Genomic DNA, 131,573 nt, shown 5'->3' on the forward strand with positions numbered 1-131,573 from the left:
TCAGATCAGAGAGAGAGAGAGAGAGAGAGAATCTAAGCTCACCTCACCAGCATGGCCTGGGGCTCGCGTGGCTTGGGTCGCGCGCGGCCTGGGTCGCGCACGGCCTGGGTCGCGCGCGACCTAGGTCTCGCACGGCTTGGGTCTGAGACACCATCAATCTACAACAGCGAGTGCCATGACTGGTCGTCAGAGTCACAGGAGAGTGACACGTCACTGCTCCCAGTAGCAAAATGTCGATAAAGGCAAGCCTTTTCAGAGCCTGTGACAACAAGGGAACCCTCTAAAGTTGTCATCTTGAAAAACCCAGAAAGAGAAATGTCGTGGAATTGTGAGACAGCGCGTGGACAGCCTTAAAAGGGAGACTTTTTTTTTTTCTTTTAAATGGGTTTAAGGCATTTTTGTTAAACTAAGAAGTAAGAGAGAAAAAAGGAAGGTGGTGCTTGCTTTGGTTTGGTTTGGTTTGGTTTTTGTTAAAATTTTAAGTCTCAAGTCTCTCAGCAATTCCTTGTTTTGCTGGATTGTTGTGTTTTTGGTGTGTCTCTGATCTGATTGTGTTGGATTGTTGCGTTCCTTGGATTTCTTAATTTTTTTTTTTTGGGTATTTCTAGGAATGGCCGAGAGACATAAGACTTAAAATTTTTTTGGTTTATAAATTGAATTTTAGAGACTCGATTTCCAGGTGAACGCCACGTGGAAAAAATACCACATCAAACCATGGAAATCGAGTCTTTAAGACTCAATTTATAAACCAAAATCGAGTCTTTAACACTCGAGATGCTAGTAAAAAATATAGTTTGAAAGCGTAGCCTACTAATTATAATGTTTGAAAATTAGTGTTAATTTCCTATTTTGGCCTTCTTAAAATGCCAATACTTTTCTCCAGTGCCTGTAATCCCATATCCTGGAGCATCACTGTATGTGCACGAAAGTCATTTTTTGTTGGAGACCTAAATCCTCCGAAATGACCTTTGTAGATTATATCTTCTCCAGGTCTGATATCAATGAACTCCTGAAATATGCGTATTGATGCACATAAACAAATCCCATTGTCCAACTTACTAATCATGATCTCTTCATCACTAGGATGAATCACAGTGAAGCTAGAAACATTTAGCAACTATTTATCCTGAAAAATTAAATTAGATGTAAGTGAAATAAACAAAAGGCAATATACAAGATAAATAAAAATTCTATCTCTATTTGGTTGAAAATGACATACAACATGACACTTTCCTTCAATATCTAATAACTAATTTTATTAATTCATATCTTTTTTAGCATATGTATTTCCTTAAAAATCAGAAAATTAAATTTATAAATTTGTAATTTTTTTTAGCGATAAAAAAATATATATATCTAGACATGTTTTGTTCTTTGTCAAAAAGCGCAAAAAAAAAAAGTGTGACCTTAGAAATGATACTATCAAAATGAATATTTTTCAGTTTTTGTTTTGAAAAAAAAAAAAAAAAAGGAAGAAGAGAGAAAGGAAAATAACTTGCCTTAGGCCGTGGTTTGGACGGTTGTCGTCTACCCATGAATGGGCCGTAATCTTTTCCAAACATTACCCCATGCATAACCACCAACTTGAAGGCTGATATTAAGCCCATGCTATAGCCACCATTTTCATCTACTTCTGTATCTGGAGATTTGACAGCTAGTAAACCCCAAAATTTGTCCACTAATTCTTGTGTTGAAAGATTACATGTGTTTGGAAGACGCATATCCATTTCCCACTTTTTCACTATCTTCGCTTCCAAGAGAGAGATAAGTCTCATTGCCAAGCAAATTCCACATTGCCCTTGAGTTCGAAATGAGATATTATGGTTGGAAAGCGTTCTCTCATATCCATATCATAATATACTGCATCACAATCCATGTCCGACATAATTCACCTAGTGGAGGCATAGTTTTCAAAAAATAGAAAACACATGTCAATAATTCATTAGCGTAGCTAGTGTTTTTAATTGGAGTGAAATACATGTTTGTACATTAGTCATAATTCATATATTTATGTGCATTTGTGTGTGTGACAAATAGAGTTAAAAGCCAAAAAAAAAATGAAGCTTAATGACTAAGAATGCCACCCAAAAACAAATCACTAGTTTAAGCAACCCAATAAACTTTTAGCGATAAAAAAATAAAAATAAAAAAAAGCAACAAAACAAACTTTCACGTTTGAACACACATGGACACAATACAATATTGTTTTCTTAGGAAAAAAAAATAATTAGCACCTTGACAACTTTGTATTGTTGGTTGTAAAAATTGTTATAGTTCAAAGAAATGCTACAAAGAAACATTGTATGATATATTTCAAAGAAATGCTACAAAGAAACATTGTATGATGCATAAGACTCACAACAAAAGAAAACATATGACAATTGCACTGCTAAACCAAAAAGCATAGTAAAAAAAAGAAACAAAAAAGTTTATATCTTTTAATAGGGTCTTTAATATTTTTTTTTTATAGGAATAGGGTCTCTAATTGATAAACTCACCGGCATTCTTTTTACAAGTTTAATTCGCAGTTAAACACTCTAATATGCATACACATCATACGTTATAGTTAAACAGACTCATACCTCAAAAAATTGTCACGCACATGGATTTGGGTGTTTTACCTCAAAAACCTAAAAATAGGTGAACTGTGCTTGACAAAACTTTTCATAAAGCTAAAAATTGTGAAAAAGAGGTTGAATATTTGTTGAAAAGGGAATCAATTAACCAAACATTGAACAAATTTTATATAAATAACATTAGAGAATATATATATATATATAATAAATGGGTAGTTACCAAATAAACATTGAGACAATACAAAATAAAATATACAGTATATGATTAACAAAGAGGAAGACAATGTTTCTCAAAAAAAAAAAAAAAAAAAAAAAAAAGAAAAAAAAGGAAGAGAATGTACCTGGGAAGTAGGAAGAGTTTGTAGGAAAAAATAAATAAAGGGCAGGGACCAATGAGGGAGGGTTTTGGAGTGTGGCGTGAGGGTTTTGGAGTGTGGCGTGGTGCTATGTGGAATTGTGTGATTTGTTACTAGTGAGTAAGTGGATCCATTGGTAGTTTTAAGGGCTAAGATTTTTTATTTTTTATTTTGGATATATTTTAAGGGCTGAGATTTTGTCAGAATAAATAACTTTTTTTGTGTGATTTAAAAAGAACTTTTATATTTACCTAAATACCCTAGCAAGGTGGTATAGTGTACCAATTGAAAAGTAGCTTCCCGACCCTTTTTTGTCTCAGGAATCAAGATAACCTAACCCATAAATTTTCAAAAATACTATCTCCCTTCCGGAGTTCCAGCTTACAGAAAATTAGACCAAAATTAGAATTTAACCATGATTTCCCAACTATATAGTTAGTAGGCAATGTTTTAAACTATATTTTTTACTAGCATCTCGAGTCTAAGAGACTCGATTTTGGCCTATAAATCAAGTCTCAAAGACTCGATTTTCATGGTCTAATCACATTTGATGTGGCATCTTTTCCACGTAGCGACCACCTGGAAATCAAGTCTCTAAGACTCGATTTATAAAGCAAAAAAATTTAAAAAAATTTTAAGTCTCAAGTCTCTCATGTACAAGCTGAAATACCCAAAAAAAAAAAATCAGATCAGAGAGAGAGAGAAAGAATCTAGGATCACCTCACCAGTGCGGCCTGGGTCGTACGCATCCTGGGTCCCGCGGGGCCTGGGTCATGTTCGGCCTGGTTCTCGCACGGCCTAGGTTTGAGACACTTTCAATCTCCAACGGCAAGTGCTATGACTGCTCGTCGGAGTCGCCAGAGAGTGACACGTCACTGCTCCCAGTAGCAGAATGTCGATAAAGGCAGGCACTTTTAGAGCCTGTGACAACAATGGAACCCTCGAAAGTTGTCATCTTGAAAAACCCAGAAAGAGAGAGAAAAGGAAGGTGGTCCTTGCTTTGGTTTGGTTTGGTTTGGTTTTTGTTAAAATTTTAAGTCTCAAGTCTCTCAGCAATTCCTTGTTTTGCTGGATTGTTGTGTTTCTGGTGTGTCTCTATCTGATTGTGCTGGATTGTTGCGTTTCTTGGATTTCTTAATTTTTTTGGGTATTTCTAGGAATGGCCGAGAGACTTAAGACTTAAAATTTTTTGGTTTATAAATCAAATTTTAGAGACTTGATTTCCAGGTAAACGTCACGTGGAAAAAATGCCACATCAGACCATGGAAATCGAGTCTTTAAGACTCGATTTATAAGCCAAAATCGAGTCTTTAACACTCAAGATGCTAGTAAAAAATATAGTTTGAAAGCGTAGCCTACTAATTATAATGTTTGAAAATCAGTGTTAATTTCCTATTTTGGCTTTCTTAAAACACCAATACTTTTCTCCAGTGCCTGTAATCCCATATCCTGTGAGCATCACTGTATGTGCACGAAAGTCATTTTTTGTTGGAGACCTAAATCCTCCGAAATGACCTTTGTAGATTATATCTTCTCTAGGTCTGATATCAATGAACTCCTGAAATATGCGTATTGATGCACATAAACAAATCCCATTGTCCAACTTACTAATCATGATCTCTTCTTCACTAGGATGAATCACAGTGACGCTAGAAACATTTAGCAATTGTTTATCCTGAAAAATTAAATTAGATGTAAGTGAAATAAACAAAAAGCAATGTACAAGATAAATAAAAATTCTATCTCTATTTGGTTGAGAATGACATACAACATGACACTTTCCTTCAAGATCAAATAACTAATTTTATTAATTCATATCTTTTTTAGCATATGTATTTCCTTCAAAATCAGAAAATTAAATTTATAAATTTGTAATTTTTTTTAGCAATAAAAAATATATATATCTAGACATGTTTTGTTCTTTGTCAAAAAGTGCAAAAAAAAAAAAAAAACAAAAAAAAACAAAAAAGGAAGAAGAGAGAAAGGAAAGCAACTTGCCTTAGGCCGTGGTTTGGACGGTTGTCATCTACCCATGAATGGGCCGTAATCTTTTTCAAACATTACCCATGCATAACCACCAAATTGAAGGCTGATATTAAGCCCATGCTATAGCCACCATTTTCGTCTACTTTTGTATCTGGAGGTTTGATAGCTAGTAAACCCCAAAATTTGTCCACTAATTCTTGTGCTGAAAGATCACATGTCTTTGGAAGACGCATATCCATTTCCCACTCTTTCACCATCTTCGCTTCCAAGAGAGAGATAAGTCTCATTGCCAAGCAAATTCCAAATTGCCCTTGATTTTGAACATGAGATATTATGGTCGGAAAGCGTTCTCTCATATCCATATCATAATATACTACATCACAATCCATGTCCGACATAATTCACCTAGTGGAGTCATAGTTTTCAAAAAATAGAAAACACATGTCAATAATTCATTAGCGTTGCTAGTGTTTTTAATTGGGGTGAAATACATGTTTGTACGTTAGTCATAATTCATATATTTATGTATATTTGTGTGTGTGACAAATAGAGTTAAAAGCCAAAAAAAAAAAATGAAGCTTAATGACTAAGAATGCTACCCAAAAACAAATCACTAGTTTAAGCAACCCAATAAAATTTTAGCGATAAAAAAATAAAAAAAATAAAAAGCAACAAAACAAACATTCATGTTTGAACACACACGGACACAATACACTATTGTTTTCTTAGGAAAAAAAAATAATTAGCACCTTGACAACTTTGTATTGTTGGTTGTAAAAATTGTTATATTTCAAAGAAATGCTACAAAGAAACATTGTATGATGCATAAGACTCACAACAAAAGAAAACATATGACAATTGCACTGCTAAACCAAAAAGCATAGTAAAAAAAAGAAACAAAAAAGTTTATATCTTTTAATAGGGTCTTTAATATATTTTTTTTATAGGAATAGGGTCTCTAATTGATAAACTCACCGGCATTCTTTTTACAAGTTTAAGTTGCAGTTAAACACTCTCATATGCATACACATCATACATTATAGTTAAACAGACTCATACATCAAAAAATTGTCATGCACATGGATTTGGGTGTTTTACCTCAAAAACCTAAAAATACATGAACTGTGCATGACAAAACTTTTCATAAAGCTAAAAATTGTGAAAAAGAGGTTGAATATTTGTTGAAAAGGGAATCAATTAACCAAACATTGAACAAATTTTATATAAATAATATTAGAGAAGAAATATATATATATATATATATTATAAATGGGTAGTGTAGGGACCAAGTTCGGGCCTTTCTACGTGTTGAGAGAATGGACCCAAGCCCAACTAGCCCTGCAATGAATTTATAAAGAGCGGGGTCAAGAACTAGGCCCTAGTAAGGGATGCAACGGCCATGCATGGTTGCTCGTGGATTTAAATAGTACGAACGTAGATAAAAATGAATAATGATGCTCCTCGGCCTTTCTCTTGGGATTCTGCAGTTCTTATTACTTCTTTAGTGATTAGTTACAATTGCTTTTGGGAGAATACAGGTTGCTACTGTCTTCCTCTTCCTTTTTTCTTTCATCCCCCTTTCCAAGAGGGATTCCTTACATTATATACTCCTCTCTCAATTGATCCTGGCCCTACATTTGTTGAGCAACCAGGCCACTACTTGAGTGCCTGTCCCATCAGCCACCTTACCATTCTTCCTGTGGGTTGCAGCAACCAAGGCAGTACTGTTCTAGAATCCCCTCCTCATTAATGCGGTCAGGACATTAGTTGTAGGCATTTAATGTGGAGGTGACAGTTCGTCCTAGACTTGCTCCTCCACCGTGTTTCCATTGCTGACGCGTGGTACTTGCTCTCTCCTCTTTGGATATTCAGGAAGACCCCCCTTGATGGTGTGTTGCCTGTTCACTTTTATGGTCTCGGATGTCCGAGGACAGAGTCGTCCTCAGACCAGTTTCTTGGACACTGGGTTTCTTACTTTCATCCTCGGACCTTACATACATCCTCGGTGTGAGCTTTTGGGCCCGGTTCAAAGTGGGCCGGGGTTGTCTGACTTTCGGGCCCCACAGGTAGTTACCAAATAAACATTGAGACAATACAAAATAAAATATACAGTATATGATTAACAAAGAGGAAGAAAATGTTTCTCAAAAAAAAAAAAAAAAAAAAAAAAAAAAAAAAAAAAAAAAAAAAGGAAGAGAATGTACCTGGGAAGTAGGAAGAGTTTGTCGAAAAAAATAAATAAAAGGCAAGGAAGGAGGGTTTTGGAGTGTGGGGTGAGGGTTTTGGAGTGTGGCGTGGTGCTGTGTGGAATTGTGTGATTTATTACTGGTGAGAAAGTGGATCCATTGGTAGTTTAGGGGTGGAGATTTTTTATTTCGTATTTTGGATCAATTTTAAGGGCTGAGATTTTGTCAGAATAAATAACATTTTTTTGTGATTTAAAAAGAACTTTTATATTTACCAAAATACCCTAGCAAGGTGGTATATTGTACCAATTGAAAAGTAGCTTCCCGACCCTTTTTTTGTCTCAAGAATCAGGATAACCTAACCCATAAATTTTCAAAAATACTCTCTCCCTTCCGAAGTTCCTGCTTACAGAAAATTGGACCAAAATTGGAATTTAACCATGATTTTCTAACTATATAGTTAGTAGGCAATGTTTTCAAACTACAGTTTTTACTAGCATCTCGAGTCTAAGAGACTCATTTTTGGTCTATAAATCGAGTCTCAAAGACTCAATTTTCATGGTCTAATCACATCTGATGTGGTATTTTTTTCCACGTGGCGACCACCTGGAAATCAAGTCTCTAAGACTTGATTTATAAACCAAAAATTTTAAAAAAAAATTTTAAGTCTCAAGTCTCTCATGTACAAGCCAAATACCCAAAAAAAAAAAAAATACAATCAGATCAGAGAGAGAGAGAGAGAGAAAGAATCTAAGCTCACCTCACCAGCGTGGCCTAGGGCTCTCGCGGCCTGGGTTGCACAGGGCTTAGGTCGCGCGCGGCCTAGGTCTGAGACACCTTCAATCTCCAACGGCGAGTGCCATGATTGGTTGTCGGAGTCGTCGAAGAGTGACAGGTCATTGCTCCCAGTAGCAGAATGTCGATAAAGGCAGGCACTTTCACAGCCTGTGACAACATGGGAACCCTCTAAAGCTACCATTTTGAAAAACCCAGAAAGAGAAATGTCATGGAATTGTTAAAAAAAAATTTGGTTCATGGAATTGTTAAAGGCTGCCGAGAGACTTAAGCCTTAAAATTTTTTGGTTTATAAATCAAGTCTTAGAGACTCGATTTCCAGGTGAACACCACGTGGAAAAAATGTCATATCAGACCATGGAAATAGAGTCTTTGAGACTCGATTTTGGCTTATAAATCAGTCTTAATTATAATATTTAAGACTCGAGATGCTAGTAAAAATATATTTTGAAAACGTGGCCTACTAATTATAATATTTGAAAATCAATGTTAATTTCCCATTTTGGCCATGTTACCTCCCTGATTATAAAAAAGGCAAGGTTGTTATTTAGCGCAATATAGTTTGGAATTCTGACCCCTCCTCAAAATCAATCTCTCTCTTGCCCTTTTAAAATCCCCCCCCTCACCGGCGCTCTACCCCTCCCCCTACTATCGCCTCCAACCTTTGGCCTCGCCTCTGATCATAGTGCCAGACCCAAAGCCAGAATGGTTCCCAAAGACAGAGGTATGTGCAAGTGCAACATTGTGCGCGTGTGTGTGTTTGTGTTCTCTTTTTTATTAGGAAAAAAAAGAAAAGAAAAAGAAAAAGAAGGAGGTTTTTTTAATTAAGCTTGCTTGTTCCTCAGCTTTCTGAGGAAAAATAATATGAATGTTCTGTCTATGGAGAGATGTTGTTAGACCGCTACAACCAAAGTTAAGGTTTGTTTCTTCTTATCTATCAGTCTATCTGTCCATATACTTATTAATTTTCAACTTGAACAAATTGGTGTAGGGCACTGATTTTAATTTTGTGAGACTTGTGTAGATGATGGTAATGGTTGCCACTGGCTTAAATGTTAAAATTCAATTTGAGGCCAAGCCAGAGTTGCTGCTGAGTACACCCTGCAAACCTTTGGAGGTTTCGTGTTCGAGGATTGTGTCTTTTATCATAAAGTGTGGCCTGAGAGTTGTCGACTACTATGCCCTAATCAGTTAATAGTGACTTAATGAAGTTGGATTCACCACATTCTCAATACTACAATGACGAACGCAACTTAGTTTTATTGCAGCAGGTTATTCTTCCTTTCTATATTAACTGTCTAGTAAAGCATAGTTCCCTTACTACTTCAACCTTTCAGTTGGTAGTAACTCCGCTTGTACATGTAATTGTTGAATCTTTCTTTACTTGTTCAATGTTTGATATTCCAAATACTCAAAATGATTGGTTTCAAAATAATCTCTAGATTGATCATAAGATCCTTTCAATTTCTAGAACTCGTTATGTATGTTATGTTTCTTTGCTCTACTGCACTGCAGATCGAGATTTGTGACCCAAATGCATAGCTTTTGTGAGTTTCAAAAACAGATGCATACATGTGCTCCGTATCAAAACTCAAAACAACTAATAAAAATCTGTTTTTTATTTTTTATTATATAAACAGGAGTGAAAAATCCGTGCATGGATGATTCAGGTGGGATTTTCAATAGAGACCTTTTTCTGATTCAAAGAGAGACCTTTTTCTCAGCAAGTCATGGGAGAAACCCATAAACCCTATCGCAACAAACATGGCATAGAGGTAGTAACAAACAACAACGCTAAAAATTAAGATCACCCAAAGAAAAAACACAACGAATTTATCCCCCCTAAAAATTAGATATACACCTAATAGTCAGATAAATTAGAGGAATATATGCAAGAGAGAGTCGCTAATAATTTTGGTTATATAAAATTTGCAATATTGGTTGCAGGTCATTCAAAACAGAAAGTAAATACAATCAATTACGATCACCACCCAACCATCAAGCACTTCGTAAGTGCAAACTCGGAGGACCAAAGCCGCTTACCATTCATAAGTGCACATGGACGGCAGATTCTTCATCATTGGGACGGCGATATTCTTCATCATACACAGAGTCACGATTAGGGCTTACTAGTCGACAACTCTGGGGCCACACTTTATGATAGACAAAATCCTTGAACACGAAACCTTCAAAGGTTTTCAGGGTGTACTCAGCAGCAGCTCTGGGCTTGGCCTCAAATTGAATTTTAAAACTTACACCAGCGGCGAAAAATAGTTTCACCTTCACAAGTCTCACAAATTCAAAATCCGTGCCCTACACCAACCAATTTGTTCAAATTGAATATTAATAAGTATATAGACAGATAGACAGATAGAGAGAAAGATGGAGATAAGAAGAAACAAACCTTAACTTGGTTGTAGCGGTCTAACAGCATCTCTCCATAGACAGAACATTCATATCGTTTCTCCTCAGAAATCTGAGGAACAAGCAAGTTTAATTTTTTTTTTTTTTTTAAAAAAACCTTCTATTCTTCTTTTCCTAATAAAAAAGAAACGACCCACACATTGCACATACCTCTGTCTCTGAGAACCATTTTGGCACATGGAATGGGTCTAGCTCTATGATCTGAGGCTGAGGCTGAAGGTTGGAGTCGAAGGTAGGGGGAGGGGTAGGGCTAGGGCGAGGAATTTTAGAAGGGTGAGAGAGTTTGACTTGGAGGAGGGGATCAGAACTCCACTCTATCCAGGGAACAATATCAGGTTCGCCTTCGCCATCTTCATATTCAGAAATGAAGTCATCGTAGTCTGAAAACAATACATCCTCATAGTCCTCATTTGCCATCATTCAATCTCTGAAAAAAGCCCCAATTTTTCAAACCCTAGCAAGCAAGCAAGCAGGAAATCCAATCCATACAGAAGCACAAAGAGGGAAATTGAGAAATTGAAGACAAAAAATAGAGAGACACCTCATGATGCTCTGTTTTTGGTGTTTGGTGTGCCAAATGCCAAATATTTGGTTTGGCATTTGGCACACCTGATAAGAATGCTCTTAGAGGACAAGTGCCAGAGAGAGAGAGAGAGACATACCAAACCAAAGAGATTCTTGACAGAGAGAAACCTAGCGCCGCTTCTGATCTAAGAACACGCTTGTTACGTAGAGCTTGTGTTGTGTGTGTAAAATATAGAATACACCAAATAGAAGAGCTTGAAACGGGCCGGAGCCCAATTGAGGTCGGGTAAATATACAACCGCCTTTAATTGAAGGGTGAGAAGTTATGGCTTCATTAAGCTTTTTTTTTTTTGATAGCAGTCATTAAGCTTTTTTTATTCCAATGTACCCAAAAATAATAATAATAACATTTTTTGGTTTTTTTTTTTATTTTTTATATTTTAATGAATATAAAATTTGATAATTATGATGATTTTAAAAAATTATTTATTACTAGCTTTTAATACAAAATTAAGGTCTGCTCTATTAATAATTTCACACTTGCCTACAGGCTACATGTGTTATATCAGTATCGGTATTTTTTTTATATATTCAGAAGTGAAGTCATCATAGTCTGAAAACAATACATCCTCACAGTCCCCATTTGCCATCATTCAATCTTTGAAAGAAACAAAAAAAGGTCAGTATAAATATCCACAAACAGAGGGGCAAGGAGCTTGGAAAAAATAAAAGAGAGAGAAAGAAAGGGACATACCAAAGAGAATCTTGAAAGAGAGACCTAGCGCCACTTCCGATCTGAGAAGATGTTTGTAACAGAGAGCCTGTGTGTGCAAAATGTAAATACTAAGTAGAGTTCATGTTTAACTTTTTTTAAAGAGCAAATATTAATTAAAGTTAAAACTTCATTAAATCTTGAACGTCTTCCCTCCTTAAACTTATTGAATTAACTCATTTGCTCTTGCCTTATTTAGAAGTGGTTTTGCATGTTTACTTATCTTTCATTATTAACTACAACTAGTTTTTAACCCATGCTTCGCACTGTTTTTTTATTAGGTATTTTGTTTAAAGTTTATAAATCATTACCTACCTTACATCACATCTTCTGAAAGAACTCAATTCGAATTTGTGCTAATTTTACAAATACCACAGTAAGTGTGGATTTAGCATCATCCCTTTTGTCTTCTCTCAATCTAGAAACATATTCCTTGCTGTGGTTTGCACTGCTTTTGCATCATTAAAGTCCCCAAATGGTACAGTTATTGGTGGGTGCTTGTATGTTTGTGAGAAAAACATGTTCCATACTAATGCTAATGGATCCGGATTCATAACCATGGGTTCCAATGCATGGGATCTTGTGGCACTTACCAATGAGGCCCTATACCAAGTCTCTACTGCAAATTGCAAGTATGCATTCCTAGTAGAACAGAAATGGTTCGAGGGCAATTTAACAAACCCCTTTGAACAAGGACGGAGCTAAGACTTGGAATTTGGAATGGCAGCTTTGCTACTAACTGTGTGCTGCGTTCTAGCCTCTGAATCTGTGTTTAGCCACGAGGTGTTTTTTTAGTGTCTTTGATGTGTACTGCTTGTAAGGACAAAATTAGTTTGTTTAAAATTTTTAAAGGACCAAGTTGTTTGTTTTGAGTAAAATTAGTTGATTGAGCTTAGTTTTTTTTTTTTTGCTATTGGTAATTTTTATTGCTAAGCTAATTTTCTAGACTTGCATATTTTGTTTTAGATTTTAGATCTATAAATTTTTATAGCCATTAAAATGATGAAAATGCTACATATACAAACGTTTTTTATAAATTGCTGATGTGTTTAATGGTTATTGTAATGTAAAAAAGTGACGTAAGTGGTAGTTCTAGATACAAACAAATAAAAATTTGCTACCTCAACGGTTTGTAAAAATATTGTAGAAAAGTTTGTTACTATAACATTACTTTCAAAAGAATTAATAATATTATTAAAGATGGTAAAGTATAATTTTATAAAACAAAATTGTTAAATTAATACCTACACAATATATAGTAATAAAATTTTTTTTTTTAAATTAGGGGGCCATTGCCCCCACGGTACAAGAGTAGCTCCGTCACTGCCTTTGAAATTCAAAAGGAAATCCCTATCTTCCTCATTGATGTACAGGTAAACTACTTCTCTCAGTCTCTTAACTTTATTTAAAATGTTTCCAAATTTTTCATTCCTTTATACTAGAGTTTTTAAAATTAGAAATCTCTCAAAACACTTTACTAAATAATCTATTAAAAAAAAAATGCATACCTTAATGATCAATGTTGGCAACATAAGCCTCAGAGAGAATGATTTGCTCAAAAGCAAATGAAAATCTCTAGAGAGACAGCATACCAAGTTTTTGGTGAGCCAGTATGGAGAAAATTCATGTCATGAAGCTCATGATCTTCGACGTGCAAACTGCAAAGCAAACCAGTTGACAAGCTTACCAATTTATAAATGTGGCCCATCAACATTTATACATGGCCTAATATTCTTTGCAAAGCCCACCAATGTTTTAAGTGGTTAAATGTGGCCCATCAACATTTATACATGGCCTAGTATTCTTTGAAAAGCACACCAATGTTTTAAGTGGTTAAGAACCTATTTATTTAGAGATTTATAGAAACGAGGTTTAAAAGGATGTGAAAACTCTAGTTTAAAAAGCATTGTGAAAATATATATTTACAGTATTTATAATTCAAAAAATGTGTTTGTTAATGTGGACGACTAAATTTCTCGGTTCGAAATAAAGTCAAACAAGTAAAATAGTGTCACAAATATAAATTTGTATTGATGATTGTGTGGTACAATTCTCTGTTGATTTACAAAAGAGTTATCCTCTATTCGATCTCCTTGAAAGATTTGTTAATTGGATTTGTGGTAATGTGATTTTCACTTGAACACAAAGTATCCTTCAATTTGGTTGAAGGATGGATCGAAAATTGTTGAAACGGAATTACAATGAATCTCTGGCTATGAGCTTGTTAGAAATCCTTTGTTCTTCACGTTCTTCGTGTGTTCTTCGTGTTCTTCGTGTGTTCTTCGTCTTCAAAGGTTTGTGGTGGAAGTTCTTCGGTGCTTTAGAGGCTTGAATCCGTAGAGCTTCAATGATTTGTGGTTTGTGAGGTTTCTGGAGGCTTTTGAGCTTGATTCCAGTGAACTTTGAGATTTAGGAATATGATTTGGATGATTACTCTTCGAATGTTCTTTGTATTCGAAGGTTTGTGGTGGAAGTTTTTCGGGGCTTTAGAGGCTTGATCCGTAGAGCTTCACTGATTTGTGGTTTGTTGATGTTTCTGGAGGCTTTTGAGCTTGATTCCAGTGAACTTTGAGATTTAGGAATATGATTTGGATGATTCCTCTTCGAATGTTCTTGGTATTCGAAGGTTTGTGGTGGAAGTTCTTCGGGGCTTTAGAGGCTTGATCCGTAGAGCTTCACTAATTTATGATTTGTGATGTTTTCGGACACTTTAGGCTTGATTCCCGCAGACTTTTGGATCTAGGCGGATGATTTGGATGATTTTCCTTCGAATGTTCTTCGTATTCGAAGTTAAAGTTCTTGAAGTTCTTGGAGGCTTTAGAGCTTGGTTCCGGCAGAGCTTCTGGACTTCTGAGTGCTTCCAATGGCCTGGTCCTCTCCTAATCTCTTGATCTCCTCCTCAGATCTCTCAGATCCCCCCAAATGCCTTAGGAAGGTTTCTATTTATAGGAGTTTAGGGGTAGGTAAGCGACACGTGGCGGAGTCTGATTGGTGACACGTGGCAGAGTTTGATTGGTGACACGTGGCAGAGTTTGATTGGTCCGCTTATGTCATCGCTTACACATGCGAGGCTGATTGTGTCATCGCTTACACGTGCGAAGCTGATTATGTCATCGCTTACACGTACGATGATGTGTGATTGGTTTTTGCATGACACTTGGCAAATTTCTGTTGGTTTCTGAGTAATGATACCAAAACCTAGCAGCAATATGTGGTGCTTTGTAATTGGCTGTATTTTGTGGACTTGGTAGTGTGACGTGTCAGCTTGTGATAGGTCGGAATTTTCCCTGTCTACAGTTACCATGTTTCAAATAACATGTTTCAACATGTGAAGAACATAATTGTGTGTTTGGTACGTGTGTGTGTGTGTTTTAAGCTGACAAGTACAATACAATTTAATTTTTTTTTATTTGAGGAGAGAGAAGTCGGTTTATGTGTTGTCTAATCAAGTGGGTCATATGGTTTCAACATATTTACAAAAGTGTCATTGAGCAACGTTGTTTAAAAATTGAAAACCGTTAAGAGAAGTTTTCTAAATGCAAAGTTTAAACACTCTAAACTGAGCAACATAACTCAAACACTTCAGTAAAAAATGCTTTTTACCAAACGCATTATAAATATGATCCATCAACATTGTCAAGCAAACCTCTTGTATAAATATTTTTATATATATGGCCTAATATTCTTTGAAAATTTTCAGGGTGAAAAGGACTTTTACATTTTGAAAATTTTAAGGGTTTTTTTTTTTCACCTCCTCGAAAATATAATTATTGACTTAACATGCTTTTTTTCAATGGTTATAAATATTTTGAAAATTTCAAGAGTCATTCATAATTTTCACCCCTTTAAGGGAAAAAGAAAATTCTTGAGTCCATTATTACTTCTAAGTTCTAACTACAATTTGCAGTGTTTAGGATGGCTTGTAAACCGGTGGAAAATGAGTTTATTATAAAGGGAATTGGACTACTTCAAAACTATCATGGAGCAATTTCTTATAAATATAGCTTCATTTAATCTCCTCACGAGGATAGCGAGATGAAAACCCAACGGCTTTTAGGTCTACGGGCACTTCTCTCATCTTGTGCGGTGATTATAATTAAGGAATCAATCCCTTTGTCTTCAGCTGGTCACCAAAATAAGAGTTAATAGAGTAATTCTAGGACCAACAATTTTACACTATTTTCACAACTATCTTATATGGTAGACTTGACTCACTTCTGTCACTTTCATATGGACTCACTACTTTTCTTCTACCATTACAATTAGCCAATTGTATAGTTATAAAAATGTGTTGAATTAGTTGTGATCTTAAATTTTCCCCCCCCCAAAAAAAGGCCTTAGAATGCACATATTCTTTTTTTTCTTTTTCTTTTTTTGATATACAATATACTTTATAAGAGAATGGCATGTTTGTATGGATTTGTTCAAAAAGTTTCATAACAATTGGTTGAATGAGGATACTTGGGTGATAGTTTAATAGGCTTAGAAATACAAATCATAAATCTAAAGTTCCGAAATTCCATCCACATATTATTGTCTATGGAATTTTCGAAGTTATTTGGTAAGGAGTGAATAATTGATGAAAGATTAGAACTCCAAAACGAGACTTTTTTATATAAAAAATAAATAAACATATACCAAAAAAAAAAAAAAAAAGCAAGGGGGTTAAAACCTAGCCCATCATTCATAGCCTATAGCCCATCCAAACCCGAAAGCTAGTGGTGCTATTGTGCTATTACCAAATGTCAACTATCAAATGCCCTTCGCTTCAAGTAAACTTTCTTGCCTTGTTGTCCCTATATGGGGGCATACATTTTAAGTTTGGAGATGTGTACGTCATTTCCACGCTGTCCAGGGTTACACTTACACCTGGGTCCCATAACCACATTCTATGGTCGAATCTCATTGAAAAGCCCATAACAAACAAGCCTCCATTATCTTCCAAGTTCCAACCCACGTTTAGACAGACAAATGAGAAGCCTCTAAGTCTCTTCCAACCCCCGAACGAAGAATATTAGCTGTACTGTTATTGGTGTGGTGTGGATAATAACGACACCACACTCATCATTCACATGGAGCAATACTTTTAGTTGCCAAAAATGCTCACTAATAAATAGTCACTATTAAGCTAGGCTCCACCGCTAAGTTAAATCTTCGGTTGAGATTGTACAAAATTCTCTTTTTCATATAGTAGGATGTGACATTATAATTTATAACTACCATAAATCTTCGGATTTTACTTGGATCTTTTTTTTCTTTTTTTTAGATCCAACAATGATTATTTGCATGTCTTTAGATTCGAACAATTCACCGAGAGATGTTTGTAAAGGTTCTCAATAATGAGTTAATGTTTAACTAATTTGTTGGATTGACATTCCATTCCTTCTCATGTTTCCATTAATACCAGCTAAATGTTTCAAGTTTCAACTCTATAAATGCATTCGGGGGTTGGGTTATCGCATGTAATAGTGTCTAGGTCTAACCAAGGCTCAAATTCACAATGGTTAGAAGTTTTAATTGTTTTACAATTTGTTAAGTTAAATATCGCTAAGAGTCTTTAAATTCAACTAGTTGACACCTCCTACTCTTTCTCTCAAATTGGTTGAGGGGATGTGATCTAAGGGTGCAACTACCTAGATACCAAAATATGTAGTGGCTCTTATCGTGTTATATTTAGTATAAAGATGGTTGTTGATGAGAGAAAATAAATGAAAATGTGATAGGCGAGGTTACTTTCTCTAACCAGTACTATTTAGGTTAAGGTGATCGATCATCGAGTTTTGAGTTCTTATCAAAATTGACCTTAGGTGGGTTGGCTTGTTACATTCGGTGTTTGGTCATACAGTGCCTTGTTTGGCAACACTAGAGCCTTATGTATAGAAGGGTGTCACGAAATGGCCTGAACACTACGGTCGCATACCAAATCAAGCTAGTTCCTACACCGACCCAGCCACTTTGAACCTACAAAAGTCTCCTCTAATTACAAAACAATAATTTTGTTAGATTAAATTTACTATTTTTTAAAAGTTTAAACTTTAGAAGAAAAAAAAAATGCAACAATGAGGTGGAAAACTTTCTGTGCATTGTGTGCTATATTTATTTGTTTATTTATTTTTCTGGTAGAATAAAGATAACATAAATACTGAGAATATTTGAATTGTTTTGATCTGACAGTTATGTTAGGACAATCTAATTGGGTACAATTTTGTACCACAACTCGCCATATAACAAGTTATAATTTACAAAGATATGTTAGTGGGTCGTGAAGACACATTTTCATAAATCACGGCCCGCCAACACAAAGTTGTGCCCAATTTAGTGGTCTCAACATTACTTTTTGATCCAGAGAACCATATTCTTCAGAGTGGGCCCTCTGTTTCTTTCTTTCTTTCTTAGCTTCTTGATCCGGAATAATTTCGTAGGGTTAGCTAATTACTTTAGTACTTTATTTGATGCTTTTAGCCATTATTAAATTATAAGAAATCAATGCACACCAATAAGAGCATTACTATCAACTATTTCATAAAAAATATCATTTTGATATACCAAAAGTTTACTTTATTATTTTACCATATCATTTTACAATATCTCATTCATAAGATGTTTTATCATTCAATTCTATATATTAAAATAATATTTACAATACATTAAAATAATATATTATCTCCTCCCTATCATCACCATCAACAACAACAACAACGGCACATCCACCATTGCCACAATAACAGCCACTAACAACCACTACTGCAACAACACTGACCAGCCACCACCGACATAAACCCACATCTACCAACGTCATCTTAAATAAATAAATAAATAAATAAAAACAGAATTAAAGAGATCAGCATGGCAAATCAAACAAACCCAAAAGTAAAACTCACATCAAACTTAACCAAAGAGATTGACATGGCAAAAAACACAACCAAATCAAACAAACCCACATCCACCGACACAAACCCACATTAAAAATCAAACAAACCCAAAAGCAAAACCCACCAGCGCATGGGTTGTTGTGGATGTGGTGGGTCGGGTTCGTGTGGCTATGTTGGTGGATGACAAAACAAATAAGGGGAATCGGATCTTAGTGAGATCAGGCAGATTTCAGCGGAGGCAGGTTGCTTGAAGCGGCATCGGTGGAGATGAAGCAAGTTGCTTAGTGAGCGGCATCGGCGGAGGCAAGCGGCGTTGGTGTCGGAGGAGAGGCGAGATGCTTGGCTAGTAGAGGAGGTGAGCTGCTGGCGAGCGGCGAAGGTGAGCTGCTGGTGAGCGACAATGGCAAGGCAGTGGGTGGAGAGATCACTATGGTGGAGAGAGAGAGAGAGAGAGAGAGAGAGAGAGAGAGAGGGGGGAGAGAGAGAAGGGCTGAGAGAAAGTGAGGCATACAAAAAAAAAAAAAAAGAGAGATAAAATGACAGAGAGGAGAGAGAAAATCATTAAAAAAATTAATATTTTCATATACCATTTTTTATCGTACCTTGCCATCTTTGAAACGTCACTATTCATATGTGCCAAACGTTTTGGCATTTGACACACCTCACGAGGGAGGATTTTTTATGTTTGGTGTTTGGCATTTGGCACTCCTGATAGTGATGCTCTACTGTAAGGCTTAGGTGGATTGGTATTAGGGTATGGTGGATTCAATAAAATGAAAAGAGAAATCCATTTAATCTTTCTATTCTTTCATAATTATGAGTTTTAAATTAGATATCAATAATAAATGTATTGTTATTGTGAAAGGGGAATGAACCAAGGGCAATTTTTTTTGTTTTTTATTTTTTATAATTCAATAATTGAGAGATGTGAATATAAATCTTAGATGTTTCTAAAAATATAAAAAGGTTCTAACCATTTGAATTAAAAAATTATTCTTTCTCAAAAAAACTACAAATAATTGACAAATTATGGACAATTTTAATAAACTATGGCTCATTGACTGATATCTTCAATCAAATAAACTAATTATTTAACATTATTTCTTTCTAAGATAAAAAAAAAAAAAATGTAATTAACATTATCTTGTATTAGAGAATCAAAAATAAGAAATATTTTTAAAATAGGAAATAATATACATGAAGTATTAAATAATTTTCCAATTGCATCAAATCTAAAATAATGCATCTGATTTCTGACTTCACCCACCCCTTGGTTTTGGAGGAAGAAAAAGAAACTTCTTTAGATCCACAATCTCGATAATTGCATGATTCACTACCTGCTAGTAGTTTTTTTTTTTTTTTTTTTTCCTCCTAGGAAATTGGTCAATATTCTTTCTTCTTCTTTTTTTCATTTTGGAGAAGAGAGCCGATTTAATTTTTATTTTTTGGCCGAGTTAAATAAATTAATAAATAATAACCCATTAATGATTAACATGTTCCCACGTGCTTCATAAGGTTATATATCCATTTACTTGTATATGTGAACTGGCTGGGAAGCATGTGCCCATGATTGGGTCTATTCCTCTAACCATCAATAAGTTATGGTCAATGTACATGGAGATTGGAGAAGCCGTGAATGATAGTTGATGGCTATGGCAAGGGATGGGACTAGGATTTGAACATAGGAGGGTGAAAGCACGAACAAAAAAAATTTCAAGTTACGTTTATTAAAAAAAAAAAAAAATCATGGCAGACAAAACAATTGCACTTTATTACCATAAATATTTAAGTCAAGAAGAAAATAATATGAACCCAAAAAGTTGAAAGTTACAATATGATATTCAAACCTTTTCGAAGAAGAATAGAAAAAAGAAGAGGACTTCGGATCTCCAAATTTTGGATAATTGGAATTAATATGTTGATTTTATCACATTGACCAACTCACTAATATGATAAACTCATACTTTTGGATGCAACTAAAAATCACATTAATGAAGTTTTCAAAACTTTGTTTGAGGATTTTAAAATATTAAGAGTTGGCAATGCTACATCATCAATATTAGCTTCTAAAAGAATTTTGCATTTTATCTTTTGAAAAAAATTTAAATATTGTAATTGACTTTCCCATAATTTATAAATCAATTAAAAAGTTATATAAATTATTGTCACTCTCGTAAGGGAATTTTTTTTTCTATGAGATTTTTTTGGTTATGAGTTATTGAATTATGATATTGGGGATTTGTGAATTTTTTGTTGTGTTGTATTTGGACTATGGAGGGGCCATGGGTCCAAAGAAAAGGTTAAGTGATTAGTTTTTTTGAGCTATTTGGGTCAATCCAAAAATTTGAGGGGGGCCAACTATAAACTCTAAAATATGGGCATACAAATAAAATAGCTAATTTGAAGGAGGAAAAGATGGGGGGGGGGGGGGGGGAGGGGGGGAGGGGGGGGAAGGGGGGGAACGGCCCCCCTACCCCTTAGTGGGTCCGTCCCTCCTATGGCTTATGAGGATTGAGGGACTAATGAACCAATGGTACAAAACTAGAAATGAAAACAAACCGTTTGAGGCTTGAAATATGTTTATCCTTCATTTTTGTTTACTTCTTGTATCTATATCAAATTTACAACTTAATTCATGATCTCTTTGAATAGGGGGGAAATGTGACGTAGAATTCGAATGTACAAATATTCCAGACAAATCTATGTGGAACCCACTTAAAATGGATCAAATCTAAGTGTAAAGTTTCAATTGAATTATTGCTATATAGGTAGTTTTCCTTCGAATCAATTCAGATGAATGATCTCCAATCTTTACATGGTTGTTTGCATCTGTTAGGTTCGAAGACTTTAGGAACTAAATGTATTAAAACTTCACTTTGTATATGTTGGCAAACTATGATCAAAACATTTAGTCTAAATTTAGACTTGCTCAAAGTTTGGTTTAAATTAAATTTGAAATTGAATAATTACAGGAAATTACTATTCAATTTCTGCAAGGCTCGATCAATCAAAAATTAGATTCGATCGATCGAAAGTCACAGATCAGTAAAAATCAACAAACATAAAAAGGCCATAACTTATCCGTTTGAAACCCAAATCACAATCCGTTTTTTCCAGTATTTAAAGGACATCATAAGCTATCTTTAGGTAGGGGTTTTCAAGGCTTTTTAGGGAGAAGAGTGTGCCTCTTTTGTAGATCTAGGGTTTTGTACCCAAAAACTTTCTAAGGTCTTTGTTGAGTTGTGTGTTGAATCTTTTGTGAAATCTAAGAGGTGTTTACCTTCATACACATGCATAGAGTTATCAAGATCAAGATTTGCATCAAGAACTTGATGGTGGTTTCAGTTGCTGCATAAAGAATTTTAAAAAAGATCTAAAACCTTTGAGTGAAGTCTCAAAGTCACAAGTAGAAGACTTGTGGTTACTGTAGATCAAAGAAAGAAGTAGTCTGTGAACTTGGACCTGTCACGTGGTCGTGGTAGTAAGTTTTCTACTCAAGGTAGCAATATGATGTTAGTAATCTAAGTCTTATTGTACAAACTTCAATTCCTTCATAGTTGATCTATTTTTACCTTGAGGATAGTTAGGTTAAATTCTCCCCAGGTTTTTTACCGGTTTGGTTTTCCTAGGTTATCATATCGTGTGTTCTTTATATTTCCGCATAATTTACATGATATGATTTGATTGTGTTAACCTAGATTTGAATAATTTATCTAAGTAATCACTTGGCTAAATAACTATGTTAAACAACTTGTGTTTTAAGGGGTCTAAAAACGTACAGCATCATCATGAACATAGTTAGAGGAATTTTTCTCTAAACTAATTTGTTGGTGAACTATATCCTAATTCCGTAAGGTAAAAAATTGTATATTAGAGGCGTCATTTTCCACTGATTTTATACACAAATCCTAAAAAAGTAAGTAGAGTTCATACTAAATTGGAGGTGTTCCCAATTAGATTGAGCATCAACTCACCAATCGACCCAATCATGACTACAAGTTTGAAAATCTCTAATTGATGTTGATTGAAAAATTACAAGTTATGGACCAAACTTGTAACTTGCAAGGCTTTGTGAATGATCAAACCAATCATTTGTACTAGTTCATCTCATTGTTGATGCCCATTTTTTGACAAAAAGGGTCCAACGGCAGAAGAAGCCCAACAATATGAAGACGGTGGAGAAAAAAAGCAGTAAAGTAAAGACCATTGGGCCATAATGGCAAGAATAATGGTCCACATGCCCACAAAATAATAAGTTGCCCTAAAGAAAGTAAACGGGTCGAGGAAGCCTCAAAGAATGAAGTAGTAAGCTCACGGGAATCGTAAGAAATGGAAAGAAAGAAAAAAGGGGCCAGAAGAGCCCAAAGAAAGGAATTAGTAAATAGGATTGGTTCGAAGGCCAAAAATCCCAAAGGCAAAAGATGTAGTAATTGGGCCAGGGAAACTTAAAGGATTTAGGAAAAGCCCATGGGAATGTAAGAGGTAGGAAAGAATGAAATGGGTCAAGGATGCATAAAGAATGAAATGAGCTGAGAATGCCCAAAGAATGAAATGAGCCGGGGAAACCTAAGATGTTGAATGAATTGGCCCAGCAGGAATGCTGGGCAGTAAAGACTAAAAGAAGGAATAATATGAGAAATTGGCGTGGCAGGTGCTTCATCCCGCAATCCCAGAGGTAATAACAAGACAAACAGGAGTAAATGATGTCATAGCAGGAACAATGCAGTGGCATGGTAGAAGCACCAACCAACCCACGGACAAAGGATGAAAAGGGACATGGGCCGAATTAAAGAAAAGAAAGCCCACACTTAAGCAATGCCCAGCCCGAGGAAGAAATTAGATGTAGAGAATGATGACCCAAAAACTCATTCACACCACAAGAGTTAAACAAGCACCAAAGTGTGCAGCAGAGTCAAACAAACCTGGAGGTAATGGCAAATGCGTAAGAGCCAAAAAAGCAATGGACTCATATGGAAGTGGAGCATGCATACAAGGCTCAGGCACCACCTACCTGTACCCAGCCAATACAAGGGAGGTGGGTCATGGGCCAGAGGTAGGAGAGGGTGTGGTCTAGTAGTGGGGAGAAGGGGGGGCCTATTTTGAGGTTCTCGTTCAAGCTTTTTTGGGAGAAGTGTCCTGCTAGGATGACATTTCACCCAAAAGAGGTAAACGTAAGTTGGAATCACTAGGTGCATACTATAGAGGTTAGTAAGGGAGAAGTCCAACCTTTATCCGGATGGGAGTGTCAAGGAAAATAAAAAACAAAACAAAACCACTTTTTCTGGAAGGAGGCTGGCACGGCCAACACAGTGTAGTGGTGGTGGCTGGGCAGCTGACAGACTAGTAGGCAGTCCTAGAAGGACACCCACAACAAGCCAAAAGCTATTAAGGGGTAAAAATGGTAAATCTTGTTACGGCAGGTAGTATAAAAGGCCATAGATGTGCACAGTAAACAACAACAATGGGAGAGGAAAGAAGGAGAAGGAAAAGAAGGAAAAGAAAGAAAATAGAGAAAAAAGAGTAAGAAAAAGAAAGAAAAACAGAAAACCAAGAGTAAGGAGAGAAAGTATAAGTGATAGGAGTAAAAACATACATCAATAGGCTACCCACTTCTCTCCCTCTCAATAGCCCATTCTCTAACAAGTCAAGAATCTGAGATTAAGCCACTTAGGTCCATTTTCCAAAGTGAGTAACTTCTACAACAAGACTCCCCTCTGAGGTTACCCACATTGGAGAATGGTTCCCTTTTTTGGACTTGAATCTGTCGAAGACTCAAACCCATTCCTTTAGTAGACTAACCTTCATTTCTTTTGCCATGGTTGATTAAAGACTAACATGACTTTTTGCTATTAGTCTATTCTTGCCATAATCGCGTTGCGATACTTTTCCTTTGTGGAACTGTTCATGTATTATTGTTGTTAGAAGAAAATATTTTAGTTAAACTGTTTTAGTTATCCTGCCGTATCGTGTTTTTCCTATTGTAACATTTTGTAACAATATTTCCTACTGCAAGCACATGACACACTTAAGACTCCTGCCAAGGCGCGTCAGCACAAGTAGGGCCCAACTTGTGCACAAACTAGCCTAATGTGTGTTTCAATTAGGCCTGTCCCGACTCTCCTACCCTAGAATCATAGGGCCGTAGTACAGCAAGAGCAATCCAACCCAAGGCACGAAAAGACCCACCACACTCGTCAAGTGATGAAATCAGGGTTGATGATCTAATGTAGGATTCTAAATAAGGAGATCAAGTCGGTCTCCATCAAACTTGATAGAGATGAGATGGATGAGACTATAAGAGAATGAGATTGACAATGGGTAAGGGGTAATGGGTTTGGCTTGGGTCCAGTGTCTTGTGCACTGGACCTGAGAGGATGTTGTCATGTGTCAAAAAATTGCTACACAACAGCATCTAATCAGGTCTAGTGCACAGGATGCACTAGATCTAAGCCTCTCCTGGATTTAATAGTCATGTTTTAAGAATTTCCAATAAATATGTTTTAAATAATCTAATCTAATGTAATTGCATGCTATGTGAATTGATGGGTGAGTTTTACATAGTGTTTTAAATAGAAAATTATTCATTACTCTTGAAATGTAGCATCCCCCATAATGGTCCTCAATTTTATGAGGTTTTTACTTGCATGAAGGGCTTATGAGAAGTGTTGACTACTTGGCCGTTAGCATCCTAAGGTCATAATCACCCAAGATAAACGTCAGCCAATTTTGATGATAATGATTATGTAGGAGGACCAGGCAAAAAGGGAAAAGAAGTGACTACGATAATTGAGGATATAGGTGGATTATCAATTATCTCAATTATCACGATGTGCTCCCATTGTATAATAATAATAATAATAATAATAGGGCTATTAACACGGTCACACAAAGATTCTAAGTCCATTAACTAGGGTGGTGTAATCAAAAAATGGATTGTGAGTTCTCTGAACGAGAAAGAACGAGAGAAGAGGATGCCGAGCTCAAACGTAGTACTAAGAAGGTTAAAGAGTCAGAGGGGTCACCGGCCTTTGGGGCCCCTTCGTCTTACAGAGATAAGCTTGTGGGGGAGATCCCCGGGGCCTTTGCACAGGCTTTTAACCTCCACCCAGCAGAGGAAGGGGATGCACAGCCAACCATGGACGTTGAGGAAAATACCAAAGGGTTACTCGCGGTCACTCTTTCGAGTGACACCAGAAAGCAAATCCGTGCGAAGTGGGCATACGCACTCATTATCAAGGTTTTTGGCAGATCTGTGGGATTTCATTATCTTCATGCTAAGGTTATGAGTCTATGGAAACCGGCGGGTAGACTCGACTGTGTTGATCTAGGGAAAGACTTCTTCCTCATTAGATTTGGCCTCGTGGAAGACTACAATAATGTTCTCAAAGGCGGACCATGGTTCGTTGGGGAACATTTCCTGACCATTCGAGTGTGGGAGCCTAATTTTAGGCCTACAAATGCGATGTGTAACATGGTTGCGGTCTGGATTAGACTCCCTGAACTTCCCATAGAATATTATGAGTTAAGTGTGCTTCGAGAGGTGGGCAACACCATTGGTCCAGTCCTTAGGATTGACTCTAACACGGCAACGGAGGTGAGAGGCCGATATGCCCGAATCTGTGTCCAGGTGGATTTGAACAAGCCTTTGGTACGGAAAATCTTGCTTGAAGGTTGGGTGCAGGAAATCCAATATGAGGGCATCAATACTCTCTGTTTCTCCTGTGGGCGAGTGGGACATCGACAAGAAGGGTGCCCATATACGGTCAGGGCTGAACCATGCATTCCTAAAACTACAACTGGAGCTACGTCAACAGTGGACGAGATAGTTGATACTAAACGAAATGGGTCCCACGCTGAGGATAAAGACTTGGAGCTTTCTAGTCAGGATTTTGGGCCGTGGATGCTAGTTCAACGTAAAAAGCCTTGGGTTAGGAACTCGGGGTCACGTGATGCTCACCTAAAACGTGATTCGGTGCCAGGTTCAGAATCTGCAGGCAATCTTGAGACCCACTCCTCTCGAGCGACACGCCCTGACTCTAGAAGAGTGTTGGTGGGGGCTTCAGGGTCTGTGGATGGGAAAGGTAGGAAAGGGAGAAAAGACCCCTTGGTTGATACTGTAAACATAGGGGTGGGCAGCGTTTTGGGCAAGGAAGCACCTGCTCCATTTTCCTTCCAGTCTGGTAGTACCTCTCGAATACTTTCTTCCCCTGGTAGCGGTGTCGTTGGGAGTTCGACGGCAGTTGCCTCATCCAACGTTCGTAGTGGGAAGCTTAATTTGGGTTCAGGCACTAAGGCTGAAGGTCTCCAAAAACCACGTAAGGATAGTGCAAAAGTGAAAGGTGGTGTAAGTCCTCATGGAAGCAAACTCCAAGTTCAAGTGGGCCATATTGAGACAAGAAAGAATCATGCCTCTATCAGCAGGAATGCTAGCTCAGATCAAATCAAGCCCCACCATGATCTGGGGGTGGTTCGACCCAGTGGAGATGATGGCCTGGAGTCACATCTTCCCCCTAACGCCCTTGAGCAGGAAGCTCGGGTTCCTCCCATTATCAGACCCGGCCTGGATGGAATGGCCCAACCCTTGGTGGATATTCCCGTCGGACAAGCCAACGAGAGCAGAAGCAAGGGTTTTCGGCTGGAGGACACTGTCACCGCTTTTGCTGGAGCGAAGCTTGAGAGACGTAGACCAAGAGGAGTTAGCAGTGGAAAAGAAAATCTGGACATCCAAAACAGCAGTGGCGAAGTGCTGGGGAAACGAGGTATCAAGAACGCTGATCCGGATATTTCCAACGACAAAGCAACTCAGCTTACTGATCAACTCCAGGGAGATACAATTGGGAATCCTACAGCATTTGGTAATTATGGAAGAGGGGGACAACCTGTCCAAGGAGATGTTGAGAGCGTTGGGATGGAGACTTCTGAGTATGTCGGACTCGCTGACCATTCCTGATCCGGTCTCTCCCCCACCCTCCTCTTTATCAATGAATATTTTACTCTGGAATTGTAGAGGGGCTTTAAACCCTCGTTTCCACTTGGCGTTGACTAGTCTTATCAATACTCACTCTCCGTCCATTGTGATCATAACGGAGACTATGGTGGGTGGTGATAGGGCAAAGGACATCACCGATAGGCTTCCATTTGATGGAGCGATTCATTCTGATACAATTGGTTACTCGGGCGGTATTTGGCTCTTGTGGAATTCGGATGCTGTGGAGGTCACTCAATTAGCTAAAACTGAGCAGGAAATCCACGTAGTGGTTAAGGTACGTGCTACTAATATTCACTGGGTTCTTTCTTCTATTTATGCTTGCCCTAGATTAGCAGATAGAAAATTATTATGGAAAAATTTGTCTGCTGTTGCCCCTCTCCATAGCTTACCTTGGCTCATGCTGGGGGATTTTAATGAATTGTTGTCTAGTCAAGATAAACTTGGAGGCAACCCCTTAATCCCTAGCCGTGTTCTGGCTTTCAAGGAGTGCCTGGATTCATGTGGTATGGTTGATCTTGGTTTTCATGGTCCCAGATTCACGTGGGTTAATAAAAGGGAAGTGGGTCACTATATTCAGGAGAGATTGGACAGAGGATTTGCTAACATTGATTGGAGAGAAATATATCCGAGGCTACTATACATCACTTGGCCCGCATTCACTCGGACCATTGTCCTATTCTATTAGCTTTGGATAAGCCCCTAGCCTCAAACTTCCCCAGGCCATTTCGGTTCCAACCAGTCTGGATGTCCCACCCTCTCTTTCCTAAGGTGGTTGACGATTCTTGGGTCATTGATAGAGCTCTCAAAGCCAATATTGAGACGTTTACTGATAATGTGAAGATTTGGAACAAGGAAACTTTTGGTAATATTTTCCACAGGAAAAATAGGGTGGAGGCCCGTCTTAGAGGCATTCAGAAGCATATTGCTAATAACCCTAGTGAGTTCTTACTAAATTTGGAAAACCAGCTTCATAAGGAGTATTTTGAGATTCTTACCCAAGAAGAAGAATTCTGGTCAGTAAAGTCTCGGTATAATTGGTTGATCCAAGGTGATAGAAATACCAGGTTTTTCCATACCTCCACTCTGGTAAGGAGAAAGAGAAATCGAATTTCTTGTTTATTAGATGGTCATGGTAATTGGGTTCACATTGAAGCTGATGTGGCCAGCCTGATCAGGGAAGGTTTCATTGAGTTGTTCAACACGAGTGCTGTGAGCTCACCCTATAAGGTTTGGGACTTACCGCTTTGGACGTGCCACGTTCCATTGATGATAGGAACCGGCTTGATGCTGATCTATCTTTTGTGGAAGTTAAAGAAGGCTTGTTTAGTCTTAAACCTTTAAGCTCCGGGGACCTGGACTCCATGCAGGATTTTTCCAATCCTACTGACATAAAGTTAGCAGTGCTATTTTTGAGGAAGTAAGTAAGATTTTCCGGACTGGTGCTATGCCCCTCACCTTAACGAAACTCTCATTACTCTTGTTCCTAAATGCCAAGGAGCGGACTGCCTTGGTGCATTCAGACCCATCAGTCTGTGCAATACCATCTATAAGGTCGTTACTAAGATTATCGTTATGAGGTTAAGACCCTTGCTTCCCAGTCTCATTTCTCCGCTCAAACTGCCTTTGTACTGGGAGAATGGGGCTTGACAACATGATTATTGCCCAAGAGCTCATTCACACTATGAGCCTCAAGAAAGGGGAAGTAGGCTATATGGCTTTGAAAATTGACCTTGAGAAAGCCTATGATAGGTTGGAGTGGCATTTTATTAGGGACATCCTAAATCTCTACAAGTTTCCCACGAATATGGTTAAACTTATCATGAGTTGTATATCAACTTCCTCCATCTCTATCCTCTTTAATGGGGGTAAGCTTGACTCCTTTCTTCCGTCTAGGGGAATTCGCCAAGGTGACCCACTTTCTCCTTACTTGTTCATTATGTGTATGGAGATGTTGGGAGTGCTAATTAGGGAGAAGTGTGAGGCCAAGCTGTGGGACCCTATGAAAGCCTCTAGATCTGGCCCCTCTTTTTCTCACCTGTTCTTTGCGGACGACTTGGTTTTGTTTGCCAAAGCTGACTTAAAAAATTGCTGCAATGTGAGGGAAACTCTAGACTCCTTTTGTGAATTGTCGGGCCAAAAGGTGAGTCTTCACAAGTCTAAGGTCTATTTCTCCCCAAATGTCAATCCTATTCTCCGGGCGGAATGGTGTGAGATTTTGGGCATGAGCTCCACTCCTAACCTTGGGAAGTACTTAGGTTTCCCTTTAAAGCTTCCTGGGTCGACTTCACAAGATTTTAACTTCGTTCTTGACAGGGTTCAAAACAAGCTGGTGGGTTGGAAATCTAAGCTTCTATCTATGGCTGGTCGGGCTGTCTTATCCCAATCTGTTATTGCTGCCATCCCCTCCTATGTTATGCAAGGGTGTATTCTGCCGAGCAGAGTGCTTAATGGGGTTGATAGGATTAATAGAAACTTCCTATGGGGTACTACTGAAGAAGATAAGCGGATGCATATGGTAAACTGGAAGACAGTCACCAAACCAAAATCAAAAGGGGGGCTCGGTATTCATGAAGCAAAAGGGAAAAATTTAGCCATGGCAGCCAAATTGAACTGGAGGATGGAGAATGCTGCTGATGCTAAATGGGCAGAGGTCTTAAAAAAGAAGTATAAACTTAGGCCTGATAGTAGTAAAGGAGCGAAATCTAGAATTTGGGCTGCAGTGAAAAAGGGTGCTACTATATGTGAGGTTGGGTCTAAATGGGTTATTGGAAGCAACAGCACTTTGTGCTTCTGGCACGATAAATGGCTCAGTATGGGCACTATTAGATCGCTGGTTGAAGGTCCCTTACAGAGGGGAGAGGAGAATCTCTTAGTTAAGGATGTTATCTGCAGTGGGAGGTGGGATTTTAGTAATATATCCTTTGACTTGAATGAGCTGGTTCGTCAAGCTATTGTGGCCACCCCGTTGAGGAGAGTGGCAGAAAGAGGGGATCACAAATGCTGGATCTCAAGTACGAATGGGGAGTTTGACATGAAGAACGCATACATGCTTGCCACTGGAATGGGGACTCACACCCCTGAATTTCACGGGAAATGGATATGGAAGCTCCCCACGCCGCCAAAAATCCAAACCTTCCTCTGGAAATGCTTACACCTTAGTCTGCCTGTAAAGAGTGTTCTTGCACACAGAGGCATCATGGGGCTTGGGGGCTGTGATTTGTGTTTTGATAGCAATGAAGACATTCTCCATGTTCTAAGAGAGTGTCCCGCTGCCCAGGTTCTTTGGAATGCAGCTGTATGCCCCTCCTCGTTACGGCGTTCTTTCTCAGCTGATTTGGCGACATGGATCCACGATAATGCAGTTTGCACTCTGCATGCAGAAGCCAAAGACTACCCTTGGGGGTTATTTTTTCTGTTTGGTATTTGGAATATCTGGCTTCAACGCAACCGTAAAACTTTCAAGCATTTGGCAGTAAACCCAGACCTTTTATTGCAGGTTGAGAGTCAAACCAGGGAATTCATTTACTGTGTGGCTAGCCCAAAGCTGAATGGGACCATGATAACAAAGGAGGTGAAATGGGTTCGGCCAGCCCTTGGGTGGGCCAAATTAAACACTGATGGGTCGTTCTCTGCTGGTAATGGGCCGGCGGGTTGTGGAGGTATTATTAGGGGTAGCGATGGGCAATGGGTCACGGGTTTTGCTATGTCCATTAATGTCTCCTCCAGTATTGCAGCTGAGCTATGGGCACTTAGGGAGGGGCTTTCTTTGTGTTTGGAGATGCACCTTCAGGCTGTAGAAGTTGAGCTTGATGCATCTGCAGCAATTTCGTTGGTGTCTAGCAATTGTTCTACTAATGGGGACCTTTCGGGTCTTGTTGATGATTGCAGGGAGATGTTGCTGCGGATGCCTCAGGCTAAAATGTCTCACTGCTATAGGGAGGCCAACTGCTGCGCCGACGCTTTAGCTAGGATTGGAGCAAGTTCTCCCACTGTTTGTAATCGCTTTGCAACCCCCCCTCCCTCGATTGCTCCTTTGTTGTTTTCTGATTTTGTGGGGCTGTCTCGTAACAGGGCTTGCCCTCGTGTATCTGATGTTCTTTCTGCTTAGTTTTTAATATTATCATCCAATTCACCAAAAAAAAAAAAAGATCAATAATAAAAACTAGATTTTGTTGTAGATAATGATAGAGAAGGTAAGATGAGAGGAGAATTCTTTTGCTTGAGTGCAAATAATACTTGAGAAAAGCTTGACACTAATATAAGATTTTTTGGGAATGAAAATAAATACTACAATGAATACAAGAAGTTATAATGAATAACTACTCTTATGCATCTGTTTGATGATATCACAAAATTAGAACCCTAAAGCTATATTTCACAGATCGGTTTTTGGCGTAAGTGGAAATTGAATTTCAGATCTCTTATTTAATTATCAGATAGACAGATACTTTACCAGTTAAACTAACTAAAACTCACACTGTGAATCTCCTTGAACATTCAATTATGTATATTAGATAATTATATCATTGTCTTTTGTTTAAAATTGGTATCTCCATAAATGTTAAAAATAGAAAATCATTTGACAACACCTTCTTAAATATTAAATTCTAATAACTAATAAATTCTCTTGCTTGAATAAAATAATGATACATAAAACAAACTTGATTTTTTTATTAAAAAAAATACATGTTTGATAAAAAAAAAAAAAGTTAATACCTATTTGAAATTTAAATTAATACATTAAAAAATGCTTTTGCTTTTGTTTTATTTTTTATATATTAAATTTCACACATAATAAAATTAATTAAACTTCTACTTATCAGTAGTTTTTCTAACTAATTTGTTTACTTTTATTGAAATTAATCTTACATTTGTATATAGGCAAAAGATTTTAAGTAGTAGCAACCGACCATGTTTTTTAAGCTATTATGATACTTTTAGTAAGGAATAGTTATTCTTCCTTTTTGATAATAGCTATTCTCTATAATAAAACACATCTGAATAATGATTACAATTTTATTCATGAAACTATTTCTACATACCAAATGTGTCCTTAATGGATTCTAAAATAAATAAATAAATACATATATATATATATATATATAATAAGAGTGTCAATACAAACATAACAAAATTTGAATCTATAATGTCTGCCTCTAAGATGATTGTTATTTACTATCATGTCAAGACCAATAACTTTCTTTTTAATGTAGGTGTAATTCAAACTGAACACAATAATACCTAATTTAAATACAAGATAAAAATATGCATAAGGTTTGTGTTCCCCAGGCCTAGTTAACACTATATATTCTCAATTTAGTTTTGCTAATACTTCAGTAGTTTTTAACCAAAAAATATGACTGCCCGCCCAACAAAAAAGGCATAAATGAGCTTTAGGATTGCAGAAGATAAAAATATACATAGAGGTTTCTATTCCCCTGCCCAACACTAGCCCACCTTCCAACGACCAAGGACAAATGTGAAAAATAAAGAAAACCTCATGCAGTGCAAGTTTTATTTTCATTGAAACAAAAAAAAAGGCTAACTAAAAGAAATAGAATCTTCTGCAATCTGTGTTCATCTCCCACTTCTGTATTTTCACGAGTACGTTCTCTATTTTATTTTATTTTTTAATTTTTCTTTTTGATAATCCAGTATGTTCTCTATTTGTATCAGTTTTTGGCAGCCGTTTTTTCAACTTCCTGGACATCCTCTGGCATCATGGATATGACAATGATAGCCCCTCTTTTTTTTCGCAGCAAGTTCATGTGTTCATACCCATGACGATGTTCTGTCATCAAAGCTTCACTGGTAGTGCCGACCTTGCACATTTGGCACCAGAAGTGATGCTTCTGGATTTCATCGTCACTCTCATCTGAAGTCTTGCTTGGACTTAACAATGCCAAATTGGCCTTCCCTTCATTGTTACTCTCCTCCTCCTCCTCCTTCTCCTCCAGTATCTTGCCACCATTTACTAATGCCAACTTGTCCTCGTGTTTCTTCTCTTCATCACCATTACTCTCCTCTATTGTCTTACTGGCATTTAACAATGCCTCCTTGGCCTGGTGTTTCTTCCCAATGCAATGACTTTTCAGCATAGCTTCACTGTTAGTCCTTACCCTGCACACTTGGCACCAGAATTTGTTTTTCTTACCTTCATCATCATTAGCACTCTCATCCTCTGGTATCTTATAAGCATTCAATGATGCCACCTTGTTATTGTGTTTCTTACCCTCACCATCATTAGTACTCTCATCCTTTGGTAACTTATTAGCATTCAATGATGCCACCTTGTTCTTGTGTTTCTTCCCTTTCAGGTGACCCTCCAGGGCTTGTTGGCTTGTGGATATTACTTGACAGAGATCGCAGCTCCATTCGATTCGACTTTTCTTAACAGCGCTATGTGAAGGGGCCTCATTAGAGTCATTATCATCTGCCACCACTGGTGTTTCAGCCTTCCTCTTTTCCACAAAGTTGACATTCTTTGTCTGCAAAAACTGTCATTTTGTTGAACATGGCATGAAATTGCTAAATTAGACTATCAAGTTACATGATCCATTACAAATTCAACATAAGTAGAAATTCCATTATGGACATATTCCTTAATGCAATATCAAGTGGAAAATAAAAAGGATCAATTGCAGCTAACACCCTACTATGTAATCAACACCCTCCTAATTTTACATTAATTCACAATGTCAATCCACTGTCCAAATGATCAGATTAGTAGGCAACTAAATCTAAAATTAGGACACTGTAGAACTGTTGTAGTTTAGGGAGCACGCATAAAATGCTCCCTAGTTTAGGGTAGATAGTTCCCATTAAGCAATTAATTTCGACCATAAGAAAAACTATAAATTAATCTTGAAATAGGTTTAGAATGTTGATTGCAGAATTTAGAGGGCTAAAACACACAAACATAAGATAGACACCCACACAGAATTTATTTAATCAAGTGTTACCCATATTTTCCACCACAGCATGTAAACAGAACAACCATACGAAGGCTACCCAATCCATAATAAAACCCTGGCAAGTGAATCTCAAGCCTAGGAACTAAATCCAATAAAAATGTCAAGCTAAAGAAGTATGAACTTTCACTTGATTTGGCAGGAAGCTCTTCATTTTCTTTTTGTAAGCACCTGATCACAGGTAATGTCATTATAAAATAGAAGGGAGAAAAGGTATAGGCCAACCCATAGACAACTAGCTATGAGTTTATTATCTATATCATATGCTACCTTGAGCATTTTAGACAACTAAAACGACAAGTGGGAGGAGTGAGGGAGAGAGTGGTAGTGGTGGTGGTGGTAGCGGCGGCAGCATTGTTGAGTGGAGGAGGTGGTGGCAGCACAGGAGAGTTCCTAAGAACCCAAACCTCATCAAGAGGTTGGCTTGGACCACAATATGGCTTACCCATAAGACAAAATTATCAAGTTTGAGCTCTAATAACAAATAAGCTAAAATCAATAGCTCATACGCCTAACTGACCCTAATTGATATGTCCAAAAAGAGCATTGCAATAAAATCTATTTTGCAGAAGACAACATATAAAAAAGAGAAGATAATAAGGGTGATTTACCACACCAAAATGATCATTGGCAATTATTTTCATGCAAGAATTTTGAACATGACAAGCAAAACTGACTTATTTTTCATACGAAAAACTAGCACAAAAATAAGATACTAAAGACAATTTCAATTTGACAAACCAACACTATCGGATTGACCTTTTAACCAACCACACCAAAAATAATATACAACAATCAGAGAGAATTGGCAATAGTGGAAATTTTCATATCACTTATTCTTTTACTTTTGTATGACTAACTTGAACCCTTGGCAATAAAAATTACATATTGCCACAACCAAAAAGCAAAAACTTACAGAAACATAAAATATTAATGACAATTTTAGCATGATAAACAACCAATATTGCCACTGGTCTCTGGCAAGGTTATGTGTTATTTATTTATTTTTGTTATATCAAAAAAAGGGTTTAAACTTTAAAGTCAAATTCACAAAACTAGCATATACTGAATGATACAGTGCTTGAACTTCTTTTTAGTCATGGCTCTCATATCGTGAAACTTCTATTTGGTTAAAAAAGACTGTCACATGAAACTGTAAGGTACAACAAACTGAATTCAAGGGATAAAACGGGAGAATTTTTTTTGGTGAGGTATAAGAATACTGTTATATTTAAACTCTATTATATAGCCATACATGCTTTCTATTGATTAACATGGCTTTTTTCTAGGGCAATTGCAAGGCCTGACAATCATTCAAGAACATAGAAGAGACAACATTATAAACCAAAACCTCATTGCTGATCTCCAAATATCTTTCAAAAGAATCAAAACTAAGGACTACCTGGAAACATAATGATGAACCCGTTTACCCAAAAATGTATGAGATTACTTCTGAATATATCTCTGATTTAATTTACAAAAGTTCCTTTTTCCTCAGATTTTTTTTAAAAAAAAAAATAGTAAAATTGGCTAAGTAACACATGCTTCATTATGTTCGCCATATGTGCTAACAAATTCCATCCAACATTAGCCTCTAACTCTTACATTCCTTTATTACCCCAAGCTTTGATTGCCAGTAAAGAAGAGCTTTCTTCAATGAAAGCAAAAGCACCCTTGCATCCCAAATCAAGCTTTAAGTAAAACAAAATTATATTCAAAAAAAAATATTCAATACTCTGGAAGCAATGCTCCTTGGTAAACTTCACCCAATCAGGCACGTGTTACATATAATATCAACAGTATCAATATAAAACTCCAAAGTCATAACAAAGACAGACCCTTTATTATAATACAAGTTATTAATACTGACAAAGCAAGATCCCAAAACCATTATTAAAAAAAACAAATTTATTAACAAGAAAACAGAGCAAGTAATTGAAAGCAGCAACATGATAAGTTGAAACACTTACCGTGTCCTCCACTACCGGTTCCTTTATATCCTCAGACAAAGGCTGAGTAACGGGCCGAGCCGTCAGCTGCTGAATCGCCGCCACATTACCAAAGACCTCGGCGGAGCTGCTGCGGTGGTGTTGCTGCTGCTGTTGATGATTCATCATCAAGAAGGGATTCATGCCCATGTAGTTGTTGTAAAAATCTTGGGAAAATCCAAATGGTGATGAAGAATACTGGTGTTGTCTCAGCAAAGACATCTTGCTCTGTTCCATCTCTACCATCATCTGTCTCTCCACTTCTGCTTTGAGCTCGAGACGCCGCCGAGCCAAAGCTATGTCGTTGTGGGTCATTAGGGTATCATTGACACTGCCATTGATAGTAGTAAGGTGTTGCAAAGGACGAGACAGAGACAGAGGCAGAGGCAGAGTGGTTGAAGAAGAAGGAGGAGGAGGAATCTGAGTATTGGGGGCTCTTTCATCGATTGCTCTGTACTTGAACTCCATCTACACAACACAGAGAAATATTCGCACTGCTTATGCTGAAAGCCTGAAACAATAAATAAGTGTGTGCTTTTCTTTTTTTTTTCTTTTTTTTCCTTTTTTGGCTCTGCCTCTGAGAAAATTTTGAAGTGAAAATTTAAGTTTTGTGTGTTAGTACTTGTTACTACTTCTATGATTCTATAGTTTATTGTCAGTAGAGAGAGATTTTTTTTTTATGTCCATCTCTTATTCGATTTGGGACTCTGTTCTGGTCTCTTTGTTTGGGACAGACACAGCTAAACTCCTTTTCCTATTAGTAGTAATATTCCTAGTCTCCTACAACTTCCCAATACACCACCGACCCTCAACAGGGAAATGATTTGGTTCCGGCCGAAATTTCGGCATGCCGGGCGAAATGAGTGTATAAAAAAAGTGTCGTCCTACATTATTTAATTGAAAAAAAAAAAAAGGTAAGAAATAAATGTGTTCTGACATTTGATTAAATCTTTACATAATTTTGGCAGTTGAGGTATCTGAGAATTGAGGAAAAGAAAAAAATTTTCAATTTTGTGTTGGCTTTGACTTTAGCTTTACTCGTTTGGGTTTTTGCTAATAAAGAGTTAGAGACTAGTAAATTAATTATTATATTTACTAAATTAATTAAACTCGCTTGGGCTTTTGCTAATAAATTAATTAAATTATTATATTTTAACTAGCCTCTCGTGCGTGTGAGGCTTTTTTTTTTTTTTTTTTTTTTTTTGTAAATATTAATAATTTGCATATATTATAATTTAGAAATATATAATTTTTATTTTTCAAACAAATAAAAAGATAAAATTTAGAGATAAACATTAATTATATATATATATATATATATATATATATATTTTAATAATGCTAGAGATACAAACTATTTTACAAAAAAATTTACAAACTGTTGATATGGAGAATGATTATTAGTATTAATGGTGGACCTAAATGAAAACTAATAAGAATTTAGCTACTTTAATATTTTGTAAAAATGTTGTAAAATAATTTGTGCTTGTAACATTATTTTTTTTTTTTGAATGTGAAAGGAAAAATCCTAAATTTTAGAAATTTTCTTTTTGAATTCAAAATGAAATTTGTTATTTGACATTTATAACCCTCTTTTTAAATGAAGTTACACTTCATTAATGAGAGTATTTTTTAACTACATAACAGTCTAGTTGAAAGAGAAGAATCTAACCACTGCATATTCTTGGTACGATGGTCACTCCACAAGTATAAGTACTTGTGGGGTATAGGGGGCAAGGGTCGAGGTTCAAGTCTCTAGAAGGGAGCTTTACATACATATGCACTTGAGAGATGTTACGTATACACTTAGACTAGGTTAAACTAGCAAGAATGCAATAATATTTTGGAGATCTTGGATATGTATGAGAGGTGTTCTGGACAACAAATCAACCGGAATAAAACCACCATCTTCTTCAGTAAGCTTACTTCAGAAGAAACAAGACAGCATATCAAACAAGCATTGGGGGTGCCTGAAATCAAGCAGTATGAGAAATATTTAGGGCTACCTTCTTTTGTGGGGAGAAAAAAGAAAGCCAGTTTCAACTTCATAAAGGAGAAAGTTTGGAGAAAGCTGCAAGGGTGGGAGGAAAAGTTACTTTCACAGGCAGGAAGAGAGATCCTGATCAAAGCAGTAGTGCAAGCAATACCCACCTACACCATGAGTTGCTTTAAACTCCCCATCGGCCTATGTAATGATTTGGAGAGCCTTATTAGAAAATTTTGGTGGGGTCAGCGTGGAGATAGACGCAAGATTCATTGGGTGAAATGGGAAACTCTTACCCAGTCTAAGTCTGCAGGTGGCATGGGATTTAAAGATTTGTCTCTTTTTAACGATGCTTTGTTAGCCAAACAAGCTTGGCGTCTCCTACACAATAAAGACTCACTTTTGCATAGAGTTTTCAAAAGTAAATTTTTTCCTAATTGCTCATTCATGGAAGCCCCAGAGAACCCAAGTGGCTCATATGCTTGGCGTAGTATACTCATGGGAAGGGAAGTATTGATGAGAGGAGGTCGGTGGAGAGTGGGTAACGGAGAGTCTATCAAGATCTGGGATGACCCATGGCTGCCTAGCTTAAAGCATCCAAGAATCTTGTCTCTAGTCATAGATGGTTTACAGGAAGCAACGTGGATTGTCTCATCAACCCCACATCCAGGAGCTGGGACAAGGAGGCATTATTTGGCTACTTTGCCACACTGGAAGCTGAATTGATTTTAAAATTAACACTTAGCCCAACCAATGTTGAGGATAAGTTCATTTGGCCTCATGTCCCTAATGGAGTTTATCATGTGAAGTCGGGATATAGATTCCTTGTCAAAGACAAATCAGGCCCATCACCATCTACCCATCTCACACAGAAGCCACGAGCGTTTGGAGGTGTATATGGAAGCTCTCAGTGCCAAACAAAGTTAAAAACTTCCTTTGAGGCCTGTAAGGAAGCTCTGCCAGTGAAGACAAATCTTGTCCGCAGAAGGGTCATTGATGATGATGTTTGTTGTCACTGCAACTTGAAAGCCGAGGATGGTTACCATGCATTGTGGGAGTGCTCTGAACTCTCGGCCATTTGGGAAACTGACATGATGTGGTTGTTTTGCAAGTCTAAGAAGTTTTCAAATTTCTTTGAGCTTACAAGGTTCGTGCTGGAGACTGATAGGCAACTTGAATTGTTTGCGTCGATCGCGTAGACAGTATGGTTTCGCCGTAACCAACTACGAACAAGCAACAAGGCCTTCCCGATATCCCAGGTCTTACCTTCAGCAAAGCAAATGCTTCAGGAGTTCTCAGAGGTGCAACCAGCAGCTTCGTTGCAGACGTTTTCTCAGCACAGGTCTCGAACTAAGTGGGAACCTCCTCCTCCGTCGCACTTGAAGATTAACTTTGATGGTGCAGTCTTCAAAGAAACAGAGGAAGCTAGGTTAGGCGTGATTGTGCGAGATTCTCATGGGATGGTGCTTGCTTCCTTGGCAGAGAAGATCACGCTTCCGTCCTCATCAGACGAAGTTGAAGCACTAGCAGCTGTTCGAGCTATTACCTTTGCTATGGACCTCAATCTACCCTCTTTTATTGTTGAGGGAGACTCGGAAGTGGTTATTTCAGCCTTAAGAAAGGGAGAGGATTCTTTCTCATGTTTTGGTCATTTGATTTCTTCTATTAAGCATTATTTAGTTTCTTGTAACTGTGTTCACTTCTCACACACTCGTAGGTCGGGTAACTCCGTTGCTCATTCTTTAGCGAGACATGCTAGAACTATTGATGGTTTTTATGTGTGGATGGAGGATGTTCCACCACAAATTGCTGATGTACTCTTAGCCGATTTTGGCTGATTTGCTTTCTATAAAGTTGAAGCCGGATTCTCAAAAAAAAAAAAAAAAAAAAGGGTTAGAGTAGAATTTCTATTTTGTATCCAAAAAAAAAAGAAAAAAAGAGGAGAATCTTCTTCTATATAGTATAGATAAGTTATGAATAAAAAAATTTCAAAAGAAAACTGACATCAAAGTAAACATCACTTATCCAGGAAACTAGTAACCTCAATACTTAACAAAATTATTTAAAGCGACATCAAGTTGAAGTTGACTAGGAAAATAGTTTAGGATAGGGTAAATTGCAAATTATATCCTTAAAGTTTGGGTTGTTTGGATTTTACACCCAATGTTTAGAAATTTGATTTTACACCCTAAAGATTTGGTTCATTAACAATTCACCTCCCACAATTAGTTTTTGCTATTAATATACATGTCCATGCTGACATATTTTATTTTTGCCAAATCAGCCCAAATGGTACCATTTTAGTGAAGACCAAAAGCAAAGTTGGCACAATCCAAACGTTTCCATTACTCTTCCCCAAGAAGAGTAATGCTATCGACACAAATTATTTTACAACATTTTTACAAACTGCTAATGTGGTAAATTCTTACTAGTTCTAATATGGACCCATTACTAACATCACATTTTTATTTACAATAGATATTTGGAAAATACTAAAGCCATATCAGGGGTTTATAAAAATGTTGTAAGATAGTTTGTGCCTATAGCATTACTCTTACCCAATGTCAAAACACAAACTCCAATCCTAAACTACACGGATTCAGCCAAGTTCTAAAATCAAAATCACCGGTATCAGCTACTCCCAAATCAAGTTCTAAACCCATCCACCTGAAAACTACTGGCGACGGCCACAGATATAAACGTTAGAGAAGCTGGAAGAAGGAAGATTATGGAAAGAGGATCTGACCGTTTACCCAACTTCTTCCTTTAACCTCTGTTAAGGCTACAGGAAAACTTGTCAAAAACAATTGTAATGAGTTCTTGATTTGAAATAGAAAAATAAAATTCATATAAAAAAAATAAAATTCCCGTATTTATATATTTTTCCAGTTAAAGATTGCATCCACTTGAGAAAATCTTGGCTCTGCCTAATGACAGAGGCAAATCAATTTTAACCATATGAATATTCTTTGTACATTCATCCTAGCTTTTCTAAGGAAAAACATATAACTCATCAGATGAGCAATTTTTAAAAGAGTAATTACGTGAAAATGTAAAAGCTTGCAAATTGAATGGATTAAGATGCGTATTTGCAAAGTAGTCACATGTGAGATGCAAGGAAGTCCTATCTGTTGGGGTAAATACAAGAAAAATTAGAAATAGTACAAGAGAAACTAAATTAAAAATACGGGATAATATTTGTTTGGGAGAAATTACACAATTATACCACAAATTACACAATTTTTGTTTGGAGTGAGGCGCGACACTCCCTCTCTTTAAGGAGAACACCCTTCTTTGCCAAGAACCTCTATTTTTGTGCGTCCAATGCTTTATAGTATTGTGTTATTTTTGCTGCTGTTGTTATGTTACAAATGATTTTGAATGAGTCTACTTATAGGTTAAAGTGCCTCATGAATTTGATTACACAAGTTAATCTAATTAATAAGGTCCATTTAATTTGATTTAGTGGGAGTTTTAAGATTAATAATTGAACATTATCTTGACGAGGTGAAGGTACATGTTTTAATGAATTAGATAATGAATTATCTAGATACTTGTTGTGCACATATCTAACTCAATTTCTTTTTCAATACAATGACTACACTAATTTATAATAAAGGAATCCATCTCCTTATTAATGTGGGATTCCACATACGACTAACTCCTTATCTCCAAATCAACTCCCATATCAATACATTTAAGTTACCAACTTTTTATTCACATTAATCAGTTTTTGGCAGCTGTGTTTTCAATTCTTGGACATCCTCTGATATCGTGGATAAGGCAATGATGGCCCCTCCTTATTTTCGTTGTAAATTCATGTGTTCGTTTCCATTGCGATGTTCTTTCATCCTAGCTTCATATTAGTCCCAACCCTACACATCTGGCACCAGAATTTGTGATGCTTGTGACTTCCATCTACTGGGAATTCATCACTGTTACTGTCTTTGGGTGTCTTACTGCCATTTAACAATGCCTCCTCGGCCTTCCCTTCATCATTGTTACTCTCCTCCTCTAGTGATGATGACTTAGAGAGATTATCTAATCCCTTGCTCCAGTTCTTGATCCATTACAAAACAAACTTTTGGACGGTTAAAAAGCCCACCAAAAATAAAAAGCAATTTCCAAATGAGTAATTACTTGAAAAAAGGTAGAAGCTTGCAAATTGAATGATAACCATTCTCCTTTTTCTTTTTAGGACGAGTATCTGCAACATTGTCACATGTGAGATGGGAGAAAAAAAGAAATGAGTATATCCTATTCGATTGTGAAATCCACAGACTATGATAGAAAGAATGCACGTACTCGATTCATGAAATAATTATTAAAAGAAAATTAGAGTACACAACAGCTATGCATGTATAGTTGAAATTGTGTGCAACTAGCATTGTCCAGCCAAAGCAACCTCAACTATCTTTCTCCTACTGGGTGTGCATAGTGGGAGATGAACTGAAAGGTGTGTGTGATTATAAACTGGAAAGAAAATCACACATTAGTAATGCCATTTTTTCCTTGCTCATATCAAGCTGAATCACAAGCAACTGGCTTGTATAGCATCATTAAAATATATGCATAGATGCTGTTCAGAGATGCGGTTGTTAATAAACTGTACATGTTATTTTAAGTAGTGATATTGTTGAATTCTCAAACCTAAACACGCAGAGCCAAAAACAATTTCTTAATATTTGATCCTTCCATTTTCTTACAGAGCCATCTACAGTTACAGATCCAAGGACTCAATATCAAGAATGTAGGGGATTCTCGTAATTTCTTCTTCCAATGAGAGTTATGCAGTATAGGATCTGATATGTGGATAGACTGCTGCAGCTACTTTGATTCAGGGTCAGCTGTTTTGGATGGTGAGGATTGCTCATCCACAGATGGAGNTACACTCACTTCTCCAACTTTGATATCTTTAACACGTCACTCTTCAGTTTTGTAATCTTTGACCTTTGACACACACACCCTTCACATGATTCACTTTCAAAAACTTTCAGATAGGAAGGTAGATGGAGGGAAATGATTTGGTTCCGGCCGAAATTTCGGCATGCCGGGCGAAATGAGTGTATAAAAAAAGTGTCGTCCTACATTATTTAATTGAAAAAAAAAAAAAGGTAAGAAATAAATGTGTTCTGACATTTGATTAAATCTTTACATAATTTTGGCAGTGAGGTATCTGAGAATTGAGGAAAAGAAAAAAATTTCCAATTTTGTGTTGGCTTTGACTTTAGCTTTACTCGTTTGGGTTTTTGCTAATAAAGAGTTAGAGACTAGTAAATTAATTATTATATTTACTAAATTAATTAAACTCGCTTGGGCTTTTGCTAATAAATTAATTAAATTATTATATTTTAACTAGCCTCTCGTGCGTGTGAGGCTTTTTTTTTTTTTTTTTTTTTTTTTGTAAATTTAATAATTTGCATTATTATAATTTAGAAATATATAATTTTATTTTTCAAACAAATAAAAAGATAAAATTTAGAGATAAACATTAATTATATATATATATATATATATTATATAATGCTAGAGATACAAACTATTTTACAAAAAAATTTACAAACTGTTGATTGGAGATGATTATTAGTATTAATGGTGGACCTAAATGAAAACTAATAAGAATTTAGTTACTTAATATTTTGTAAAAATGTTGTAAAATATTTGTGCTGTAACATTTTTTTTTTTTTGAATTGAGGAAAAATCCTAAATTTTAGAAATTTTCTTTTTGAATTCAAAATGAAATTTGTTATTTGACATTTATAACCCTTTTTAAATGAATTACATTTCATTAATGAGAGTATTTTTTAACACATAAAAGTCTAGTTGAAAGAGAAGAATCTAACACTGCATATCCTTGGTCGATGGTCACTCCACAAGTATAAGTACTTTGTGGGTGTAGGGGGCAAGGCCGAGGTTCAAGTCTCAAGAAGGGAGCTTTACATACATATGCACTTGAGAGATGTTACGTATACACTTAGATTAGGTTAGAGTAGAATTTCTATCTTGTATCAAAAAAAAAAAAAGAAAAAAAGAGGAGAATCTTCTTCTATATAGTATAGATAAGTTATGAATAAATAAATTTCAAAAGAAAACTGACATCAAAGTAAACATCACTTATCCAAGAAACTAGTAACCTCAATACTTAACAAAATTATTTAAAGCGACATCAAGTTGAAGTTGACTAGGAAAATAGTTTAGAATAGGGTAAATTACAAATTATATCCTTAAAGTTTGAGGTTGTTTAGATTTTACACCCCAACATTTTAGAAATTTGATTTTACACCCTAAAGTTTGGTTCCATTAACAATTCACCTCCCACAATTAGTTTTTGCTATTAAATACATGTCCATGCTGACATATTTTATTTTTGCCAAATCAGCCCAAATGGTACCATTTTAGTGAAGACCAAAAGCAAAGTTGGCACAATCCAAACGTTTCCATTACTCTTCCCCAAGAAGAGTAATGCTATCGACACAAATTATTTTACAACATTTTTACAAACTGCTAATGTGGTAAATTCTTACTAGTTCTAATATGGACCCATTACTAACATCACATTTTTATTTACAATAGATATTTGGAAAATACTAAAGCCATATCAGGGGTTTATAAAAATATTGTAAGATAGTTTGTGCCTATAGCATTACTCTTACCCAATGTCAAAACACAAACTCCAATCCTAAACTACACGGATTCAGCCAAGTTCTAAAATCAAAATCACCGGTATCAGCTACTCCCAAATCAAGTTCTAAACCCATCCACCTGAAAACTACTGGCGACGGCCACAGACATAAAACGTTAGAGAAGCTGGAAGAAGGAAGATTATGGAAAGAGGATCTGACCGTTTACCCAACTTCTTCCTTTAACCTTTGTTAAGGCTACAGGAAAACTTGTCAAAAACAATTGTAATGAGTTCTTGATTTGAAATAGAAAAATAAAATTCATATAAAAATAAATAAAATTCCCGTATTTATATATTTTTCCAGTTAAAGATTGCATCCACTTGAGAAAATCTTGGCTCTGCCAAATGACAGAGGCAAATCAATTTTAACCATATGAATATTCTTTGTACATTCATCCTAGCTTTCTAAGGAAAAACATATAACTCATCAGATGAGCAATTTTTAAAAGAGTAATTACGTGAAAATGTAAAAGCTTGCAATCTTTTTTTTTTTGAGAGAGTTTCAACCTATGGCGTCCGCTTCTGATAATAGCTCTTTCTCATCAGACCAAGACACCAATCAGTTTTTGGTGTAGGCGGGAATTGAACCCCAGATCTCTTATACAACCATCAGAGACTTTACCAGTTGAGCTAACTGGAACCCACTAAAAGCTTGCAAATTGAATGATTAAGATGCGTATTTGCAAAGTAGTCACATGTGAGATGCAAGGAAGTACTATCTGTTGGGGTAAATACAAGAAAAATTAGAAATAGTACAAGAGAAACTAAATTAAAAATACGGGATAATATTTGTTTGGGAGAAATTACACAATTATACCACAAATTACACAATTTTTGTTTGGAGTGAGGCGCGACACTCCCTCTCTTTAAGGAGAACACCCTTCTTTGCCAAGAACCTCTATTTTTGTGCGTCCAAATGCTTTATAGTATTGTGTTATTTTTGCTGCTGTTGTTATGTTACAAATGATTTTGAATGAGTCTACTTATAGGTTAAAGTGCCTCATGAATTTGATTACACGAGTTAATCTAATTAATAAGGTCCATTTAATTTGATTTAGTGGGAGTTTTAAGATTAATAATTGAACATTATCTTGACGAGGTGAAGGTACATGTTTTAATGAATTAGATAATGAATTATCTAGATACTTGTTGTGCACATATCTAACTCAATTTCTTTTTCAATACAGATGACTACACTAATTTATAATAAAGGAATCCATCTCCTTATTAATGTGGGATTCCACATACGACTAACTCCTTATCTCCAAATCAACTCCCATATCAATACATTTAAGTTACCAACTTTTTATTCACATTAATCAGTTTTTGGCAGCTGTGTTTTCAACTTCTTGGACATCCTCTGATATCGTGGATAAGGCAATGATGGCCCCTCCTTATTTTCGTTGTAAATTCATGTGTTCGTTTCCATTGCGATGTTCTTTCATCCTAGCTTCAGTATTAGTCCCAACCCTACACATCTGGCACCAGAATTTGTGATGCTTGTGACTTCCATCTACTGGGAATTCATCACTGTTACTGTCTTTGGGTGTCTTACTGCCATTTAACAATGCCTCCTCGGCCTTCCCTTCATCATTGTTACTCTCCTCCTCTAGTGATGATGACTTAGAGAGATTATCTAATCCCTTGCTCCAGTTCTTGATCCATTACAAAACAAACTTTTGGACGGTTAAAAAGCCCACCAAAAATAAAAAGCAATTTCCAAATGAGTAATTACTTGAAAAAAGGTAGAAGCTTGCAAATTGAATGATAACCATTCTCCTTTTTCTTTTTAGGACGAGTATCTGCAACATTGTCACATGTGAGATGGGAGAAAAAAAGAAAATGAGTATATCCTATTCGATTGTGAAATCCACAGACTATGATAGAAAGAAGTGAGGATTGCTCATCCACAGATGGAGGGGACTGAATGGGTTTCTTGAACTGCACCAAGACCATGGTCATGTTGTCGCATCCCTCACCACCAGCTGTTGATGGTGCCAAACACCTATCAAGTACTCTCTCACACACCACAGAAAGCTTGTTTTCCTGCATGAGTTACAGTTTTCAGCGTCAAACAGGCTGAAATATTACAATTGTAAGGCGTATATAGTCCCACTGGATCAACTAGCCAAATATATATAGTATTCCTTAATCAGTTGTTGAGCAACATTTTATTCAGGCACCACTTGAATGGCAGGTCAGAACTTAAAATTCTTACCATAACCAAAGCACAGACAAAACTAAACTGCTGTTTCTTCTCACAATTTCTTTGAAACCGAACATTTGTGATCTCAAATTTTTAACTCAGTATTAGCTTAACATTCATGCACTGATAGGTCATTATCCCTCACTCTATTTATTTATTTATTTTTGGTAAGACTTGCTGAATATTAATCAAACTGCATTGTCAAGTTTTTAAAAAGAGAGGAGACCTATGCACTCACCACGCGTAGTTGTTCATGAACAAAATCGACCAGTTGCTGGCTTGACATGCAATCCCTGAAAGGAATTAACAGGACAGTAAACATCATAAATTAAAATTTGTATAAACTGAAAGCAACCAAGTAATTAAAATAAAATCAACAGATACAATATATATATACATATAAATGATTTTCTTTTTAAAAAAAGCTTCACTAAGAGAACTACAAATTAGAGCAAGGTGGAAACTAAGTTACGGATAATAAAAATAATTTTAATATACTGTAATACTGGTCAATCAATAGCATGTAATTAGAAATTTTCCAGCAACCATTATTCGCAAAAGATATTGAAAATCTACATTGATATAATGCACCTAGCTTAATTCTCTTCCTTATTGTATCCTATATTATGTTTTGCTCCCATCTAAACATCCACTCAGAGGGATTCAATTATAATGTAGAATTTTGTAAAATGCTAACTACAATCCACCAACATTAATCTTTGTCTCTCAGCAAAAGAAATAAATTTTTTTTTTGGGTGTCTGATCACTTGGAATAAATTTTGGCCAAAGGCAACAGTAGTTATGGTTCAAGAAACCTTACAAGTCATGACAATATCATCAAACGTTAATACTCTTTTGATGACAATTTAAAACTTTCCAAAATCACAAAGACTCTCTCTCTCTCCCCACCCACCTTGTATAATGTCCATGATTTCTCATTATATAGCTATAGAGAGAAGAAAATAATTTGTCATACCTAGATTGACAATTTGTCTCCATTGGGCTAGCTATGCATGGTTTCCTCTAGGGTAACAAATATAATGCAACAAGAGCGTGTACCAATTACTTATACAGCCACAATGACATACGCCTCATTAAATAAAATTCCATTTCAAGAGGTTCTGTTTCAAACAAGAGGAGCTTAAATTCATTATTAGTAGCTAACGTGTCTTAATAATTTGGAAGCACATATAAAATACATTGGCTTAGTGAGCCCAACTTCCTTAAAAGATTTGACAAACTTCAAAACCAAATCTGGAAGGGAAATGCCAAAGGCCTTGTAACTGAATTGGCACTTCCCCATGTACAAAGTGCTTGAGGGTCTAGGGGGGAAAGGGTTCAAACTGCGAGGTTAGCAACATGTTGTAATTATTTCTCAAAAAAAAAAAAAAAAATCTGGAAGGGAAAGTTAAGATGCTTACCAGATACCATCACATGCTAACACGATAAAATCATCATCATCACAAAGCTCAACCTTGAGAAAAAAATAATAATCAATGGAATACCAATGTTTAAGAAGTTTCAATCTTGGGAAAAATAAAATAAATTAAAATTAGAGAGATGCTAAAGCAATAATGCAAAACATGTAGAAATGTTGGAGATTTGATCTCCAAAGTGACCATATTGCAAAGAAAAACACAAAATGTAATAAAAATGTCATCAACTTATGACAGGATAACACGATATACATACAGTGTTTATATCTGGATTGGCAGTTACATTTTGCTTTTCAGCAGGCAAATATTTATTCTGCTTGAATTCCATGTCACCTGCAGTAAATGGAAACTACATCAGTCTGTAAACTTCATAACACATCCCCCACTCTCTCTCTAGAAACACATGTTATGACCCATACATATATATATACATGTGTGTGTATATATGCATGTATATTCAATTTGACGAAAAGATAGCACTGGGCTTGTACTAGTGGTATCTAACTGCCTCTACTGAAGAAGCTCCCAGACCACGTCCACAAGTTTCACACTTTCACTTCAGCTTAAGGTATGAGCACAGGCCAGCACCTTAAAGCAAAATATCAAAAGATCGACTTGAAGTTTCAAAAGCTTGCTTTTAGAGGTTCACATGCATGTTGATAAGATACCTATAGCTCTAGCAAGATTTAAACTGCCATTGACTCGTCCTGCATGTATAAAACCACCAGCCTTTAAAATCCTATCCTTCTCAACCTCAAGATCAGGTTTGTGATCCCTAGACAGATTGTATGCTGAAAAAGAGAAGCCACAGGTCCCAGTGAGAGAGAGAGAGAGAGAGAAGAGAGAGAGAGAGATCAGAAGCCATAATAAGAACCAGGAATTAAAATTCTGGATAGAGAACTTTCATTTTATTTACCATTTTTTGGGATCTGCTCCAGTATTTAGCATATTATCATCGTCTAATAATTTTGATATAATCTTTGTATACTTGTTAGAGTTCAAATTAGAAGATGTCTTTAAACATCCTTGGCTAATAATAATGTTTTTTAATAATCAGCAACAAACATGCTGAAGAACTCCTGTAAATTATAAAATTACCTGACCCTTCCTAGATATCACACAACGAGAATCACCAGCATTTGCAACAATAAGTTGGTAGTTTCTAATAATGGCAACACAAGCCGTGCTCCCAGAAGTTGGTCCAGCGAAATCAGAATGAGGCCCCTGGTAAAAAGTGTGTTTAAAACAAAAGAAGATATGGCCAAATTAATTACTTTTTCTCAAATTCCATACACCAAAAGAACCACAATATACATTGGCCCAATACATCATCTGTCCTTGATATATATATCCTATAAACTCATTTACAAAGATGACCGCACTTTTATGATTAAGATGATTGCTACTAAGAATTTCCCAAAAAAAAAAATATTCATCCTCAAAATTAAATGAAAGAACAAATGAAATACTCTGCATCCCTATGTATCAAATGATGAACAAATTGATAGATGTAATACAGGTATATCATGTATCGCATTACAAATTCGATTTCACCTCATGAGAGTACCACATAAGCAATTATATTTTTGTAGATGAGAGCATTTGTGCATGTAGTATGCATGCACACAAGCATGTATACAGAATTTGTCACACCTAGATAAGAAATGGAAATGAGGTCAACAATTAAGTTTCATTAAAATAAAAAATAAAATAAAAAAGGTCACACATGCATACAGAAGGTCACACCTAAATGTGAAATGGAAATGAGCTCCATTTACTGAGCGATGTAAATATGAATAAGATAAAAGCAAAAAATGGATCAACCAGATCAATGCTGACTGCAGAAGACAGTAACTTTGATAATTTATTTGATTCTTGCACCTACCTCCTCAAAAGCCCACTCATCAACATGGTCATTACTATCACTGCCCCTTGGAGACCAAATCAACCCTTCTATCATGCCAGTAAACTTGTTTATTTTATCGCCCAAAACAGCTAACTCCCTCCAACCCCTCTGTCCACGCATCATTTCATCCATTCTGCATAACCCAAATAGTAATAATTGGAACGGCAAATGAGACCATGAGTGCAAAAGTAGCAGCATGACAATGGAGCTATAAACCCATAAAAAAGTTGAAAGCCATTGGTAAAGGACCTAAATAATGAGCTTATTATATTCTATATCTCACACACACAACTTAATTACATACAAGAAAGTATTTAGGTATTCAAGTCATAAAATTACACTTATCTGATGTTAAATCCAAAAATTGAGATGAGTCTAAATTATTTAAGTCAGGAGTTCACAAATTGAGATTGTGAGACTTATTGACAGTACATACACAAATGTGCGCATGCAAGCAGGCAGGCATACATGCACAGTATTTAAATATATATATATATATATATTATATTATGCTACCAAAACTCTAATGATGCATTTGCAAAACCAATTACTTATATAAAAAAATCTGGAGCACAGTGTTGGGTATGACATTATGAAGCACAACAGCAGATTGTATGACCACTATAGAAAATTACTATATATGTAACAATAATCACTAGGAAATGATGAAAAGGAACCTAAAACTCAAAAAATTAAATTATTTAACCTGAAAAATGCTTTCTGAACAGAAGTTCCTATCTCTCCAGCTGAATATGCTTCATTCCTAAGCATCTGTTGATGAAGATACTTGGCACAGAACTTTGCAACCACCTTACCTGAAATGCCATTGGATTTTACATGAGTACAATTATCCTAATTACTATTACACAAAGATAAGATAATTGCTAACAAGAAGCAAATTGGAAGGATAAAAGCATAACAAATAGAAATGCCCAAGCACCCAAGAATCTAAAGCTTGAATCGTGGAACATCAGTTTTCCTCAAGGCTAATAATCTATAATCTTGAGAAGCACAACAAACAAGACTTTCATCCTTCTAGATATAAGAATTATATTTATTACGTGTTGAACCTTGAGAACTAAAATCCATGCCATTTGGTAGAATCAAGCCCTGCTGCTCTGGACACTGGGATGAGACTCTATTCTAAGCACCACACATCTTTTCATTTTCACCTATAGACTCAAAATGATTATATAAATTACATACAGACAAACAAGCAGTGTTAGTTCCTTAGCTTTGCTGACCCAGATATGAGCTCTCAAACAGCTTCAGAAAATGTATTTATAATGGACAAAGCCTAAAGATGGATACTGCAAGAAATCTTACATACAAATGAACTGCTAAATAAACAATTTCTTGCCCTTCACTGGAAAAGCAAAAGCATGCACATATATTTGAAGCTAAATCAAAGTTAATAAAAAGAGAAAAAATAGAGCTCAAATTTTCACAGTTCTAAGATTCTGAGATTGAAACTAGAAACAACAAACCATAACTAACCACACATAATGAAACCAGTAGCAACCAGTTGAGAATAGCACCAAAAAACCAAATATATTATGTTTGAAATTATATTATAATTTTATAAATACATAAATTTGCATTATAGCAACCAATCTGCATGATTAATGCATACAAAAAAGTTTATTCAATCCTCCAATTAAGAAAATACAATTTAGAATTCCGAAAAGGAAATTGAAGAAAGGCAGATCAGATCTGATGTAATCCCCTTCAAATTGTAATGTAATCAACCACTTGTGGATTAATTAATCAAATTATACTATTCCTAATAACAGCATAACTAATAACTGGAAACTAACACGAAGATAAATTGATTATGTTGCCAAACATACAAGTCCCTATTACATTAGTAGAATCAGCCATCTATCATAGATTCATGTACTTGAACTTGCCAATTCTTACCTCCATGGCCATCATAAACACCAAAGAATGAAGTGGATGGATCAAGATCAGGGAACGCAGCATGCTAACAAAAATAATAATCATATTAACCAACAGGCTAATGGTAAATCTATAAAAAAAAAATAATAATAATAATAACAATAACAATAACAATAACAATAATAATTAAGTTAAGTCAACAGATAAATCAAATAAGTCCAGATAATGTGAATATCACAAGTCACAAAGATAAATATTTACTTCTGTATTCCTATAGAAGCTACGTCATAAATTATCAACAGATATGAAGCAATAACAACAAAACATTATTGATACAGGTATACTGCATCCAATAAACTTAAAGCCCTCAAAAATATACATAAACAATATGGGTGTGTCTGTGTGTGTATACACACATAACAAACACACTCACAATCAAAATGTAAATCCAAGTATCTGACATGCGCACCACAAATTTCTCATGACAACAGTTGACATCTTAAAACGGCCATATGCAATGCATAAGGCTCTCGCTTCTGCAGGATCTGGGAGAGGTAAAGAAACATGTATAGGGGGAAAGATTCCGGCTGATGTGCAATATGTTACCAAATATAAAACAAATGAGTCCATTACTCTGTAATCAGGATGAGAACTAAACAGATTGTATAGCAATTAGCCTAGTTGAAAAAGTACAAATTTTACAGCTGCAAATACCTCATGAAAGATAATGCACATAAAAAATTTGTCACCAAAATTAGTTTAAAACAGAAGATGATAATTAAAAAGATGCCAGAATTTTCTCAATCATAGACCATTTCAAAAACTTCAAACATTCACCATTTTCAGGTACTGGTCTTGCTTTTTAAAAAGATGAACAAAAGAAAAAGGCACAAACGTATCCAAAAAATCTACCCTCTTAATCTTACAAATGTTTAAAATTCCAAATTTGGAATTTTTGAGTACATTTGCTTCCTCTATCATTTGGGGCTCATTGACTTTTATGGGGAGGATGCGTCCGACCCCCTATCCCCCATACCCAACCCCCTGCTCTCCCCTTTCTCAGTGACAATCATGTGGCAGATTGCCAAATTTGGGATAACAAAATTTGAGAAGAGAAAAAACGTATACAGAGGAGGAGATAATGGATATTGTATTGATATTTTCTATCACACCTGGATAATAGAGATAACAATTAACAGTGGATAACACAGTGCAGTATATTTTCACGCCCAATCACTTTATAGTTAACCCAATTCCACTTATATCACATAAACCAAATATAGAAACAAGCAAAGAAGTAGTTAATCTGTAATAAAACAGGATTTATGTAGTAATTTAGAAAGAGCAAAGCATTCATTAAATTACTCACAGCATCTTCCATGGTTGCACGCCAACCTTGCATTGATGATAAACCATACCTAAGCCTATCATTCTCCCCATCATCAGAGAACTTTTCAGTTTTGGGAGTGCTGAGGTATATACCCATATTTACCTGAAACCATAAACCATAGCTTCTGTTTATGACAAGTAACTATTAGTTAAAAATTGGAATAAAAGCATGCCAATAAAACACCCCCACCGAATATACAAAATGTAAAAATTAAAAATATAATATAATAAAAGCTCAAACAAAATTCAGAATCCTAATTGAGACTGTATACAGAAAGAATCTGCACTAGACAGGGGCTAATTAACAGCTTGTCACTTTCTGGTAATTAAAATAAATTAAACATATAAGAATTAAGATTAAGTTATTAATAGATCAAACGTGACTTGTGAGATCAAAATCCATTACAACATGCCCACATCATGCAAACCAATTTAGCAACGATCTAAGGTCCAAAACAAGAATTACCCATCATTTGAAAAGGCTCATAGACATTCAAGACCCACAAAACAAACTTAAAGAAAAGAAAAATCTGTATATAAATAAAAAGTTGAAGCAATCCCACATGTTCATGCAAGATCTAATTATGAAAAAACAACACCAAAGCATAAAATATGAAAGACCCAGATGCCAAATTTGCGTCTAAATTAATTATAAACCTCCATTGAAACACAACAACAGGGGAAAGAAAAAAAGAGTAGAGGTGTGGGCATACCCACAAAACGCCCGATTGGGTTGTCTGTAAAGGGTTGGAGATTAGAAGCCTCAAAAACCCTCACGGAATGAATGAAATCTATAAGAAGAAAATTTGAGGAAATGGGTGAGAGAAGAAACGAACCAAAGAGACACACATGAAGATATTTTTAAGAAAGAGAGAGAGAGAGAAACTCAACAGTTCAAAAAACAACAAATTGAATAGAGAAAAATAGACACAGAGAGAGAGAGAGTAGAGAGGGGACTTTTTATTCGAAGACTGGGAGATTCCGGTGACTGTTGATGAACTAATTGTGTTGAATGTGAATGTGATGTGTTGTGGTGTGGCCAATGTGTTTTTTTCCAACAACTCACAAACACACTCTCTCTTTCTCTTTCTTCTCTTTCTTTCTCTCTCTAAAATATCATCCTCGTCTATCTTTCTTTGGAAGTAGTAATAGTAAAATGTTGCTGTTGTTGTCTGTTGTTTTTATTTTTATTTTTTTTTAATATCTTGTTTTCTCTCTTCGCATATCACTGATTTTAATCAGATTAGTTTATTACACACACTCTCTCATTGTCAGACTCTGTCTCTTACTCTTGACTACGGAGACAGCAGAAGCTCAATAATTCCCAAACTTGAACTGGGCTGGTCCGAATTTGACATGATCAACCGTGTAAAAAACCTCCAGTTTTTCCAACTCCCATGTTAATTTTTTTGACTTTTTTGTCTTTCAGTTTTATTCTTTGTCGGTTCACTCTCACCTAATAATCGGTGATATTGCAAATTGATAAGATTGTTTTCATTTATACTACTACTACTAGTATTATGGCCGTGATGCACGATTTAATAAAAAATATTTTGATAATATAATTAAATTTAATAATAAATAATGACAAAATAATTAATTCAAAATTTAAGATTAAAAAATAAATTATACTTATATATTTAAAAGAAATTTAATTTTTATTTCTTATTTTGATATTTAAATAATTTGTTTTAGTATTGATTTCATTCAAATGGTTATAAGTTATATTAACCCTAAACTAGCATATGTATCTATATGTAACATTCTAAATTAGTAAATAAAAATATAATACTCTAGCTTTTTTTTTTTTGAGGAACCTATAATACTCTAGCTTAATGTAATATTCTAACTTGCTAATAAATAAATATAACACACTAACTTAAAGTAACGTTTGTAATTGTATTGTGTTTTAGCCTTTAAGAACACATATATATATTTTTTTTATCATAAAAAAAAAAAAACACAGATATTAATATTACACATTAAAAAAAATAATGAATTCAATAATTGAAACGGTTGAAAACAAAATTAAGCCAAAACCTCAATTCATTAATGAAAAAATATCCAAAATTTTGAACTTAAAAAAAAAAACGGAGTTAAATAAAGATAGACTTACATAGAAATTTGAACGGATGAATTCTCTCGTATCCAATTTCATGTTTGATAGCAAATTTTGCTTTTAATTAAATAATGTAGATTACATTGAACAAAGCACCAAACAAAAGTCATAACAAATTAAATCCATTATAAAATATTGATGTCAACAACAAATAATCATGTAATAAGAAATTAAAAAATACAAATATATTGCTTGACACTTAAAGGTGTGACCAAATATAGAATTCCAGCCTATCTATAAAACTTGTTAATAAAAATCATATTATATATAATAAAAGGCAACAAATACACAAAATCTATTCAATTTGAAGAAAAAAAAATTACCTACAGGGTTGTAGGTAGGCCAGAGAGGAGAAATGAAGAATATAGCAAATAATTTTAAAATACGTAGCAGAAATAATAAAACACCAAAAAAACTGTGTATATATGTAGTGGGAATTTTAGTTTGTGAAAAAGATAATATGAACAAAAAGAAATAGTTTAGGTGAAACTCAAATAATTTTTTTTTTTTACTTTATTATTAGGAAAAAGATGACATAAGATGCAAATTTATCCATAAAAAAAAAAACGTAGGAAAAAAAAATGCAAGTTCTATCTTTTTTTTTTTTTTCCTTTTATGTTTTTTTAAAGAAACGTAGGAAAAAAAATGCAAATTCGATCTTTTTTTTTTCTTTTACGTATTTTTATCTCTCTTTTTTATTTAAATTCTATCTTTAGGTAATTCTATTCTATTGATTTTAGGTTTTGTTGATAACATTTTAGATAAACACAACTATTATAATTGTAAATCAAATACTTCTTTTTTTCATTACTTGATTTGTCATATATATCCAAAAAATATTTATATATCTATTCTTAAAATTTAAAAATTTATTAAAATTTCAGCAATTTGGTAAAGTCACTTGATGCAACCACAGCGTCTAACCCTAATTTTTATTATATATAATATGATATGATTTAAAAGTTTCTTTGGTTTGGGATCTTCAATTTTGTGGTTAAAAAAATATCACTACGAGTTAGGTTTAAATAGGACATTTCCATAAAAATATATCTTTAATTCCCTATAAAATAGAATCACTTTTCCACTTGGTTTTTCATACTCAACTCTCATATCTCTCCCGTATTTCACGCCGCTTTTTTACTTTTTTTTTTTCTTTTTTCCTTTATCCTTACTCTAATCTCACGGTTTTTTTTTATTTCTTTCCAAATCTCCTCTTTTTTATTTTGGAAAATAAAAAACTCCTACTATTAAAAAACCACTACTATTCAATGTCTTTAATACTCCTTATTGGTTCTCTAATTGTTTAAACTTAAACCCAATCATGCTTATGATCCTCGGACCAGGTGATTTTTAGTTAATACTTTTATGCTTTCATTGATACTGAAGGTTATTTTTAGAATAAGTCTTGGCTGGCATTATTAACCCTGTTTAATATCAACTCTATCCAGCTTTTATAATACTTGTTCATCACTTAACAGTAATTTTTCTATACTGTCCTCTTCGGAATCAATTTTAGTTATATATATTATCAGCGAGGTAAAGTGATTATGTGTGCCTACATTATCATAATTACGAAAAGAAGTTACTTATGACAAAGGAAAACCATATGGCATGCAATAAATACACCAAAGATAAAATAGAAACTGCTTCATTGATTGAAATTGAATAATTTACAATCCCTTATGTGAAGGGGGAACAGCAAAAAAAAAAAAAAATAATAAACAAAAAATAAACAAATAAACAAATAAAAGAGCCTACAGTCTAAGTTTCTATTAGGGCTTGGTCTTTGGGTTCTGAGGATGCTTCCTTTTCTCCCAAGCCCTCGCCTTTTTCCTTAGGTAGCTCAGTAGGGAGGCTCTAATCACCTGGCTGGTTGGAATCCTTGGTAGGCTCAAGGATGACTGGGGGAGCTTGGTCGACCAAAGGCAGCTCCGAGACCTCTGGGAGTTGTGTTGGAGGAGGGGCATCAGCTTCTGGAAGCTCTCGGATTTCTGGGTCATAAAAAATACTCTTAGGCAGCCTCAGGTCAGAGTCAGCAAGCACTCCAGCACCATCCAGTGCCTTGCCCCAGGTCATGTCGCAGTAGTCCTGGGCGACTGAAGCAAATTGCTCAGTAAGACCCTTTTCCGTCATCTCCACTCCCAGTTGGTAGGACGCTTTCTTTTTGGCCTCGGTCGCCTCCTTGGCCAGCTAAGCGTCCTTCCGAGCCTCCTTGGCAGCCTCCTTGGCCTTCTGGAGTTCGGCGCGAAGTTCCTTCACAAACGCCTTCTCAGATGCTAGTTTGCTCTGAGTATCATTCAGCAACTTGCGTTGGGCCTCGGCCTGGGTCTTAGCATTTCTCAGACCGGCATTGAGGCTATCCCTTTCCTGGGTCACCCCTTTTAGCTGGTCCGAGATCTGAGAGACCTCCTCCTTTAGGCTGCCCAGTGCCTTTTCAGCCTCGGACCTAGAGTGGGCCTCCGCTTGGGCTTCAACGTAGGCCTTCCGATTCCACTCTTCAGCCACGAAGACCTGCTGGGTAATTTGAACAAATAAAGTAGTGCAGTTAGCATAAAATATATAAAATCACTATTCCAATCGAAGAGTCAAGTGAGCATGCTTACCATGGCCAGGTCCCTCTTCAGGGACATGAAGAGATCATACTAGCTAAAACGCCTGTATGATTCCATGTCGCGGGGGAGGAGCAGTGGTTGCTCCAAAGTTTCGGCTATCAACCCCGCTCTACCCCCATCGTAGTTCCTAACCGAGGTCTCTTAGGAAAATGGAACCCCATCTAGTTCCAGCCTAGGAGACCAAGTGCGCTGCCCTCGGCACACGTCGGCCATAGGAGGCTCTTCCCTGCTCTCAACGGAAGAGGCTCTTTTGTTGCGGTGATCCTTTATCACCTTCTGCTGCTTAGTGGTTTTGGTTGGCACCACCACCTCCCGGTCTTCAGGCTCGTGAGGCCTCTTTTTCTTCAGATCTGGAATCGGTTTCAAGGCCGGATCAGAGACCTAAGGTGGGGGTGGGGATGGAGGTAAGTTCACCGCTGGCCGAGAGGTCCCCGTCGCCTTGGACTCAGCTTTACTACCCTTTTTTTTTTCAAAAGAAGCTTTAAGTCAGACATTTCTTCTTCTTCGGAAGAGTCCTTAGGAACTGTAGTCAGCAGAAGTGGTTGGCAGACACAGGAATGCCTGTCGGTTTCCTCCTCGGAATTTGAAGAGGGTATTACCTGAACCCCCTTGAAGTGTCCCCTTCAAATTTGAATCTGTCAATCTGTTCCTCTAACGAAGCGAATGAAGAGCCTACTCTCTCTCCTACTGCCACCGGTTCGAAAGGAACTTGTTGAACTGGTCAGATTAGCAGGGGGATGCCCTGTGGATTGGGGTGTGGAACAGGTGGGAGGTCGTATGACGCCAAAAAGTGTTGCCGAGCGACGTCTATTCGCTGTAATCGGTGATCACCCTGTGTGATGGCGTTGCCAGCTGGCTGGATGTCTGCTTTCTTAGGCGTGTAGCTGAGTATGAGTGGGATGGACCGGAGCTGTTCGTCTTTGCTTATGAATATCTCCGAGCGTAGTAGGTAATTGAGGGCGGGGGCGTTGATAAGGCTGAGCCGAGGAGCAGTGTGTGCCTTATCTGTAAAACAAACAAGCAGACAGATCGGGTCAGAAAATTGAAATAGAATGACAGATCCTAAGACTATTGTTAGAGATCCTAAGTCTAAGAAGTCACACCTAGCTCCCCTGGCTCGGTCGGACAGTGTAGATCGTCGTGCCATGCGACCGAGACGATTAAATAGTCGTCTTTCATCCCTTTATTCAATTTGGGAAGGTAGGAGAACAATCTAACGACGTCGGATCGGGATTTAAGGTAATATCCAGCCCTTTTTTGGCTATGACACTCATACATGTATGCTAAGTCATGCCAGGTCAGCCCTAGTCCTAACTGTTCGTTCAAGGCATCGATGACCCCTAATATCCTAAAGGTGTTGGGCGCGCACTGCTCAAGTGAGAGCCTGTGGTTGCGAAGGTAATTTAGAGTGATGAAGCCCATTGGGAGGGTCATTCCCCCTTCAATGAAGGCTATCATTGGGATTACGACCTCTCCCTCTCTTCGGGCTGTTAGTATCTGCTCTGGAGGGCAGTATCTCAGATTTATCCCCCGCGGGATACTGTAATTTCGCTTAAATTCCTCTATCAACGCCGGACTATCGACGAGATGTTGGAATTTGCCCAGTTTTAGAGTGACTGAAGTAGTGGACAGGAAAAGGGTTTTGAGAGAAGAAAACGATAGCCGAGAAGAAAGTAAAGAATCAGGAGGAGCCGAAACTTACATAAACAAGATTGAAGTAAAATCCCTGGACTCGAGATGGATTCTTTGTAGATTCTGGAAGCAAAGAACCCAGAAATCCGAAGAGGCTTGAAAGGTTTTGAAGGAAAGAACTCTCTAGGTACTCTGAGAATGTGTAAAGTGAAGAAAAATAACCTCCTCCAGGGGTTTATATACGGAGATAGATGAAGCGATGTCATTCATTTCGTCCAAATCCCGAATAAGAACCCTGTCCGTTGGATCAACAACTCACCATTGGATGCAAAGAACAAAACGTCGCCTGGAGTAATTAATACAGTGCTTTGGGAATACGGAACTGACAGCGGCAATAATGAATCGCTCATCTCTATGCCCGCGCGCGTGTAAATGGGGGTATTTATGACTTCCCCCTTTTAAATTTTTGTATTTTTCTTTATTTTTATCTCTTTTTCCTTGTGTGGCAGATCAAAATTTTACTTTTTCACCTCGGATGCGAGGGAAAAATTAAAATTTTGAGGGGCTATTGTGGGGGGAAAAGGGCCCAGTCCAATATAATGGGCCGAGAGCCCATGTGAGAGCTATTTTGCAACCGAGAAGAAGGAGATGGTAAGGGTAAGGCCCATTTGGAAGTGGGACCCTTAGAAGGAAGAATTATTACAATCCGAAGAGTATATCTCCTGTCCGAGGAGGTTGTAGTCCTCTGACGCAAATGTTATAAATCAATTGAGGGTGTAAAAGGCGAAAATGACCTTCCGAGGACTCCACCTGATCAAGATAAGCTCTGAATATGCTGGGAAACGATAAGGATGGAGAAATATCTAAAGGGAAAGCTGCTACCACTGTATTTAATACTCTGCAGCAACTTTTCTGGCCACATTTATGTGGAGAAGACCCCTGAACAGTGCATCCTAACCTACCGCCACTCACACAGAGTTAAAAGAAGATGCTTAACGTGACATGTACTCAAGTAAACTCATGGATGAGGAACAAGTGGACGATAGAGATGAAAAGAATGAGGGGCTATATAAAGGAAGGAGGCTCCTAACGGGAAGAGGAGGAAAAAAAAAAAAAAAAGTGGAGAGAACTAGAGTGTAATCCTAAGATCTTTGTTCATCATATAATCACTAATATAACTCTTCGGATATTCACTCTTTATGTGTAGTTCCATGTTAACTTGTGATTGAGAGTTGTGATTAGATATTGTTAATCCCATATTTAACCTACCTCTTTCACCCATACGCTACAAGTTTATTGTTTTGGGCTTGGGCCACAAATCCTAACCCTACACCAACTATTAATTTATTTCTCTATTCTATTTAAATATTATTTTCTACTTTTTTTTTTCAATTACAAATCATTATAAAATGAAATAAAAAATGAAGGATGCACAAATCACTGCAAAATGCAAACGAAAGCCTACACAAATTCCAATAAATATAAATATATAGAAACACACAAATAGATATAAATCCGCCATTCACGTAATAAATTGTAATCTATGATCTACCCCTCTCTCTCAAATAGACTCAAATACCAACTCAAAAACCTAGCGACAAAGCTTTAATTCTTTGCATGCGCTATGATTCTCTCTGTGTCTCTATCTTGTTAGAGCAGATTGGGTCATCAATAAGGTAGCAAGATTAGCGATCAACTTGATTTGGCGTTGCTTCCATGTCTCTATCTCGCCGGAGTGGTTTAGGTTGTCGGTCTCACTAGAACTTTCTTGCATCATGGGGAAGAGAGAGTTCACTAAGACAAAGAGCAACGCAGAGAGAGAGAGAGAGAGAGAGAATATCGGGTACAATGAAAGGAAAAGAAAGAAAGAAATGGTTTGGCTAAGCTACAATGTTACCAATTTTTGGAGAAGCAAAGTAGCAAAATATCATTTTGGCCAACAGATTGATAATCCAATGTTGGTGTTCTTTTATATTTATTAGACATATTTGGGTTGAAATGCTATTTTAGCTCATAAAATATGAATGTTCTAACTAGTATAAGTTGTAACAAATAAAAACAAAATAAATGTGAGTGGTGTGATAATTATTTTTATATAAATTTATCATTCCTATGATTTGTGTAGTGCATAAATCATAATATATTAATTTATAGTAACAATTTTTTTAATAAAATTGTATTATTAGATTTATTTTGTACAATATTGTGTCTCAATCACAATACAATGACTATATATATATATATAAAGCCAAAACGGAGAGAAAATTCAATTAGATTTCAATTAGAATCTAATTTTGCATTATGTGTCCCATCTAAATTTTTTAATTTTTATACCAAGTAAGTTAATTCAGTATAAAAAATAAGGAATTCAATATAAATAAACTATCAAAAACTTAATAAAAAATCTAACTCTATATATATAATTAAAAGAAGGGAGAATTTAAATAATTTTACTTTTATGAGCCATTTTTTGTGTAACTAAAATAACTTAGATTGATAAGTTATTTATGTAATATTATGAATATGTAGTAGAAACATATTATATTATATATACATGTGTGTATTAATTACAATTATTTTTAATTATATTTGTATATATACATAGAATTACATACTAGTAAACATTAATGCTAGTACTATGGAAGCGGTTTGTAACAAAGAATTCAATTCTCATTCAGTCTACAAAGACACGACTTGCTGGTTCAAGAAAGATCGTTAAGATGATATGATGGGAGTGAGGAGCTTGCGTGACATGCTCTTCAATAGGAGATGTTGTAGTTAGGTGATACTCACTTCTCACTTGATGGTGATATGACAGTGTCGGCAGCAAGCAACATAAAAACGACGTGTAAGTAATTAAGATAGTGATAGCAAATTGCAATCAACATGTATCATTTCTCATTTTTTTTTCTTTTACGTATTTTTATCTCTCTTTTTTATTTAAATTCTATCTTTAGGTAATTCTATTCTATTGATTTTAGGTTTTGTTGATAACATTTTAGATAAACACAACTATTATAATTGTAAATCGAATACTTCTTTTTTTCATTACTTGATTTGTCATATATATCCAAAAAATATGTATATATCTATTCTTAAAATTTAAAAATTTATTAAAATTTCAGCAATTTGGTGAAGTCACTTGATGCAACCACAGCGTCTAACCCTAATTTTTATTATATATAATATGATATGATTTAAAAGTTTCTTTGGTTTGGGATCTTCAATTTTGTGGTTAAAAAAATTTCACTACGAGTTAGGTTTAAATAGGACATTTCCATAAAAATATATCTTTAATTCCCTATAAAATAGAATCACTTTTCCACTTGGTTTTTCAAACTCAACTCTCATATCTCTCCCGTATTTCACGCCGCTTTTTTACTTTTTTCTTTTCTTTTTTCCTTTATCCTTACTCTAATCTCACGGTTTTTTTTTTCTTTCTTTCCAAATCTCCTCTTTTTTATTTTGGAAAATAAAAAACTCCTACTATTAAAAAACCACTACTATTCAATGTCTTTAACTCTGCTATCTCTCCCATATTCTACTCACCCCATGTTTTTACTTTTTACTTTCTTTTCTTTTTTTTCTCTTTATCAAGACTTCTATGTTTCTACCTTAAGAAAGAGAGAGACTTTTTTTGAGGGAAAAAAAAGAGAGAGAGAGACTTATCTATTTCTTTTGTCCCTTTTTATCTCTATAATCTCTATATATTAAGAGAATTTAGAAAGTTAGTTATGACTTCAGAAAATGTCAAAAATATCCCTAATCTAATTAGATAATCATTATTCTTAAAAAATAAAAAATGGGGTTAAAATTGTAATTCAACAAAATTAAAAAATAAAACTACCCAATAAACTTTTTTCCTAAAAATTAACACACTCTCTATTTAAATATATCTCATGCACGTTTGATAGATTTTTTTTTCCCTTAAAAACTAGCACACACTAAACCTAGCAGTTTACTCTATTTCAAATCTTAAATTTTAGTTTTTTAAAAATTCATTTTTTGTATAACCTCGCTAACAATAGATAAATTCAAGTTGAAAAATTACATTAAATTTAATATTAAAAAAAAAAAGCCTTATCGCACGTGAGGAGTGAGTGTGATGAGGCTAGTTTTTTTAAAAAGTAAGTGGAAGGGTTGGGTTCTAATTAGAAGCATTAATCTTTATCAAATGTATATATATATATATATATAAGTGCATTATCATGGTATCACTTTACTATAATGACACATGGGTAAAAGTGGACAAGTGACTCTCTTGAAACGAGTCTAGTGCATTGCTCCTTCTTTTTAACCTAATCAATCCATAAACCCAACTGTGGGGGGAAAAGGGCCCAGTCCAATATAATGGGCCGAGAGCCCATATGAGAGCTATTTTGCTATCGAGAAAAAGGAGATGGTAAGGGCAGGGCCCATCTGGAAGTGGGACCCTTAGAAGGAAGAATTATTACAATCCGAAGAGTATATCTCCTGTCCGAAGAGGTTGTAGTCCTCTGACGCAAATGTTATAAATCAATTGAGGGTGTAAAAGGCGAAAATGACCTTCCGAGGACTCCACCTGATCAAGATAAGCTCTGAGTATGCTGGGAAACGATAAAGATGGAGAAATATCTAAAGGGAAAGCTGCTACCACCGTATTTAATACTCTGCAGCAACTTTTCTGACCGCATTTATGTGGAGAAGACCCCTGAACAGTGCATCCTAACTTACCGCCACTCACACCGAGCTAAAAGAAGATGCTTGACGTGACACGTACTCAAGTAAACTCATGGATGAGGAACAAATGGACGATGGAGATAAAGAGAAGGGGGGCTATATAAAGGAAGGAGGCTCCTAACGGGAAGAGGAGAAAAAAAAAAGTGGAGAGAACTGGAGTGTAACCCTAAGATCTTTGTTCATCATATAATCACTAATATAGCTCTTCGGATATTCACTCTTTACGTGTAGTTCCATGTTAACTTGTGCTTGAGAGTTGTGATTAGATGTTGTTAATCCCATATTTAACCTAGCTCTTTCACCCATACTCTACAAGTTTATTGTTTTGGGCTTGGGCCACAAATCCTAACCCTACAATTGGCGCCGTCTGTGGGAAGAGCTTGAGTGTAAGGGAAAGTAGCAGCAGTTGATCATGGCTGAACCAGGGCAACAATCGGCAGAATCTGGGGCGTCCCAACATATAGATCCCTTTCTCAATTTGGAGCGGAGACAAGACTGTGAAGGTAGTGTACATACTACACACACTGAACGAACTCAACCTCGTGGCGGAAGTCATGTTTCTCATGCAGAGAAAAACAGCATGCAAATAGAGATTGAAAGGTTAAGAAGGGAGCTGCACCATGTGAAAAGAAAACGTGCTGCCTCGCGTTCTGATGACGACTCAGGTAAGGAACAAGACATCACTTATGAATAGAGGTCTCGAACTCCAATTAGTGAATCTTTTTCATATGATGATGAACACCCTCGCAAAAAGCAACCGCAAAGGCCATCACATGGAGGGGTGGGAAATGATGCCATGAGCAAGGCTTTGAACCAAATCTCCAGGTCACCGTTCACGTGTAGGATTGAAGGAGCAAAGCTTCCTCGGCATTTCAACCAGCCAACCTTTACTATTTACAACAGTAAAACTGACCTTGTAGAGCATGTGAGCCACTTTAACCAAAGGATGGCTGTCTACTCTAGAGATGAAACTTTGATGTGCAAGGTATTCCCTTCTAGCCTTGGACTCGTGGCCATGAGATGGTTTGACAATATGAAAGCAGACTCCATCAATTCCTACCAAGAGCTCATTCAGGCTTTTGGTTCACGTTTCGTCACATGCCAAAGGGTGGCCAGGCCCTTGTCTTCTCTGCTATCCTTGAGCATGTGTGAAGGTGAGTCCCTTAAGGCCTATTCGGATAGGTATTGGGAGATGTTTAACGATATGGAGGGCAACTTTGATGCAATGGCCCTAGACATATTCAAGCTGGGTCTCCCCACTGATCATGGTTTAAGGACATCCTTGTCTGGCAAGCCTGTCACTAACATGCGTCAACTTATGGATCGTATTGAAAAATATAAAAGGGTTGAAGAAGATCAGCAGTAAGGGAAGGGTAAGGATAAGGCTATCCCCCAGGACAGGAAGGACTTTAGGTCGGACTGTTACAACAGCAATAAGCCGAGGAGAGATTTTGCTGGGCAGTCAGGCTCAGCAAATGCCCAGGCTGTCAATACAATATTCAAGGAGCTGGTTCATCAAGTTCAGGAAAAGATTAAGAATGAATCATTCTTTATGTGGTCGAGTAAAATGGTAGGGAACCTTGAGAGGCGTAATCACAATCTATATTGTCAATACCATCAAGACCATGGGCATGCCACTGAAGACTGCAGAAGTTTGTGGGATCACTTGGACCAGTTGGTCCGCGAAGGCAGGTTGAGGCACCTTTTGCACCATTCCAGTGGCCGAGGAAGCCAAGTAAATTTTGAGTCCGAGAAGAGGGATTCTACTAAACCTCCATTAGGTACTATTAATGTCATTTTCGCAGCGCCAGGAAGAACAGGGTCCTGGCCGTCCAAAGTTATGTCAGTGGCTCGGCTACCAGCAGGGGATATTAGCCAAGATTCGAGGAGCCATATACAAGTTGTCTCGCCTGTACTATGCTTTTTGGACGAGGATAAAGCTGGAACCATTCAACCTCATGACGATGCTTTGGTAATCACACTCAGGATTGGGGGATATGATGTGAAGAGGGTGATGGTGGACCAGGGTAGCATGGTGGAGATTATGTATCCTGATCTTTTCAAGGGGCTGAACCTCAGGCTCAATGACTTAACTCCATACTGTTCTCCCCTAGTCAGCTTCGAGGGAAGGATGGTCACCCCGAAAGGGCAAATACGGCTGCCCGTACAGACTGGTTCGGAAGTGGTTGAAGTGGATTTCATTGTTGTCGATGTTTACTCCCCTTATACGGCGATTGTAGCCAGACCTTGGCTACACACGCTAGGGGATGTTTCCTCCATTCTGCATCAGAAAATCAAATATCCTTCTGAAGGGCACGTTTGTGTGATCCGCAGAGATCAATCCTCGGCTAGGCAATGTTTGGTTACTGCCATACAACACGAGCCTGAGATTGAATCCTCAGCCAGGACGGAGGGAGACCTATAGCAGTTAAAGGGTCGGTTGTCACCCGTTGAAGGTCATGATGAAGGCGTTAAATGCGAGGACCTAGTGCGGGTTTTAATTGGGACCAATCCTGAGAGATATTTTCAAATCGGATCCCAGATACCTCAACCAGAGAAAGAAGAGCTAATTGACTTCCTTAAAAGAAATATTGATCTATTCGCCTAGAGTACTTATGAAGCCCCAAGAGTGGACCCGGAGTTCATTTGCCATCATTTGAGGGTTAACCCTCTGAGTGTACCAAAGAAGTAGCCTCCTTGGTGGCCATCCAAAGAGCATGTTGAAGCAGTCAAGGAAGAGGTGATGAAGCTCAAACAAGCTGGGGCTATTAAAGAAGTTTTTTACCCCGAATGGTTGGCAAATACTATGGTGGTAAAGAAGAAGAGTGGAAAGTGGCGAGTTTGTGTGGACTTCACGGACTTAAATAAAGCTTGTCCTAAGGATACTTTCCCTATGCCGAAGATTGATCAATTAGTAGATGCTATTGTCGGCCATCCTCGGATGAGTTTCTTGGATGCTTTCCAAGGTTACCATTAGATACCGTTAGTCCCGGATGACCAGGAGAAAATCGCTTTTGTTACCCCCATTGGTAATTACCACTATAAAGTGATGCCGTTTGGTCTGAAAAATGCAGGTTCTACTTATCAGCGAATAATAACCAAGATGTTTGAATCACAATTGGGCAAAAGCATTGAGGTCTATATAGATGACATGGTGGTAAAAAGCAAGGTTATTTCTGAGCATTTGAAGGATCTTGATAACGTTTTTGAGACCCTGAGGAGACATAAGTTGCACTTGAATGCGTCGAAGTGCTCATTTGGTGTGGGATCAGGCAAATTTTTAGGTTACATGGTAACGCACAGGGGAATTGAGGTCAATCCTGATCAGATAAAGGCTATTCAAAATCTGCAGCCTCCTCGAAATCCGAAAGAGGTCCAAAAGTTAATAGGGATGACAGCTGCTTTGAACCGATTCATCTCCAAGTCCGCGGATAGATGTAAACCCTTCTTCTCGCTGATCAACAAGTGGAGGGGATTTGAATGGACTGAAGAATGTGCCTCGGCTTTCCAACAACTTAAAGACTACTTGTCTCGGCCACCAATTATGTCTAGCGCTGAACCAAATGAGGTCTTATTCGCCTATATTGCAGTGGTCCCCCATACTGTAAGTTTAGTGCTGATAAGAGTGGATCAAGGGGTACAAAGGCCGGTCTACTGTGTAAGTAAGTCTCTACATGAAGCCGAGATCAGATACTTGCCATTGGAAAAAGCTATTTTAGCAGTGGTACTGGGAACGCGAAAATTGCCCCACCACTTCCAGGCACATACTATCGTTGTGCTCACGCAACTCCCACTTAAGACAGTACTCCGAAGTGCCGACTACACGGGAAGGATAGCCAAGTGGGGTACTATTTTAGGAGCCTTCGATATCAAACATATGCCTCGCACTTCAGTTAAGGGGCAGATCCTAGCGGATTTAGTGGTCGAGTTCACAGAGCTTAGCTTAGAAGAAGTAATAACAAAGAGAGACATGGATGGAAAATCGGTTGGCATGATTTCTCAACGAGATCTTGCCCGTTGGGAAGTGTATGTAGACGGTGCTGCAAACCGAAAAGGTTCTGGAGTGCGGCTGGTCTTGATATCTCCAGAAGGAATCATCATTGAAAAGTCATTAAGGCTGGATTTTGGTGCAACCAATAATGAGGCAGAGTATGAAGCCCTGTTGATGGGAATGGCTATGGTCCGAAGAATGGGAGGAAAGGTCGTGGAGTTGTTCTCGGATTCAAGATTAGTTGTGGGCTAAGTACATGGGGAGTTTGAAGTGAAGGATGAAAGAATGCAAGGATACTTGAATCGAGTCAAACGTCTACAGGTGGAATTCAAATTTTTTAGCTTGCTACATGTTTCTAGAAGTAGTAACGCGCACACAGACTCTTTGGCCACACTAGCCACCTCTTCAAAGCAAGATTTGCTGAGAGTTATCCTCGTCGAGGATTTTCATGAGCCCACCGGAGCAGGAGGGGATGCAGTCCGAGTGCACCAGATTCGAGAAAGTTTCTGCTAAATGGATCCCATAATAAAATTCTTGAAGGATGACACTTTGCCGAAAGAGCGGGGAGAGGCTGACAAGATCTGAAGGAAGGCTACCAGGTTTTGGCTGTCCGAAGACCGAAAGTTATACAAACGTTCCTACTCAGGACCATACCTATTATGTATTCATCCAGAGGCGGCTGAGTTGCTACTAGAGGAATTGCATGAAGGAATTTGTGGGAGTCATACTGGAGGCAGGTCATTGGCCCACCGAGCCCTTACTTAAGGGTATTGGTGGCCGAACATGCAAAAAGAAGCCTATAACTATGTAAAGAAGTGCGATCAATGTCAGCGATTCGCACCAAACATACACCAACCAGGTGGAGTCCTCAACCCACTATCTAGCCCGTGGCTGTTTGCCCAATGGGATTTGGACATAGTGGGTCCATTCCCAAAGGCTGCAGAAAACAGGAAGTACCTTCTGGTCGGCACAGACTATTTCACGAAATGGGTCGAAGCTGAGCCTCTAGCCAATATTCGAGACGTGGATGTGCAAAATTTGTGTGGAAGAGTATTGTCACCCGTTTCGGAGTTCCTCATACTCTCATCTCGGACAACGGCTTACAGTTTGACAGTAACGCATTTCGGAGTTATTGTAGCGAACTGGGAATCACGAACAGATACTCTACCCCTTCCTATTCTCAGGGGAATGGGCAAGCTGAAGTAGTTAACAAAGTCATAGTTAATGGGTTAAAGAAGAGGTTGGACGACGCGAAGGGTAAGTGGGTTGAAGAGTTGCCACACGTGCTCTGGGCTTATAGAACTACACCTCGTAGATCTACTGGAGAGACTCCTTTTTCAATGACTTATGGGGCTGAAGCTGTCATTCCTTTGGAAATAGGTTTCCCAACTTTAAGAACTAACTTGTTCAGTCCGACCAGCAATGATGAGCTCTTAGAAGCAGGCTTGGATTTAATCGAAGAAAGAAGAGAAAGTGCAATGGTTCGGCTGGCGCAATACCAGCAGAAACTTAGGCAGGGCTATGATGCCAACGTCAAGCTAAGGCCCTTAGAACTTGGTGATTTGGTGCTTAGAAAAGTCATTGGCACTGCGAAAAACCCAGCGTGGGGAAAATTAGGACCAAACTGGGAAGGACCATATCGCATTACTTCATGTGCTGGCATTGGGGCATATTTCCTAGAGGACTTGGATAATCATGTAATACCACGCCCCTAGAATGTAAATAACCTCAAAAGGTACTATTATTAATCGAATTATTTCTTTGTTCATTATGATAACTTGTTCCCCTTATTGGTTCTCNAAGGAAAGCTGCTACCACCACGTATTTAATACTCTGCAGCAACTTTTCTGCCCATTTATGTGGAGAAGACCCCTGAACAGTGCATCCTAACTACCGCCACTCACACCGAGTAAAAGAAGATGCTTACGTGACAGTACTCAAGTAAACTCATGGATGAGAACAAATGGACGATGAGATGAAAAGAATGGGGGCTATATAAAGGAAGGAGGCTCCTAACGGGAAGAGGAGGAAAAAAAAAAAAAAAAGTGGAGAGAACTGAGTGTAATCCTAAGATCTTTGTTCATCATATAATCACTAATATACTCTTCGGATATTCACTCTTTAGTGTAGTTCCATGTTAACTTGTGTTGAGAGTTGTGATTAGATTTGTTAATCCCATATTTAACCTACTCTTTCACCCATACCTACAAGTTTATTGTTTTGGGCTTGGGCCACAAATCCTAACCCTACAATTGGCGCACGTCTGTGGGAGAGCTTGAGTGTAAGGGAAAGTGCAGCAGTTGATCATGGCTGAACCAGGGCAACAATCGCAGAATCTGGCGCGTCCAACATATAGATCCCTTTCCTTTAAAAAAAAAAAAAAAAAAAAAAAAAAAAAAAAAAAAACAAACAAACAAACAAAAGAGCCTACAGTCTAAGTTTCTATTGGGGCTTGGTCTTTGGGTTCTGAGGATGCTTCCTTTTCTCCCAAGCCCTCGCCTTTTTCCTTAGGTAGCTCAGTAGGGAGGCTCTAATCACCTGGCTGGCTGGAATCCTTGGTAGGCTCAAGGGTGACTGGGGGAGCTTGGTCAACCAAAGGCAGCTCCGAGACCTCTGAGAGTTGTGTTGGAGGAGGGGCGTCAGCTTCTGGAAGCTCTCGGATGTCTGGGTCACAAAAAATACTCTTGGGCAGCCTCAGGTCAGAGTCAGTAGGCACTCCAGCACCATCTAGTGCCTTGCCCCAGGTCATGTCGCAGTAGTCCTGGGCGACTGAAGCAAATTGCTCAGTAAGACCCTTTTCCGTCATCTCCACTCCCAGTTGGTAGGACGCTTTCTTTTCGGCCTCGGTCGCCTCCTTGGCCAACTAAGCGTCCCTCCGAGCCTCTTTGGCAGCCTCCTTGGCCTTCTGGAGTTCGGCGTGAAGTTCCTTCACAAGCGCCTTCTCAGATGCTAGTTTGCTCTGAGTATCATTCAGCAACTTGCGTTGGGCCTTGGCCTAGGTCTTAGCATTTCTCAGACCGGCATTGAGGCTATCCCTTTCTTGGGTCACCCCTTTTAGCTAGTCCGAGATCCGAGAGACCTACTCCTTTAGGCTGCCCAGTGTCTTTTTAGCCTTGGACCTAGAGTGGGCCTCCGCTTGGGCTTCAACATAGGCCTTCCGATTCCACTCTTCGGCCACGAAGACCTGCTGGGTAATTTGAACAAATAAAGTAGTGCAGTTAGCATAAAATATATAAAATCACTATTCCAACTGAAGAGTCAAGTGAGCATGCTTACCATGGCCAGGTCCCTCTTTAGGGACATGAAGAGATCATACTAGCTAAAACGCCTGTATGATTCCATGTCACGGGGGAGGAGCAATGGTTGCTCCAAAGCTTCAGTTATCAACCCCGTTCTGCCCCCATCGTAGTTCCTGACCGAGGTTTCCTAGGAAAATGGAACCCCATCTAGTTCCAGCCTGGGAGACCAAGTGCGTTGCCCTCGGCGCACGTCGGCCATAGAAGGCTCTTCCCTGCTCTCAATGGAAGAGGGTCTTTTGTTGCGGTGATCCTTTATCACCTTCTGCTGCTTAGTGGTTTTGGTTAGCACCACCACCTCCCGGTCCTCAGGCTCGAGAGGCCTCTTTTTCTTCAGATCTGGAATCGATTTCAAGGCCGGATCAGAGACCTGAGGTGGGGGTGGGGGTGGAGGTAAGTTCACCGCTGGCCGAGAGGTCCCTGTCGCCTTGGACTCAGCTTTACTACCCCTTTTCTTCAGAAGAAGCTTCAAGTCAGACATTTCTTCTTCTTCAGAAGAGTCCTCAGGAACTGTAGTTAGCAGAAGTGGTTAGTGGACTCAGGAATGCCTGTCGGTTTCCTCATCGGAATCTGAAGAGGGTATTACCTGAACCCCCCCTGAAGTGTCCCCTTCAAATTTGAATCTGTCAATCTATTCCTCTAACGAAGCGAATGAAGAGCCTACTCTCTCTCCTACTGCCGCCGATTCGAAAGGAACTTGTTGAACTGGTCGGATTAGCAGGGGGATGCCCTGTGGATTGGGGTGTGGAACAGGTGGGAGGTTGTATGACGCCAAAAAGTGTTGCCGAGCGACGTCTATTTGCTGTAATTGGTGATCACCCTGTGTGATGGCGTTGCCAGCTGGTTGGATGTCTGCTTTCTTAAGCGTGTAGCCGAGTATGAGTGGGATGGACCGGAGCTGTCCATCTTCGCTTACGAATATCTCCGAGCGTAGTAGGTAATTGAGGGCGGGGGCATTGATAAGGCTGAGCCGAGGAGCAGTGTGTGCCTTATCTGTAAAACAAACAAGTAGACAGATCGGGTCAGAAAATTGAAATAGGATGACAGATCCTAAGACTATTGTTAGAGATCCTAAGTCTAAGAAGTCACACCTGGCTCTCCTGGCTCGGTCGGACAGTGTAGACCGTCGTGCCATGCGCCTGAGACGATTAAATAGTCGTCTTTCATCCCTTTATTCGATTTGGGAAGGCAGGAGAACAATCTAACGACGTCAGATCGAGATTTAAGGTAATATCCCTCCCCTTTTTGGTTATGACACTCATACATGTATGCTAAGTCATGCCAGGTCAGCCCTAGTCCTAACTGTTCGTTCAAGGCATCGATGACCCCTAATATCCTAAAGGTGTTGGGCGCGCACTGCTCAGGTGAGAGCCTGTGGTTGCGAAGGTAATTTAGAGTGATGGAGCCCATTGGGAGGGTCATTCCCCCTTCAATGAAGGCTATCATTGGGATTACGACCTCTCCCTCTCTTCGGGCTGTTAGTATCTGCTCTGGAGGGCAGTATCTCAGATTTATCCCCCGCGGGATACCGTAATTTCACTTAAATTCCTCTATCAACGCCGGACTATCGACGAGATGTTGGAATTTGCCCATTTTTAGAGTGACTGATGTAGCGGACAGGAAAAGGGTTTTGAGGGAAGAAAACGATAGCCGAGAAGAAAGTAAATACTCAGGAGGAGCCGAAACTTACATAAACAAGATTGAAGTAAAATCCCTGGACTCGAGATGGATTCTTTGTAGATTCAGGAAGCAAAGAACACGGAAATCCGAAGACGCTTGAAAGGTTTTGAAGGAAAGAACTCTCTGGGTACTCTGAGAATGCGTAAAGTGAAGAAAAATAACCTCCTCTAGGGGTTTATATGCGGAGACAGATGAAGCGATGTCATTCATTTCGTCCAAATCCCGAAGAAGAACCCTGTCCGTTGGATCAACAACTCACCGTTGGATGCAAAGAACAAAACGCCGCCTAGAGTAATTAATACAGCGCTTTGGGAATACGGAACTGACAGCGGCAATAATGAATCGCTCGTCTCTATGCCCGCGCGCGTGTAAATGGGGGTATTTATGACTTCCCCCTTTTAAATTTCTGTATTTTTCTTTATTTTTATCTCTTTTTCCTTGCGTGGCAAATCAAAATTTTACTTTTTCTCCTCGGATGCGAGGGAAAAATTAAAATTTTGAGGGGCTATTGTGGGGGGGGAAAAGGGCCCAGTCCAATATAATGGGCCGAGAGCCCATGTGAGAGCTATTTTGCGACCGAAAAGAAGGAGATGGTAAGGGCAGGGCCCATCTGGAAGTGGGACCCTTAGAAGGAAGAATTATTACAATCCGAAGAGTATATCTCCTGTCCGAGGAGGTTGTAGTCCTCTGACGCAAATGTTATAAATCAATTGAGGGTGTAAAAGGCGAAAATGACCTTCCGAGGACTCCACCTGATCAAGATAAGCTCTGAGTATGCTGGGAAGCGATAAGAATGGAGAAATATCTAAAGGGAAAGCTGCTACCACCGTATTTAATACTCTGCAGCAGCTTTTCTGGCCACATTTATGTGGAGAAAACTCCTGAACAGTGCATCATAACCTACCGCCACTCACACAGAGTTAAAAGAAGATACTTGACGTGACACGTACTCAAGTAAACTCATGGATGAGGAACAAGTGGACGATGGAGATGAAAAGAATGGGGGGCTATATAAAGGAAGGAGGCTCCTAACAGGAAGAGGAGGAAAGAGGAAAAAAAAAAAAAGAAGTGGAGAGAACTGGAGTGTAATCCTAAGATCTTTGTTCATCATATAATCACTAATATAGCTCTTCGGATATTCACTCTTTATGTGTAGTTCCATGTTAACTTGTGCTTGAGAGTTGTGATTAGATGTTGTTAATCCCATATTTAACCTAGTTTTTTCACCCATATTCTACAAGTTTATTGTTTTGGGCTTGGGCCACAAATCCTAACCCTACACCAACTATTAATTTATTTCTCTATTCTATTTAAATATTATTTTCTACTTTTGTTTTTTTCAATTACAAATCATTATAAAATGAAATAAAAAATGAAGGATGCACAAATCACTGCAAAATGCAAAACGAAAGCCTACACAAATTCCAATAAATATAAATATATAGAAACACACAAATAGATATAAATCCGCCATTCACGTAATAAATTGTAATCTATGATCTACCGCTCTCTTTCAAATAGACTCAAATACCAACTCAAAAACCTAGCGACAAAGCTTTAATTCTTTGCATGCGCTATGATTCTCTCTGTGTCTCTATCTTGTTAGAGCAGATTGGGTCATCAATAAGGTAGCAAGATTAGCGATCAACTTGATTTGGCGTTGCTTCCATGTCTCTATCTCGCCGGAGTGGTTTAGGTTGTCGGTCTCACTAGAACTTTCTTGCATCATGGGGAAGAGAGAGTTCACTAAGACAAAGAGCAACAGAGAGAGAGAGAGAATATCGGGTACAATGAAAGGAAAAGAAAGAAAGAAATGGTTTGGCTAAGCTACAATGTTACCAATTTTTGGAGAAGCAAAGTAGCAAAATATCATTTTGGCCAACAGATTGATAATCCAATGTTGGTGTTCTTTTATATTTATTAGACATATTTGGGTTGAAATGCTATTTTAGCTCATAAAATATGAATGTTCTAACTAGTATAAGTTGTAACAAGTAAAAACAAAATAAATGTGAGTGGTGTGATAATTATTTTTATATAAATTTATCATTCCTATGATTTGTGTAGTGCATAAATCATAATATATTAATTTATAGTAACAATTTTTTTAATAAAATTGTATTATTAGATTTATTTTGTACAATATTGTGTCTCAATCACAATACGATGACTATATATATATATATATAAAGCCAAAACGGAGAGAAAATTCAATTAGATTTCAATTAGAATCTAATTTTGCATTATGTGTCCCATCTAAATTTTTTAATTTTTATACCAAGTGAGTTAATTCAGTATAAAAAATAAGGAATTCAATATAAATAAACTATCAAAAACTTAATAAAAAATCTAACTCTATATATATAATTAAAAGAAGGGAGAATTTAAATAATTTTACTTTTATGAGCCATTTTTTGTGTAACTAAAATAACTTAGATTGATAAGTTATTTATGTAATATTATGAATATGTAGTAGAAACATATTATATTATATATACATGTGTGTATTAATTACAATTATTTTTAATTATATTTGTATATATACATAGAATTACATACTAGTAAACATTAATGCTAGTACTATGGAAGCGGTTTGTAACAAAGAATTCAATTCTCATTCAGTCTACAAAGACACGACTTGCTGGTTCAAGAAAGATCGTTAAGATGATATGATGGGAGTGAGGAGCTTGCGTGACATGCTCTTCAATAGGAGATGTTGTAGTTAGGTGATACTCACTTCTCACTTGATGGTGATATGACAGTGTCGGCAGCAAGCAACATAAAAACGACGTGTAAGTAATTAAGATAGTGATAGCAAATTGCAATCAACATGTATCATTTCTCCGATAGCTGAGTCTGGGGCATTCCAGACCAAACATGTATAATTAACTCTGTATTGAGACACATTTGATTGGATTATGTTATTTCAATCCGCATTAAGCAATTCAAGGATTTGACTCATCTTTCTTGGATAATGATATTTCAATCCACATAAAGCAATTCAAGGATTGGACCATTGGACCATCTCTCCCATTTTAAGTATGTATAACCTTATCTGTGTGCCAAGAGACAAAAGGATGACTCATCTTTCATTGTAATGCAACCTTGTCTGCTCCAAATTTATCGAGCTTTGTGCAATTAGTGTTAACTTAATTTGTACGTGATTGTAATAAAAGACCCATCAAAGTGATAAAAGAAGAATAAAACAAAAGAGAAGACATTGCAAACATTATGACGGGACTACATTAATTAACAGGTGTGTACAACCCAATGTATCCCTATCACATACAAATACAAATTTTTGTATCACTTTTTATGTTTCACTTAATTTTTCATCCATCACAATTTCTCATGTGTTCCTTTTATTTTTTTTATAAAATAACTAATGCGTACTAAAAGTTTTGTAACTTAACTAGTTGGTACTTTTGCATGTTTACAATGGATACATCTTGAGTTCAAATTCCTCATTCTTGTTATAACTATTAAATTATTGAAAAAATAAAACTAAAATTTAGAATGAAAAAAGAAAAAAAAAATCAAATACGTAACATACCAAAATTAGTGGAGTATAAGGGAAAATATAAAAAATAGTATAGACATGAATTTATTAATATATAACCACCATTTATTAATGAGTCTGAATTTGATAAAGATGGGGTGTAAAAGTAATATTTTACACTATCTAATAAGATATTGTCACATATCAAAATTTAGTAAGCCGATTTGAATTCATCATGCGGGGTAATATCAAATACGTCGCATACCAAAATTTAGTAAAATATTGGTTTTACACCATTTTATAAGATATTGTCATATCAATTTTTACTTAAAACTTAATGCATCTTACCGCACCTAATAACATCATAAAAACCTTTTACTTAAAAGTTAAAATCTAAAATATGGTTTATTATCTTGTCTAGTTAGATGTATTTATATTTTAGTAAAATGATGATGTGATATGTTCTTGTTGGAGGGTGTAAACCCTTGGTCTACACCAAGTCCTTCTAACTTTTGGTTTATACCAGTGATCAAGTCTTTAAAGAATTTAATATCTTTATTAATATATCTCAACGTGTAAAGACAATTTCATAATTTTTTAGTAGAAAGAATCTGGATTCAATTCCTACGTCCTCATTTGTTATACGCTGGGAAAAAAAAAATTAATGATTTCAGATAGAAAGACTGGAAAATGAAACTACAATGTCTAGAAAGACTAGAATAAGGAAACCTATCTTTTCTTTTTCTTTTTCTTTTTTGAGTAAAAAGGAAACCTATCGTGTATTGGAACTCTGGGTAGCAACAAAAATATGTGGGTCTGTTTAGTTAATATATATTCCTGTTTAAACTGTGACGAGTCAAAAAAATAAAAAATAAAAAATAAGGGCCACTTGAGTATAAATTATAACAGTCTATTTTAGCATATCATGACAGTCTAATAACAAGGCAACACAAAGGTTACAAGCTGTACATGTCACACAAAGATAAAGTCAATAGACACCATATATAAAGTATTAGGAAAATGTTTCTACCCAAAAAACAAAAAAAGGTATTAGGAAAATGGTATAAGGTGCTCAACTGCAATCATTAAGGATAAATTATTGACTGGGTTATGTTGTATTGGAAAGTAGCCAAAAAAAATCAAAAAAACAAAAAAAAAAAAAACAAATGATTTGTTAACAAAAAGTTGTGCGACTCCCTAGAAAAAAATGTTCGATTGCAATAAAACTCAAAATTAACCAATGTCCAGTACACTTTGGCACTCATTGACCAAACCCAAAGTGTAAAGAATATGATTTATAAAGAATATGATATTGTTTTATATTTGTTAAAGTTTAAGAAAGAATTTGTTTTAAAACTCAAAAAAAAAAGTTTAAAAAAGGAGTTAATTAATGGTAGTGATATCATATTTATCACTGCTATTAACTCCTTTATACTCAAAAATAAAAAAATAAAAAAATCGTTTTATAAGAAAGAATTTCCTATGATTTATAAAGAGCAAATTGCATAAGAAAAATATAAAAAAACAAAAAACAAAAAGATGTTAATAGCAGTGAACAGCTATAAAAGCAATGGAAATAGAGAAAATTATTGAGTAAAGCAGGGAGAGAAATTTTTGTAAAAGTAGTGGTCCAAGCCATCTCCACATATGTCAAAAGTGTTTTCAAACGTTTGGTGTCTTTTTTTGGAAATCACTATTGGTGTCAATATGCAATCAAGGAGACTAATGCCATATATGATAGGTAGATTTTGGTGGGGAATGCTGGAGATCGAGGAATCCATTGGATGAGCTGAGAAAGATTATGTTGAAAGAAAGAATGGAGTGGCTTAGGGTTCAAAGATTTTGAGACTTTTGACCAAATATTACTAGCTAAACTACAGGTTTGGTGGCTACTCCAAAATGAACAAAGTCACTTTTGAGTACCAAATATTTCCAGCTAAACAGGTTTGGTGGTTACTCCGAATGAACGAAATCACTTTTGACTTTTAGTATAAAATATTACAAGCTAAACAGGTTTGGTGGCTACTCCAAAATGAACAAAGGCTATGTTTGTTTTGGCTTCAAATCACTTTCTGAAATACTTTTCCATAAATGCGGGTGTTTGGTTGCGCATGGAAAATAAATTTTCCGGAAATGCTTTTCAGTTGACTGTGTGTTGGGTGTAAAATCATTTCTTTTTTTTTAATTTTACTTTCAAATCTCATTTTTTGGAAAACAGAGAGAGAGAGAGAGAGAGTGAGAGTGAGATCGCGCTCGCGCGCAAAGAGAGAGAGAGAGAGAGAGAGAGAGAGCTCATCGCCGGCGACCCACGAACCAATTTTCGACTTTGCCGGTGAACCCAGAGCCCAGATCACGCCACGAACCCAGAGCCTTCGACCCACTGATCTTCGATCCAGAGCCTTCGACCCACGAGACTTCGACTTCGCCGGGGACCCAGAGCCTTCAACTTCGCCGGAAACTCACGAACCGATCTCTCTTTCTCTGTGATGTTGATTATTGTTGTTGTTGTGGTGGTGTGGGTGGTGGTGTTTTGGTGGTTTTCCTATTGTGTGGTGGTGGGTTTTGTGTGGGTGGTGGTGGAAAATAGCATTTTTAGAATGTTACCAAACACATGAAAATATTTTTTAGAACAATTTTCATAATGCAACCAAACACTTGAAAATATTTTCCTTTCACAAAAATAGCATTTCCGGAAAATATTTTATGGAACCAAACACAACCAAAATCACTTTTGAGTATAAAATTTTGAAGGCAGAGTACTTCCCCCAGTGACACATTCCTAAATGCTAGTGTAAGACTGGGACATCATATTCACACATTTGGAGTATAGGTGGAGCAATGTGGATCTTAGAAAACGGAACCAAACTCATAAGTATAGTGTATAGAGACATAAAGTGTTCACACATGGCAAGATTGTTGGCTCCCTATATCAGAGAAAGACAATGTTTATTACACACTGCTCTAGCTATTACACACAAAAGTACATACAAGTTTGTTTTTAAACTGAAATTGTGACTTGAAAAACAAACTTATGTGTATTTTGTGTGCAACAAGAAATGTGCACTAACAATTAGTCATCAGAAAAATGGGTGAAAAAGAAGAGAATAGAAACCCTTTTAAAAACTTAAACAAACACAAAATTAAGTTAAAAACATTTCACTATTCTTTTTTCGGTGAATAACATTACAATACTTTACGTACGTTCAGTCTTCAAGTTTACAAAGGTAGTTGAATGTCTAAATCATAGTGAAATTAAGATGGAAAAAATAAGTATCCAAAATTCTCTAGTTCAGTGATTTTTCTAGAGTTTAGATGATTACAACTTGCGATTAATTAAAACTATAAAATTATTTTATTCTCTCTTTCAAAATTACTATATTCACTATAGATGTTAAATTTCCTCTCTTTATGTTGAAGCCCATTTCTTATTTTCTAGCTATTCTTTTCCTGTTTTCGTTGAAAACAACAACAAAGGTTGGTATGAAACGTGAAGAGAGACAAATGGATCAATGAAACCCTAAGTCCTAAGTGACTCTTGACGTTTGGTTTTGGCCAAGATTTTTATTTACTTATTTATAAATGTCTCTGTCTAGCAGTTAACATTTAGAATGCATCAAAATATCTCCTTCACCTAAAAAGGTAGAGAAAAATTGTCAAAAAATAAAAGAAAAAAGAAAAAAGATACAGACATAAATTTCATTTAATATCAAGGGTCCTCTTGCAACGTGCAATTAAATGGTCCCATAAATAACTTTTATTAGCTTCTGGACCAAACAAAATTACCAAGTACCAACACAAGCAAGAAGAGATTGTGAGGTATTAGTAAATTTGAATTACATAGATTTATTTCAGGGAGTACATGGCATCCAAGTTTCAAACCCTAAAGTCTAGGGAGTTAGAGTAATATTGCGTACCCAATAATTTTTATAACATTTTTTTACAAAAGCTGATTTGACAAGTTTATTGATGTTTATCTAGACTCACCATGGTATGAAAAATTTTGCGAAACCCTTGTAATTGGAGAGTCGATATACACTGCTGTAAATAAATAAAAGAATAAAAAGAGTTGGGTTGGGAACAATACAAACTTCCTCAAAGTAATGGGATGCTCTTACCAGCATTGAAAAAGATAAGAATAAAAATAAAACAAAACAAAACCAGCAAAAAAAAAGAAGGAATTATAATAAATTGTTGAGTAGGGAAAAATCTTAATTATCAATGTGTCATCATGTACTTTTCGCTAATATTTTGTGAACATGTAGATTTAGTAGGTGGGTTTGCATGGACGGAGTCACGGAGCTACTTTGGTGAAATGCTTTTAAAAATAGGCCTTACATTCAAAGCTTATTCTTTTTGTAAAAAAAGAAAAAGAAAAAAGAAAATATATATATATATATATAAAAGAGTAGTCTCCAAATATTTACGTATTAAAGTATAAGATGTAGCCTTCAAATCCTGAGTCATATACAACTTATTCCTGTCTAATATGACCTCCCAATTGTAGGATTCTTGCCCTATCTCTACCGAGTGTATTGAATATTAAACGTTCAAGTAGTCCTTAAGAAGATTGCAATAAATATTTATGTGACAAAGCAAAATATTGCAAGCACACATTGGTAACATGCATGCTTATAAAAACAAATTCAGTTTGGTTGACAATCATTACCAAATCCAAATGTTAGGTATATAAAAGTCCCCAATTCATTTCTTAAATTATAATCAAATCAACTGAAAAAATAAATAAAATGAAAGAATGAATGAAGATTATAATGTGCTGGCCATGGCAAGCTTAATTGTAGTTGGAAAATATGTGTATAAAATTATATAAAAGATATTCTAGTTAGATCTTTTGGATTTCTTGAGAAACTCTAAGACATAAAGCTCCCTTATTCCAAAGGGTGAGTATGAAATGGATGGATCACACGTGATTAATTACCTCACATAATAATGTGTTATAAACATTCTAAAACTGCCAACCCCACCTCCTTAGACTTGCACGATTTTCCCCTCTAGTTTCATTAATATCTCCTATTGTATGTTTTGATGTTTGTTGTTTCTTCTAATCACCTTTACATTAGCAAGAAATTATTATGAGAATGAAACTCTTATAAATTGTGTTATACATTATAATCCCAAATTTCCAGTGAAATTTTTTAATGAGATCAAACTCTAATTGAGGTCAAGAGTTTTGTAGCTCGATCAGTAGCATTACTTGCTATTATTCATGAGGAGAATTAGGATTTGATTCCTCCACCCTTGTTGTTGCAATTATTAAAAGAAAAAAAATAATTAAAAAAAAAAAATCTCCTTGCCATCGTGCTTGTCTATGGAATCCTCATTATTAAAGGAACTTATAGTGACACTTTCCATCTTTCTCATTTCCAATTTTTAGTTTAGATGTTAGAGAGTTGAAGCTTTTTTTTTTTTTTTTTTTTTTTACAAGATAGAAATTCTACTTTAACTTAATCTAAATAAATATATATGTATGTGAAACTCTCTCCTAGATATTTGAACCCCCGCCCTTGCCCCCCGCCACACTCCACAAGTACTTATACTTGTAAAGTAATCATCATGCTAAGAGTGCGCAATAGTGTTGAAAATTGAGACTTAGTTGAAGTGTTGATTTTTTTTTTTTTTTAGGAGAAAATTTGACGTGTTGAATTAATTATAGCTTTTATCTGGAATTATGGGATCATTAGTGATAATGTACTAATGTTCACCCTAACTTAAAAAAAAAAAAAAAAAAGTGTTCAGCCTTCTGTTTCAAATTAATTTTCATTGCGAACCCCATGATCTAGAATCAATATTAAAATTAACAAATTAGTGGGTTGATTTGCATATAATGAGAATTGATCAATTAATTTGACATATTAATGTGCCCACTAATTTGTTGAATTTAAAATTAATTTTGAATGATAGGATGGACATTGCAAATCAATCTTGATTACTGTGTTGCTTGCAAATTAAAGATTTTGTAATTTGAGTATGGACTTGGAAATTAAGAAAAATTAGGAGAGAATTTCAACAATGATAGAATTTTGTAGATAGCCTCGATAAATAATAGAATTTTGTAGATAGCCTCAATAAATAATAAACATAGTTAGGAATGTCAACGACTCAACATCACAGGGTGGGGTGAACCATGAGTGCCCTATCCTAACCTTATTAAGACAGCACAAGAACCAGTGCAAGGCTGGAATAGGGACGATTGTGATGGAGGCATTTTGCCTTCCCTAAGAATGTGATATTAGCACTAATGAGAGAGAGAGAGAATTTGACTAACAAAATTCTATCCCCATTCAATACTCTTTTACTACGGTCTACATAAAAAATCACATTTATGTGAAAGAGGGTGTAACATAGGTGTACAAAATCATTTCTCTAAATATAGTCAAAATAAGAGGATTTTTTTTTTCAGAAGAAAATAGGATGATTTTTGGTTACCACTTCTTCAATATTACTTTTTAAATGTGAGTGACGTGGAAGCATCTAACTCATGCATTCTATTAGTGCCGTAAAGATTAAAGAAACTCTAGTGCGTGGAGTTTTCTAAGAACTCTTAAACAATCTAATCCTCTTATAATAAAAGTTTAATCTATTAAAAAAAAAAAGGATAATATAAGAAAGTAATGATAGAAGATTGATAGTGTAGCAATATAGTACTATTATTTTTTTAAAACAAAGACCAAAGCATTGTGAATTTTGAAGGAATCCATATATGCCAAAATGATTTTTCATTTTTCTAAACTTTTTTCTACAATAAATTTCGGTTGGGATTTTCAACTTTGGTAGTCGGGTATAGACCGTATAGTTGGTTTACACACATTTCTTCTTGGAGATGATGGTAACGATAAGAATGGTTGTTTTTGGATAGCTTTCATTTAAGGCCATGAGAGTATAGAAAGAATAGTTTAATCCTAGGGACAAACCTTATTAGGCCTTAAAGTAATTGGAAAATTATATTTAACTATTGCTTTCCTATAATGGGTAAAAAAAAGTTGGTGTTAAAGTTAATAGTTTAACTTTGGTTCAATAAGGATAAGATCTACTTTGTGTTGGTATTATACATCACAGCTTGTTAGTTTTTTTAATACAACTTGTTAGTTTATAATATATGAGTGAAGATTATGATAAAACAATTGGAAAGTACCTAATTCTTTAGCAAGGAATCTTTCCCCCTCTATGTGTGTGTATAAGCGTGTGGGTTCAATATTTACAGTCAAAGGAGCATGAAATCATCTTGTACATTGAACCAAATCTTTAGGAGCAATTTTATAATGAAAGGTGTATAGAGAAAGATCAACCAGATACCTGAATTCTTTTAGAAAAGCTTAATTAAAAAATTGGAGATCTGTGTCACTGTGTGCCAATCGCTTAAGCAAATTGACCTGTCCCCTATCAAAAATAATGCCCATCAAACCATCAGATTTATACAATCAATCATTAGTGCAACCCACTTTTGACTCTTGAGTAACCTGTACATGATCTCTTTGTCTCTCTATTGATGCTTTCTACTTCCTTTTTCTTTTCTTTTTAATTACAAATTTCTGGATATTGAAAGATATATTGTGAAAAATTTTAAGACCATGTAAAATGACGTAATTGTGTCATAATTGTTCATGTGGTAGACTGTAAATGAAAAAAGTGACAAATGCATATAAAAGTGATAAGCAATCAGTCACAATCTAATACATAATTAATGAAGCACTAGATTCACTCAAAAATTATTTCCTCTTTTTGTGTGGACAATTTTTTTTTCTTCTTTTCATATCTATATTGGTTATGGAGCTGTACCAAACAAGACATAATCTTTCTAAGCTGTCAAAATCCTTCATTAAATATTTCCTTCAAAACTTTTTTTTTCCTTCCCCTTCTGGGGACAAAGTATCTAGTGGAGGTGGAGTAGCAAGTAACAACATAGGCCTAGGTTCATTTGTACCTTGGCTTGGCTTGGCTTTTACTAGTTTAGTGTAGCTCCAAATTCTTGTCTTGGTTCATTTGGGAAGAGTAAATTAGTAACAACTCACAATTCCCAAAGAAAAAGTAAGGACAGTGTCCGTGGACTTGAAGATAGTTGGTTTACTCAACGATAATTCTTTAATTCCTTGTTTAAGGGCGTTTGTTCTTTTGACTCTGGTAATTCTATAATTCCTTGTCTGAAGTATTACCCTCTTTGCTAGATTTAATATATATATATATATATAGATGGGTTTAAATTATACACGGTATAATTCTAAAGAATTACACATTTTTTAAACTATTATATTTAAATAGATCTAATAGTAAAAAAAAAACCATCATTAATACTATAATTGATTTCATTTATTATCCCTTAGTTAATACATTCCATACTTATTTCTAAACGTAAAAAAAATTTATAACACAACTATTACTTTTAGTTGTTCTCTACCTCCACGTTTCTCTCTCTAGAACGCTCTCTCTCTCTTTCCTCCACTGCTATTTCCCCTCCATGGATAGGTTGCCGGCAGCAAAAATAAATAAATAAATAAATAAATAAATAAAATAAAATAAAATAAAAATCAGCCGGGGGCTAGTATTTTACATTTTTACTTCATCACTGATCCTGGCAGAAGGATAAGCCCAATCCACTAGTATTCATTAGTTACCTTCAAATCTCATAACGCTTGGTTATCATTCATTCATTTGTCATGAACAAGTTCAAAGTATATTAACTCTCTGTGAGGTTCAACATAGAACTGCACAATCTCAACAACTAAAATTTAAGCGTGAACTCTGTACAAGTTACATATATTCGGTATAAATTCTACATATAAGGACAAAGATTGATTTGAAGGTATCTACATTTTTGTCTATACGTATAGACACTAAAAGCAATAGTTGAGTTGTGTTTAGGGTTTTTTTTGGGTTAAGAAATAAATATGAAATGTATTAAATAAGGGACAATAAATGAGGAGTAATGCTACATACATAAATTATTTTACAACATTTTTACAAACTGCTGATGTGGTTTTAATATTTACCAAATAGTTATTGCAAGTAAAAATGTAATGTCAGTGATGGGCCCATATTAGAACTAATAAGAATTTATCACATTAGCAGTTTATAAAAATATTATAACATAGTTTGTGTCATAAATGAGATCAAGTGTCCGTTTGACATGATTAATTTTGCCAACTTATTTTACTATTCAACTTATTTTTGATACTATTTATGGATCCCACTGCACTTTTTGGTACTATTCATGGGTCTCACTATATTATTTCAACTAACTTTTACCTTTATCTACAGTACATTCAGCAAAAAAATTTTAATTTCAGCAAAATAAGCGGATCTCCAACAAACCCCAATTAGAATATTAGCATTTATGAGAGTTTTTTTTTTTTTTTTTTTACCGTTAAATCTATTTATATCTAATAGTTTTAAAAAATGTGTAACTTGAACTCATCTCATATATATATATATGACAAATATATATACCGCTCAATGTTATAGAACTACATCTGGTGTAATTTTAAACAATGTTACACCACTCAAAAAAATTTTTTTTTTATTGGATGCGAATTTTGACAAATCCACCGTTAAGTTACATTATTTTTGTAGGGACTCAATTTGGATTGGACCCAGAGTATGGATGAGTTTTCAGCTCAACAAGCCCCAAACAATAAATTTGTAGAGAATGGATTGAAGGTTTAGGTGCTGGCCGTCGTTTACCAAGCATGAACCCTCTTCTTTTATTAAAGAATACTTAGAACTTATTTACAACTGGGGGATGCTCCTCGGCCCATGGCCGAGGAGCCCTTTTTCTTCTCCTTTTTTTCCCCCCTTCTAACTTTACTCGCTCCTCTTTATATAGTCTTCATTGTCCTATCTCGTTCTTCCATCTGTTGATCATCCATTCGCCTTTCTTCTGGCCGTCCGTCATATTAGAGGCCTTATCAACACTCAAGTGGTTCACACTGATCAACGTCGCCCTGCTAAGGGGTTGCATCCCCATTAATGCGGCCAGAGGGGTTAGGTAAATGCATTAAGTGTGGAGGTGACAGCTTGCTCTGGGCTTATCCCTTCCCAAAATTATCCTTAGTATGCCGAGGACGAAGAGGTCCTCGGCGTGGGTCCAAAAAAGAATCTCTCCCTGATTTAGCCTTGGATGGTCATCCTTCCTCGGCGCGGGCCTTGGGCCTACTACACAATGGGCTGAGGCTATCAGGCCCACGGGCCCCACAATAGCCCCTCAAAACCCTGCTGCACGTTCCCTCGGACGGGGAGGAGGGTTTTGATATCTACGGGCCCTCTAGGCGAACCGCCCCACTTCGGTCCGCGCTAATGCTGGCAATTTTTCGACTGCCCGATGCACGTTTTGGCGTTTCAAGACTCAGTGTGTGCCCACATTAAATTTTGGCGGCACCACGTTTCCCACTTTCAACGATGTGATGGTAATTGTTCGGTGGGGATTTCCTGCTTTTATGGGCAGGCAGTTACATTTGGGAAGCCTAAGGGGGAGTATAAGTACCTGCTTGAACCGTCTGGTTTCCTCATTTTCGCGCTTACGACCATTAGTGCGTATAATTTGAATCTGGTTCAACTTGCACACTACCTGAAGAGAATCGTCATATTTCTGTAAGTCTTCTTCTTCCGGTGATCCCAAATATTCCCTGATTCTATTCCTTCTTTTCTTCTTCTGGAACTTTTAGTCGTCCTTGGGGGATGGGTAAGTTTAAGAAGTTGGTTGAATCCAATGAGATGATGAACAAGTTCATTGTTGACTATGGAATACCCAATAATGTGAGTTTGAGGTACTGTGAAGAAGAGGAGTGGTACATTAAGAGGAGAGAGTGTGAAGTCGTGATCCTGATAGTCGCTTTCGTAGAGGGAGGGATGAGAATCCCTATGAGGCCAGTAACTCTCAGTTACCTTAGGCATTTCCGTCTGGCTCCTACCCAGTGCGCCGTGAATGTATTTAGGATATTAGGGTGTGTAGATACCTTGAATGAGAAAATGGGGCTGAGACTGACTCACCACGATGTGAACTGGTGCTATAACCTTCATCACCTGAGGGGTAAGACGTACTATATGAAGACGAGGGACGATAGGGTCTGACTCATCCAGTGTCTTCCTGATTCTAATAAGGGGTTGACTCAAGATTTCCTCATAGTGTCGGGGGAGTGGCACGACGGTTTTCACTGCCCAACAGTAGAGGGGGAGCCAGGTAGGGTGTCTGAAGTAGGGGACGATCTAGGTTTCAGTATTTTTATTTTTTTATAGCTGTATATCCGCTTTGATTGATTAACCACAGGAGTTTTGCTTTTCTTCTCGCAGATCCGCACGCCTTTGCGCGTCATTTCTACCTGGTTAATAAAGTGGATTTGGAAACCGTTCTTAGGTCAGAACTTTTCCTGAACGAAACTGATAACCAGGTTAGAGCTGCTCACAAAATCCTCGGATGTGACCCAGCTCAGAAATCATTCCCAGTCCCGAAGCACGTAATTAGAGCTCGTGACCCTCGGCTTACGCAGATTACCGTGGTGGAGGACGATTTTGCATTTTTCAAGGGATCTTACATACCTGAAGGCATTCCGCTAGCAGGTCCCTCCTCATCCCACCAAGTAACGGTGGCCGAGGAAGGACAATCTAAGAAGGCCGGGGAGGTGGTTGAACTGAGCTCTTCTGGAGGACCTTAAACCATTACCCATACAACATACAACATCGTTTCATAAGCGAAATGGGGAGGTGAGTAGGTGGGATGATGAGGAACTAAGAGGAGTCAGCAATGACTCGTGTGGTGAATGTTGTCTTTGATTTCGTCAGATTTGCTGAGTTTGAGATCCTCTTCTTTCTTTTCTTTTTCATCACTTTTCTCCTTTTCAAAGATCTTGTCAGTCTCTCCCACTCCCTCTCCCTCTCTATGTTCTTTGCAATTTTTCATGTTTTATAATCTTGTCTGTTTTTTGGATAAATTAGATGAAATTTTAATCTAGATTTCGAATTTGGGTATGTTCTTCATGATCTGGGTTTTATTTTTTGGGTATGTTATTCAGGTTCAAAATTTGTGTGAATGGAGAGAGAGACAAATACCACTTTTTGATCTTGTTTCTCTTATATTTTTGCTCTATTTTTTGTTTTGGGAGGAGAGAGACATAAAATTTGAGCAAAAATACCTATTTACCTCTGATTTTAACGGATGTGAGTTACGGAAAACAAACGGAACATACCACAAGTGGGTTAAGTGATACTTTTCAAACCGCAGGTAGGCAAAGTGATTTTCGCCCAAACCATAGGTGAGTTTAGTGTAATTACCCTTATTTTATTTTTATCATTATTGCTATAAGTCCAAGAAACTAGAATGCCAAAAAAAATTTATCAAAAAATTATTAAAATAAAAGAACAAGAAGAGATAGTAAATGTTAATGATGAAGAAAATTTTAGTGAAGAAATAAATTTGCAAAATTATAAACATGATGATAGCGTTGACTTAGATGGGGTTGATTAGGCAATTTGATGGATATGATGAAAATAAATTATTATTTTTGGGTCATTTGTAATATATTATCACTTTTGAATTTAAGTAATTTGAATGTGTATGTTATGAACACATGCTAGTTTGATTTATTTAGTTAGCTTGTTAGATATTATTACATAAATGATGAATAAATTAGTCATTAGTTGAATATATTCAAAATTTATAATGAATATACCCTTTATATATGTATATTTATAATTTTTATAAATTTTATTAAGTATTTGTGTATCTTACGATAAGATACACGATACAAAAAAATTAAAAATCGATTCACAATACGATTCATGTTTTGACAACTATGGTTGGTAATATTTAGTATCAGTGCCTCAAAACCCCATTACCCGGTCTTGCAAAGTCTTGCAATTGTGCTACAGTACCATCCTATTTTTATGATGGCGATGTAGCAACTTTTATACATTTTTTTATTGTTTTTCCCCTAGTGATGGTGGGTGGGTATTTTTAATTATTTTTTTATGAAGAGAAAGAGAGAAAAGAGTTGGTGAAATTAATATCTTAATAAGTAGATGAGATAAATAAGAAATTAGATGTTGAGTACATTGTATAATAATATGGTATAATTAATAAAGTAATTTTTAAGATGTTAAAATAGTCAAAGATTCCGAATGCGAATAATCTAGTGTGAATTGTAGAGCTATAATTTCAATTTTAGTATTAAAGTTGTTTTCAGCTTTTTAAGATTCCTTAATACTCTTTATTACAAATTTGTCAAACCTTTTAACGTTTTCTGCTTTAAAGAGCTTTGAAACTTCTACATCTACTTTTCTAGTACACACCCTTTGACAGTCCTAGTAAACTTCCTCTTCATAATTAACTTTATCATAGTGTTTTCTCTACGGTAAATCTTCCCATCTCTTAATTTTCACAGCAAAATGACCAAAAAAAAAAAAAAAAGGCTGTTCTAAATTTAGGGACGCTACATGCATTTTACCAATTGACCAACCTCCCTACTTATATATTATTGTGATTCCCCTCTCAAGGTTTTAAAAAAATAAAAAAGATCTTAAGTAGATACATAATCGTTGAAAATCATGTCAGTACAAACAAATAAATCTCTCACAGTTCTACCCAATGGACCACATAAATCAATACAAGTAACAATAAGTAATATATCTATACTCAACTAGCACAAAATTTATTACTATTGCAGCTACAGCACATGTACCCTGTTCAAGGCTTTAAGTCAATGCCAATTTCGCCAGCTAAAAACTGGTGAAATCTCCCATTAAGCTCGACAATACTGCACCCGGCAGTCTTAGCAATGCCCGAGTCATTCATCTTTTCTCTCCACATCTTAGCTTCCTCCCATTTACCACATGATGCATACAAGTTAGCAAACATCATAAACTCTCCATCACTTAATTGACTAGTACTGTCAAAATATAGCTTCATTACTTTCTCTCCGGTGTCAAGGTCACGATTAATGACACAGGCACTAAGCAAAGCACCCAAGATGGACTGCCCCGGTTCAAATGGCATGGCTTGTATGAGTTGAAATGCTTGGTTAAGAAGCTTGGCTCTACCCAGAAGATCAACCATGCACCCATAATGCTCTCTCTTGGGAGTGATTCCGAAGGCCTTTTCCATGCTATTGAATAATTTGCATCCATCTTCCACCAAGCCTGCATGGCTACAGGCACTAAGCAGGCCAATGAAGGTAATGTCATCAGGCATTATGCAGCTCTCTACCATTTTGTCAAAAAGTTCAAGAGCAGCAGATCCATAGCCGTGGAGAGAGAGTGCAGAAATTGTGGCATTCCAACAGTAAATATCTTTAAATTGGGACTTATAGAATACCTCTAAGGCGTTCAGTATGCTTCCACACTTGGCATACATGACTATTAATGCTGTTGTGACATGAGGACTTGAGTCAAGACACTGATTTTTAGCATAAATGTGTGCTTTAGTGCCTCTTTCAAGTGACCCCAGATGAGCACAGGCAGACAAAACACTAGTCATCGTTAGAAAATCAGGCTTTACATTTGCAGCCTGCATTTCTTCAAACAAATCAGCAGCCACGGCGTAAAGTTGATTGTGTATGTAGCCTCTTACCATTGTATTCCATGTTATGACATCTTTTGCTGGCATCTCGTTGAATAATTTTTGTGCTTCAACCATATCTCCGGCATTAGTATATGCCAGTATTATTGAGTTCCAAGAGACGGTATCTTTGGTAGGAATTTTATCAAAGATACTTCTAGCAGGTATTATTCTTCCTACGCTTCCATAACCAGAGACCATGATATTGAAAGATGAAAGGTCCTTCAAAGGCATCGAATCAAAAAGTTCTGTTGCAACATCCATCCGGCCACTAGACGTGTATGCATCTAACATTGAATTCCAAGCAACCACATCTTTCACAGGCATCTTCTCAAACACTTTACAAGCATCATCAATGAAACCAAGAGATGAATACATGTTCAGTAAGGCAGTTTGGACAAAAGCATGACCACAGAATCCCGTTTTTATCGTCAAACCGTGGAGTGCAAACCCAATACAAGAACTAGAATGATTCCCGGCTGCCTTCAGTAAAATGGGAAACGTATAGTTATCAGCTTGGTAACCAAGTTCCTGCATATTTATGTATGTTAGAATTGCTTTCTCTACATTACCCTTGAGCACTTGCTTTTTAATATTCTTATTCCAACTTCGTGAGTCATCAAGCACTGGTGACCGGCAAATGAAGTTGTAGGCCAAGAAAGCCATTAAAAGTTAACCTTTACAAAGTCAAAAACCATGAAATCTTTTTAATATGGCAAGTGTGAAAGAAAATCTTCAAACAATACTATAAAAGATTCTCAAAAGATAAGGTGGACGTTTATTGAAGCTAAAGACAAAAATGTCTTCGTCATCCATAGAGAAAATTTGGGTCTGACAAAGTGGCCAGTTACAAAAAGAAAGTACTTGGTACATATGAATTCAAAATTTAATGCAACTGGGTCACATATGACGCTGTTTATCTCGAACATCCAACAAAAGAATTAGCCAGATCTCGAGCAAAATACAGCGTATTTTGTTTCTCACTTAATAAACAAACTCATCATGGAACCCCAAAAAAATATACAACTCAATAAAATTTCAGTTCCCTAATTTAATGATAGGGGTAGAAATTTTTTCAAAAAAAGTATGCAAAGCAAAATTAGCTACTCTTCAATATCTGCATTCTGCAATTCACAAAATGCTGGGCAGCTTCCCATGACGACCATGTAAAACTGAATTGAATCAAGGGAGCAAACTCTCACAATCCTGAATATCAGCTCCCTGCACTGCCACCAATTGTTGCCCAGAAGGGCTTGAATTAATGATTCTCATAGCAGCACCAAAGATTACTGTCTGAAAGCTATCATCTTCCACCTTCTTCAGAACTTCCTTTACAACCTTGAAGTCTAAACCCCCGGCCAGAACCAATTGCCCAAGAACCTCGCCAAAGTTATTTGGTGCTTTCGGCAAATCAATGCCAATGTCATCCAGCATTGAGCCATAAAGAAGGCATCCAGTTCCTATATCTCTAGCAGCTAAGACATTTTTATTGAGCAAGTACTCAAGAAGCTTTATGACGGGTTCCACACATGGTGGGCTCTTTTCTAGTGCAAGGAAAATTGCTTCCTTAACAACCTCAGAGTGATAAGCAGGGGCTTTTAGCTCCTCCACACATTGTAGTGCTTCATCAAGCATTCGAACACTGAAATATTCCTCCAAAAGGGAAACAGTTTTCCTATGAAAATTGACAGGAATTGATCCTGCAGCAGGAGCCATTGGCTTCTCAGGAGAAGGTACCACTGATGCAGCAGCAGAAGCTACAGGCCTAGGGTTTTGAGTAACAGGTTTGATTCCTGAAAGAGAACTTGGTTCGACAGGTGTACCACCACCCTGCAACAAGGCACTTGTTTTACCAGCAACAATACCACCACTACCTTGTGGTAAAAACTTTGAATTGAGGGTGGGTGTTTTGCCGATCAAAGGCGGCTGTCTGGCAGACTGGATCGGAGCAGAACCATTAGACCTTGGCATTGATCGGGATCGAGGAACCTCCCAATTGTAAGTATCAAGCCCAGGCATTCCAGGCATTTTCCTTGTCCCAGGCATTCCAGGCATTATACCCCCAGAACCTGGTCTGTTGGTGGGGAAATCTACAGGGCTCATAACCCCAAGTCCCCTGTGTTACGGCCATTTCTCATGAATGCAGTAGCACCAGGACGCAACCCTAGATTCTTCTCTGCCTCCGAATGGATTTCAGTGATGGTTTTGGCTTTCACCTGCCAAATTAGAGAAATTATAAGGAAAATTAAAAATTAAAAATTAAAATCTTAAACATAAAAAATAAATTGAAAATGCTCGCATCAGCAACATGCTGGAAACAAGCCCTCGCTTCAACCCCCACCCCCACCAAAGAAAAAAAAAAAAAAAAAAGGAAAAAGAGAAGAAAGTGTTGACAAGAATGGAAAATTAACCTCTTCACGTCTGGGGATCCAGTAGTTAGCCCTCAAATCAAGAACATCACGGACCATGAACCTTAATCGTGGAAGAAGTTGAGGGTTTGTTGTCAGGTCCTTCAACCTGCTGAAATAAATATCATTGACCCGCCGAGATTTTGGGCTCTCATCCAGCTGCTTGCCAATGGTGTTAAAAAATTGACATATTGCCTCAACATTCTCCTCTGCTGGGCACGTTTTACCTTCTTGTCCCAAAAGCTCCTACACAACGCACAACAATGCTTTTAGGGAGCATTCCAATTGCAGTAAGAAAAAGGCAATACCAAATGAAAGAACTCCAAAAGGACCTGAACAATATGGTGGACTATCTTTTCAGGCACCATCCTCTGCTTCAAAAGCTCCCCGATAAGGCGTATGTTTCCTAGAGTTCGCAGCTTAATCAACCGTTCTTTATCCCTGCGTTCCATTTCTTGCTCGGGGGCTGCCATCTGCCTGATTTCTGCCCTCAGGCTGTCAGCACCTTCAAACGCCTCCTGGCAATTATTCAAGAGCATTCGCTTAAAAGTGATATCTTTCCCACCAGGCTCATCAGATGGGAATGGAGGAAGCTTCTCATTAAGGTCATAACATAAAAGAGCATACATGGGACAAAATGTGGGCTCCAGCACAGCCTTATCAAATATCAGAGAGATGACATCCTGCAATATAAATGGAACCCTCAAATTCATTAAACTGTATAAAATGACAAATAACTTCACAAATGAAAGAATTTTAGACTTGTTCAATTAGAACCTTTAAAATGTCTGGGGTTGTAATTCCNTTTTTTTTTTTTTTTTACTTTTTTTTCCCCCAAGATGCAACTTATGCTTATGTTTTAATCTAATGAATTCATCTTACTTATTGTTTTTTGCTTTTGAATTTGTGTGCAAGATATTATGTTAAAGAAAGTTTACTAAAAATAAGCAAAACAATAAGCACCCATTTAAGTTAAAGTCCAAACTCTAAACAATAAGAATTTAAAGCAAAATTTTTTTATATTAAAACTATTTACTTATTTTATAATTTATTATTATTATTTTTTTAATTTTTTTTTTTAAAAAGTAGCTTACATATAGATCTTCATCAACGCCATGCATCATACGAAAATAATACTAGTGTATAAATAAAAGAGGACTTCACAAAGTAAAATATTGAATAATGACCTTATTTGACTCCAATTTGACAATATTGTAGGAACTAGGAAGTATGGGTGTCCACTAGTTGTTCTAGGTTTGGTTTCATGGTTTGTGCTCAATTTGGACTCAACCTAATCACTTCGATTGGGGAAGAATGGAACCTAGTGTTGACTCGGAAGGAACAGTAATTCAAACAGCTCAAGTCTCACTAGGTGATTATTGAATGTCAATCGGAGTCAGTAAAACAACGTGGAGAGGAGATCTCTGCTGGATCTTGTCAAAGAACTCAAGATCTTTGCCTAATCTGGTCGAAGATCAACAAATCTCTACCAAATCTAGTCGGAGATCTCGAGACCTCCTCCATATCTGGTCAGAGATCTTAAGTTCTTTGCCAGATATGGATAGAGAATTTGATAGAAAGGGGAGGAAGACGAGGATATCGGTCGGATCAACTTCAATAGGTTGAGAGAAGCCAAAACCAAGATTCAAACTAACTTTTTCGGGTTTTCATCTCACAGAACCTCCGTCAATTGCCATAATGATCAAATCAGTCAACCTTTGGATCGAATGGATTCAAGTCGGACAATTTCATTGGGTTCGGTTAGATATGGACAACCCTTGTAGGAAGTAAGGAAGTAGAACAATAACGATAGATCTCTAATAGGATAACACTTTTTTACATGAGTTTGTTTGGTTTTTCTTTTGGAAGGATTCAAAAGTGTTTTAAAGGGCTTAAAGTTCTTTTAGTTGAAATTGCCAAAATTTCGCTAATGAGTTCTTTTCTTTTTTTATAAGTTCACTAAAGAGTTTTTAGGGGATCTTGAAAGTTGGTTGTAAATAGTTTTAAGACTAAAGTAGTAATTTTGAGCCTTTGAACAGTAATTTTTTATCACGCTTTACGCATTCAGAACTTTGAAGTACTATTCACTGTAATTTGCCAAAATACTCAAAACACTAAAAAAGTTTTCAAAATAAAGCTTATTGCAAAAACATTCTACATAAACCTCTACCTCCAACAATGACAAATGGACAGATTTATAAAGTATTACACATTGGGTATTGTATATGCCATATGTTGGTAACATAGTTTTCACTATTGTACGATACGCGATATGTATTGTATAATATGTATCGTGTGGAAAAATTCTGTATCATATTGGTGTATCATAAGTGTTCATGAATTGTACGATACAATGTGCGTATCGTATGAATCGTATCGTATCATAAAATCATACGTATCGTACGATACATAAACAAATGCTTTAAAATGAGATTTTTTGTTAAAATTTGTACCTTTATTTGAATCTAACAATTTGTTAGACTTGTTTTTTAGCAAAAAATTATTAGTTTACTTAATTTAGCCTACTAAAATAACATATTCATAAGTTTTTCTCCCCTCTCCTACAATTGGACAACACAGTACACATTTACCTTTCACTTTAATATTTTAAAATTTATTTTATGGGGTAATTACACTAAACCCACTTGTGGTTTGGGCAAAAATCACTTTGTCTAATCATGGTTTGGGCGAAAATCAGTATCACTTAACCCACTTGTGGTATGTTCCGTTTATTTTCCGTAACCCACTTATATTAAAATTAGGGGTAAATAGGTATTTTTGCTCAAATTTTATGTCTCTCTCCTCCCAAAACAAAAAATAGAGCAAAAATACAAGAGAAACAAGATCAAAAAGTGGTATTTGTCTCTCTCTCCATCCACACAAATTTTGAACATGAAGAACATACCCACAAAAATAAAACCCAAACTATGAAGAACATACCCAAATTCGAAATCTAGATTAAAATTTCATATGATTCATCCAAAAAACAGACAAGATTATAAAACATTAATTTAGACATATTCATAAGTTTATGTGATTTCTGGATAGATAGGTGAAGCACGGGATGAGATGGGGTTATGATTACTATCACACCAGTCACGTTTCACCCATGTTGCATTTTCTTTCTTGTAAGAAATTCATAAGTTGATATTTCTTAGCAAAAAAAGAAAAAAGAAAAAAAAGATACAGTATAGCTTGTTTGAAATTAGTCTTGAGAGTTTGAATTTTTACCTTACATTTTGAGATGCTTGAATGTTAAAACAATGGTGACATTTTCTAGATGTTGATTGATTAATACAAGATACAAGGTCGAGAACTAATTTGATCTCAGATATGTATGTAAGCCCTTGACATGATTAGGGGGAAAAACATCATTCTCTTAATGGATTCACATTTGGAGGGAAAGTTTTCTACAGAAGAAGCAACATTAATCGTTAATTTGGCCTCTCAGTGTTTGCAGTATGAACCAAGGGGACCAAGGGAGCGACCTTAAACCATTACCCATACAACATACAACATCGTTTCATAAGCGAAATGGGGAGGTGAGTAGGTGGGATGATGAGGAACTAAGAGGAGTCAGCAATGACTCGTGTGGTGAATGTTGTCTTTGATTTCGTCAGATTTGCTGAGTTTGAGATCCTCTTCTTTCTTTTCTTTTTCATCACTTTTCTCCTTTTCAAAGATCTTGTCAGTCTCTCCCACTCCCTCTCCCTCTCTATGTTCTTTGCAATTTTTCATGTTTTATAATCTTGTCTGTTTTTTGGATAAATTAGATGAAATTTTAATCTAGATTTCGAATTTGGGTATGTTCTTCATGATCTGGGTTTTATTTTTTTGGGTATGTTATTCAGGTTCAAAATTTGTGTGAATGGAGAGAGAGACAAATACCACTTTTTGATCTTGTTTCTCTTATATTTTTGCTCTATTTTTTGTTTTGGGAGGAGAGAGACATAAAATTTGAGCAAAAATACCTATTTACCTCTGATTTTAACGGATGTGAGTTACGGAAAACAAACGGAACATACCACAAGTGGGTTAAGTGATACTTTTCAAACCGCAGGTAGGCAAAGTGATTTTCGCCCAAACCATAGGTGAGTTTAGTGTAATTACCCCTTATTTTATTTTTATCATTATTGCTATAAGTCCAAGAAACTAGAATGCCAAAAAAAAATTTATCAAAAAATTATTAAAATAAAAAGAACAAGAAGAGATAGTAAATGTTAATGATGAAGAAAATTTTAGTGAAGAAATAAATTTGCAAAATTATAAACATGATGATAGCGTTGACTTAGATGGGGTTGATTAGGCAATTTGATGGATATGATGAAAATAAATTATTATTTTTGGGTCATTTGTAATATATTATCACTTTTGAATTTAAGTAATTTGAATGTGTATGTTATGAACACATGCTAGTTTGATTTATTTAGTTAGCTTGTTAGATATTATTACATAAATGATGAATAAATTAGTCATTAGTTGAATATATTCAAAATTTATAATGAATATACCCTTTATATATGTATATTTATAATTTTTTATAAATTTTATTAAGTATTTGTGTATCTTACGATAAGATACACGATACAAAAAAATTAAAAATCGATTCACAATACAATTCATGTTTTGACAACTATGGTTGGTAATATTTAGTATCAGTGCCTCAAAACCCCATTACCCGGTCTTGCAAAGTCTTGCAATTGTGCTACAGTACCATCCTATTTTTATGATGGCGATGTAGCAACTTTTATACATTTTTTTATTGTTTTTTCCCCTAGTGATGGTGGGTGGGTATTTTTAATTATTTTTTTATGAAGAGAAAGAGAGAAAAAGAGTTGGTGAAATTAATATCTTAATAAGTAGATGAGATAAATAAGAAATTAGATGTTGAGTACATTGTATAATAATATGGTATAATTAATAAAGTAATTTTTAAGATGTTAAAATAGTCAAAGATTCCGAATGCGAATAATCTAGTGTGAATTGTAGAGCTATAATTTCAATTTTAGTATTAAAGTTGTTTTCAGCTTTTTAAGATTCCTTAATACTCTTTATTACAAATTTGTCAAACCTTTTAACGTTTTCTGCTTTAAAGAGCTTTGAAACTTCTACATCTACTTTTCTAGTACACACCCTTTGACAGTCCTAGTAAACTTCCTCTTCATAATTAACTTTATCATAGTGTTTTCTCTACGGTAAATCTTCCCATCTCTTAATTTTCACAGCAAAATGACCAAAAAAAAAAAAAAAAAGGCTGTTCTAAATTTAGGGACGCTACATGCATTTTACCAATTGACCAACCTCCCTACTTATATATTATTGTGATTCCCCTCTCAAGGTTTTAAAAAAATAAAAAAAGATCTTAAGTAGATACATAATCGTTGAAAATCATGTCAGTACAAACAAATAAATCTCTCACAGTTCTACCCAATGGACCACATAAATCAATACAAGTAACAATAAGTAATATATCTATACTCAACTAGCACAAAATTTATTACTATTGCAGCTACAGCACATGTACCCTGTTCAAGGCTTTAAGTCAATGCCAATTTCGCCAGCTAAAAACTGGTGAAATCTCCCATTAAGCTCGACAATACTGCACCCGGCAGTCTTAGCAATGCCCGAGTCATTCATCTTTTCTCTCCACATCTTAGCTTCCTCCCATTTACCACATGATGCATACAAGTTAGCAAACATCATAAACTCTCCATCACTTAATTGACTAGTACTGTCAAAATATAGCTTCATTACTTTCTCTCCGGTGTCAAGGTCACGATTAATGACACAGGCACTAAGCAAAGCACCCAAGATGGACTGCCCCGGTTCAAATGGCATGGCTTGTATGAGTTGAAATGCTTGGTTAAGAAGCTTGGCTCTACCCAGAAGATCAACCATGCACCCATAATGCTCTCTCTTGGGAGTGATTCCGAAGGCCTTTTCCATGCTATTGAATAATTTGCATCCATCTTCCACCAAGCCTGCATGGCTACAGGCACTAAGCAGGCCAATGAAGGTAATGTCATCAGGCATTATGCAGCTCTCTACCATTTTGTCAAAAAGTTCAAGAGCAGCAGATCCATAGCCGTGGAGAGAGAGTGCAGAAATTGTGGCATTCCAACAGTAAATATCTTTAAATTGGGACTTATAGAATACCTCTAAGGCGTTCAGTATGCTTCCACACTTGGCATACATGACTATTAATGCTGTTGTGACATGAGGACTTGAGTCAAGACACTGATTTTTAGCATAAATGTGTGCTTTAGTGCCTCTTTCAAGTGACCCCAGATGAGCACAGGCAGACAAAACACTAGTCATCGTTAGAAAATCAGGCTTTACATTTGCAGCCTGCATTTCTTCAAACAAATCAGCAGCCACGGCGTAAAGTTGATTGTGTATGTAGCCTCTTACCATTGTATTCCATGTTATGACATCTTTTGCTGGCATCTCGTTGAATAATTTTTGTGCTTCAACCATATCTCCGGCATTAGTATATGCCAGTATTATTGAGTTCCAAGAGACGGTATCTTTGGTAGGAATTTTATCAAAGATACTTCTAGCAGGTATTATTCTTCCTACGCTTCCATAACCAGAGACCATGATATTGAAAGATGAAAGGTCCTTCAAAGGCATCGAATCAAAAAGTTCTGTTGCAACATCCATCCGGCCACTAGACGTGTATGCATCTAACATTGAATTCCAAGCAACCACATCTTTCACAGGCATCTTCTCAAACACTTTACAAGCATCATCAATGAAACCAAGAGATGAATACATGTTCAGTAAGGCAGTTTGGACAAAAGCATGACCACAGAATCCCGTTTTTATCGTCAAACCGTGGAGTGCAAACCCAATACAAGAACTAGAATGATTCCCGGCTGCCTTCAGTAAAATGGGAAACGTATAGTTATCAGCTTGGTAACCAAGTTCCTGCATATTTATGTATGTTAGAATTGCTTTCTCTACATTACCCTTGAGCACTTGCTTTTTAATATTCTTATTCCAACTTCGTGAGTCATCAAGCACTGGTGACCGGCAAATGAAGTTGTAGGCCAAGAAAGCCATTAAAAGTTAACCTTTACAAAGTCAAAAACCATGAAATCTTTTTAATATGGCAAGTGTGAAAGAAAATCTTCAAACAATACTATAAAAGATTCTCAAAAGATAAGGTGGACGTTTATTGAAGCTAAAGACAAAAATGTCTTCGTCATCCATAGAGAAAATTTGGGTCTGACAAAGTGGCCAGTTACAAAAAGAAAGTACTTGGTACATATGAATTCAAAATTTAATGCAACTGGGTCACATATGACGCTGTTTATCTCGAACATCCAACAAAAGAATTAGCCAGATCTCGAGCAAAATACAGCGTATTTTGTTTCTCACTTAATAAACAAACTCATCATGGAACCCCAAAAAAATATACAACTCAATAAAATTTCAGTTCCCTAATTTAATGATAGGGGTAGAAATTTTTTCAAAAAAAGTATGCAAAGCAAAATTAGCTACTCTTCAATATCTGCATTCTGCAATTCACAAAATGCTGGGCAGCTTCCCATGACGACCATGTAAAACTGAATTGAATCAAGGGAGCAAACTCTCACAATCCTGAATATCAGCTCCCTGCACTGCCACCAATTGTTGCCCAGAAGGGCTTGAATTAATGATTCTCATAGCAGCACCAAAGATTACTGTCTGAAAGCTATCATCTTCCACCTTCTTCAGAACTTCCTTTACAACCTTGAAGTCTAAACCCCCGGCCAGAACCAATTGCCCAAGAACCTCGCCAAAGTTATTTGGTGCTTTCGGCAAATCAATGCCAATGTCATCCAGCATTGAGCCATAAAGAAGGCATCCAGTTCCTATATCTCTAGCAGCTAAGACATTTTTATTGAGCAAGTACTCAAGAAGCTTTATGACGGGTTCCACACATGGTGGGCTCTTTTCTAGTGCAAGGAAAATTGCTTCCTTAACAACCTCAGAGTGATAAGCAGGGGCTTTTAGCTCCTCCACACATTGTAGTGCTTCATCAAGCATTCGAACACTGAAATATTCCTCCAAAAGGGAAACAGTTTTCCTATGAAAATTGACAGGAATTGATCCTGCAGCAGGAGCCATTGGCTTCTCAGGAGAAGGTACCACTGATGCAGCAGCAGAAGCTACAGGCCTAGGGTTTTGAGTAACAGGTTTGATTCCTGAAAGAGAACTTGGTTCGACAGGTGTACCACCACCCTGCAACAAGGCACTTGTTTTACCAGCAACAATACCACCACTACCTTGTGGTAAAAACTTTGAATTGAGGGTGGGTGTTTTGCCGATCAAAGGCGGCTGTCTGGCAGACTGGATCGGAGCAGAACCATTAGACCTTGGCATTGATCGGGATCGAGGAACCTCCCAATTGTAAGTATCAAGCCCAGGCATTCCAGGCATTTTCCTTGTCCCAGGCATTCCAGGCATTATACCCCCAGAACCTGGTCTGTTGGTGGGGAAATCTACAGGGCTCATAACCCCAAGTCCCCCTGTGTTACGGCCATTTCTCATGAATGCAGTAGCACCAGGACGCAACCCTAGATTCTTCTCTGCCTCCGAATGGATTTCAGTGATGGTTTTGGCTTTCACCTGCCAAATTAGAGAAATTATAAGGAAAATTAAAAATTAAAAATTAAAATCTTAAACATAAAAAATAAATTGAAAATGCTCGCATCAGCAACATGCTGGAAACAAGCCCTCGCTTCAACCCCCACCCCCACCAAAAAAAAAAAAAAAAAAAAAAGGAAGAAGAGAAGAAAGTGTTGACAAGAATGGAAAATTAACCTCTTCACGTCTGGGGATCCAGTAGTTAGCCCTCAAATCAAGAACATCACGGACCATGAACCTTAATCGTGGAAGAAGTTGAGGGTTTGTTGTCAGGTCCTTCAACCTGCTGAAATAAATATCATTGACCCGCCGAGATTTTGGGCTCTCATCCAGCTGCTTGCCAATGGTGTTAAAAAATTGACATATTGCCTCAACATTCTCCTCTGCTGGGCACGTTTTACCTTCTTGTCCCAAAAGCTCCTACACAACGCACAACAATGCTTTTAGGGAGCATTCCAATTGCAGTAAGAAAAAGGCAATACCAAATGAAAGAACTCCAAAAGGACCTGAACAATATGGTGGACTATCTTTTCAGGCACCATCCTCTGCTTCAAAAGCTCCCCGATAAGGCGTATGTTTCCTAGAGTTCGCAGCTTAATCAACCGTTCTTTATCCCTGCGTTCCATTTCTTGCTCGGGGGCTGCCATCTGCCTGATTTCTGCCCTCAGGCTGTCAGCACCTTCAAACGCCTCCTGGCAATTATTCAAGAGCATTCGCTTAAAAGTGATATCTTTCCCACCAGGCTCATCAGATGGGAATGGAGGAAGCTTCTCATTAAGGTCATAACATAAAAGAGCATACATGGGACAAAATGTGGGCTCCAGCACAGCCTTATCAAATATCAGAGAGATGACATCCTGCAATATAAATGGAACCCTCAAATTCATTAAACTGTATAAAATGACAAATAACTTCACAAATGAAAGAATTTTAGACTTGTTCAATTAGAACCTTTAAAATGTCTGGGGTTGTAATTCCAGAGTCAATCAGCTGACCCTTTAGAACATCAAACTTCTCTGGGGTCAATTTGTTCAGTATACTGAAAAAGAATACATATATGCAAAAAAAAATGTCATGACACATCCATATAGCATTTCAAGCAGTTCCAAAAAATTACACATGATGACTAAACAATTTCCACTAATTGGAGAATTCAAGCAAATAACCCATATTTACTAACTTGCAACAATTTTAAGATAATGTCATAAATCATAGAAGCATATGACTAGTATGGTGACTAGAGGATCAATTACCCTTTCACAGTCTTCAAGACACGTTCTTTCTCAGAGAGAGTCCCTCTTCGAACAGACCATGGCACTTCAGCCTTGACTAGGGTAGGAGCAGGTCCAGCCTGATTAGCACAAGAGGTCAGCATGATGCTAACTGAAAGTCAAGTATTAATATAAAACTAAATTTAAAATTCAACTTCACTTCAAGAACTCCACAAAACATGAAAAACAAAAAAAAAAAAAAACAAAAAAAGGGTTAAGATGGGACCAAATAATAGAGCTTGATTCTACACTATCAATCTTGGATATCCAATATCCCATTGGGCCCCCATCACAAATTTAGCAAAATTGATGAAGTAATATTCCACATAAAGAAGTAGCTGATGTCCATACCCCCTAGGTTGTTAAGTTCTATAAACAGTTTACATCAGAAGATCAGGAAAAGGAACACAGTCACACAAACACATTTCTCTGCTATAGAGCAAACAAAAGAAGAAGAAGAAGAAGAAGAAGAAGAATATATAAGCAGTTACCCCTTGGATATACTGGCCATTGTTCAATTCCTGTGGCCTTGACTCAAATTGGTTAGAATATTCCCTATTATCTTGAATTGCTTCCCAGGGTCTCTCCTCTCCAGAGGCAGGGAGCTGAGCAGAACGGCCACGCCAGTCACGATTGTCTGACTCATAATAACGACTTTGGGATTGAGGTTGCAACTAAAGAAGATTAAAGAATAAATAAATATTATAGTTCCCAACAGCTACGAATAAAGAAAGGAGACAAAATAGTGAAATATCACAAAAAATAAGTCCAACACACAAGCAAACTTGTTTTAAAAAAATAATAAGATGTACATTTTTCTCTGCAATAGAAATGACGGTCCATACAGACCATTTTCCCAAACATAAAGAAGTAAAGAACTAATAAAACAAACCATAATGATATCAGAAATTTTTTGCTAAACTCACATTGGCATCTGAATGAACCCAAGTGTGATCCTCACCAGCTAACTCAGCTTCAATTTCTTGTTTGATCTTCAAAATATCTTCAGGGATAGCAGCAACCTAGGCAAGAAGTAAGATGTAATAATTACATACAACCATCAAATCCACTGGAAAACCTTAATAACTGTTAGTCATACATGATGGTCAGCAGCTGAGTTTCCTATAAAGTAACACGTTAAAAGAATTTACCAAATTTTTGTCTTCTGCTAATTGAAGTTATAGAAACTAGTAGGATAATCACTGTGACAAGTACCTCCCTAAGCTGCAACAGTTGGTCTCGGGTGTACCGGACACGATCACGATCTTCAAACTGCAACTCTCCACTCTATTACAAGTTACAACACAGCAATTCAAAGTCATTATGTAGACCATGCAATTTTCTAATGACTCATCATATAGCAATATGCCAGAAAAAACATACAACAGGCAAACAAACAAAGAGTGAAAATGGCACGAAAGTTTATTATAACCCTATGGCAAATCTGGAACTTTATTTTGATAAGTAATAAGTTGCATTAGAAGAAAAATGAATATCAAGTACACAGGATGTATACAAGATGTAAATCACATCTAAGCTTTAAAAATACTAGTTTGGAACAGAACAGAGCATCAGTATAGAGAGCCACATCAATAGGCATACAAGTGACTCATCTAATTGCACACAAACTGGCAGATAAAACATCCTTTATTCACATTTCATGAAAAATAAATAGATAATTGCAGATTTTAACTAGAAGTCCAGTATAACTCCAAATCTGAACATACAAAGATAAGTTATGACTTTTGACAAGTAAAAATCAAGTAAAGCTAGAAGACAGGTTTAATATACAATAACCAATAGATTATGCTGTCAAGTACCAAATTTGACTTGCATGATTATTTCATTCCAGAAAGCAACTTTCCTCAAGAATCAATAATAACAATCTTGTAAAATGCAAGACTAAAAGAATGCACCCATACTAATTCATTGTCAAAATTTCACATATGTAGGCAAAATTTGCAAAATAATATAGTTTTAATATTAATTATTTAAATTGGCATTGTTTTGAAGTTATTTGGGGATCTAGCTTTTTACCTTTTAATCATGTTTTGGAACACAATTTCATGATTAAGATGACTCATATTTTAAGTGAAAAAACTGATCCCCCAATATTTTCAAAACAGTGCCAATTTAAATAATAATTATTAAAGTAATATTATTTTCCAAATTTTTCCCAATTATGTATGACCAATCATGGCACTACAAAGGTAAACAGTAAACTATCATTTATTCTAGCAATATTCATTGGACCAAACTGAATGGATATTTCAAAATGGCCCTCATACTGGAATAGGTCAATTATTCTACCCCTTTAGACTCATAACACTGAAGAATCTACAACTCTTGGTAAGTAATTCTATCAACATAAATTGTATTAAAATTTAAGAAAATAAAGATCTAAAAATCAACTACAATTTTGGGAAGATTATGTGCGTATTATGCTTAGTACTTTAGTGTTCTTAATGATGCCTGAAACTCTCCATGTAATGTAGTTTCTTCATGGGCATGATTTGCTCATTGCATGCCCACCTAAACCCACATATCGCTGTTTGTCCATATTTACAGCAGGTACACACACTTGAGTGCCCAGCTAAGAATTGGGACAACCGAATTTTAAAATTGCATATAATTTAAAGAATCCATGATTTGCTATGTTTTATGAGTAACACTATATCCACAACGATTTTCACAACATTCTTTTACAAATTACAACAGTTGAGTTGGCAAGTTTTATTGGTTTTCATCTAGACCCACCACGGACATCACTATATCATCTACCATCCACAACTTGTCACCTCGGCAATTGTGAAATATGTTGGAAAAAAGTTCTACATTGAAATCACAATACACTTTTTTTGATGAATAAGAGAAATTTCAAATCACAATACACTACAATCTGAAGTATAAAATAAATTAAAAAAAAAAAAAAAAAAAGCGTTAAAATTAGGCCGAATCTTAGAGATTTCAAATGTAACAAGACATTAATAAGTTTTTTTTTTTTTTTAAGTGATTAATAATTCGAAATCAAAGTGAAATGAATTTGAATTTGAGAGGTTTAAGGTTTAGCTAAGGTAATTGCTACAACTCCATTACTTAGTTCAATATAACAGAGACAAGACAACCTCTGAGTCTAACTACACACTACATCAAAACAACACTAAACATAAACACTGAATTACTTTCTGGATCAGACAAAAAAAAAACCATAAAATTTGAAACTGGTCTCAGATTTTGTGGCACCTTAAAGAATGAAAAAAAAAAAAAAAAAAAATCACAACCTCGGATCTGTAAAATGAAACAATGCATGAATCCACGTATATATATATATATATAAAATCAAACATAGATATGAAAAAAGAGTAACTGTGTGTAGTGTATGTAAAAAGTTAGGGTTTTGGAGAGGAGGGGGAGACCTTGAGTGTGGGAGCGAGACGGAGAGACTGAGCATCGGAGGAAAAAGAAGAAGAAGAGTCGAAGCGAGGGAGGAGGAATCTGGTGCCACGTAGACCGCCGCCGCCGCCGCCGCCGCCTGGTCTCAAACTTATCACCGTCTGATCCGCCTGCATAACTCCGTGACTTCGAAACGTTTTCTGGAAGGGGGACACAGGAAGAGGATGAGATAATTATAGCCGTCCGATTGAGAGAGAGAGAGAGAGAGATATTATTATTTGGAAAAGATAGATATAGAGCTTTTTATTTTTTATTTTTTATTTTTTATGGTCTGCTTATCTCTTTCTCTCACTCTCACAATCCAGCTGCAATGAGAAAGAGGAAGAAAGAAACTTATGCTACAGGAAAAATCCTTTTTATTGCCGGGTTTTCAGTTCGTCCAATAAATCGATAACACGTTACATAATGAAAATCTTATTTTATTGAATGGACTAATAAACAAAACAAAATATAAGCTCGTCCTGTAAAATCAAAATTATGAAACTTTAAGACTTAAAATTTAAAGAAAAACTCCTCAAACTTTATAGTATAATTTTCCTAAGAAAAATAGGTATTTTATGATTTTTAAAAAAAAATTATAATTACTATTAGCATATCAAAAGTTTGTATATTTGAAATTATATTAATTTTAGATATTCTTACACTTACTTATAAATAATTATTACAAATTTACAACACTTCTAAAGAAGAATAATTATTTTATATTTTAAATAATAAATATTCATAAGAAATTATTATTCCATGTAATAAAACATTAAAAAATTACAAAATAGCTTTTTCTTTTTTGAGAAACCATGGGAATAAATATTACACTACTATTTTGGACCCCAAACCTTCCGTGACCAGGCGATTGATCAAAGGATTTGGGCTCCCAATTTATTTATTTGTGGGCTTTCTAGCAATCTTATGGGTAGGACTCCAAACAACAACTAAATAGTCCAAGATGTATAATTTTTTGATAACCTCTAAACCTATAAACCTCACATTCTCACAATTATTCTTCCTCTCTTGTTGCTCACAACCCCTTCCTTCTGTGTTTCTCCCTCTCCTCCCTTTGTTTTTCCTCCTATTTTCTCCAATAGTAAAAAAAAAATCCTCCTCTTCCCTGTCTTCCTTCCCCTTTTATAGTATTTCTTTAATGGGATTTTAATCATTATTGTTTCACCAATTCACATGCATTTCCACTTTAGTTAGAATCCTAAGGAATCATCATTCCTTTTAAGGATTCTCTTGAAAATTGTTCCAGACGCCAAATAGCATTTAGTAGCAGGTTCCCCAAAGGCACTAACAACTCTCGGCTACCGACCTTAGCTTGGTCAATTCTTTGTCGGTCCCTCACTATCTCATCAATTGGCGCTAGGCCGAGCGCTATAGGGTTTCCCTCGAACAATAATTTCTTTGTTCCAATACACGTGTTTTTGGGCTGAGCTCACTCCTACCAAGATTGAGGTCTATTTCCCTCTTATGGGTTGGCCTTGTCTACTCAGGTCGATCTTGGGCCTTAGCTAAATGGGTCGGTACTGATTTTCTGGGCCCTAACCGCCCACAACCATTATAGCATATCTCCAATAGATTCTTCAAAGCCATGTTCCTCTCCATTTCGAAGAGCAAATCCACAAAAATCATAGTCTTATGGTTGCTCTCCAAATGAATTTTTAAAACTAAAATATTCAACCTCTCTTTTTCTTTGTGCACCTTAACTCCTCTCCCTCTCTCTCTCAAACTTTTCTCATAACAAAGTCGTAACCTTCCATTTTTCTTTTGACTTGGGCTTAAGGGAAAATAAAAATAAAAACAAAGAAAGAGGGAGATGGGAGGAAGGCCATTAAAGTGGAGGGGAGAATTTTGATCTAGGTAATGGAGTTGTGTGGAGTGATGATCTTGGAGGGTGGATGAGCACAACAATAGAAGGCAAGGACGATAGTGGCAATGGAAGCATGCTGTCGATTGATTTCCTCTCTCTCTCTCTCTCTGGGGTTTGTGTGGGACTATGGGTAGAGTTTGGTTTGGGAAGGAATCGGGTCTATGGGGAGATATTAGAAAGAAAAACATATTCAATATTAAATATTAAAAAATTAATGAAGTAATAATATTTAAAATGGGATATAGAGAAAAGATAGAGAGTTGGTTGAAAAATATATTTGAAAAGTAAGTAGGTAAAAATGTTTGCTCTCCAAATAATATGAAAATTTGACTACATTACTAGAGATGCTCTTAGAATCTACCAAACATGCCTTAGAAATTTTTAGAATAACGAAAACACATGTTCTCACCCCTTTATGCTCCATATCTCTTATGTCCTACAATATAGTTACACATTGCCACAGATTAGAAACTACAGGTAATTAGGCTCTCAATTTCCTTTGAAGTGATTAACAAAATCTAATTTTTGCAAACCCATCTTTCTTGCTTGAATCATAACCTCCCTCACAAATAGGAACTTAATATTTTTCTTACTATCACAATACTGCAACTAATACTGCCGACAAAAATTCTTAGGCCTTTTCTAGACTTCGCCACAAATCCAATCCCCCCACCCCCCAATGTACTCATCTTTCTATATGTGCCTACCACAATAATCAATGTTTGCCAATCTTCCATCGCTTTGCCTTTCCTGTTTCCGTTATTATGACCATTATATTGGTTCTCCCTTTGAATTTTATTCTTTGTAGATACCAACCAAAGACTTAAACATTAACAAAATGAGATTGTAACCCATGTTTATACATGAAAACATTCAATAGTAATAATGATAAGGTGTTCATGTTGCTTCAAAATAGTATTCACTTCTATTTTTTTTTTTTAAGAGAATTTTATTCACTTCTATTTGATAACGTAAATGTGAAGTTAGATATTTGATAAGGACTTAATTACATATCCTTGACTATTGGTTAATAGAGAAGTAGTTTCTTAAGTAATTCTTACAAGTAGAGATAAATTGAACAAATAATTCAGTTTTCTCTCTATACCTATAAAAATATCTTTAGTTTTTCTCATCATAGTGATTGAATATAAAGTATATAGTAAAGAGAGTCAAGAGAGAGAAACGATTCCTATATATAATTATGTGTAAATTGAGAAAATTGAAGCAAGGAATCAAGGTAAGTCTCATAGTTATTTAATCATGTGTTGACGTACATGTGAAATTCATCATAGTTTTAGATCTCTTGAAATTTGACGTAGTTGTTAATGATCTAACAACATAAATAAAATTTACACTAACCAAAAATATGATAATCTAATTTCATAGTTAGACTAAAATACATTTTTGGTCCTTAGATTTTGGAGTTATTTTTGTTTGGCCTTTTATGTTTTCAAAATTTCATTTTGGCCTTTCATGTTTTATTTAGTTTTCTAGTTGGCCCTTTATGTCTAACTTTGTTTTCATTTTTGGCCTTTACATTTCAAAATTTTCATTTTGTCATTCATGTATGATTCAATTTTATGTTTAACCCTTTATATTTGATTTAGTAATTAGTTTGATCCTACATGAAAATGAAAATTTTGAAACATAAAGGACAAATATGAAAACAGGATCAAACAATGCAATGGGTCAATATGAAAACAAATTAGACATAAAGGGCAAAATGATGTTGAATTGTAAAGGAAAAAAATTAAAACAATCTCAAACTTTAAAAGAAAATTGTATTTTATCATTTGCATTGCTCTTTATTGTCACTCATCATGTCAAAGCATCAATTAATTTTTGGTGTAAGTGAAGATTGAATTTTAGTCTCTTATTTGATAATAATAAATTTTATTAGCTGCGCTAACCCAAACTCACTTTAATTAATAATATAATTTTAGTTATAATAAAATCTTAAATTTATGGACATTTAGATAATTGAATTTTACATATTATCATCACAATTAATAAGATAAATAAAATTTGAGTAATGCTACATGCACAAATTATTATACAACATTCTCAAAAACTACTGACGTGAAAATTTTTTAATAGTTCTAACATGAACCTATCATTAACATCACACTTTTGCTTTCTAATAATTATTTGAAAAATGCTAAAACTATATCAAGTTGGTTATAAAAATGTTGTGAAAAAGTTTGTATATATAACATTACTCATAATTTTTTTTATAGAGTTTTAGCCTATAATATTCGTTTCTAGTAATTGTGTTATTTATCACTAGATTAAAATACTAATCAATTTTTAACGTAAGTAAGATCTTAGTCGACCATAAAATTTTAGATTGCTTCGAATTTTGTTTATACAATATGTGACCCATGTGGGAGATAACATATAAATTACCACGTGTAAGCACAAGCTCCACTGAAGTACCTACGGGAGTCTGGAGTCCACGGTTCACATTCAACTGACTAGTGACTAGCAAGCTCCTCGATTGATTACGTTGTGCAACTCCGAACTCCGAAGCCAAAGTTCCAAACCAAAACAAACAGACAAAAAATGGCTTCCATGCCTTTCTCTGCTTCTCTTCATGCTTGCTTGCAACCCAAAATGATTTCAACTTCTCCAAGATGGACTTCAATTGCCTTATCGATCCCATCCATCAAAACTTCATTTTGGTCCTCCAAATCAGCCATTTCTCAACATGGGTTCTCCTTGCAATCCTCAACTTTTCCTGGGTTTCTTCTCAATTCTCGTTCTTTCTCAGTCAACGCCAGAGCCGCTACAGAGAAGACTATCTATGATTTCAATGTCAAAGTAAGTGTTTTGAGGAACAATAAAGAACTCATTTTTTGTTTGTTCCCTTTCAATTTTTTCTTTCTTTGTAGTTTTAAAATTATGGTTATTGTTTGAATTTGGACTCTTCTTTGATTTTTTTGAGTTCTGGCTTATGGGTATTGGGTGTCGAATGAATTACAAGCATTTGAGAGTATTTATGCCATGTAATTGAATGGGTGTGTATATATAGGAGTTTCAAGCATTTAATTAGATGTGACAAAAGGAAAATATCTAAATGTTTGAATTAGTGCACTTGGACAAGTAAGGAAGAAATAGCCAACTTTATAGCTGTCTCGCTGTGAAACGAAAGACTAGTAGTTGGTGTGTGTGTGTGTGTTTTTTAGGCAAAAAAGTCTAGTTGTTTTGGATGGGTGTATATGTGAATTGGTATCAATGACTTAAAGTGAATTCAATTGTCATTACATTGCTAATTTCTTTATTGATTTAAAAAAGAATATGTACATGTGGTTTCTAATGTTGTTTGTTTAGAAAGGAAATTAGTGTTGTGAACTTTAGCTTGGACTTACAATTATAAGATTCATAGGCTGCTCTATCTCTCTCCCATGGGGGCTGGTTATATCTTCAAAAAAAGTTAGGACAATTGAATTTCGGGAAGAACATGTAAAATAGTGTATCGTGCTTATGCATGGAGGTTCTTGATGCAGGATATCGATGGGAAGGATGTTTCTCTTAGCAAGTTTAAGGGAAAGGTTCTCTTGATTGTCAATGTTGCTTCAAAATGGTATGCACGCCTGATTGATGATTTGCAGCTTTGAAATTCTTTTGTTTAAACTATTGAAAATCCCTGTCTCTATGTCAGTCATTTCAATTTGTGATATAAATGGATTTTTTTTTTAATCACAGTGGTTTGACGACTGGAAATTACTCAGAACTGTCTCATATATATGAGAAGTACAAAACTCAAGGTATACAATGGCAATTGGAGATAGTTCCCTGATGTATTTATAATTATTGTAAAGATCTTTAAAAAATTGGTACTTACACCCAATTGAACCATAATTGATGTGTCTGGCTGTTTATGTTTAACTTTTCAGAAAATGTCTTCCTGAGTATGTATCCAAAGACACCCATATTTTTTAAGTTTCTTCTTTTTTCTCCATATTCATAGCAATCAAATTGAAGATGGAGGAAACTCTAAAGTTCAAGTATAAACAGGACAACATTGATAAAGTCTCCTAGTATTTGTAGGCATTTATTTTTATTAATCCTTAACATCCAGGTGCATATTTTAGTATAACAAAATCAAGCAAATTTTCAGTGGCTGTCAATTATGTTTACCTTTAATGTTCATGGATGTGGAGTTCAGTTAAACATGTTGGGTTGTATTTCTGTAACGAGTTGTCATAAAAATATGCTATCAAGTCATCATAGCATCAACCCTCCCTGTTCCCTTGCTGCATTTTGGTCCATGTACTGCGAGGCATGAACTATATATTCATCATAATATTGCTACTATATATATCATACACAGCCAACACATGGTCCACAACCACGAGATGATAGTTGTGATAAATTTTATTGGTCCTGCAAATCTATGATATCTTTCGGGTATATCTGATCAATCATCGTTTTATTCAAACTTAGGACAACATAAGTCATTTCGATGTAATGCATATGAGAAGTTCCAGAAGAAAAAAAAAAGATTTTGTGTTGATTATTGATAAATCCTGTTGATCTTTTCTTTGACACACTTGGAAAATTTCCAATGAAGAAATTGTTTTTCTCATGAATATAGTACTCCTAAATTGTTTTCTCATTGCAGGATTGGAGATTCTAGCTTTCCCTTGCAATCAGTTTGGTGGGCAAGAACCTGGATCGAACCCAGAAATCAAGCAGTTTGCTTGTACAAGGTTTAAAGCAGAATTCCCAATTTTTGATAAGGTGTGTCAAATGCATTGTTCTTCTCTCTATATATAACATAATGTGCAGAGAGCAGTACTCAGATGCCATAATTTGTGCACAACAGGTTGATGTCAATGGGCCAAGTACAGCTCCAGTTTACCAGTTCCTGAAATCGAGTGCTGGAGGGTTTTTAGGTGATCTTATAAAGTGGAATTTTGAAAAGTTCTTGCTGGACAAAAATGGTAAAGTTGTTGAAAGATACCCACCAACAACATCACCTTTTCAGATTGAGGTATTGTTTTCCCTTTTTCTTTGCATTCGGTTCAGAAGTTTTGGAAGTTCCTTGTTATTTATATACCGGTTGAAATAACAATGGTGATGAATCTGTTTAGCCTATTTGAAACATACCAAGACTCCTAACTGTTATAAAAACAAGTGTAATTTCTTTGGAAATATGGCCAAATGACACACTTTCATAATACAAGAAGGAAATATAAAATGGCTTATCAGAAAAAATGAAAAAAAAAAAAAGGAGATATATAAAATGAAAAATTTTCAAACTAGGTCATGTTTGGAAGTTAACATGAGAGCTACCATCTTTTTTAGATCACCTGCTTATTGACACTTAGAGCTTTGAAAAAGAGTGTTATTAAATTTAAAAACATAACATGTTTCAAATGCATCTAATGGTTTCCCAAATTTACTGGCCGAGGAAATTTCATTAGTATTCTAGTATATATTAAGGTTTCATATCCCTAATATGATGGTCGGGTGTTTACATTTGCTCTTCACTGCAATCCTTTCAAAATTTATGATTATTGATGGCATTTCGCTCCTCCAAGTTGACTTTTAGTAAATGGATGAACCTTTTGGGATCTGGTATGAATTGTTGACTTCTGTTAGAATTGTTGTTTACCAGGTATAAGTTTCGAAGTATTAATAACCTTCAATCCATAAGTACACATTATTCAGAACTTTATAACTTATGTAGTCAACCAAGACTGAGATTTAAGCCACTACAAAACTCTCTGGTTAGTTCACATTTAATAAGGCCGTTGCTCACCATTGATTTAATTTCTTCTTCTTTTTTTATTTTTTTTTTATTTTTTTGGGGGTGGGGGGGGAAAATATAAATTATTTTTGGAAGAATAAAACTATTTTTGGAAAAAAAAAGCCACAGGAAACTCTAAGTGTGCGCACGCATACACGCATATGCATATGCACAGTCAAGCCATGCTTACTACATGTGCATGCATGCACGGGCATGCGTACGCAGCTAGGGTTATAGAAACTATGAAAGGAAAGGTTTTCTACATTAAACTTTGTTTGGAATGAACCCTATATCATTTGGGAGCCGCATAAAACTCCTATTTTTCGACTATATAAAGCCATAAAAGGCACTTTTTCAAAGGAAGAAAAGAGTGGTAAAACACATAAGATTCACTAGAAAATAGTGAACCGAAGAGGGAGTTTTTCACAAAACATCCTTAAGTCAAATTTTTCTTGATTAGAATCTTTTTTGGTCTTGATCTTTGAGTTCTAAGTTTACTAACTTATTCCTAAATTGGTTGTGAATAGATTGACTGAGAGGAACGGTCAAAATCAAGTTCTAAGAGTACTATGGTTAAGTAGGTAAAGTTTCTAACTTTGGCTCATCATTTTCTTTGCTTTTCCTTTGTTTTTTTTTTTTATTTTTTATATTTTTTTTATTTTTTTTTTTTTATTTTAGGTTTATTTCGTGTTTATGTTAGAAGCATGCTTGGTTGTTATTTTCTTGTTTCTTTTTTATTTCTATTATGTGTTTCTGGTTAGGGTTCAGGGTGTATAGTGTGCATAGGCTTATGCATAGCATGCATCATATGAGAGTATGTGTGTGCATACAGTTGGGATGTTGTCATGCATACCCTTTGTTTGCGACTTCATATTCTTGCCCAAACACTAATTCATATTTGTTTGTTTTTTCCTTTTTTTATTACTTATTCATGTTTATGCCTCTGTATTTAACTCTATGTTTCATATCTATAACCATCTATGACATGCTACTTTGTGTTTGTTCATGTTTATCTATGAACATGCATTGATGCATAGGTGTTTGCATGTACATGTGAGGTAGTCATGCATAATCACATGAACATGCATTTGTTTTGTTTGATGAGTATGATATGATTAATGAACATGATATGCTTTTTTGAATCCCATTATTTTGATGTTTAGATACCGTAACATGCTTGTTTAAATCTGCTTTGAGTTTTTTACAGTAAACATATTATAAGAAAATCTATCTCGTGTGCATCATGATTTTGTCTTCTATTTAGTATGAAAAGTATCGATCGTTCATAAATATTAAGACATTTGGAAACCTAACAACAATTTGTAGTCATGATTCTTAGTTCTGAAGATTAAAGAAAAGCATTTAATTAGATTTAGACCTAAGATATTGACCTCTTGTGTCTCCAAGTCCACAAACTCTCTTATCTTTCCAACCCTCTTTTGAATTCATTTTCAATTTAAACATGCTGGAAAAAATAAGATATAACATAAGCCAAATTGTAAAATTGTGCTTGTGTCACAATTATATGATTTATATTTGCCACTTTTATTCAGTGGTAGTTTCGAATTGCATCAAATAAATGGAGTTGGATTCTGCAACCCTCTTTAAGCGATAGTTGGGGACTTTTCACTACTTGAATATTCACAAAATGTTGAGGCTTTCATTTTTGAGTTTTTAACAATAAACATATTATAAGAAAAATCTGTCTCTTGCGTGCATCACGAGTTTGTCTTCTATTTAGAATGACAAGTATTGATCATTCATAAATGTTAAGACTTTTGGAAACCTGACAACAGTGTGTAGTCATGATTCTTTTTTTCTTTTTTCTTTTTTTGATACAAGATAGAAATTCTACTCTAACATAATCTAAGTATATATGTGTGTGAAGCTCCCTCCTGGAGACTTGAACCCCGCCCTTGCCTCTACAACCCACAAGCACTTATACTTGTGGAGTGACCAACGCACCAAGGGTGTGTGGTGGTGTGTAGTCATGATTCTTAGTTTTGAAGATTAAAGAAAAGCATTTAATTAGATTGAGACCTAAGATATTGATCTCGTGTCCCCAAATCCACACACTCTCTTATCTTTCCAACCCTCTCTTAAATATCATTTTTCAATTTACACATGCTGGAATAAAGAAGATATAACATAAGCCAAATTGTAAAATTGTGCTTGTGTCACAATTATATGATTTAGCCACTTTTATTTAGTGGTAGTTCAAAATTGCATCAAATAAATGGAGTTGGATTCTACAACCCTCTTTAGGCAATAGTTGGGTTCTTTTCACTATTTGAATGTTCACAAAAAGGTTGAGGCTCACATTTTGGGTGTTTGACAATAAACATATTATAAGAAAAATCTATCTCTCACATGCATCATGAGTTTATCTTCTATTTAGAATGACAATTATTGATCGTTCATGAATGTTAAGACTTTTGGAAACCTGACAACAGTGTGTAGTCATGATTCTTAGCTCTAAAGATTAAAGAAAAGCATTTAATTAGATTGAGACCTAAGATATTGATCTCTTGTGTCCCCAAATCCACACACTCTCTTATCTTTTCAACCCTTTCTCAAATATCATATTTCAATTTACACATGCTGGAAAAAAGAAGATATAACATAAGCCAAATTGTAAAATTGTACTTGTGTCACAATTATATGATTTATATCTGCCACTTTTATTCGGTCGTAATTCAGAATTGCATCAAATAAATGGTGTTGGGTTTTGCAACCCTCTTCAGGAAATAGTTTGCGGATGTGTTTTACATGAATTATGTGACTTTTAAATAGGCCATGTTCCTAAAATTATATGTGAATATCGATTTGATTCAACACGTAGTAGGTTGAAACACATACCTTCAAATTGGTTTAGTGGAAGACTCTGTCCTTGTTTCCTCAGTTATGAAAGACATGTCGTGTAATGCGAGCCTGACCAAATACGACAGACCATCACCAAAAGCTATAGCTTTTTAAACTAATTGTGCTGCATTGCCTTATCAAAAAAAGAAAAAAAAAAAATTGTGCTACATTGAGTAGGACTTTCTGATTGAAAAAACAATATATATAATGATAATGCATTGAGTAGGATTTGGTGGAGCTGTCACCAACAAAGCAAAAACTGCTGATCTTGATAATTATTTTCAAATTGCTTGATTACAAAAGGAAACATAGCTCAAGCGCATAGACGGTAAAGGATTTTATGGTCCAATTTGTTTTACATATTACTTGGCATTGCCGACTAATACAGAATTTTTTTTAGCTGATGAGTTTTCATTCCAAATATGATGGAACTCTATTTCATTTCATATATGGGCCTGTAGGCAACAAAATATGTAGAATTGGCAATACCTTTTAAATAAACTTCGGGGAACCAGCTTAACAACCATTAAAAGGCCTTCCAGGACTGGGCGTAATCGTATGGATACATCTTATCATTAGAAAAACTTTTATGGGCCCATTTGAGACCTGGCTGGATGTTTCTGTATTACCTTGGGTAGAACCGTAGAAAATGTATTATTTAAAAAAAAAAAACACACACACACATATTTGGTTCCTGAAATTTTCACTTTGACCATCATACTATGATGTTAATTTTCATCTTGACATGGCTAATGAACGAATGAGGTAGCCTGATTTTTGTTGTCATTACATCTTTTTCAATATTTAAAAAGCTACAGTCAATTTCCCCCCTAATTTTGTGCCAAAAACCTTTTTTTTTTTTTTAACCTACAACACAAATCAGCCTTTTGTTGACAAGACAGTAGGACGCTGAAGTACCATTGTATGTATATACACTGTCCTAAAATGCAGAAAAAATCAAACCATCTTGTTGTTGTAAATACAAAAACCTCAAGTTTGAAATCAAACAATTGAAAATATTTCACAAGTATTAATTTATATTTATTGAATGAGTGAGTACCTACACTTGGATTCAAATCCTCTAAATTTCCTAAGATACTCTACCAAATAGATTTCCTTAAATATTAACCATTTTTTAATGATTTAATGATCTAGATTTTGTCATATCAGCATTCTACTAACAATAATCTTAATTGTTTTGTTTGCAACAACATTATATTGGTTTAAAAGTATTATTAGTGGAATGCTGATATAGCAAAATCTAAACTCTTAAATTATAAAAAAATTATTAAGATTTAAAAAAATCTATTAGTAAAATACCTTAAAAAATCTAAAAGGTTTGAATCCTCAGAGCTCAAACAAATTATAAAGGAAGCAGAAACCTAATTAAAAGTTGCAATGTCAAAATAAATTAACTAGGCCCAACCCAGCTCCCATCCAGGCCCAAATGTTCATGGTCGAACGACCATGGTCTAATGCAACTATTTCGTAAATTTATGGCGGACTTAAATGTTATGCACCCAGTCTTCGAAGTAAGAAGCATTCAACTTAAGCCCACATCTATTTGAGTATTCATAAAGACCAACATTAAAATAAAATAAAATTGTAATGGATTCAGGGCATCACAATGAAGGTTATATCCACTCTGCTCATGATCTTGTTAAACTATCTCAAATTCTTGAGGAGACCAGCCTAATGAAACCCCTAATCTTGCTGTGATTGTATAGCATGGAACAGTAGAAAGGCTAACTGGGTCTTGGGCTCTTGGCAGTTAGAGCACTGTCGTCAATAATAAACGAGTACAACCGCTGTTTTGTATTTTTTTTTTTTTTTTTAGAAGAATGATAGAATAATTGAAACTAAAGCAACCAGAATAGAGCACATGCAATCTTGGTTTTTTTTTTTTTTTTTAATAAACTCCTTAATTTAAGAAATAGGGTTCGAACAAATCTATCAAGTCTACCATTTTCAATTTATTTATAACTATGTCAATAAAAATAGTTTTTTTTTTTTTTTTAAATCTTGAAAATTGACTATATATGCCATTAAGAATATATATATATATATATTTGAAAAAATCTTCTCAGCTGTTTTCAAAATCCTATTGTGAATAGGGAAAACAGGAAAACAATTTTTTCAACACTCAAAATTGTATTTAGAGAACATTAGCCAAACAATAAATTCATATATAGGATCCACTATCTTTTTGGTTTCCTAAACAAAATATTGTATATAAATCCTCTTATGAAACAAGCTCTAAGACTTTTTTTTTATTGTCTCAATAAAAACGTTGGGCAACCATGAAATTTGAATTGGATTTGTAATCACTTTTGAACAATGTATGTAATACTCAATTCTTTTCTTTTTTTTTTCTTTTTTTTTTTTTTTAAGTAACTATNGGGGGGTTTGTTTTGATGCTAAAGGTAGTTAATTCACTTACATAGTTATCAAAGCAGCACCCTTAGGTAGAATTAGTTCTGAAATTGAAACCTTTTGTTCTTTTGTGACATATCAATGGTACTATGTGAGAGTTTAAAAAGGCCAATGAATCATTGGTATCATGTGATGGCATGTGTACATAAAGGTTTTTTTGTGTTTCTGAGACTAATTGGCATGGAAACTTCAGATCAATTGTTTAGTTTTTGATAATGAGTGTGTATCCTGTCATATATAAAGAGCACTGGAAGGAATTGTTGTATGCTTCTCTGATTCATTGCATAAATTATTTCAGAAGGATATCCAAAGGATCCTCGCGGCATGAACATAGAGCTGCAAAGGCATGCATGCATTATCTGCTGAATCAAGGGCAAAAGAATGTATATATCTGGATTAGTCATTCATCTCATAATTGTATTTTCTGTGAGTTATTGGTGATATATATATATATATATACACACACAATTTACAGAGTTGGTTTCTTCCTTTCCTTTCCCGACCCCTAATTTTCTACTGTGTTATTAGTAAAAATTGCTTTAATTTAAATCTACAGCAAGTGACTCTCTTGGGGTTTGTATTAACTTGCCTTATTTGTGAGGTTGAAAAGTGAAATTAAAAGTTGAATAAAACTTAGTACAGTTTCATAGATGTAGTACGTTAGAACGAATAATAAACTAACAACGAGTGTTTGTCTCTTAGTTTCTTTGTTGCTAAGAAAGAGTGGTTTTCAACCATCTTCTCGTAGGCTGTAGAATTGTTTTGTCCCATTTATCTTGAAGGTGTTTAGTCCTCCAGAGGCAACAAGCATGTCTCTTGAGCTTATGGGTTCTTTCTTCGTGGTTTTATTGGGAAACAGTAGTTTTTTATTTTTTCTTTCATGGAGAACTTAACAAAAACTAGAGCAACCTTTCTCTCAACTAGAGCAACTTTTCTCTCAATGAAAGAGAAGGTGTAGGCTTCACCCTTAGAAATCAATTTCATTCTTCTGAGTTTATTATAGCTGCCAAGTTCTTGACGGAACATGTCTTAAACATGGATGTGGTGGCTAGAACTTTTAGGCAGCTTTGGCGATCAACCAGTGGCTTTAAGATTTGTAGTCTTGAGGACCAAATTGTTTTGTTTGTTTTCAATAGTCCTGTTGATGTGAATCAGATTATTCAAAGTGAACCATGGTGTTTTGACAAGCACCTGGTGGTTATGAAGAAGTATGACAATGACAGCCTGATACATGATATCCTTTTACTCAAGCCACATTAAGTTCACGACATCCGTATCAGGTTTATGACCAAGACTGTTGTTGAAAGTATTTGTGATACTATTGGGCTAGTGTGTTGATCCACAGGGTGTGCTGATAAGGAGGGAGGTAGTTTTATGCAGGGTTACTCTGGTTGTTTCCTTGCCTCTATGCCGAGGTTGTGTTGTGACTTTGGAGAATGGGAACAAGGTTTGGGTTAGTTTCAAGTATGAACGACTGCCTAATATCTGTTATTGGTGTAGTTGCCTAGACCATGATGATAAAGATTATGTGCTATAGATTCAAAGCAAAGGTACCCTGTCTCCTGACCAGAGACAATATGGTCAAAGTTTACATGCGTTCCTGTAAAGATCCTGTAACAAACCTATGGTTTTTGTACCTAGTTATTACGATAAAATTGACAGTTTTTAAGGAGGAAGACGACCGAGAAAGGTGGTGGCTCAATCGTGAGAGCGGAGGATGTTGGCCACACTTCCCTGGAGGTGAATCATCCAAATATGGCAATGGATACTCATGATGGAGCCACTAATGAGGAAGATTGTCTCTCCCAATTAGTCTCAGTATCGAGTACTAACCCAATAGTTGGTTGGGATCAAGTTTCCTCCAAGTCCGCTCCTTATACTGAGTCATTCCTTAATGGAGGCCAAGTTCCAACTTATGCTTCTGTGTCTAAAGGAGATACTTTGTTGGGAAGTCCACGTTTTTTAATCAAATTTTGGAGTGAAAAATTCGGGCTAGTTTGAAGGTGGTGATCCTTTTTTGGCTAAGTTGCAGGAAATTGATTGTGATCTTCAGAAATTTGATAATCTAGTGGGCAAGAATCCATGTGGTGATAATGTGGTGGTTGAAAAATCATCTCTTCAATCACTTGATATTCATCTTGATTATGGTGTTGAGTTCCTGGGGATTGTCAAGGCAAGTGTGGTCAATAATTTGTCATGTGACAAGGTGCAACAAATCAAGGGACCTACTAAAGATCTGGGCCTATCAGATGGAACCCTAGCCTATTTTGAGTTGCTAGCTAGGCCTAAGTTAGTGACTCCCACCATTCCTCACTTAAGCCCTTATGTTACTAAGCCTAGAGATCCTCTCCAAGATATTTCAAACTGTCTCTGGCCATCGAGTGAGGTAAAGTCTAAAGCGTTCCACACTTGGGGGCTTAATCTCATCGAACCTATCCATTCGCCCTTGAATGAATACATTTGGGTCTTTGCTGCCACTAAGTAATTCAATAAGTGAGCGGAAGAATTCCACTCAAGAAAGCAATGGGAATGGCTATAGGCAACTCCAACAAGGAGTATATCAGTTGGTGTTTTGACATCTCGTAGAAGATCATAAGCGACAACAATATATCTCGCTCATACCAATTTTCAGAGTCAAGTACTATGAAACATTAAGAAGCCTACAAACTATCTTATTATCCAAATATGGTGCTTTTTTTTTTTTTTAAGTAACTATGCAATTTGATTAGGTTCCTATGTGACTTTTTTAGTATACTGCGTGTTCCACTCATTCTTTTCTTCCTCATTTAGTAACGATTGAATTTGTATGACAATTTACTTTTCATAAAGAAACTATGAAATTTGAATTGGATTTGTATTCAATTTTGAACAATGTATGTAATACACATTTCCTTTCTTTTTTAAAAGTAACTACACAATTTGATTCGGTTTCTATGTGACTTTTTTGGTATACCGCATATTCCACTCATACTTTTCTTCCAATTTCAGTAACAATCGATTTTAAGCAAGCATTACAATTTACTTTTTAATAAAAATTAACTATAAACTCTGAATAAGTTCCTGCTTAAATTTGTAATCACTTTACGTTTTATTTATCTTCTTTTCTTTAAAGCAACTGTTCAATTTGAATAAATGTGATTTTTTTTAGGTATACCACATGATTCACGCATTCTTTTCCTCCTATTCAATAGATCAATTTGAACTATGTATGATAATGTGGAGAAAATGGGCAAATGCCCTTTTCACGCAAATTATGTAGCATTTTCCTCTCTTTCCCAAACTAATTAGGGAAATGCCAATCTTTTAAAACTCGATTTGAGATAAATCAAGTTAGGCCCTATAGCATTGTTTTTAAAGAGCCTATAGTAACGTTTTAAGAACCTATAGTGGCGTTTTGTAACTGGACGCCCATGCCGCTAAGTTACAAAACGCCACTATAAGTCTTTAAAACGTCACTACAGGTTCCTTAAAACGCCGCTATAGGGCTCTAGGAATTTTTTTTTAACTCGATTTATCTTAAATCGAGTTAAGATAAATCGAGTTAAGATAAATCAAGTTACAAAAGAAGAGCATTTCCCTAATTAGTTTGGAAAAGAGGGAAAAACGCTACAATTTTTGCTCAAAAAGGGCATTTGCCAATTTTTTCCATGATAATGTACATTTCAATAAACAACTTTTAAATTTGAACAAGTTCCCTTATCCAAAAAAAAAAAAATGAGAAAAGAATAAGCTCCTGCTTAGATTTGTTTGGTATACTGCTTGTTCTTTATATTCCATGTTTTTTGAGTTCAGAAACTATCATTTCCAAGGAATGCAGGTAGTGTTTTCTTTACAATAAAGCAATTTCGTAATTTGAATAAGTTCCAGTGTAGCGTTATGTTGTATGCCAATTTGTTCCATATATTTTATTTTTCTAAGTAATATAAGTAAAGCAAGTATGTAACATGAATAATACAGTAATGAAATTTATAATGAAACGAAGGTGATGGCGTTTACTCGGTGGTATAGTTCCGAAGTAATCCGTATACATGAACATGGGGTAAGGAAGTAGCGATATGTGGAGTCTAGCAAGACTCAGAATCCCATAGGAAACCGCCAATTTAACTAAAATCGGTCCACTTCGTTTTTAATAACCAAATCATCTCATTATGTTTTAATGCTTGGTCGTTCATGTTAAAATTTTAGTCTTATTTTTAAATTTCATTGATGTGGATTGAAGGAATTTTAGAGTTATTTCATTTTAGTGTGCTGACATAAAGCTAATGCTTTGAATGAGGTTTATTAAACTTTAATTTGGTCAATTATTATCAATCCTTGAAGAACTGAATAAATTAAGCTTATTAGGGTATATGTTTCATGTGAAAAAATGTAGGGTCTTTTGTCAACCAGGTAGCTATTTTCCGAAATATGTTATTCTAAGGTGCTAACAATCATTAAGACCCGATTTGATAACCCTAACTTCAACGGGGGCAGAGTATAAAATCAGTTTAGGAATGATTGAAGTATCTTGTATAAATTGAGGAATTCATAGATCTTCTAATGGCTCGCTACTTCTAAGCTCACCTAGGCCCAACCCCAGTGATGTCGCGGAAGCCTAAAGAAGAGCACACACGATGCTCTCTTGATGGAATAGAAACTAAACTGTTAGTTCGTAGGTAGTAAACCTCGAGTCCACGAGGGGTTCCTTGAATCCACAAGGTGATAGGTCTGGAATCCACCAGAGAATACAATAGACACAAGTCTGAATTTTTATTGATAATAAACTATGGAAAAAAACGTTTACAGACTTTGGGGCCTATTTAAGGGCTCCTTAAAACTCGATTGACAAGAAAATATAATCTAAATTAACTCCTAATTGATACCTAACTATAACGAGAATCAAATTTGACCTAAAAAGCATTAAATGCTCCTAAAAATAAGGAAATAAATCACCTAAACCTAAAATAACGTTTTTTTACATAAAAATACCAAAAATAATAAATTACAATAATTAAATAGTAAATTGTGTCCTACATCAGACCCCTCCACTTGAAACAAACTCGTCATCGAGTTCATCTTTGAAATCTGAAATCTCTCATGCCAAGAGAACAAATACTTTGAATACTTTACCTTCTTTCTCTTCTTGCCAAACTTGAAAGTCATTAATTAATTGGGCAACTTGAACTTCTTCTCCCTTGATCTTCATGTAATTGAAAATATTCACCAAATAAGAGTCAATAATTAAATCGAATCTTTCCACCCCAATAAAATTAATAAACTTTGTTTCGATGTCTCCCAATAAAATAATAGGAGTTTGAATGTTGCAATCATCTAATTTGATTTCATCGAGATTGTTGACAACTTCCTCTATAATTTCTTCTTTAATGGTCTCTACTATCTCAACCTCAAGATCTTTCTCTATAATAGGGTCTTCATTAATCTCCTCCACAATCTTGATTTTAGGTTCTTTTTCTCTAACAAGGCCTTCATTAATTTCCTCAAAAATCTCAATATTCTCTTCTTTGACGTCTCTATATTCTTCAAGAACAATATTTTCTTTAACATGTAATTCTTCCTTTAATGGTGGAATATTTGGCTCTTCAACATAATTCAAGTATGAACTCCTTGGCCAATAATAATCTTGTATTGTATACGACAAGATTTCTTCACAATCTAAAGGATAAAATTTGATAGCAAGCATCTTTTTCATCCTTGGCCATGATCGAATTTTGTCTTTACCTTGTCGGATTCTATCAGATTGTACTTGTTCCCACCAACATAAGGCATACTTACTAAGTTTATACAAAGCAAGTCCAACTTTTCTCTCATAACAAATATTCTCATAGTCAAATAAATCCTCTAGATCAAGTAACCAATCAAGAAAATCTTCTTTTAAAAAATAACCATTAAAACTTGCAATTTTCTTATAAGGTTTATATGAAATTTGCTTACCAATAGGTTGCCCATGAGTTATGTCTCCGCTGCAGTTATCCCTATTGTTTCCATTCTTCAACGGCGCCATCCTAGCATAGATATTTGTGAGTGCTTGTTGTACGTCACGTAATACTCGCTAAGTTGTTCGTCGTTGTTGGGGTGGTGGTTACCGTCTCGTCGATTAGCAATCAGACCAGGGTAAGTCAAGGCTCTGATACCAACTGATGTCGCGGAAGCCTAAAGAAGAGCACACACGATGCTCTCTTGATGGAATAGAAACTAAACTGTTAGTTCCTAGGTAGTAAACCTCGAGTCCACGAGGGGTTCCTTGAATCCACAAGGTGATAGGTCTGGAATCCACCAGAGAATACAATAGACACAAGTCTGAATTTTTATTGATAATAAACTATGGAAAAAAACGTTTACAGACTTTGGGGCCTATTTAAGGGCTCCTTAAAACTTGATTGACAAGAAAATATAATCTAAATTAACTCCTAATTGATACCTAACTATAACGAGAATCAAATTTGACCTAAAAAGCATTAAATGCTCCTAAAAATAAGGAAATAAATCACCTAAACCTAAAATAACGTTTTTTTACATAAAAATACCAAAAATAATAAATTACAATAATTAAATAGTAAATTGTGTCCTACATCACCCAGCCCCACATCTAGGCCCAATTTTTTATGGAATACAACCATGATATGCAAGGGATGACATAAATGTTTATAAAATTGAAAATGAGTTTGGAAGGGCTCAACAGTTAGGACGGACTTCAATGGTTTTCACCCAATCTTCGATCTGGGAAGCATTCAACTTAAGCTCACAAGTCACATCTATTTTGTTATTCATGGAGACAAACATTTAAAATAATAGTAATAATTGTAAAATAGAATCAGGGCATCACAATGAAGGTAATATCTACTCTGCTCATCATCTTGTTAAAGTTAAACTATCTCAAATTGTTGAGAAGACAAGCCTTATCGAGCCCCTAATCTCGCTATGATTGCTATAGCTTGGAAGTGTAGAGTGCCTAAATAGGTCTTTTTCCTTTTAGGTCAAAATTTCGAAGCTGTCACGTTGTGCTAGTGGAAGGATTTGTAGGCAGCTTAAGCCTAGCTAAGCTGCCTACAAAGTCCAATCAAAATTTCATTAATGCCAATGTTGGCAATCATAGAATATTATTGTTGTATAATAAAAACGTACCCTTCTCCTCGCATAATATAGGGGTTCTTGCTAATTAAATTCATGATTAAACCCACTACTTATATGAGATGAAAGAGAGTGTTTTTATTGTATTCTTAAAAGATTATTCTATAATTTTCCATTTTGAAGGTCTATCCTAGGGATCACGAACATACCTAAACTAATTGAGAAATGCTATATTCATAATATTTTCATAACACTTTCACAACAAATTATAAATGATAAGTTATTACGGATTGTTATTGATGAGCACAAAAGTAATTTCATTAATAGAAAAAATTAGAACCAGCAACAATTTATCACTTATTATTTATTGTGAAAGTGTTGCGACAATGTTGTAAGCATTTCAGGAATGAATTATTTTAGAAGAATCATAATGAGATTGCCAAAGCATTCAAGCGATTGGGCTTGTATAGTGGATTTCAATACCATTCTCAAAGCCATTGAGAAGAAGGGAATGAGAGTAGCTTGAAGCTTGTCGATGATGCGTTCTTAGAAATTAGAATTATGTTCAATCATGGGGAAGTTGACCTTGGGCCTTAGGCCCGTACACGTTGGCCAAAACTAAGGAATATCCAAGCATGCCAAGTCAACGCCATAATCACAATGGTGGAAATGAGACACTCTTAACAAAAGGGTTTGATAGACAGTTTTGTAAAACTCAAAAGCAAAGGTGTATATTTCAAGATTTCACGATTATTGAGTGAGTGATTTAGAAGTGATCTCAAATTAGAAAGTGTAAATCGTGTTGTACTACAGATTTTTTTTTCTTGGATTCTAGTTAGCTCATCTGGTAATGTCTCAGATGGTTGAATAAAAGATTTGAAGTTCAACCCCTGCTTACATCAAAATCTGATTGGTGTCTTAGTCTGATAATAAAAAGCTATCATCAAGTGCAGACATCATAAGTTGTTACTGTTTCTATTGAAGTGAACCTTACCACATTAAGTACTACTTGAGCAGCACTTTGCTTGTTGAAAGCCCTGGGATCTATCTCTTCCATTTTCCTTAGGCTCCGCTTGGGAGGAGGGATGGAATGGAATGGAATGGAAAGAAAAGAATATTTTTAGAATATTCTTCCCTTCCTCTTGTTTAGGAGTTTTAACGGAGGAAATGGAAAGTTCATTCCCTTGTTTGCGAGTTTAGGTGGGAGAGAATGGAATGGTTAAGAGGGAATACTCATTCCCTCCTAAGCCCTCAAATTCTCAAATTTTTGTTCCCCCCAAATTGGGAGGAATAAGAGGGAATGGATTTAGGTTTAATGAAATTTTTATTGAAATCCCTAAACTACCCCTTGAATCTTAGCCCTCTTTATTCTCAGCCAGCCGTACCAATATTTTTGCTCTCTCTTTGCAGCTCCTTTCTCACGCTGCTGCTAATCACAACCAGCTGTACCAATATTTTTGCTCTCTCTTTGCCGCTCCTTTATCACGTTGCTGCTAATCCCAATTGTGAGTTTTTCAACTGTTTTGATTTCATTGATTTATTTACTATTAAAAAGTTTTTCAATTGTTTCAATTTTTTTGGTTTCATTGTTTCAATTGTTTTGTTTTGTTTTTTTTTTTCCTTTCATTCCCCTGTATTCGGTATGCTGGATTGATTAGTTGACTTGTTTTTTGGATTTGATCACAAACTGCTTGATTTTGAAAAGAACCCTCTTTCTCCTCAACTTGATCTTGCTCTTCCAGAAGTTTGAAACATTTTTTTTTATAGTACTCTTCGTTGTGTAGGGTGATATTGATACATTACTTAAAAAGAGTAACATGGTAATGACTAGTCTTGTAATTAAGTCACAGCCTTTGGTAAATCCTACATCACCTTATATATAGTTAGGCTAGTAAGTTTTAGTAGTATGTAATGAAAAGCAAATGGTGGCTTGACTGTTTTATTGCCTGTACACTTGTTAGTTTGTCTTCCTATAAAGATATAAGCATAATATGTTAGTGAGTAAGAGAGGAAGGGTTTTAGTTGGTTTACAAATTTTACACTCGTTGGGGGCTATCCAAATAGTGCTATTTGCCTTTCATGTTAGGAGATATGCTCTGTTTTTCGGTCAAGAAACATAGTATTTTTTAAGTCAGCCATCTTTTCATTAGGCGAGGGTGAGGGCTACAGAGAGGGTTTTTGTTAGATGATACTCCTCTCAGGTTAATGAATTTAGTTTAAACTAATATATATTATATTAGTTTAAGCTAATATAATGCAGATGCTTCAGGAAAGGTTGGGTCAGCTATAGCATCATAGTTGAGGAAATAAAGGATGTGGACTATACTGGTACAGATGCATGAGGGAATTCCCCGAAGATTAATAATGTAAGAATACAAATGCTAACTCATGATTAGCAGAAGGCCAATGCCAACAAGCATTTGTATTCTTACAACGTAGAACAATCACTTATATATATATAAGTGATTGTTCTACGTTGTAAGAATACAAATGCTTGTTGGCATTGGCCTTCTACTGATCATGTCTAGTCCGCCAAATTTTGTATTAATAATGTACTAAAATACATGTATATTATGTATTTATTTATTTGTTTATTATCTTGTAACCTTGCCCCACTGAACTAAAATCATAACTCATAATTAGTTAGACTAATAACGTAACTATTTTTTTAGAACATGTGCCCATAATTTTTTAAGTTGGACTGATAACATAACTATTTTTTTTACATAGATGGATTTGAATGATGAGGTACTTAAGACCATAATTTTTTCGGACTTTATGCGAAAACTAGCCTTGGTTCATGCTGCATGCCGTTATTTGTGTTACATTATCCATCAAAGGCAACGACTAAAAAGAAGGCGTGTTCCCCACATTCCTACACAGTCAACCATAGAAAGACAGAAAGTTCGTGATGAAATAATGTCTCGACTTAGGAATAGTGAAAAATGCTATGATGTTATACGCATGGGTCCACAAGCTTTTCAAGGTTTGTGTGACATTTTACGAAGAGATGGTGATCTTCAAGACACACAGCGTGCCACGATTGAAGAGCAAGTTGGCAAGTTTCTTCACATGCTAGCACATAATCAAACGCATCGTACAATGTCCTTTTTTTGTCGTTCCCGTGAGACCATTAGTCGCCATTTTCATAAGGTGTTACGAACAATAATTATGTTAGAGGATCAATTCCTTCGACAACTTGACGGAACCCAAGTGCCACTTGAAATACTACAAAGTAGTAGGTTCAACCCATATTTTAAGGTAAATGTATCATGCATATAATTTATATTTGATAGTAGGTTAGTATAAATATATTTTAAGGTAAATGTTTTTGAGAGATAATGTTAATCTCAGGATTGTATTGGGGCACTTGATGGAACACATGTTCGTGTCAAAGTGTCTAATAAGGATGCACCAAGATATCGGGGTAGGAAAGGTTACACAACACAAAATGTGTTGGCGTCATGCTCATTTGATTTAAAATTCACATATGTATTACCGGGTTGGGAAGGAACTGCTTCAGATTCAAGAATAATAAAGAGTGCTTTAACTAGAAACGATAACTTGAAAATTCCACAAGGTAAATTTAATTCAAATACGTATTAGGGTGTATTCTTTATAATTAAAAAATTTGTAGTATATAATTAATGGTTGTTATTGTTGATTAGGTAAATATTATCTTGTTGATGTGGGATACATGAATAGAAGTCGCCTGATTGCACCTTATAGGGGAGTGCGTTATCATTTAAAAGAGTACTCTGTTCGTCCCCCTGAAAAT

General features: G+C 35.9%; 9 protein-coding genes and 1 non-coding gene across 11 annotated transcripts; 2 read left to right on the top strand and 8 right to left on the bottom strand.

Moving 5' to 3' along the window:
- Window positions 1-9,798: 9,798 nt before the first annotated feature.
- LOC112035305 (uncharacterized) lies at window positions 9,799-11,139 on the bottom strand. Of its 2 annotated transcripts, none has more exons than XM_024068135.2 (4): window positions 10,986-11,139; window positions 10,474-10,777; window positions 10,304-10,375; window positions 9,799-10,212 (listed from the first exon to the last, which is right to left on the bottom strand). In XM_024068135.2, exons 2-4 carry the CDS (start codon window positions 10,741-10,743, stop codon window positions 9,946-9,948), a joined length of 609 nt encoding a protein of 202 aa, XP_023923903.2. In that variant the 5' UTR covers window positions 10,744-10,777; window positions 10,986-11,139; the 3' UTR covers window positions 9,799-9,945. The 2 variants fall into 2 exon arrangements, with proteins under 2 accessions (XP_023923903.2, XP_023923901.2); XM_024068133.2 differs by having other exon boundaries at window positions 10,474-10,750; window positions 10,986-11,137.
- Window positions 11,140-33,153: 22,014 nt separating this feature from the next.
- On the bottom strand, window positions 33,154-36,908 carry LOC112035367 (uncharacterized). Its single transcript, XM_024068199.1, has 2 exons — window positions 36,423-36,908; window positions 33,154-33,978 (listed from the first exon to the last, which is right to left on the bottom strand). The coding sequence occupies exons 1-2, from the start codon at window positions 36,906-36,908 to the stop codon at window positions 33,154-33,156; spliced, it is 1,311 nt and encodes a 436-aa protein (XP_023923967.1).
- Window positions 36,909-42,916: 6,008 nt separating this feature from the next.
- LOC112035362 (probable protein phosphatase 2C 60) lies at window positions 42,917-55,086 on the bottom strand. The gene is made up of 13 exons (XM_065764700.1): window positions 54,900-55,086; window positions 54,656-54,733; window positions 53,923-54,045; window positions 52,575-52,638; window positions 51,361-51,469; window positions 50,634-50,787; window positions 49,846-49,972; window positions 49,417-49,539; window positions 49,005-49,081; window positions 48,734-48,786; window positions 47,551-47,605; window positions 47,031-47,152; window positions 42,917-43,315 (listed from the first exon to the last, which is right to left on the bottom strand). The coding sequence occupies exons 3-13, from the start codon at window positions 54,037-54,039 to the stop codon at window positions 43,252-43,254; spliced, it is 1,065 nt and encodes a 354-aa protein (XP_065620772.1). The 5' UTR covers window positions 54,040-54,045; window positions 54,656-54,733; window positions 54,900-55,086; the 3' UTR covers window positions 42,917-43,251.
- An 11,778-nt stretch (window positions 55,087-66,864) lies between these two features.
- Window positions 66,865-67,449, top strand: LOC136063789 (uncharacterized). The gene has a single exon (XM_065764684.1). It carries the CDS (start codon window positions 66,865-66,867, stop codon window positions 67,447-67,449), a length of 585 nt encoding a protein of 194 aa, XP_065620756.1.
- A 23,577-nt stretch (window positions 67,450-91,026) lies between these two features.
- Window positions 91,027-92,730, bottom strand: LOC112035374 (pentatricopeptide repeat-containing protein At3g29230). Its single transcript, XM_024068207.2, has one exon. The coding sequence runs from the start codon at window positions 92,711-92,713 to the stop codon at window positions 91,178-91,180; it is 1,536 nt and encodes a 511-aa protein (XP_023923975.1). The 5' UTR covers window positions 92,714-92,730; the 3' UTR covers window positions 91,027-91,177.
- Window positions 92,731-92,894: 164 nt separating this feature from the next.
- LOC136063790 (eukaryotic translation initiation factor-like) lies at window positions 92,895-95,262 on the bottom strand (the record flags this gene model as incomplete). Its single annotated transcript, XM_065764685.1, is given in 5 exon segments — window positions 92,895-94,158; window positions 94,161-94,263; window positions 94,459-94,701; window positions 94,788-95,138; window positions 95,233-95,262. Coding segments are annotated over 5 exon segments (1,656 nt in total), but the record flags the coding sequence as incomplete, so codon positions are not given.
- A 4,448-nt stretch (window positions 95,263-99,710) lies between these two features.
- LOC136063788 (pentatricopeptide repeat-containing protein At3g29230-like) lies at window positions 99,711-101,537 on the bottom strand. The gene has a single exon (XM_065764681.1). It carries the CDS (start codon window positions 101,518-101,520, stop codon window positions 99,985-99,987), a length of 1,536 nt encoding a protein of 511 aa, XP_065620753.1. The 5' UTR covers window positions 101,521-101,537; the 3' UTR covers window positions 99,711-99,984.
- Window positions 101,538-101,701: 164 nt separating this feature from the next.
- Window positions 101,702-108,139, bottom strand: LOC112035365 (eukaryotic translation initiation factor). Its single transcript, XM_024068198.2, has 9 exons — window positions 107,777-108,139; window positions 105,576-105,647; window positions 105,287-105,382; window positions 104,852-105,034; window positions 104,343-104,440; window positions 104,041-104,128; window positions 103,596-103,946; window positions 103,267-103,509; window positions 101,702-103,071 (listed from the first exon to the last, which is right to left on the bottom strand). Exons 1-9 carry the CDS (start codon window positions 107,927-107,929, stop codon window positions 102,037-102,039), a joined length of 2,319 nt encoding a protein of 772 aa, XP_023923966.1. The 5' UTR covers window positions 107,930-108,139; the 3' UTR covers window positions 101,702-102,036.
- Window positions 106,843-106,946, bottom strand: LOC112035376 (small nucleolar RNA snoR103). The gene has a single exon (XR_002885488.1). It is a non-coding gene; the product is annotated as a small nucleolar RNA snoR103 (small nucleolar RNA).
- A 3,956-nt stretch (window positions 108,140-112,095) lies between the features above and the next one.
- Window positions 112,096-121,378, top strand: LOC112035364 (phospholipid hydroperoxide glutathione peroxidase 1, chloroplastic). Its single transcript, XM_024068197.2, has 6 exons — window positions 112,096-112,497; window positions 113,184-113,260; window positions 113,383-113,444; window positions 114,302-114,420; window positions 114,506-114,673; window positions 121,026-121,378. Exons 1-6 carry the CDS (start codon window positions 112,240-112,242, stop codon window positions 121,053-121,055), a joined length of 714 nt encoding a protein of 237 aa, XP_023923965.1. The 5' UTR covers window positions 112,096-112,239; the 3' UTR covers window positions 121,056-121,378.
- Window positions 121,379-131,573: the final 10,195 nt, after the last annotated feature.

This window comes from Quercus suber, unplaced genomic scaffold (assembly GCF_002906115.3).
Source record: "Quercus suber isolate HL8 unplaced genomic scaffold, Cork oak 2.0 scaffold_578, whole genome shotgun sequence".
Taxonomy (NCBI): domain Eukaryota; kingdom Viridiplantae; phylum Streptophyta; class Magnoliopsida; order Fagales; family Fagaceae; genus Quercus; species Quercus suber.

What these genes read in the sequence shown, in the direction of transcription:
- LOC112035305 (XM_024068135.2), bottom strand. Translation starts at nt 10,743, where the DNA reads ATGATGGCAAATGAGGACTATGAGGATGTATTGTTTTCAGACTACGAT. An exon ending in AATGGTTCTCAGAGACAGAG is followed by an intron (nt 10,376 to 10,473) that starts GTATGTGCAATG and finishes CTTGTTCCTCAG; the next exon opens with ATTTCTGAGGAGAAACGATA. An exon ending in ACCGCTACAACCAAGTTAAG is followed by an intron (nt 10,213 to 10,303) that starts GTTTGTTTCTTC and finishes TGGTTGGTGTAG; the next exon opens with GGCACGGATTTTGAATTTGT.
- LOC112035367 (XM_024068199.1), bottom strand. Translation starts at nt 36,908, where the DNA reads ATGGAGTTCAAGTACAGAGCAATCGATGAAAGAGCCCCCAATACTCAG. An exon ending in AACCGGTAGTGGAGGACACG is followed by an intron (nt 33,979 to 36,422) that starts GTAAGTGTTTCA and finishes ACAAAATGACAG; the next exon opens with TTTTTGCAGACAAAGAATGT.
- LOC136063789 (XM_065764684.1), top strand. Translation starts at nt 66,865, where the DNA reads ATGTCAGTGGCTCGGCTACCAGCAGGGGATATTAGCCAAGATTCGAGG.
- LOC112035374 (XM_024068207.2), bottom strand. Translation starts at nt 92,713, where the DNA reads ATGGCTTTCTTGGCCTACAACTTCATTTGCCGGTCACCAGTGCTTGAT.
- LOC136063788 (XM_065764681.1), bottom strand. Translation starts at nt 101,520, where the DNA reads ATGGCTTTCTTGGCCTACAACTTCATTTGCCGGTCACCAGTGCTTGAT.
- LOC112035365 (XM_024068198.2), bottom strand. Translation starts at nt 107,929, where the DNA reads ATGCAGGCGGATCAGACGGTGATAAGTTTGAGACCAGGCGGCGGCGGC. An exon ending in AACTGTTGCAGCTTAGGGAG is followed by an intron (nt 105,383 to 105,575) that starts GTACTTGTCACA and finishes CTTCTTGCCTAG; the next exon opens with GTTGCTGCTATCCCTGAAGA. An exon ending in GGATCCCCAGACGTGAAGAG is followed by an intron (nt 103,072 to 103,266) that starts GTTAATTTTCCA and finishes CTAATTTGGCAG; the next exon opens with GTGAAAGCCAAAACCATCAC.
- LOC112035364 (XM_024068197.2), top strand. Translation starts at nt 112,240, where the DNA reads ATGGCTTCCATGCCTTTCTCTGCTTCTCTTCATGCTTGCTTGCAACCC. An exon ending in AATTCCCAATTTTTGATAAG is followed by an intron (nt 114,421 to 114,505) that starts GTGTGTCAAATG and finishes TGTGCACAACAG; the next exon opens with GTTGATGTCAATGGGCCAAG. An exon ending in CATCACCTTTTCAGATTGAG is followed by an intron (nt 114,674 to 121,025) that starts GTATTGTTTTCC and finishes AAATTATTTCAG; the next exon opens with AAGGATATCCAAAGGATCCT.